The sequence below is a fragment of the Mobula birostris genome, chromosome 20 (genome assembly GCF_030028105.1).
Source record: "Mobula birostris isolate sMobBir1 chromosome 20, sMobBir1.hap1, whole genome shotgun sequence".
In the NCBI taxonomy this organism is placed as follows: domain Eukaryota; kingdom Metazoa; phylum Chordata; class Chondrichthyes; order Myliobatiformes; family Myliobatidae; genus Mobula; species Mobula birostris.
Genome location: NC_092389.1, coordinates 36,313,342 through 36,457,520, shown reverse-complemented (window position 1 = coordinate 36,457,520; position 144,179 = coordinate 36,313,342). Strand labels below are relative to the sequence as shown.

The 144,179-nt window shown below is 43.5% G+C and overlaps 1 protein-coding gene and 2 pseudogenes across 1 annotated transcript; all 3 read right to left on the bottom strand.

The window, feature by feature from the left end:
• Positions 1-16,216: 16,216 nt before the first annotated feature.
• On the bottom strand, positions 16,217-20,961 carry LOC140184953 (uncharacterized; annotated as a pseudogene).
• A 1,689-nt stretch (positions 20,962-22,650) lies between these two features.
• Positions 22,651-54,448, bottom strand: LOC140184952 (baculoviral IAP repeat-containing protein 5.1-like). The gene is made up of 4 exons (XM_072238197.1): positions 54,329-54,448; positions 49,727-49,833; positions 47,699-47,816; positions 22,651-22,875 (listed from the first exon to the last, which is right to left on the bottom strand). Exons 1-4 carry the CDS (start codon positions 54,446-54,448, stop codon positions 22,651-22,653), a joined length of 570 nt encoding a protein of 189 aa, XP_072094298.1.
• A 33,871-nt stretch (positions 54,449-88,319) lies between these two features.
• On the bottom strand, positions 88,320-143,964 carry LOC140184951 (F-box/LRR-repeat protein 6-like; annotated as a pseudogene).
• Between the last annotated feature and the right edge of the window lie 215 nt (positions 143,965-144,179).

The window sequence follows — 144,179 nt, the reverse complement described above, 5'->3', positions numbered from 1 at the left end:
CATAAATAATCTTCCGGAAATAGTAGGGAACAGAGGGTCTAGTGAGATGGAGGAACTGAGGGAAATACATGTTAGTAGGGAAGTGGTGTTAGGTAAATTGAAGGGATTAAAGGCGGATAAATCCCCAGGGCCAGATGGTCTGCATCCCAGAGTGCTTAAGGAAGTAGCCCAAGAAATAGTGGATGCATTAGTGATAATTTTTCAAAACTCGTTAGATTCTGGACTAGTTCCTGAGGATTGGAGGGTGGCTAATGTAACCCCACTTTTTAAAAAAGGAGGGAGAGAGAAACCGGGGAATTATAGACCGGTTAGCCTAACGTCGGTGGTGGGGAAAATGCTAGAGTCAGTTATCAAAGATGTGATGACAGCACATTTGCAGAGCGATGAAATCATCGGACAAAGTCAGCATGGACTTGTGAAAGGGAAAACATGTCTGACGAATCTCATAGAATTTTTTGAGGATGTAACTAGTAGAGTGGATAGGGGAGAACCAGTGGATGTGGTATATTTGGATTTTCAAAAGGCTTTTGACAAGGTCCCACACAGGAGATTAGTGTGCAAACTTAAAGCACACGGTATTGGGGGTAAGGTATTGATGTGGATAGAGAATTGGTTGGCAGACAGGAAGCAAAGAGTGGGAATAAACGGGACCTTTTCAGAATGGCAGGCAGTGACTAGTGGGGTACCGCAAGGCTCAGTGCTGGGACCCCAGTTGTTTACAGTATATATTAATGACTTAGATCAGCGGTCCCCAACCATCAGGCCGCGGATCGGTGCCGGGCCGCAAAGCATGTGCTACCGGGCCGTGAGGAAACGATATGATTTGGCGATATGACTCAACTGCACCTTTCCTCATTCTGTCATGCCGTACTGTATTGAGCTTGAACGTCACCGTATTGAGTTTGTCGTAAAAAAATACGTACGCATCGAATGTGGATCACACCGGTCGAGTGGTTGAATCAGCGATGTTGTGTTTGGCGGCGGAAAACGCACTGTTATGTTCGGATGAATTGAATGCTGTCCAAATGTCTAGGATGGGCTGGCGCATTGTCAAGCAACAAAAGCACTTTAAAGGCAGGATTCTGTTCCCGGCAGGAGATGCCGCACTGTTTATAATTTCCAACTAACTTTCAAGTGTTAATGCGGTTCTCTGCCACTCGGCTGACGGCCCAAGACATGACATCGGACGCTTAGGAAGCATAATTAAATATTTCAAGCACAGAATCACTGCCCCGTAGGTAAAACCAACAGAAGTCCAAGATCGCGCATCCACACCTTGCCAAAACCAATGCGAGAGTGGCGGGAGAGAGATTGTGAGGCACGCACACGTGACTGGTAATGGCGGGAAGGCGGTGCTCCTCGCATAAGTGCTTTCAAATGAAATGGATTGCAGATGTAAGTGTGTAATCTGGGAAAAAGTCAATCAAATGTGGCAAGAAAGATGGGACAGGGAGGGGAAAGGGAGGCATTTATTTCAAATACAAAAGAGTGTTGCAGTTACTAGGGTAGGTAATGGAAACAGAAGAGAGGAAATTGTGTGGACTAGGTTAAGGCTGGGGCATTGTGCATTAAACAAAACATTGAAAATGATAGGGAAACACCAGACAGGATTGTGTGAGGAATGTCAGGAAGAGGAGTCAGTGGAACATGTAGTTGTGTGTTGCAGGAAGTATGGGAGACAGAGAGAGATGATGAGAAATAAATTAAGGGAGTTGGGGATGTAGGAATTCACATTAAAAGGGTTGCTGGGCATGGGTGAGAGAGAACAAGTCCGGGTATTTTTAGCATTTTTAAGGGGTACAGGGGTTTTTTATAGGATATGACGAATAAACAGGAATAGGATACTAGGATGGTCAAAGATGGGAGGGTGAAGTGTAGGTTTGTATATATATATGTGTGTGTGTGTGTGTGTGTGTGCGCGTGTGTGTGTATGTGTATGTGTGTGCGCGATTGGGTGAAGGGATTTAGAACATATGTTTAGTGCACATTCCGGAGCAGAGGGTGGCGGTAATGCACCATTAAACTGGATGCCAACTGCCGTAAAACAAGTTACAGGCAGACAGGATTGCAGATGGACTTTTTCTTTGGTTGGACTACGGACGGAGTGGAAGGAGTTGGCTCGACTGGAAGCTGGCTGTGTTTTGCTTGATGCGTGAATGTGGTTTGGAACCTGTTGAAGGAAAGAGAGTCTGGAAGGAACGGAAATTGCTGGGAGGGGGTCGTGTGGATCCGGTAATGGCGGACAAGATAAGGGGCAGGGTTGAGGGAAAGAAAGTGAAGAAGGAGAGGGATAGAGACTTGGGACCAGAGGTAGGCAGCTGGGGAGAGGTGGATTATTGTGAAGGGAGAAATAAAGAGAATGAGGAGGTAGTGAGGGATCGGATGAATAAAAACCAAGACAAAGGGAATAAAAGAATAAGAAATGATAGTGGAGAAAGCTCTGAAAGTGAGGAAGATGAACAAGCTCAGAGAGGAGGTGTTGTCATAATTAGGTTTAATGACAAGGCTCAGGGACATATGAAGAAAATTAACCCGTTTGTGCTAACAACAACTCTGACAAATAAGATAGGGGAAATAGTATTTGCAAAAGTCCTTAATGATGGCAACTTGTTGGTAAGATGTGCGAATGAGGAACAAATTGAGAAAGCACTCAAGCTAAAAGAGATAGGAAAATGCAAGGTGGAATACACTGGGAGGGTGGGAGCACAAAATAGTGGTTGTAAAGGAGTGATCACAGGAGGGTACCAATGAGTATAGATATGGAGAAGTTAAAGAGGAATATCAAAGGAGGGAAAGTAATGAATGTTTAAAGACTGAAAACAACAAAGGAGGGAGTGAAAAAGGAAAGTGAATCAGTATTGATTGAATTTGAAGAAGAAAGAGTGCCAAGGAAGGTGTTCCTAGGTTTCATGAGTTACCCAGTAAGGGTGTATGTGCCAAAGCCACTGAGGTGCTATAATTGTCAAAGGTTTGGACACATAGCTAAAAACTGTAAAAGGCAGAGGAGATGTGCTAGATGTGGGGGTGATCATGAATATGGAAAGTGCGGAACAGGAGTTCAACCAAAATGCTGCAATTGTGGAGGAGCTCATAATGTTGCATATAGTGGGAGGAGTGATTAATAGTACGGCTGAGGTAAATTCAAAAAGTGACAAAATTCAGCTGGTGGTAAAAGCAGCAGTAAACCATTTAAGGTTAGTAGGACTGACATGGGAGGAAGTGAGGGAGAACCTCAGTAATCAGTCAAGCCAGGAAGTGTCATGTGTTGGTTAATACTAATTATGGTGATTCTTTTACAATGGAATGCAAGGAGCAAACTGGCCAATAGCCAGGAATTCAAGCACTTTATTAAAGAAATGTTTGTAAAACCGGATGTAGTGTGTATTCAGGAAACTTGATTGAAACTAACTTTAGACTTTGTGGTATATGGGTATACAATGATAAGGAAAGATAGAAATCTAGGGGGAGGAGGGGGTTGTGCTATGTTAATCAAGCAAGGTATACCATATATACTACTGGGGGCTACTGAGGTGACTTAAAACTAGAATGGTTGGGGGGTGGGAATCAAATTAAAGAGGCTAGGCGTGAGGAGGTTAGTTCACAACAGGGGGCTGGGAACCAGTGCAGAGAGACAGAGGGGTATAAAGTGAGGGTAGAAACAAAAAGTACTATGGAGAAAAGTAAAAGTGGCAGGTCGACAAATCCAGGGCAAACATTAAAAAGGGCCACTTTTCAGCATAATTGTATAAGGGCTAAGAGAGTTGTAAAAGAGCGCCTGAAGGCTTTGTGTGTCAATGCAAGGAGCATTCGTAATAAGGTGGATGAATTGAAAGTGCAGATTGTTATTAATGATTATGATATAGTTGGGATCACAGAGACATGGCTCCAGGGTGACCAGGGATGGGAGCTCAACGTTCAGGGATATTCAATATTCAGGAGGGATAGACATGAAGGAAGGGGAGGTGGGGTGGCGTTGCTGGTTAAAGAAGAGATTAACGCAATAGAAAGGAAGGACATAAGCCAGGAAGATGTGGAATCGATATGGGTAGAGCTGCGTAACACTAAGGGGCAGAAGACGCTGGTGGGAGTTGTGTACAGGCCACCTAACAGTAGTAGTGAGGTTGGAGATGGTATTAAACAGGAAATTAGAAATGTGTGCAATAAAGGAACAGCAGTTATAATGGGTGACTTCAATCTACATTTAGATTGGGTGAACCAAATTGGTAAAGGTGCTGAGGAAGAGGATTTCTTAGAATGTATGCGGGATGGTTTTTTGAACCAACATGTCGAGGAACCAACTAGAGAGCAGGCTATTCTGGACTGGGTTTTGAGCAATGAGGAAGGGTTAATTAGCAATCTTGTCGTGAGAGGCCCCTTGGGTAAGAGTGACCATAATATGGTGGAATTCTTCATTAAGATGGAGAGTGACATAACTAATTCAGAAACAAAGGTTCTGAACTTAAAGAGGGGTAACTTTGAAGGTATGAGACGTGAATTAGCTAAGATAGACTGGCAAATGACACTTAAAGGATTGACGGTGGATATGCAATGGCAAGCATTTAAAGGTTGCATGGATGAACTACAACAATTGTTCATCCCAGTTTGGCAAAAGAATAAATCAAGGAAGGTAGTGCACCCGTGGCTGACAAGAGAAATTAGGGATAGTATCAATTCCAAAGAAGAAGCATACAAATTAGCCAGAGAAAGTGGCTCACCTGAGGACTGGGAGAAATTCAGAGTTCAGCAGAGGAGGACAAAGGGCTTAATTAGGAAGGGGAAAAAAGATTATGAGAGAAAACTGGCAGGGAACATAAAAACGGACTGTAAAAGCTTTTATAGATATGTAAAAAGGAAAAGACTGGTAAAGACAAATGTAGGTCCCCTGCAGACAGAAACAGGTGAATTGATTATGGGGAGCAAGGACATGGCAGACCAATTGAATAATTACTTTGGTTCTGTCTTCACTAAGGAGGACATAAATAATCTTCCAGAAATAGTAGGGGACAGAGGGTCCAGTGAGATGGAGGAACTGAGCGAAATATATGTTAGTAGGGAAGTGGTGTCAGGTAAATTGAAGGGATTGAAGGCAGATAAATCCCCAGGGCCAGATGGTCTGCATCCCAGGGTGCTTAAGGAAGTAGCCCAAGAAATAGTGGATGCATTAGTGATAATTTTTCAAAACTCGTTAGATTCTGGACTAGTTCCTGAGGATTGGAGGGTGGCTAATGTAACTCCACTTTTTAAAAAAGGAGGGAGAGAGAAACCGGGGAATTATAGACCGGTTAGCCTAACGTCGGTGGTGGGGAAACTGTTGGAGTCAGTTATCAAGGATGTGATAACAGCACATTTGGAAAGCGGTGAAATCATCGGACAAAGTCAGCATGGATTTGTGAAAGGAAAATCATGTCTGACGAATCTCATAGAATTTTTTGAGGATGTGACTAGTAGGGTGGATAGGGGAGAACCAGTGGATGTGGTATATTTGGATTTTCAGAAGGCCTTTGACAAGGTCCCACACAGGAGATTAATGTGCAAACTTAAAGCACATGGTATTGGGGGTAAGGTATTGGTGTGGGTGGAGAGTTGGTTAGCAGACAGGAAGCAAAGAGTGGGAATAAACGGGACCTTTTCAGAATGGCAGGCGGTGACTAGTGGGGTACCGCAAGGCTCAGTGCTGGGACACCAGTTGTTTACAATATATATTAATGACTTGGATGAGGGAATTAAATGCAGCATCTCCAAGTTTGCGGATGACAGGAAGCTGGGTGGCAGTGTTAGCTGTGAGGAGGATGCTAAGAGGATGCAGGGTGACTTGGATAGGTTGGGTGAGTGGGCAAATTCATGGCAGATGCAATTTAATGTGGATAAATGTGAAGTTATCCACTTTGGTGGCAAAAATAGGAAAACAGATTATTATCTGAATGGTGGCCGATTAGGAAAAGGGGAGGTGCAACGAGACCTGGGTATCATTATACACCAGTTATTGAAAGTGGGCATGCAGGTACAGCAGGCGGTGAAAAAGGCGAATGGTATGCTGGCATTTATAGCGAGAGAATTCGAGTACAGGAGCAGGGAGGTACTACTGCAGTTGTACAAGGCCTTGGTGAGACCACACCTGGAGTATTGTGTGCAGTTTTGGTCCCCTAATCTGAGGAAAGACATCCTTGCCATAGAGGGAGTACAAAGAAGGTTCACCAGATTGATTCCTGGGATGGCAGGACTTTCATATGAAGAAAGACTGGATGAACTGGGCTTGTACTCGTTGGAATTTAGAAGATTGAGGGGGGATCTGATTGAAACGTATAAGATCCTAAAGGGATTGGACAGGCTAGATGCAGGAAGATTGTTCCCGATGTTGGGGAAGTCCAGAACGAGGGGTCACAGTTTGAGGATAGAGGGGAAGCCTTTTAGGACCGAGATTAGGAAAAATTTCTTCACACAGAGAGTGGTGAATCTGTGGAATTCTCTGCCACAGGAAACAGTTGAGGCCAGTTCATTGGCTATATTTAAGAGGGAGTTAGATATGGCCCTTGTGGCTACGGGGGTCAGGGGGTATGGAGGGAAGGCTGGGGCGGGGTTCTGAGTTGGATGATCAGCCATGATCATAATAAATGGCGGTGCAGGCTCGAAGGGCCGAATGGCCTACTCCTGCACCTATTTTCTATGTTTCTATGTTTCTCTATAGAGTACTGGAAAAAGGAGATGATCAGGAATACATAGTGGTGGGCGTGTGGGAGAGAGGGGAGGGAGTGGTTATAATTAACTACTACAATCCATGTAAACGGTTGGATTTGGACAGCCTATTAAAGATACAAGGACAAAACAGACATAAAGTAGTGTGGTGTGCAGATTTCAATGCTCATAGCACAATATGGGGGGATCAGATTACAGATCCAAATGGAAAGGTAATTGAAGATTTGATGGAAGAAAGGGATTTGGTGTGTATGAATGATGGTAGCGGCACAAGGATAGATATAACAACAGGAACTGAGTCAGTGTTAGATATTACGTTAGTGTCTAATACCCTGGCTGGAGTTAGTAACTGGGGAGTTTGGACTGCTTCAACAGGAGGCAGTGATCACTACCCAGTTTTGTGTTCAGTGGGTGAAAGAGTTGAAGTAAGACCAGGTGGCGGAACCCCAAAGTGAGTGTTTAAAAAAGCAGATTGGGGTAAGTTCCAGAAATTAAGTGAAGAAGGGTTGACAAAGATTGATATTTCTGGAAATGTAGATGAATTAAACAGTCAGGTGACTTCAGCAATTATCATGGCAGCAGAATGATCTATACCTAGGAGTAAAAATAGGATGAATAGAAAACTGGTACCATGGTGGACAGAGGAATGTTGTCAGGCTGTAAAAGACAGAAATAGAGCATTCAGGCTCGTTAAAAGAGCCCATAATATGCAGCATTTGGTTCAATATAAGAAAGCACAGGCAGTGGTGAGAAGAACTATATGTCAAGCTAAAAGGGCAAGTTGGAGGAGTTTTTGCGACAAGGTAGGAAGAACAACACCTGTGGGAGAGATATGGGGAATGATTAAGAGGATTGGAGGAGATCGAAGGGAATGGGAATATCCAGTAATGATATCTGAGGAGGAAACTGCAGTCTCCAGTAGGGATAAGGCTGAGGTCATGGCTAAGTCATTTGTACTGATACACAGTTCAGAAAATTTGTCTGAAGAAGGGAGAAGAGGAAGGGAAAGAATAATGAGCCAACACCCAGGTGTGTTAAACAGGAGGGAAGGAACAGATGATATAATTGATGATCCATTTACATTAGCAGAAATGGTGAGAGCAATAAAGAGATCGAGACCAACCTCCCCAGGGAAAGATCTGAGATGCTCTGTGATGCTAAAGAATCTAGGAGAAGGAGCGCTCTTGAAGTTGCTGCATTTTTATAACAGAGTGTGGGAGGAGGGAAGATTACCAAGTGCATGGAAAGAAGCAGTAGTAATTCCAATAAGGAAGCCTGGCAAGGATCTGTCAAAACCCACTAGCTACAGACCAATTGCATTAACATCAAGTATATGTAAGATAATGGAAAGGATGATAACAGAAAGGTTATCATATGAGCTTGAGAAAAGGGGAATGCTTGCAAGTTATCAGAGTGGTTTTAGAAAGGGAAGGAATTCCATGGACTCAGTGATAATGTTAGAGACTGAAATAAGGAAGGTCCAGGCAAGTAGAGAGTCAGTAGTGGCAGTGTTCTTTGACATTGAAAAAGCCTATGATATGATGTGGAAGGAAGGATTATTAATTAAACTGCACAAGATGGGGGTTGGTGGGAGAGTTTTTAATTGGATTGAAGATTTTTTTGTTTGGTAGAAAAATTCAAGTTGGGATTGGATCAGAATTATCAAAACAGTACATAGTGGAAAATGGCACACCTCAAGGTAGTGTGATTAGCCCGTTACTTTTCATCATTATGATCAATGATGTCTTCACAAAGGTACCAGTGGATATAGGTAGGTCACTGTTTGCGGATGATGGGGCCTTGTGAAAAAGAGGCAGGAACATGGACCATATAATCAGGAAACTACAAGAAGCAATTGATGAAGTGGTGGAGTGGGGTAATGATTGGGGATGTAGATTTTCAGTAGATAAAACTCAAACTGTATTTTTTACCAGGAAAAGGGTTGAGGTAGGGAAGAAGTTAAGGATGTATGGGGTTGAATTAGAAAGGGTTGCATCATTTAAATTTCTGGGAGTTATATTTGATTCATGATTAACATGGGCAGACCATATCAGGAAAGTTGAGGAGAAATGTGAAAAAGTAATAAATGTGATGAGATGTTTGACTAGTAGGGAATGGGGAGCAAGTTGTTCAGCTTTGAAGAGAGTGTATGTGGCTTTAGTGAGATCTGTATTGGATTATGGAAATATAGTATATGGATCAGCAGCTAGGTCTCTTATAAGGAAACTGGATGTGATTCAGGCTCAGGCTTTGAGAGTGTGCAGTGGGGCTTTTAAAACGTCACCAGTGTCAGCCCTACAGGTAGAAATGGGAATAATGCCTTTGGAACTAAGAAGGATGCAACTGATGGCAAACTACTGGGCTAACTTGCAGGGGCACAATGATTCTCACCCTACTAAAGGAGTGTTGCAGGAGAGCTGGGAAAATGGGAGGTTTCGGAGGGATACCTTTAGTCAGGTAGGGAATGATATCGCAAAAGAATGTGGAATGTTTGATCTGAGGATAAGTCCTTCAGTAGTTTATCCGGTTGTAGCTCCATGGAAGCTTGTATGGCCTGACATAGACTGGCATTTGTTAGAGGTAAAAATGAAAGAAAGATATAAAACAGATTTGGTAAATGCATTTAACTGTCATGTGATGGAAAAGTATAGTGATTATACTCACATTTATACAGATGGTGCGAAGGAACCTGAAACAGGAGTGACAGGGTTTGGGGTGGTAATACCAGCAAAAGAAATTGGAATCAGCAGAAGAACATCTAATAACTCAGGGGTGTTTACAGTGGAGATGCTGGCAGTGTTGGTTGCATTGCAATGGGTGCAGAAAGCCAGACAAGTCAAAGCATTGATATGTTCAGATTCATCCTCAGTTCTAGCAAGTTTAAGGTCTTTTCACACAAACAGTCGGCAAGATGTACTTTATGGAGTCCTTCAGTTAGTTACAAGAATTGCAAATCAGGGAGGTCAGGTAAAATTTCTATGGGTTCCAGCACATGTAGGGGTGAAGGGGAATGAGAGGGTGGATGAGTTGGCAAAGAGGGCGTTAAAGAAAGAAAATGTGGAAATGCACATTAGTATCAGTAAAGCAGAGGTTAAGTGTGTAATCTGGGAAAAAGTCAACCGAATGTGGCAAGAAAGATGGGACAGGGAGGGGAAAGGGAGGCATTTATATCAAATACAAAAGAGTGTTGCAGTTACTAGGGTAGGTAATGGAAACAGAAGAGAAGAAATTGTGTGGACTAAGTTAAGGCTGGGGCATTGTGCATTAAACAAAACATTGAAAATGATAGGGAAACACCAGACAGGATTGTGTGAGGAATGTCAGGAAGAGGAGTCAGTAGAACATGTAGTTTTGTGTTGCAGGAAGTATGGGATACAGAGAGAGATGATGAGAATTAAGTTAAGGGAGTTGGGGGTGCAGGAATTCACATTAAAAGGGTTGCTGGGCATGGGTGAGAGAGCACAAGTCCGGGTATTTTTAGCGTTTTTAAGGGGTACAGGGGTTTTTTATAGGATATGACGAATAAACAGGAATAGGATACTAGGATGGTCAAAGATGGGAGGGTGAAGTGTAGGTTTGTATATATATGTGTGTGTGTGTGTGTGTGTGTGTGTGTGTGTGTGTGTGCGTGCGCGCGATTGGGTGAAGGGATTTAGAATGTATGTCTAGTGCACATTCTGGAGCAGAGGGTGGCGGTAATGCACCATTAAGCTGGATGCCAACTGCCGTAAAACAAGATACAGACAGACAGACAGGATTGCAGATGCTCTAACTTGCAATAGAAACAGAGCATGCAGCTGGACGGAAAACATCCACAAGAAATGTTTTGTAAAGCAAAAGATAAACTGTGGCCATATTATTCCATTATAATCTGAATTCTGCTCATCACAATCCCTAGCCATCATATGAGATCTTGTTGGTTTCCTTTGTGCTGATGGCATTACTTTTAAAGAATCTTTCCAAAAACAGACATATCAGCTGCTGGATTGAAATAAAAGTAATGTTGTTTCAATAAGTGGACAGTTTTCAATCTTTTCTAACTGTACCTTTTTCTATCAACCAATATCCTCTTTACAGACCCAAATATGGGGGCTTGCAATCTCTTTTATGCCAGGGACCAACACAATTAAGCAAGGGATCCGTGAACCCCAGGGTGGGAACCTCTTCTCACATTTGTCCAAATGTGCACACGCGCACGTGTGTGTGTGTGTGTGTGTGTGTGTGTGTGTGTGTGTGTGTATGCGTGTGAGAGAGTGAATATTGATTGTGAGATATGGGTGCCAATGTGAGAGACTGTATTCACAACAGCAAAGATTACAGTTTGTCTCCCAGTGAGTGCAAGTCATGAATAGAAGTGATTGTGAGAAGCTGTGAGGAAGCACACTCGAGAGAGCGAATATCAGTGCACATGGATGAGTGTGAGCAAAAAGTACAAGTGTGAAGCAAGATTCCTGTAAGTGAGAACTTCAGTGTGCGGGAAAAACTGTCCGTGTGCGTACACGTGTTTGGCGTGTTCATGGTGAAACTGAATGAGCCTCACTTCATATTCTGGGGTTTTTCAGTTTCGCCTCTCCTTTGTACAAATTTGCCAGCCTGAGAATCTGTATAGATTTTTCCCAGTACCTTTTCACTGAGACCATTCAAGACTCGATCTTGACCTTGATGCAGTAGTTGATATGGAACTCAAAAATGGGTCCAGTGAGTCAATGTGCCTACGTGTTCGGCTTAGCTATAACTCGTGGGGCAGCACATTCCACAGACTCTTAGAACGCTGGGAAATATTTAAATGAAGGCACTGCACCTTGAATGAAGAAATACCACAAAAGAAAGAGTAATTCAAGAGAGGAAAAGGGGTTTGCCAGTGAACCCAGGGGTCTTTAATTAAAACTATGAAATTCAGTCGACGTTTCAGGCCGAGACCCTTCATCAGGACTAACTGAAGGAAGAGTGAGTAAGGGATTTGAAAGTTGGAGGGGGAGGGGGAGATCCAAAATGATAGGAGAAGACAGGAGGGGGAGGGATGGAGCCAAGAGCTGGACAGGTGATAGGCAAAAGGGATATGAGAGGATCATGGGACAGGAGGTCCGGGAAGAAAGACAAGGAGGGGTGGGGGAACCTAGAGGATGGGCAAGGGGTATATTCAGAGGGACAGAGGGAGAAAAAGGAGAGTGAGAGAAAGAATGTGTATAAAAATAAGTAACAGATGGGGTACGAGGGGGAGGTGGGGCATCAGCGGAAGTTAGAGAAGTCGATGTTCATGCCATCGGGTTGGAGGCTACCCAAACGGAATATAAGGTGTTGTTCCTCCAACCTGAGTGTGGCTTCATCTTTACAGTAGAGGAGGCCGTGGATAGACATGTCAGAATGGGAATGGGATGTGGAATTAAAATGTGTGGTCACTGGGAGATCCTGCTTTCTCTGGCGGACAGAGCATAGATGTTCAGCAAAGCGGTCTCCCAGTCTGCGTCGGGTCTCGCCAATATATAAAAGGCCACATCGGGAGCACCGGACGCAGTATATCACCCCAGTCGACTCATAGGTGAAGTGTTGCCTCACCTGGAAGGACTGTTTGGGGCCCTGAATGGTGGTAAGGGAGGAGCGGAACAAGTGCTACACATGCCCTTACACTTCCTCCCGACGTGGCCTTTTATATATTAGCGAGACCCGACGCAGACTGGGAGACCGCTTTGCTGAACACCTACGCTCTGTCCGCCAGAGAAAGCAGGATCTCCCAGTGGCCACACATTTTAATTCCACATCCCATTCCCATTCTGACATGTCTATCCATGGCCTCCTCTACTGTAAAGATGAAGCCACACTCAGGTTGGAGGAACAACACCTTATATTCCGTCTGGGTAGCCTCCAACCTGATGGCATGAACATCGACTTCTCTAACTTCCGCTAGGGCCCCACCTCCCCCTCGTACCCCATCTGTTACTTATTTTTATACACACATTCTTTCTCTCACTCTCCTTTTTCTCCCTCTGTCCCTCTGAATATACCCCTTGCCCATCCTCTGGGTTCCCCCCCACCCTTGTCTTTCTTCCCGGACCTCCTGTCCCATGATCCTCTTGTATCCCTTTTGCCTATAACCTGTCCAGCTCTTGACTCCATCCCTCCCCGTCCTGTCTTCTCCTATCATTTTGGATCTCCCCCTCCCCCTCCAACTTTCAAATCCCTTACTCACTCTTCCTTCAGTTAGTCCTGACGAAGGGGCTCGGCCTGAAACGTCGACCGCACCTCTTCCTAGAGATGCTGCCTGGCCTGCTGCGTTCACCAGCAACTTTTATGTGTTTGAATTTCCAGCATCTGCAGAATTCCTGTTGTTTATGGAATTCAGTATAGTTTTTGACAGTGGCTACAAAAACTCCAGTAACCATGGATAACTCTGAAATAGGGAAAGTTAGAGTTAAAATCTTAATAGCCTTGGAGTCAGTGACAACCATGGGGACAATGGAGATTTTACAATATTTTCACAAGATCACAAGACAAAGGAGCAGAAGTAGGCCATTCGGCCCATCGAGTCTGCTCTGCCACTCCACCATGAGTTAAACTATTCTCCCATCCAGTTCCAATTTCCAGCTTTTTCCCCATATCCCTTGATACCCTGACTGATTAGATACCTATCAATCTCCTCCTTAAACACCCTCAATGATCGGGCCTCCACAGCTGTATGTGGCAACGAATTCCACAAATCTACAACCCTCTGGCTAAAAAAATCTCTCCTCATCTCTGTTTTAAATGGGTACCCTCTAATTCTAAGACTGTGGCCTCTTGTCCTGGACTCACCCACCAAGGGAAACAGCCTTTCCACATCTACTCTGTCCAACCCTTTCAACATTCGAAACGTTTCTATGAGATCCCCTCTCATTCTTCTATACTCTAATGAATACAGCCCAAGAGCTGACAAACACTCCTCATATGTTAGCCCCTGCATTCCAGGAATCATCCTCGTAAATCTTCTCTGAACTCTCTCCAACATCAGTACATCCCTTCTAAGATAGGGGGCCCAAAACTGCACACAGTATTCCAAATGAGGTCTCACCAGTGCCCCATAGAGCCTCATCAACACCTCTGTACTCTTAGACACTATTCCTCTTGAAATGAATGCCAACACAGCATTCGCTTTCTTTACTGCCGATCCAACCTGGTGGTTAACCTTCAGGGTATCCTGCACGAGGACCCCCAAATCCCTTTGCACTTCAGATTTTTGAATTTTTTCCCCATCTAAATAATAATCTGCCTGATTATTTCTTCTTCCAAAATGTACAACCGTACATTTCTCAACATTGTATCTCACCTGCCATTTCTTTGCCCACTCTCCGAAACTGACCAAGTCATTTTACAAGGAAAGCCACAGTACTCTTGCTGTTTCTCTTTGCTTTTTGAAAGAAAAGGCAAATCAAGTCATAAGTGACCATTCAGTTTAATTGGGCCAATTGTGGCACAAGTTAGCGACGCTAGTGGCTTCCACAAAGCAGTGAACTGGGCTTTTCAGACAATTCCACTCCAAAATGTTCAAATCAAATTTGGTGCAAACAACAAAAGGTTAATCATGTTCACAAAGTAACAGTTTCAACCACGAAATGTCATCTCTCCATTTTTCTGTCCCAGTGTGTGACTATCTCATGCTGTTGGAAAGCTTCCACACGTCACTGTTTTTCCCCATTTACTCATACGAAGTCTTACTATCTATTTTTTTTTATTTTCAGAAAGAGTTTTTCTCTGAGCAGTTTGTTACTAGTTCTCATCACAGTAATCACATTGCACATTTAGACAGAGACGTAACGTAAAGATATTTACTCCTCATGTACATGACGGATGTAAGAAATAAAGTAATTCAATTCGATTCAATTCAATTCAGTAAGTGACAACTGACTCCAGTACACACTTTCTGTTTGAACACGACAGAGACTGTTGGCCCGAACAAAAGATTACTTATTCCAGTGCAAAGACCTCCAAGAGGACAACAGCCGGGAAAACCAAAAGGAAGCGACTGACATGATGAAGGAAGCCCTGAATGCTTCAAGAGATGGAGGACCTTCAGTGCTGCTGTAAATGCCAGTGGCAAAATGGCCACTGCCTCTCCAGTGCACCCTCCGTAGTGTGTCGTCTGGTCCTGAATCAACTAATCTTAACAGTGTTAAACATCCATTACACAAGGGCAGATTGATTTAGTAGCTCTGACTGGAAGTTGGATGCTGAGAGGAATGTTCACTTCAATTCCAGTCAACTGAAAGAGCTTGATTATTAAAGTTGGGGAGGGGCAGCATGGTCGACCAGCAATGGGGCAAAAAGTTTCAAAGTTGAGGAAGGTTCATCTTTATTTTACTCTTTATCCCTGAATTACACCCAGTCAAAAGGGAAGATGGAAGGTGTTTCAGGTAAATACAAATTGAAAGGAGCCTCTTCTCCAGGACTGCAGAGTAAAGGAGTGCCATCTTAACTCTTCCTGAACAAAGACTTGTCCACCATTCCATCCAACCACGTTCTGAACATATAATGTACTGTGCAAAAGTTTTGAGCACAAAAATATAGCTAGGGTGCCTGAATTTTGCATAGTACTGCAGTAATTTTATATATTGTATTGTACTACTACTGCTGCAAATTGAGCAAATTTCATGACGTGTGAGTGATGAAAAACCTGATTCTGATATGGGTCTCTATCTTGGACAGAGAGTGGGAAGGGGACAGGGAGAGGGGAATCATGGTTGGGAAAAGGGGAAGGGAGAGAGGAGGGAGTGGGAAACACCAGAGAGATATTCTGTAATTGTTTGGAATCAAATCACCTTCCCCATGTCACAGGGCTGGGTGTGTCTGCACCCACACCACCTGCAGCCGTCAGCCCTGGCACTCCGTCTCTGCCACCTGTCTCACATCCCTCCCACAGTGTTTCACCTTCGCCATTCCCAACATTCTTTGTTCCCGCCAGATCTATAACCTCACTTTCTGTTCCATGTGGTCAAATACAGCACTGTACGAATAGTCTTGTGCCCCCTTGCTGTATATATGTGCCTAAGACTTCTGCACAGTACTATATCGTAAACCCTGAGATCCCTGACCCAGAAATTCATCGTTATCCTCCTCATTCCTAACTGCCAAAGGTCCCCTTCCTAGCCAGAGTTCAACTTCTGGGAATTTATGCGTATAAGTTTCTGGTTGGATTCAATTGCCTGTCTTTATATAACATTTGATCTCACCAACACACTAACACTACATCACACCTATTGTTTCTGCATAATTTTGCACAATCAACATGCAGAATCTGAAAAATACAACGTCACTGACACGGATGCCAAGCATTAACAACTATCGGTCTTTATCATGTCCATTGACAAGAAGAAATTTTAAATAATTAAACTATTTTCTCATCAGACACTGCAGATATCAGTCAAGATTTTGTCCTTTGTGAACTTTATTGAAAAAAGAGAATGTTGTGTTTCTTAATAAATAAGAGCTGGACCTAAGAAGAACAAACTCATATCCGATGTGAGTCCCACACATGATAATGATCATTGTACAATTATAGACTGGCTTCTTGCTTGACCCTGATGGGTCCCAGGGTTGCTGGATCGTGGTTGGAAGTCTTGTCCCTGTCATGGAGGGAGGAGGATGGATGGTTGCCTCCATTGTTCTTGTGGTATTCTGCCCTGAATTGATCCTCTTTGTGGTCTTTATCAAGGCCAGGCATTGGAATTTCCTCGGTTACCTCCTCCTTCTCTGTTACTGGGGCAACCTTGTCCAATCTTTCTGCCTCTTCATTCATGTCGATTTCATCGTCGATCTTGGGATGATCCTCATTGGTCCGTTTGGAGTCTGGTGCCATGGGGCAGCAGCCCTTCTGGTGCCTCTTCAGGCTGCATAGGTGTTTGTAGCTCTTGGAGCAGAGGTGACACTTGTGTGGCCGCTCTATGTTGTGTACATGCCCGTGCAACTTGAGGGTAACGAGCCCGGTGAACTTGGCTGAGCATTGCTTGCAGTGGTATGGCCGCTCTCCGATGTGCAGGCGAAGGTGGGTCTTCAAGTTACTGGTGCCAGTGAAATGTTTGTGACACACCTGCCCGAGCAAAACAAGGAAAGATAAGTCAAGCATTGGAAGAAAAGCAAAACTGTGCCACATTAAAATGAGTTTCATTCCTGTCTCATGGGGTATGTGGGTTAAAACAGAGGCAAATGTCTATGTTACGCAATCCTACTCTACTTTTTCTCTAAATGTTGTATGTTATGGCCTGTATTTCATTAACATTCTTTCCTTTCCTCACAACCACCGCCACCCCCATCCGTTCTGCTTTCCTGAATGAGCCGCGGGCTCTTCAGATGCCATCTATGATCTGAAGCCTCATTCAACTGAACCAGCCCTTTGGGGGTCTCCATAGTGAGAAGTGCCAACCAAGACAGTTCTGCACAGAAGAAGCATGTCATGTGAACAATCTAATAGTACACCAGAGAACTCTGGGTTTGATGCAGATTTGTCAGTAATTTGTAAAATATTCCAGGTGTGAAGGCCAGGTGAGCTCTCTGCCTGAGCACCCAGGTTCCAATTGATGGAACCCATGACATTGGCCTTGGCCCGTCAGAGCCTGTTTGTAAAATCTCAGGATCAGTTCATTGGAAAAATTCAGAGGTCCTGTCTGCACTGGTGCCAGACTGGACTCAATAAGTATGGCCAGTTAGGCTCTGACTAGTTTTGTCTGGATCACTACAAGGCAGCCTATCAGAAGCAGAAGGACAAATTTCCACTCTCCCTTCAGTTGGAGTGTCCCTGATGATGGTGCTGCTTTCCTGCAACAGTGTTTCATGTCGATGTGCTCAATAGTTAGAAGGGCTTTATCTGTGATGGGCTGGGCTGCATCCATTTCTTTCTGTGGGATTTTCTGTTCAAGGGCATTGGTGTTTGCACACCAGAATGAGATGCAGCCAGTCAATATACTCCCCACTGCATATCCATAGAGGTTTGTCAAAGTCACCCCACCTGTGAAAGCAGTGATGGTATTCAACTGTGGGGTGTGTCAATATTGTCTGTGCTGCTTTTCACAATTAATGTCAGGAACCATGGCTGACTCTCTTTTAATCACCTCAGTTTATTTCCCAAGTTTCCTTGCATGCACTCTCTTACCTGACACTGGTGAGGCTTTTCCCCAGTATGTACAAGGTAATGTTTCTGAAGATAGGCCTGTTGTGTGAATGTCTTACTGCAAGTGTGGCAGGAAAAAGGTCTCTCTCCAGTGTGGATCTTCAAATGCATCTGCAAGGAAAGGAATGGAGTTAGATCATAGTCTGCTGGAGGCTGGGTCCTATGTTCCATCAAAGTTGCATTAGTAATAGCTACACCAGTTTAATAGTAGTTCAGTCATTCATTTAAAATTTCCTTTACGTCTCACACACACAAGATAGGCCGAAGAGCTTCTTTCAGTTCTGTAGTGCTCTGTGACTCGAGGTAACACAAAAGTGTATGGCCACTTTCGCAGATTTTAGGTTTTTGAAAACTAACTTTTATTTATCTGCGAACTGTTTGAACAAGCGTACCAACACCAAATCCTGACCAATAATGATGAGATCATTGATTTGGTTATACAAGCATGTTGGGTTAAATATAGAGCAACTTCACTCATAGTTTTATTGAAACACACCAAATAATTCAGCATCAAATTAAACTCAGTGTTTTAGATTACCCTGAGATCCCATCCTGTGTCATGTTGTCTGATTTGGTTTGAGCAGGGTCACAGACCAATTGCCCATCGTTCCTCTGTGTCTGTAACCATTGTCTCTTCTGATACATCAGTGAGCTGAACCCTTAACTTTGCTTCTCTCTCCTCTGCTTGACCCTCAGAGTATTTCCACAACTTTCTCCTCAGGTTACAGTTCTGAGTTTATTATTTCAGAAAATGCTTGTGTGCTACTGGAATTATATTGTTTGATTAAGCATCCCTTGTTGTTTGAATAATTAATTCTGGGTTGTATGTAAAAGGGCATGATTGGCATCATGCCAGCACACCAAACGTGTGATTCTCGCTTAAAGTAAAAGCAAACACACATGAGTTATCTCCCAGCTCCCTTGTTTGCCTTTCAATTCGTTTCAATGTTTTGAATTTACAAAACATAACAGTATTTAGTATTTTGTCATTTATATTCTGAGTTACCAGCAACCTGGTCACAACAATTTATGGGAGAACATAAACAAATGCAAGAGCTTGCATTTCTACCCTTTGTACCTGTGAAGAAAGAAGAAAGCCCTTAACTCAGAGTGGAGTTATAGGGACGTCATCATGACAGCGTTTTTTTCGCAGGCTTTCTTATTTTTACGAGGCCGAGTTGCTTGCTCGACGTTAAACCCAGCTCGGATGGAAAGCGTGCAAGGGAGCCGGCTGGATTTGAACTCGGGAGCCTTCGCTCCGAAGTCCATCGCTGATGCCACTACGCCACCAGCCAGCAACCCTTTGTGCCTGTACATCATTCAATCACTTCATAGCAATCCGCACGGAGTAGGTCTTCCAGCCTTTCGAGCTGCACCATCCAGCATTCCCCCAATTCAATCCTAGCCTGAGCATGGGACAATTTACAATGACCAATTAGCTGACCAAAGACCAGTGTGTCTTTGGATTGTGCGAGGAAACTGGAGTCCCCAGAGGAAGCCCATGCTGTTACGGGGGATATGTACAAACTCCTTACAGACAGTGGCAGGAATTGAATCTGGGTCGCTGTCGCCTTTGAATACCGAAAGGTGTTAACCCCTTTCCCCTTCATTCTCCAACAGCTAAGCACCAATTATTCAACTACTTACTTCAATATGGTAGGTGACTGAGACGCCACAAACCCAGCCAATAGGCAAGTCCAAAAATTCAGTATTTTGGGGGAAGAAATCTCATTTCACCAGACTAGCAACCCCTTACTTTGAAAGTGCTCTCTTGTTCCAAGTCATCAATCCCTCTCTATCCTGTCAAACCTCAAATGAACTTTGGACAGTTTACTTCACCAATGATCAGTCGACCTGTTTTAAATATCGGTCGGAAATCCCCACAGTTTCTGAGGGCATTCAAGTGTATCTGCCACAAATACTCCCTTTCTTGGAGGAGGGAAGGCGGGAACAACGCCCTTCACACAAGTAGTTATGTGCTTCTGCATGTCCCACCCCTGTCACCAGTGAGGAAGCAGATGGGAGTCCCAATGCAAAGAGTAGCCCCAGCTGAGAGTGCAAGCCTCTGCAAGTTCCTACAAGTAGAAAAATACGTACTTTAAGGTCAGATAGATGACCAAAGCGCTTCGAACACACGTTGCACTTGTATTTGATCTTCCCATTCTGTTTTTTCAGTGGGTAACGAAGTGACTGAAAACCAGGGAGATCTGCAGAAGAGGTCTTTGGTTTGCTCAGATTCATCGCCTCTTCACTCCCTGGAGCACATGAGTCAGCTTTCAGATGCATTGGTGGTTCTGAGTTTATTGAGGTACCTGAAGATGACGGCTGGGTGAGGGGCATCTCCTTCAGGCCCACCCCTGGAGCCATGGGCGAGGAGGCTCTGGTGGGAGCAGGGATAGGAATGTCTTTTGGCTGCTCTGAAACGTGATCCGTTTGCCTTTCCTCTGGAGCAGCATGACGGCAACACAGTCGGACTCATCATGGCTTTGGAAATCCCAGCCACCACAAACTGGAGGCATCTTGCCAAACAGGCTGAGGTTGTTCAAAGTGGCTGGGCTGCCGAGCAGATGAAGGCCATTGAATCCAGGTGAATACTTAGGCAATGCATGTCTGGTATAGTGAGGAGACAGAGTGCTGTATGTATACATGTATTGACACAGGAGGTGGCCTCTCGGTGAATACATCCGGTAGGAGACCAAGCCCTGGGCATGGCTAGGATGTCCATTCATGGGCAGAGGGAGTTTGTTGGAAGGTGAGGTTTTGAACTAGGAGAAAGAATGCGAGGGGTTTGTTGAATTACAGAGATCTTGGATCTTTGAGTTGAATTGTTCCTTTCCGGTGGTTGTTCATCATCCTTAACTTCATCGAACTTTGAACCATTTTTGTCTGATGCAGATCTGCTGACTACATCTGAGGAAAGCTTTTCACTGAGGTCCATTATTTGGCTGTCTGGAGTGATGGGTGGGGTATCTCTACGTCCAGTTTTTGTTCCTCCTTCTTTGCGTTGTTGTAATTACCACCTGGCCTTCTTGAATGTCATCCTTTCTCTGAGGAAGCAGGCCAGTGTATTCAGGAACCAGGTCTTTGTATCCCTTGAGATTGTGTTCTAGAAAGACGAAGACAAACCAGATCATTAATCAGGGGAGATGAAGAACAGAAACACCAGTGAATAGGACGGCAGGGTCACATAGTGGTTAGCATTACACTTAAGTGGGTGGGGTCTAGGTGCAAGGGGCTGACTAAACGTGGAGAGATCACAGTCATTCTGAATTGTGCTGAATCATATAATGACATTGCGTTGAATTATGTTTGTGAAGCCAGTAGATTTGGAGGATAAGAAACCACCAAGTTTAGTTTACTACCGAAACACAGAAAGTAAGAAAGAAACCATATTTACTGAGTTATTGACTTCTAATTCCCCATCCTTTCCATTAGACAATAGACACAATTTTTATTTAAAATACTTTGCAACCGCAGGTTCAGAAATGTGACTGTCCACCATATCCATTCTCCTCATATTGTATAAATTTTCATGGTCACCCCTCATTCTGCAGTGCTCCAGGGAATAAAGATCCAGCCTCACCTGATAGGCCTCCACTGAGCCTCCCTGGATCAGATAGCATCCTTGTAAAACTCTTCTGCACGTTCTCCAGCTTGACAATGTTTCTGCAAAAACAGCGTGACCAAAGCTGTAAACTCCAAATGCAGACTCACCAATGACAGAAAAAACGCAATTTCATGTTGCTACTTCGAAACTCAGTGCCCTGACTGAAGGCCAGCATGATAAACACCTGCTTCACCTCCTTTTCATCTTGTGTGGCCACCTTCACTTCAACATCCATGTCCCTCTGTTGTACAACACTTGTCAGTGGCCTGCCATTCACTGGTTCACTCCATAAATCCTACCCTGTCCAAAATGCATCACCTCACGCTTACCTAAGTTGCCATTCCTCAGGTGTTCAGCTTACCTCACTTACCTGGAGGGCAGGTTGTGTCAAGTTTGTGTGACACTCTGATTCCCCACCCCCTCTGCTGGCCACCTCCCTCACCTCACCTCAAATACCTGGAAGGCAGGCTCAGAGTGATTCAAGTCGAGTTTGTATGACACTCTGATACAACACTCAACACCCACACCCTCCTCTCGCCATCTCCCTCACCTTACTTCAATTACCTAGAAGGCAGGCTCAGAGTGATTCAAGTCGAGTTTGTATGACACTCTGATACAACACTGACCCCTGTTCTCGTCATCTCCCTCACCTTACCTCAATTACCTGGAAGACAGGCTCGGACTGATGTAAGTCGAGTTTGAATGCTGAACAATGTGCGATTTGGAGTTTCGATTGCTGAATTTAGAGAGAGTGTGAGCCACTGTCTGTAGCAAACATTACCTCACTACCTGCAGCTCTGTGACATCACGGTGAGGTAGACGTCCCTGAGTCCCAAACCCCTGTTCGAATCTGTCCTGTATTTCATTTACATACACAATTTGTTGTTCAGTTAAATGGTAGTTTGCCTTTTTAACCATTGACATGAAACTCTGGTGAATTGGGGCAGCCATTTAATTGGGCCAAAATTATGTTGGAAACCACTGTGTTTTTATAAGATGAACTAATCCAAGACTGAAGTTGTATTTTAATGATTTGTACTTTTCAACAAACACATGTATTTTTCACAGTCTGTGGTGGGTCGTCCCTACTTACAGGCATTAAAAGTTGACAGCAGTTAAACTAATGGTTTATCACCTTTCTCATTTCTCATTGGCTGAACATTCGCACACTGCCCATGTGATGTAATTGTGCAGCACTGATTGGTTTATTCTTTTCTCAGGGATTTCTGTCATATGGATGACACATGGTGATGGATTTTTCAGAGCGACATCTTTGCTTCTTTCCTTTTCTTTTATCTTCAGCTTCTGATTGTTTTTCATTCACCTTAGCTTCATTTCTCAGCTCTTTATTTAGTTTCCATAGTATTTGTATGTTTGTCTGTACTTTAAAATAAACAATAAGAATTTCAGACTGCCCGCCATTCTCAACTCCTGGAAGAACCTTCAGGAGAATAAAATTAACAAATCTAATAACGTACTGGTCCTGATGTGGCCCAACTAACCGGAATCCTCTGTAGTATTATTATTATAATAATTATTATTCAGTTTTTTCTTTCTTTTTGTATTTGCATAGTTTGGTGTCTTTTTCACTAGTTATTTATCTGTCCTGTTGGACGCAGTCTTTCTTTCCTTGTATTTGCTGTGAATGCCAGCTAGAAAATGAATCTCCACGTTGAATATCATGACATATATCAGAATCAGAATCAGGTTTATTATCACTGGCATGTGACGTGAAGTTTGTTAACTTAGCAGCGGCAGTTCAATGCAATACATAACCTAGCAGAGAGAGAAAAAAAATAATAAACAAGTAAATTGTTGTTGAGCCCACTAGGGGATTGGCTGTACTGGATTGGGTATTGTGTAATGAACCAGAGTTGATTAGAGAGATTGAGGTGAAGGAACCCTTAGGAGGCAGTGATCATAACATGATTGAGTTCACTGTGAAATTTGAAAAAGAGAAGCCGAAATCTGATGTGTCGGTACTTCAGTGAAGTAAAGGAAATTACAGTGGCATGAGAAAGGAACTGGCCAAAGTTGACTGGAAAGGGACACTGGTGGGAAGGACGGCAGAGCAGCAGGGGCTGGAGTTTATGCGAGAAGAGAGGAAGGTGCAAGACAGGTATATTCCAAGAAAGAAGAAATTTTCAAATGGAAAAAGGATGCAACCGTGGTTGACAAGAGAAATCAAAGCCAAAGTTAAAGCAAAGGAGAGGGCTTACAAGGAAGCAAAAATTAGTGGGAAGACAGAGGATTGGGAAGTTTTTAAAAGCTTACAAAAGGAAACTAAGAAGGTCATTAAGAGGGAAAAGATGAACTATGAAAGGAAGCTAGCAAATAATATCAAAGAGGATACTAAAAGCTTTTTCAAGTATATAAAGAGTAAAAGACAGGTGAGAGTAGGTATAGGACCGATAGAAAATGACACTGGAGAAATTGTAATGGGAGATAAGGAGATGGTGGAGGAACTGAACGAGTATTTTGCATCAGTCTTCACTGAGGAAGACATCAGCAGTATACCAGACACTCCAGGGTGGCAGGGAAGAAAAGTGTGCGCAGTCACCATTACGACAGAGGAAGTACTCAGGAAGCTGAGTAGTCTAAAGGTAGATAAACCTCCCGGACCAGATGGAATGCACCTCCGTGTTCTGAAGGAAGTAGCTGTGGAGATTGCAGAGGCATTAGCGATGAACTTTCAAAAGTCAATAGATCCTGGCATGGTTCTGGAGAACTGGAAGATTGCAAATGTCACTCCGCTATTTAAGAAGGGGGCAAGGAAGCAAAAAGGAAATTAGACCTGTTAGCTTGACATCGGTGGTTGGGAAGTTGTTGGAGCCGATTGTCAAGGATGAGGTTACAGAGTACTTGGAGGCAGATGACAAGATGGGCAGAACTCAGCATGGATTCCGTAAAGGAAAATCCTGCCTGACAAACCTATTACAATTTTCTGAGGAAATTACAAGTAGGCTAGATGAGGGAGATGCAGTGGATGTTGTATATTTGGATTTTCAGAAGGCCTTTGACAAGGTGCCACACATGAGATTAACAAGATAAGAGCCCATGGAATTACAGGAAAGTTACATATGTGGATAGAGCATTGGCTGATTGGCAGGAAACAGAGAGTGGGAATAAAGGGATCCCATTCTGGTTGGCTGCCGGTTACCAGTGGTGTTCCACAGGGGTCCGTGTTGGGGTTGCTTCTTTTTACATTCTACATCAACGATTTGGATTATGGAATAGATGGCTTTGTGGCTAAGTTTGCCAATGATACAAAGATAGATGGAGGGGCTGGTAGTGCTGAGGAAACAGAGAGTCTGCAGAGAGTCTTGGACAGATTGGAAGAATGGGTAAAGAAGTGGCAAATGAAGTACAATGTTGGAAAGTGTATGGTTATGCACTTTGGCAGAAAAAATAAATGGGCAGACTATTATTTAAATGGGGAAAGAATTCAAAGTTCTGTGATGCAATGGGACTTGGGAGTCCTCGTACAGGATTCCCTTAAAGTTAACCTCCAGGTTGAGTCAGTAGTGAAGAAGGCGAATGCAATGTTGGCATTCATTTCTAGAGGAATAGAGTATAGGAGCAGGGATGTGATGTTGAGGCTCTATAAGGTGCTGGTGAGACCTCACTTGGAGTACTGTGGGCAGTTTTGGTCTCCTTATTTAAGAAAGGATGTGCTGACGTTGGAGAGGGTACAGAGAAGATTCACTAGAATGATTCCGGGAATGAGAGGGTTAACATATGAGGAACGTTTGTCCGCTCTTGGACTGTATTCCTTGGAGTTTAGAAGAATGAGGGGAGACCTCATAGAAATATTTCGAATGTTAAAAGGCATGGACAGAGTGGATGTGGCAAAGTTGTTTCCCATGATGGGGGAGTCTAGTACGAGAGGGCATGACTTAAGGATTGAAGGGCGCCCTTTCAGAACAGAAATGCGAAGAAATTTTTTAGTCAGAGGGTGGTGAATCTATGGAATTTGTTGCCACGGGCAGCAGTGGAGACCAAGTCATTGGGTGTATTTAAGGCAGAGATTGATAGGTATCTGAGTAGCCAGGGCATCAAAGGTTATGGTGAGAAGGTGGGGCAGTGGGACTAAATAGGATAAAATGGATCAGCTCATGATAAAATGGCAGAGCAGACTCGATGGGCCGAATGGCCTACTTCTGCTCCTTTGTCTTATGGTCTTATGATCACTCCCTAAAGATGTCCTGGGTACTTTGTAGGCTAGTGCCCAAGATGGAGCTGACTAGACTTGTAACCTTCTGCAGCTTCTTTCAGTCCTGTGCAGTAGCCCCCCCATACCAGACAGTGATGCAGCCTGTTAGAATGCTCTCCACGGTACAGTTATAGAGGGTTTTGAGTGTATTTGTTGACATGCCAAATCTCTTCAAACTCTGAATAAAGTATAGCTGCTGTCTTGCCTTTTTTATGACTACATCAATATGTTGGGACCAGGTTCGTTCCTCAGAGATCTTGACACCCAGGAACTTGAAACTACTCACTCTCTCCACTTCTGATCCCTCTATGAGGATTGGTATGTGTTCCTTCATCTTACCCTTCCTGAAGTCCACAATCAGCTCTTTTGTCTTACTGACGTTGAGTGCCAGGTTGTTGCTGCGGCACCATTCCACTAGTTGGCATATCTCACTCCTGTATGCCCTCTCGTCACCACCTGAGATTCTACCAACAATGGTTGTGTCGTCAGCAAATTTATAGATGGTATTTGAGCTGTGCCCAGACAACACAGTTATGTGTATACAGAGAGTAGAGCAGTGGGCTAAGCACACACCCCTGAGGTGCGCCAGTGTTGACCGTCAGTGAGGAGGAGATATTATCCCCAAAACACACAGACTGTGGTCTTCCAGTTAGGAAGCTGAGGATCCAATTGCAGAGGGAGGTACAGAGGCCCAGGTTCTGCAACTTCTCATTGAGGATTGTTGGAATGATGGTATTAAATTCTGAGCTAAAGTCGATGAACAGCATCCTGACATACAGTAGGTGTTTGTGTTTTCTCAGTGGTCTAAAGCCCTGTGGAGAGCCATTGAGATTGCGTCTGCTGTTGACCAATTGTGGAGATAGGCAAATTGCAACGGGTCCAGGTCCTTGCTGAGACAGGAGTTCAGTCTGGTCATAACCAACCTCTCAAAGCATTTCATCACTGTCGATGTGAGTGCTACCGGGTGATAGTCATTAAGGCAGTCCACGTTATTCTTCTTAGGCACTGGGATAATTGTTGCCTTTTTGAAGCAAGTTAGAACTTCTGCCCGTAGCAGTGAGAGGTTGAAAATATCCTTACCAGTGTGGTAAACCATATATATGTCGTAACTGGGTTAACTGTCTGGACATGCCCCTCTGCTGACTGCCCCTGTGGCTCCTCCCATAGATCCTATATAAAGGTGTTTCGCCTTGCCCCTCCCCCTCAGTCCAGGGGCAGACACTCACCATGGAGGTCGTATTGTAGAGCGGATAAAAGCCTTTCAGTATTTTACCCAACTTCAGTCTCTTGGAGTTATTGAAGGTGCTTCAATTTTATTCGCTGTACATTTTAAAGCATGGAACATGCTCTGAGACCCGACACGTTGGAGGCTGCTCGTTTGGCGATCGAGCTGGCCGACACGTTGGAGGCTGCTCTGCATAACTCCGAGGCTCTCCAGGCACACGATCCCCCGATGGCCTAGTGGGCGCCGCAGACCCCGCAACCCACTAGCGAATCGACCTCGGCTGCCGCCAGTCGCAAGTCCACGCAACCTGCCAACGAATCGACCTCGACTGCTGCCAGTCGCGAGTCCGCTAAGAGCTACCTCTGAGGACTGGAGAAGTACCCCCGGAAACGCTCCGCGGCCCAACAAGCTACCCGCTCCAGCTACGGAAGGAAGGGCCACGTCGCCAAGGTCTTTAAGTCCAAACCGCGAGCGGGATCGAGCAGTGCCGCGTGCGAGACATGGGGGGCCGCCATCTTGCCTGCCGCCATCTTCCCTGCACGCTGCCACCACATGCGAGACATGGGGGCGGACATCTTAGTCGGCGCCCCCTCCCACCGCCTACGACCAACAGGTGTTCACGGGTCACCCCACTGCGCCGGACCAAGACAGCGACTCAACCCTGGCCTCCGTGACCCTCGACCAAAGCGCTCCCCACCAGCTCGCAAGGTCAATGATGGACATCCTGGTGGAGGGGCGCAGGACAAGCTGCCTGTTTGACACGGGCAGCACGGAGAGCTTTATCCACCCGGCCACGGTGCAGCATTGCGGACTCATGATACGGCCGGTAAAGTCAGAGGGTCACCATGGCTTCCGGGTCGCATACAACAGACATCCGGGGGGCGGGGGGGTTGTGTAGCGACGCTGGTGGTGCAGGGCACAGAATATCGAGACTTTACGTTACTGGTCATGCCTCAACTGTGTGCCCCTGTGCTATTGGGGCTCGGCTTCCAGAGCAACCTGAAAAGCGTGACAATGAAGTATGATGGGCCCCTCCCACCAATTACCGTCGTAAATCCCCAGTTTTGTAAGGATACGTCACGTACCCTGCTACTGACAACACACACACCGACCCGTACATCCCACCCAACACCATGCCAACTGCCACACCACCAACGCCACTTGCGGCCTCTCCACCCTCAAGATCCCTCCCCCACCGCTGTTCGCCAACGTGACCCCCGACTGTAAACCTGTGGCAACTAAAAGCAGGAGGTACAGCGCGGGGGACAGAGCCTTCATTAAGTCGGAGGTGCAGCGGCTGCTCAAGGAGGGGGTCATTGAGACAAGCACAAGTCCTTGGAGGGCGCAGGTGGTCGTTGTTCAGAACGGGGAGAAGAATAGGATGGTCGTGGACTATAGCCAGACCATCAATAGGTTCACGCAGCTCGACGCGTACCCTCTACCCCGCATCGCGGATATGGTCAATCAGATAGCACAGTACAAGGTGTACTTGACCATAGACCTAAAATCCGCTTACCATCAGCTCCCCATCCGCCGGGAGGACCGCCCTTACATTGCTTTCGAGGCGGACGGCAGGCTTTATCAATTCCTGCGCGTCCCCTTCGGTGTTACGAATGGTTTATCTGTCTTCCAGAGGGCAATGGACCGGATGGTGGACCAGTGCCAACTGAAGGCCACGCTCCCATATCTGGATAACATCACCATCTGCGGTCACGACTGGCAGGATCACGACAATAACCTCCAAAAATTTCTCCAAGCGGCCAAAGCCTTCAATCTCACCTATAACAAGGACAAGTGTGTATTCGGGACCACCTGACTTGCTATCCTTGGGTGTGTCGTGGAGAATGGAGTCATTGGCCCTGACCCCGACCGTATGAACTCCCTCTTCCCAACACCCTCAGAGCCCTCAAAAGGTGCCTGGGCTTCTTTTCATATTACGCCCAATGGGTCTCTAACTACGCAGACAAGGCCCGCCCCCTGGTCAAGTCCACCACATTCCCCCTCTCAGCCAAGGCCCACGCGGCCTTCAACCACATAAAAGGGGACATTGCCAAAGCAGCAATGCATGCGGTGGATGAGTCCATTCCCTTCCAAGTAGAGAGTGATGCCTCTGACTTTGCGCTGGCTGCTACCCTCAACCAGGCAGGAAGACCAGTGGCGTTCTTCTCCCGTACCCTTCAAGGCCCTGAAATTCGGCACTCCGCAGTGGAGAAAGAGGCCCAGGCCATAGTGGAAGCTATTAGGCACTGGAGGCACTATCTCACTGGCAAAAAGGTTCACCCTGCTAACTGACCAGCGCTCAGTCGCATTCATGTTTAATAACCAACAGCGGGGTAAAATCAAAAATGATAAAATTCTGAGGTGGAGAATCGAACTCTCCACCTACAACTATGACATCATGTACAGGCCTGGGAAGCTCAATGAGCCCTCCGATGCCCTATCCCGGGGAACATGTGCCAGCGCGCAGATCGACCGGCTATACGCCCTACATGTAGATCTTTGCCACCCGGGGGTCACCCGGCTTTTCCACTTCGTGAAAGCCCGGAACCTGCCTTACTCCCTTGAGGAGATCAGGATGATGACCAGGGACTGCCAAGTCTGCGCAGAGTGCAAACCGCACTTCTACCGACCCGAAAAGGCACAACTCATCAAGGCTACCCGTCCCTTTGAGCGACTGAGTGTTGACTTTAAGGGCCCCCTTCCCTCCATCAACCGCAATGTGTACTTTCTTAACGTAATTGACGAATACTCGCGGTTCCCCTTCGCCATCCCCTGCCCCGACACCACTACCATGTCAGTTATAAAAGCCCTGCGCAAGCTCTTCACTCTGTTCGGATACCCATGCTATATCCACAGTGACAGAGGGTCCTCGTTTATGAGTGACGAGCTGCGCCAATACCTACTGGTTAGGGGAATTGCAACTAGTAGGACCACGAGCTATAATCCCTGGGGGAATGGACAGGTAGAGAAGGAGAATGGCACGGTGTGGAAAGTCACACTCTTAGCCCTCAGGTCAAAGGGACTGCCGGTATCCCGCTGGCAGGAGGTCCTTCCCGAGGCACTCCACTCCATCCGCTCCCTGTTATGCACGTCCACCAATGCCAATATATATACCCACGAGACACCACGCACTCCAAACTGTACATAGACACCACACGACACTCCCATACCGGGCACGACAGATACACACGAGGGATTACCGACGCCTAACGTGCTGAAACCTCAAGTCAGGCCGGAGCCAGCACAACCGCCGTCGCCGATGCAATCACCACTGGTGCTACGTAGATCACAGCGACGGACTCGACCGCCTGATAGACTTAACCTGTAAATATACTTCTTGAAAATATTGTCAGTCACTTCACCCCGCGGGACTCTTTTTTTAAAAAATGGAGGGGTGAATGTGGTAAACCATATATATGTTGAACTGGGTTAGCTGTCTGGACACACCCCTCTGCTGACTGCCCCTGTGGCTCCTCCCACACTTTCCTGTATAAAGGTGTTTCGCCTTTCCCCTCCCCCTCAGTCCAGGGGCAGACACTCACCATGGAGGTCGTATTGTACAGCGAATAAAAGCCTTTCAGTATTTTACCAAACCTCAGTCTTTTGGAGTTATTGGAGGTGCGCTTCAACCAGGTACTCCATCGAGATCTTCTGCCTTGAGAGGGTTCACTCTCTTTAAAGACAGTCTAACATCGGCCTCTGAAATGGAGATCACAGGGTCCTCAGGTGCAGCAGGGATCTTCACAGCTGTAGTTGTGTTCTCCCTTTCAAAGTGTGCATAGAAGGCGTTGAGTTCATCTGGCAGTGAAGCATCACTGCCATTAGTGCTATTGGGTTTCACTTTGTAGGAAGTAATGTCTTACAGTCCCTGCCAGAGTTGTTGTGCATCTGATATCACCTCCAACCTTGTTCAAAATTGTCTCTTCACCCATGAAATAGCCCTCCCCAAATCATACCTGGTTTTCTGGTTGCCAGATTTGAATGCCACAGATCTAGCCTTCAGCAGACGATGTACCCCCTGGTTCATCTACGGCTTTTGGTTTGGGAATGTACAGTAAGTCTTTGTAGGCACACACTCATCCACACAGGTTTTAATGAAGTCAGTAACAACTGCAGCATACTCATCCAGATTGAAAGCTGAATCCCTGAATACAGTCCAGTCCACCGATTCAAAGCTTCGCCTGTCCATACCTTCTTGGTCCTCACTGCTGGTGCTGCAGTCTTCAGTCTCTGCCTATACTCAGGGAGTGGACGTACAGTTTGGTGATCAGACTTCCCGAAGTGAGGGCGTGGAATAGCACGGTAGGCATTCTTGATGGTGGTGTAGCAATGGTCCAGTGTGTTGTTTCCTCTGGTACTGCAAGTCATCTGTTGATGGAAATTGCTTAGTGATTTTTTCAGACTGGCCCTGTTAAAATCTCCCAAAATGATGGCGAAGGCGTTAGGGTGAGCTGTTTCGTGCATGTTGATCCCATTGCTCAGATCATAGTTATATCGTACATAGTTTGATAATAAATTCATTTGAACTTTGACCTTAACCTCTGACTCTTCGTGCTTCACTGTAGGACTAACCAAAGAGTTACCCTGTGACCCCTCATTCATCTTCATCCACGACAGCATACTTTCCTCCGAAGGTAAATAGCCCCATCACCGAGAATCGGCCTCACAACACTCCGATACTGCACCTCCCCACCCACCACCCAAACATCAGGCTTCAGCATCTCCTTCCTGATGGTAGCAATGAGAACAGGGCATATCTTGGGTGGTGGGAGTACTTCAATGATCGAGCTCTCTCTGCAATACTTCCAGTGTTTGTGATCTTTGGAGCATTAACTTAAATTTTAAAACCATAAAACCATTGCCACTTCCGTGTCCCTCCCCCGGGGTGACACACACTTTCATTGTTCGAGGGTCTTGTTCTACCGAACTCAGCCCCTCCACATGTGGACCATCAGTCCCTTAAACTTGTTCAGTCATTCACTGTCCAATTTGTATTTTATTTTGATTGTGTTTATAGATACAGCACAGAGTGGGCCCATTGGCCCTTCAAGCTGGGCCACCCAGTAACCTGTGATTTGACCCTAGCCTAATCACTGGACAATTTGCAATGACCAATTAACCTCCTAACCGGCATGTCTTTGGACTCTGGGAGGAAACTGGAGCATCTGGATGAAAGCTACACATTCCATGGGGATGACGTACAAACTCCGTACAGGACGTTGGGATTGAACTCTGAACACCAAAGTCCAAAGCTGGAATATTGTATCTCCACCTGTTCAGTTAATTTCACAACTTTGCAACACTTACACTTATGGTTGGGTTGATGTGGCAGGATTACCATGGTACCACTCTCTTTTGTCTTTTTCTCTTCTGATGTGACCACGTTTAACAACCTTAATGGCTTTCCATTCAGAAAAGCAAAGGCCGTTGTGAAAATGATGTCTTCATAAATATGTAGTGTGTTTATTGCAGTCTCACTTCTGATTCAGAAACTTGTGGGTGCAAAGCCTGCTTTGAAGAACTGAACATCAGACGTAGGTTGCCCCTCTCAGTGGGTGTAGCTCTGCTTGTGATGGGATACGATGTTAAAATGAGCTTGTGGCTGCTTCCTGAGATGAGGAATGCAGGGCCATCAGCATCGTCAGTGATCTCTCGCATCTGTCCAACAATCTCTTTGACCTCCTACCATCAGGCCGGAGGTACTGTAACATTAGATCAAGAACAGTCAGGATGGGAACAGCTTCTTCCTCCAGGCCATAAGACTACTGAACTCCCAGACACCACCCAGGTCTCATCACATATGAAGAGCTAGTGATGCTATACTGTCTACTTTTTAAACTTGTGTTGTATATGCACCTTATTGTTTGTTAATTTATTTGTGATAATATGTATTATGTGTCTGAGTTCTATGTAGTGTATCGTGCACCTTGGTCCAGAGGAACATTGTCTCATTTGGCCGTAAACATGTGAGTGATTGAATGGTTCTAAACCTGAACTTGAACTTGAGTGGTCATTGGGACAACTTCAGAGAAAACCAAAGGAGTTATTCTTGTTGCCCTGGGTAACAATTATCCATCAACAATCATTCCTTAAGCACATCAGCAGGATTTAACACATTGCAGTCTGGCGGCCGACCATATGTAAATTGATGAATGTTCTATACGATCGTAAATGCATCTCAAAAATACTTCCTTTGTTGTAAAGAGTTCGTAGATGCTCTGATAGGTACGTGACAAAACACATTTAAGTGCATGTTTCCTTTCTTTCTTCTAGCAATGTCCTGAAGAAGGTTCCAGCCCAAAACGTCAACTGTTTGTTTATTTCCACAGATGCTGCCTGGCCGGCTGAGTTCCTCCAGAATTTTGTGTGTGTTGATTGAAATCTCTTGTATTACTGATTCTGATTCCTCTATTCTGCTCATGAGTGTGACCCAAAGCTTCCAATCTCACTCCCACTGGTACCTCTCAGACCCAGGCCTCTAAAAATACTGTAAAAAAATCAGTGACACTTGAGGATTACATTTATCTTCCGACCATGTCCATTACTGCCTGTAGGACTCAGTAACTGAGATTAACAATTACAAATAATTAGCAGTTTCTGTTCATATTTGTTCAGCTTCCAGTTTCCTGTAAAGGGAAAAGCCAAATCAATTATTTCAACTGTTTCTCCCTTCACAACTTTCCGAATTCATTCATGTTCATTGTCATTCAACCATACACATGTATACTGCCGAACAAGACAAAGTTCCTCCAGACCAAGGTGAACCTCACAGTGCATATAAAAACTTTTGCACAGTTACGTATTTGTCAACAGGGAGTGGAGAGCAAGTTTGTAACTCTGGCAGGAGCAAAGGATGTTGGGAATAGCGAGGTTGGTGCGCCATGGGAGGGTTGTGGGACAGGTGAGAGAGAAGGAGTGTTGGGGTGGGGGTGGGCGTTGGGGCGAGTGCAGGCACACCCAGCCCTGAGGCACCAGGCAAGCTCATTTGATTCCAAACAATTAGTTTATTGATCATTGTAGAACGTCTCTGTGGTGCTTCCCACTCCTTCCCCTCTCCTTTCACTTTCCCATCCATGATTCCCCTCTCCCTGCCCCCTTCCTACCTCAGTCCACAATAGAGACCCTTATCAGAATCAGGTTTATCATCACATACATATGGCATGAAATATTGTTGCAGCAGCAGTACAATGTAATACATAAAATTATTACAGTTCCGTGAAAAAGTCTTAGGCACAATCACACACCAAGATTGGGAAGATTCCTACTAAGGGTGACTTCAGCACCCTCTCCGATGGAGAAGGTCGACCAATGCTCCTGCTATCAATTATAATCCAGTCCCTTGTGTGTGGACTGTAGGATATTCCTTTAAATTCAGCACAAGTATTGGAATGCATCACTGGCACCAGCCTACCTGTCATCGAGGTTTATAAGGCATTGGTGAGGCCTCACTTGGAGTACTATGAGCAGTTTTAGGCCCCTTATCGAAGAAAGGATGTGCTGACGTTGCAGAGGTTTCAAAGGAGGTTCAGGATAATGAGTCTGCGATAGAAAGGCTGATTGTAAGAGGAGCATTTGATGGCTCTCGGCCTGTACTCACTGGAAATCAGAAGAATGAGGGGACATCTTATTGAAACCTATCAGACGTTAAAAGGCCTCAATAGAATGGATGTAGAGAGGACGTTTCCTGTGGTGGGAGAGTCTAAGACCTGAGGATGCTGTCTCAGAATCCTTTTAGACTGGAGATGAGGAGAAATTTCTTTAGGCAGAGAGTGGTGAAGCTGTGGAATTCATTGCCCCCAGTAGCTCAGAGGTCGTCATTGGGTATATTTAAAACAGTGGTTCATGGATTCTTGATGAATCCGTGTGGGTAGAATTAAGAAACTGCAAAAGTAAAAACACCGTGATGGGAATTGTATGCAGGCCTCCGAACAGTAAACAGATTGTGGGCTACAAATTACAATGGAAGATAGAAAAAGCATGTAAAAACAGCAATGTTGTGATAATCATAGGGGATTTCAATATGCAAGCAGATTGGGAAAATATGGTTGGTGCTTGTCCCAAGAGGGGGAATTTGCAGAATGCCAATGAGATGGCATTTTAGAACAGCTAATGGAAATGACAATTCAGGATTGGATGTTATGTTATGACACAGATTTCATGAGGAAACTTAAGGTAAAGGAACCCTTAGGAGTGAGCATAATATTCATCCTGCAGTTTAAGAATGAGATGCTGAGATCGAATGTATCAGTAGGGTAAATGGAATTACAGAGGCATAAGAGAGGAGCTGGTCAAAGTTGATTCGAAGGGGACGTCAGCAGGGATGACAGCAGAACAGCAATGGCTGGAGTTTCTGGGAGCAATTCAGAAGGCTCAGGATGGATACATCCCAAAGACCATAAGACATAGGTCCCTCAAGGCTGCAGTGCAAGTTGACAGGGTGGTTAAGAATACATATGTTGTGTTAGCCTTCATTGGGTCTGGGGATTGAGTTCATGAAGTAATGTTACAGTTCTACGAAACTGGTTAGACTACACTTGGAGTATTGTGTTCAGTTCTAATCAGCTCATTATAGAAAGGATGTGAAAGCTTGGGAGGGTGCAGAGGAGATTTACCATATGGGGGAAAAAAAGAAAACAAGAGGGCTATGTGAGGCAAATATTCAATTAACCTTGGAGTAGGTTAAAGGGTCAGTATGACATTATGGGCCGAAGGACGTGTACCGTGCTTTGTTCTACACTAGGTGGCCACTTTAATAGATACACCTACTCATTAATGCAAATATCTAATCAGCCAATCATGTGGCAGCAACACAATGTATAAAAACATGAGAGAGAGATTCAGTTGTTGTTCAGACGAAACATCAGAATGGGGAAGAAATGGGATCTCAGTGACTTTGACTGTGGAATGATTGCTGGTGCCAGACAAGGTGGTTTGAGTATTTCAAATTGATGATCTCCTGGGATTTTCAAGCACAACAGTCTCTAGAGTAGGGGCTCCTAACTTTTTTTTTTATGCCATCAGGTAATACCATTAAGCAGGGGTTTGTGGACCCCAGGTTGGGAACCCCTGCTGTAGAGTTTACAAAGAATGGTACTAAAACAAACAAACACATGCTGCAAGCAGCAGTTCTGTGGGTGAAAATGCCTTATTAATGAGAGGACAGAAGAGATTGGCCAGAGTGTTTCAAACTGACAAGAAGCAATCGGAACTCAAACAACCATATGTTACAACAGTGGTGTGTAGAAGAGCATCTCTGAATGCACAACATGTCAAACCTTGAAGTGGATGTACTACAGCAGAAGACCATGAATACACACTCAGTGGCCACTTTATTAGGTACAGAATGCACCTAGTAATATGGCTACTGAGTGCACAGGCAGTATGGTCACCTGTGTGGGCCTTGAAAGTGAATGTTTTGTAAAGTTCACCCTGCAACTCTCGGGAAAAAACTCATCCAAATCATTTTGGGATTGGAGAGGTGGGAAAGTCACTGTGCTGTCCATTGTGTATTGGGAGGAAGACTTCGTGGTAGGAGGTGGGGAGGTCAGTATACATGGAGATTTGGTGGAGTTTTACCATTGCCAGTGTCTGACTATGTTCCTAGGTTGGTGGTTTGGGGAAGGAGTGGAGATGGGTGGTACAAGGGAGCCACAAACCAAGTTTTTGGCTGTTTTGGAGAGGCAGCAGTTGACTAATGGAACAGAGATACAGGCCAAGTGAGCAAAGTCTGTGACTGTTATTCTTTGCCAGTGTGGTCAGTGTTCCTTCTCCCACCCCGCACTGACCCCCCCCCCCCCCCAAATCGCTTCAAGAAGCCTCTTGGCTTCTCTAAGTGTCACCCCTCTATAAAGATTTTTTTTCATATATAGATTGCAATTTGGATCTGGCTGCATCTCTTAGGCAGTGCAGAATTGCAGTTCTGTTCCAAAGTTTAGCTTGCATTGCTGTAAACAAACTGCAAAACTTTCAAAATTCTAAAATCATTAAAAAGAGAATAAAGTCAGGCCTCAGTCATGCTGAAAACAGTGGTGCAAAATACTTCCAGCTCAAGGAGGAGATGGAGTCATTCATACCTCTGTGCTTTGTCTCATTACAGTTGTTCAATTGCTGTGGTTCCCTTTCTGTCAGCTTGAACAAGTCTGCAGAGGCATCACATATTTCACTCACTAGTTAACTGTTCAGTTTGCATGCTTTGACTTTTAAAGTCAACAAGTTCCTCTTCTCACTGCTGGGCTGATTCACGTTATGCCAAGGGTACAGGAATAGGAGGAAAGCAGAGCTTTCTGGTTGGAGAGGTGAGAAATAGGAGACAGGCTTGAAAAACCCAGGTATGGTGGATTTTACAACAAAGTGATCTGTCACCATTGGCTCACTTTGGATGTAATGTTAAACACATCTGACATGTCTCCATGGCAGTACTCAAACTCATCTGGCAGGGGAGTACAGGGTTATGAGTAACAAATAAGTTCAAAGTTCAATGTAAATTTATTATCAAATTGCATGTTATTGATATAGTACCTTACAATTCATTTTCTTGCAGGCATTTACAGGAAAAACAAATGTTCTTCAATCCTGCCTCTCAGGATCTTCTTCATCAACCCACCAACCACTGAAGCAAGACTCACTAGTCTATAATTTCCTGAACTATCCCTACTCCCTTTCTCGAATAAGGGAACATCCGCAACCCTCCAATGCTTTGGAACCTCCCCCGTCTCCATTGATGATACAAAGATCATCGCCAGAGGCTCAGCAATCTCATCCCTCCCCTCCCACTGTAGCCTGGGGTACACCTTGTCTGGTCCCAGAGACTTATCCAATTTGATGCTTTCCAAAAGCTCCAGCATATCCTCTTTCTTAATGTCTATATGCTCAAGCTTTTCAGTCCGCTGCAAGTCATCCCTACAGCCGCCAAGATCCTTTTCTGTAGTGAATACTGAAGCAAGGTACTCATTAAGTACCTCTGCTATCTCTTCCGGTTCCATACACACTTTTCCACTGTCACACTTGATTGGTCCTATTCTCTCACGTCATATCCTCTTGCTGTTTACATATTTGTAGAATGCCTTAGGGTTTTCCTTAATCCTGTCTGCCAAGGCCTTCTCATGGCCCCTTCTGGCTCTCCTAATTTCATTCTTAAGCTCCTTCTTGCTAACCTTATAATCTTCTAGATCTCTATCATTACCTAGTTTTTTGTACCTTTCGTAAGCTCTTTTCATCTTGACTAGATTTACAACAGCCTTTGTACACCACAGTTCCTGTACCTTACCATCCTTTCCGTCTCATTGGAACATACCTATGCAGAACACGCAAATGTCCCCTGAATATTGGCCACATTTCTTCCGTATGTTTCCCTTAGAACATCTGTTTCCAATTTATGCTTCCAAGTTCCTTCCTGATAGCCTCATATTTCCCCTTACCCCAATTAATCACTTTCCTAACTTGTCTCTTCCTATCCCTCTCCAATGCTCTGGTAAAGGAGATAGAAGTGTGATCACTCTTCTATCTCAAATGCTCTCCCACTGAGAGATCTGACACCTGACCAGGTTCATTTCCCAATATGAGATCAAGTACAGCCTCTCCTCTTATAGGCTTATCTACATAGTGTCAAGAAACCTTCCTGAACACTCCTAACAAGCTCCACCCCATCTAAACCCCTCACTCTAGGGAGACGCCAATCTATATTTGGGAAATTAAAAACTCCCAGCACAACAACCCTTTCCAGAATCTGTCTCCCTATCTGCTCCTTGATATCCCTGTTACTATTGGGTGGTCTATAATAATGTGCTTCCAGAGGTGGTGGTGAAATCACATACAACCTCTAGTAAGATAAATTGGACTCTTGGCATCACAATCTACTTCATTATGATCTTGCACCTTGTTGCTTACATGTGCTGCATTCTCTCTGTGGCTGTTACACTTCATTCAGCATTGTTATTGTTTTACCTTGTTTGGTCAGTGCATTAGTATATACAGTATGCAAGACAAGCTTTTCCCTACATCTCAATACATGAGACAATAATAAATCAATTCCAAGCCCTCTTTCATTACAATAATTTGCATGATTTGTAATTTAACATCTGGATTAAGCTGCAGTGTGGATGTAATGATAAATCATGTGATAGATGATAGGCAGGGTAATCCATCATTCCTGACACGCTCAAGGGGCAAACACAATACTGTGCAAATTTAAAAATAAGCACTCAAATAATTTTTGGAATCAAACATTGAATCAGATTTACTGCTCAGCTCTGTTACACTTGGAACAAATCATATCCAGTGCCTTCTCCATCCTTTATATCATTTGGCCTGATGTAGAACAGCTTATCCATGCTTGCAAATTGATCTGGTCCATCAGGAAAAATGGGCTGAAAGATGGTGGATGGAATTTAATGCAGACAAGTGAGAGTTGTTGCACTTTGGGAGGACAAATCAGGGTAGTTAGTACTTACACAGTGAATGGTAGGGCACTGAGTATGGTAGAACAAAGGCAACTGGGAATACGATCCATAATTCTTTGAAAATGGTGTCACAGGTAGATAAAGTTGTAAAGAAAGCTTTTGGCATATTGACCTTCATATATCAAAGTACCGAGTACAGGAGATGGGATGTTATGTTGAAGTTGTACAAGACATTGGTGAGGCCTAATTTGTAGTATTGTGTGCAGCTCTGGTAACCTACCTATAGGAAAGATATCAATAAGATTGAAAGAGTGCAGAGAAAATTTACGAGGATCTTGCTGGACTTGAGGACCTGAGTTATAGGGAAAGGTTGAATAGAATAGGACTTCATTCCCTAGAGTGTAGGAGAATGAGGGGAGACCCGATAGAGGTATATGATGTTATGAGTGGTATACTGTAGATAGGATGCAGGCTTTTTCCACTGAGGTTGGGTGAGACTGGAACTAGAGATCATGGGTTAAGGGTGAAAAGTGAAATGTTTAAGGGGAACTTCTTCACTCAGAGGGTAGTGAGTGTGTGGGATGAACTGCCAATGGAAGTGGTGGATACAGGTTTGATTTGAACATTTGGATAAAGAAATGGATGGGAGGTGTTTAGAGGGCCATGGTCCAGGAGCAGGACAATGGGACTAGGAAAAGCAGTTTGGCATAGACTAGATGGGCCAAAGGGCCTGTTTCTGTGCTGTAGTGTGCGCCGACTCTGACTCTATGACTTCTGATTTATTTATTTTCAATTTGCTCTCCATTTAAAAAAATTCTATGCTTTTATTCCTTCTTCCAAAGTGCATGAGCAGACATTTCTGGAGATTATTCCATCTGCACTTTTTGCCTATTCTCATCTGTCTAAAGCCTTCCTGACACTCCACCTCTCTTTGTATTGTCCGCAAACTTAACCAAAACCTGATCCACTTTTCCTCCAGCAACTCATCTGTTGCGACACATTTGTAAAGCCACTGTATCAAGCCACATTCTTCCGGTTTGGTTCTGTCAGTTAAATTCAATTAATGTTGCCAGCTGATACAGGTATTGAAAACAAAATGAAGCATCTGAGACAACTCCCACTGTGGGAGCACTACTTCAAAATGTATCTATATACACCCTACTGGGTGCACTAACTCTGGGTATAGCTCAAGGCTAGCCTATCCACTGGTTGAGATTTTGTCAGGGGACAACTCCAGATGCCTTTGGAGTTACTCCTGATAAAAATCTCAACCAGCAGCATTGGTGCCAAGACCGAATCCACAGACAATTTGAGCAGCTGAAATGCATAAAATTCAAGGGGCATCATTTAGACACGTTTAAAGTATCTTTAAAAACTGCTCCAATGCCCCTGCTTTTCCTTCACCTTAACCAGCTTTGTTAATGTACTCCTTCCCTGGAGCCATCCCTTGACAACTGACTTATAAAGCAGCAAGCCTGCTCCAAGGTTCATCTGCTCCTGACTTCGACTATATTTGGTTCTCTTGATGTGGCCTCCTCTACAAGAGCAATGCCACATGAAGTCTGGGCAACCTGAAAGACTTGCACTCTGTCCACCTCATTCCCTCACCAACCTAAACATCCTCCCTCCTCCACTGCTAGAACAAGGAAAAGCACTGACTAGAACACCAGCTGGGTAGTGTACAGCCCTAGAGTGTGAACACTAATTTTCCCAATTTCAGGTTTCTCTTTCTTCCCCTTACAATCCACTGGTGCCTGCCAGGTTTGTACTCTGTTGCATTCCCAACTAAAATCCAAAAATGCTGAAAGTAATTTGAAGCCCATTAGTGTTACGAGCTTGACCTGCTGAGTTCTTGCAGCAGATATGTGATATGTGAAATCTGTGATATGTTAATTCACGTAAACCTTTATTTAACTGACAAAAGTACAAAGAAAAGATTTTCAATAGTTTTACTGACCAACTTAACTGTATTTTCTAAACATACACAAATTTAGAATTTGATGGCTGCAACACACTCAACAAAAGTTGGGACAGAGGCATATTTACCATTGTGTTACATCACCTTTCCTTTGAATAACACTTTTTAATCGTTTTGGAACTGAGGATACTAATTATAGTAGATTTGCAAATGGAAATTTTGTCCAGTTGCATCCTTCTTAGTTCCAAAGGCATTATTCCCATTTCTACCTGTAGGGCTGACACTGGCGACGTTTTAAAAGCCCCACTGCACACTCTCAAGGCCTGAGCCTGAATCACATCCAGTTTCCTTATAAGAGACCTAGCTGCTGATCCATATACTATATTTCCATAATCCAATACAGATCTCACTAAAGCCACATACATTCTCTTCAAAGCTGAACAACTTGCTCCCCATTCCCTACTAGTCAAACATCTCATCACATTTATTACTTTTTTACATTTCTCCTCAACTTTCCTAATATGGTCTGCCCATGTTAATCGTGAATCAAATATAACTCCCAGAAATTTAAATGATGCAACCCTATCTAATTCAACCCCATACATCCTTAGCTTCTTCCCTACCTCAACTCTTTTCCTGGTTAAAAATACAGTCTGAGTTTTATCTACTGAAAATCTACATCCCCAATCATAACCCCACTCCACCACTTCATCAATTGCTTCTTGTAGTTTCCTGATTATATGGTCCATGTTCCTGCCTCTTTTCCACAAGGCCCCATCATCCGCAAACAGTGACCTACCTATATCCACTGGTATCTTTGTGAAGACATCATTGATCGTAATGATGAAAAGTAACGGGCTAATCACACTACCTTGAGGTGTGCCATTTTCCACTATGTACTGTTTTGATAATTCTGTTCCAATCCCAACTTGAATTTTTCTACCGAACAAAAAATCTTCAATCCAATTAAAAACTCTCCCACCAACCCCCATCTTGTGCAGTTTAATTAATAATCCTTCCTTCCACATCATATCATAGGCTTTTTCAATGTCAAAGAACACTGTCACTACTGACTCTCTATTTGCCTGGGCCTTCCTTATTTCAGTCTCTAACATTATCACTGAGTCCATGGAATTCCTTCCCTTTCTAAAACCACTCTGCTAACTTGCCAGCATTCCTCTCTTCTCAAGCTCATATGATAACCTTTCTGTTATCATCCTTTCCATTATCTTACATATACTTGATGTTAATGCAATTGGTCTGTAGCTAATGGGTTTTGACAGATCCTTGCCAGGCTTCCTTATTGGAATTACTACTGCTTCTTTCCATGCACTTGGTAATCTTCCCTCCTCCCACACTCTGTTATAAAAATGCAGCAACTTCAAGAGCGCTCCTTCTCCTAGATTTTTTAAGCATCACAGAGCATATCAGATCTTTCCCTGGGGAGGTTGGTCTCGATCTCTTTATTGCTCTCACCATTTCTGCTAATGTAAATGGATCATCAATTATATTATCTGTCCCTTCCCTCCTGTTTAACACATCTGGGTGTTGGCTCATTATTCTTTCCCTTCTCCTTCTCCCTTCTTCAGACAAATTTTCTGAACTGTGTATCAGTACAAATGACTTGGCCATGATCTCAGCCTTATCCCTACTGGAGACTGCAGTTTCCTCCTCAGATATCATTACTAAATATTCCCATTCCCTTCTATCTCCTCCCATCCTCTTAATCATTCCCCATATCTCTCCCACAGGTGTTGTTCTTCCTATCTTGTCGCAAAAACTCCTCCAACTTGCCCTTTTAGCTTGACGTATAGTTCTTCTCACCACTGCCTGTGCTTTCTTATATTGAACCAAATGCTGCATATTATGGGTTCTTTTAAATAGCCTGAATGCTCTATTTCTGTTTTTTACAGCCTGACAACATTCCTCTGTCCACCATGGTACCAGTTTCCTATTCATCCTATTTTTACTCCTGGGAATAGATCCTTCTGCTGCCATGATAATTGCTGAAGTCACCTGACTGTTTAATTCATCTACATTTCCAGAAATATCAATCTTTGTCAACCCTTCTTCACTCAACTTCTGGAACTTACCCCAATCTGCTTTTCCAAACACCCACTTTGGGGTTCCGCCACCTGGTCTTACTTCAACTCTTTCACCCACTGAACACAAAACTGGGTAGTGATCACTGCCTACTGTTGAAGCAGTCCAAACTCCCCAGTTACTAATGCCAGCCAAGTATTAGACACTAACGTAATATCTAACACTGACTCAGTTCCTGTTGTTATATCTATCCTTGTGCCTCTACCATCATTCATACACACCAAATCCCTTTCTTCCATCAAACCTTCAATTACCTTTCCATTTGGATCTGTAATCTGATCCCCCCATATTGTGCTATGAGCATTGAAATCTGCACACCACACTACTTTATGTCTGTTTTGTCCTTGTATCTTTAATAGGCTATCCAATTCCAACCTTTTTCATGGATTGTAGTAGTTAATTATAACCACTCCCTCCCCTCTCTCCCACATGCCCACCACTATGTATTCCTGATCATCTCCTTTCTCCAGTACCCTATATGGTATACCTTGCTTGATTAACATAGCACAACCCCCTCCTCCCCCTAGATTTCTATCTTTCCTTATCATTGTATACCCATATACCACAAAGTCTAAAGTTGGTTTCAACCAAGTTTCCTGAATACACACTACATCCGGTTTTACAACCATTTCTTTAATAAAGTGCTTGAATTCCTGGCTATTGGCCAGTAAGCTCCTTGCATTCCATTGTAAAAGAATCACCATAATTAGTATTAACCAACACATGACACTTCCTGGCTTGACTGATTACTGAGGTTCTCCCTCACTTCTTCCCCTGTCAGTCCTACTAACCCTAAATGGTTTACTGCTGCTTTGACCACCAGCTGAATTTTGTCACTTTTTGACTTTACCTCAGTCGTACTATTAATCACTCCTGCAATGAATGTTACTAGAGCCTTTTTGTCTACATAAATCCCGTCATTTGTTCTTTGTTGCATCTCTCGTATCCCTATTGCTCCCTGTTCATTAGGAGCATTATTCTGTTCTCTTGACATTCTTACAGCTTCTGCATAAGTGATCTTGCTTTTCACTCTTATTTCTTGAATTTTAGTCTCCTGTCTCACAACCTCACACCCACTATATGCAACATTATGAGCTCCTCCACAATTGCAGCATTTTGGTTGAACTCCTGTTCCGCACTTTCCATATTCATGATCACCCCCACATCTAGTACATCTCCTCTGTCTTTTACAGTTTTTAGCTCTGTGGCCAAACCTTTAACCATTATAGCACCTCAGTGGCTTTGGCACATATACCCTTACTGGGTAACTCATGAAACCCAGGAACACCTCCCTTGGCACTCTTTCTTCTTCAAATTCAATCAATACTGATTCACTTTCCTTTTTCACTCCCTCCTTTGTTGTTTTCAGTCTTTGAACATTCATTACTTTCCCTCCTTTGATATTCCTCTTTATCTCCTCCATATTTATAGTCATTGGTATCCCCGTGATCACTCCTTTACAACCACTGTTTTGTGCTCCCACCCTCCCAGTGTATTCCACCTTGCATTTTCCTATCTCTTTTAGCTTGAGTGCTTTCTCAAGTTGTTCCTCATTCACACATCTTACCAATAAGTTGCCATCATTAAGGACTTTTGCAAATACTATTTCCCCTATCTTATTTGTCAGAGTTGTTGTTAGCACAACCAGGTTAATTTTCTTCATATGACCCTGAGCCTTCTCATTAAACCTAATTATGACAACACCTCCTCTCTGAGTTTGTTCATCTTCCTCACTTTCAGAGCTTTCTCCACTATCATTTCTTATTCTTTCATTCCCTTTGTCTTGGTTTTTATATCAACCCCTCAGTACCTCCTCATTCCCTTTATTTCTCCCTTCACAATAATCCACCTCTCCCCAGCTGCCTACCTCTGGTCCCAAGTCTCTATCCCTCTCTTTCTCCACTTTCTTTCCCTCAACCCCCCCTCTTATCTTGTCCACCATTACCGGACCCACACGACCCCCTCCCAGCAATTTCCATTCCTTCCCCACTCTCTTTCCCTCAACAGGTTCCAAACCACATTCACACATCAAGCAAAACACAGCCAGCTTCCAGTCAAGCCAACTCCAGTTCCAGCCTCAGCCACCACACCCTGGTCTCTCCAGAAGTCCCCCCCAAAGACTGAGCCTTTGATAGACGCTACTTTTATACCCAGTCATGATACCTCACCTGCTACCAATTAGCCTGCTTAATGTGGAGTCTTCCAAACCGGTGTTACTTGAATAACCTGTGCACTTTTTAATCTTATTTTAACTCTGTGCCAACTTTTGTTGAGTGTGTTGCAGCCATCAAATTCAAAATTTGTGTATATTTACAAAATACAATTAAGTTGGTCAGTAAAACTATTGAAAATCTTTTCTTTGTACTTTTGTCAGTTAAATAAAGGTTCACGTGAATTAACATATCACAGATTTTTGTTTTTATTGCATTTTGGAAAGTATCCCAACTTTTCTGGAAATGGGGTTTGTAGAAGGTTCTATGGTCTGATGAAAGTTGAGCTTCTTAGCCATCACACCAAATGCTAAGTTTCGCGCAAGCCAAACAGTGCACATCAGAAACACACCATCTCTACCGTGAAGCATGGTGGTGGCTGCATCATGCTGTGGGGATGCTTCACTGCAGCAGGCCTTGTGAAAGGCTTGTGAAGGTAGAAGGTAAAATGAATGCAACAAAATACAGGGAAATCCTGCAGGAAAGCTTAATGCAGTCTGCAAGAGAACAGTGACTTCTGAGAGGATTTGTTTCCCAGCAAGACAGTGATCCCAAGTGTAGAGCCAATGCTACATAGGAATGGCTTAAAAACAAACTTATGTCCTGGAGTGGCCAAGTCAGAAGCCAGACCCCAATCCCAATCCCATTGAGAATTTGTGGCTGGACTTGAGAAGGGCAGTTCACTCACAATCGCCATGCAATCTGACAGTTTGAGCAGTTTTGTAAAGAACAGGGAAAATTTGCGGTGTCCAGATGGGCAAAGCTGATAGAGACCTACCCACACAGACTCAAGGCTGTAATTGCTGCCAAAGGTTCATCTATTATATACCGATTTGAGGGGGCCAAATACTTGTGCAAGCTGTGTGTTTTTTTATTTGTAATTAAAATAAATCACTTTGTAGAGATCTGTCTTCACCTTGATCAACAGACATCTTTCATGTCAATGTCAAAAAAACCAAATTAAATCCACTGTGATTCAATGTTGTAAACTAAAACATGAAAACTTCCGGGGGGGGGGAGGAAAATACTTTTTATAGGCACTATACATGGGCTTTTGAGGGGTATGGTCTGGGTACAGGTAGATGGGAATAGGCGGATCAGATTGGCATGGACTAGACATGTACTGTGCACTCTGCACATGACTGAGATGCAGTACCAAACTAGCCACATGGAGACATGGGTTTGTGCAAAATCTATTTGGTACACAGAATGACACACTGATATCTTTAACATCTCACATTGGAAACTATGAAGGTGAGCAAATACTAATTTTCTAAAAGCAGTCTCCATGAACCCGTACTGGCAAATGATGTTGACATGGCATGCTTCCTCTCTCCACCCCAAGGAAAAGGAATTGAAACTGCAGTACTGAGCCGTTGACACAGGCTCAGTTCAGGAAGATTGGGGAAAGCAAGCAATGCAATGAGTTGTTAACCATTTCCTCAGCGAGCTTAAATCTCAGGACGGAATCAGCTCATTTCAACAATAAACCCCTCTCCTGCAAAGTTTAATCTATTAGTTGTTGCAACAAATGAAAACTTTCCAAAGCAATCACAGTAAAATACATACAACTTTATTATTATCAACAGTTAAAGTCCTGTGTGGTCTGTTCTAGCTCATCACTTCAATAAGGGAGTTACGGGTCAGCTCCAGTCAGGTTTCCCAAGACTTTCACTCTCGCAGCTTTCACCGACTCTCGGTAGATGCTGACTTGCTCCGAAGCAATTTTTTCGAGGAAAAGAAAACGTCATTGAACCTGTCATGGATTGCAGCCTCCTGGGCAGAGACTGTCAAGCAGATACAGACAACCATCCCCTCTCTCTGTACAGCTTCAACAACCTGATTACAGAAAGCTCCTGCAACTCAGAGCACTTGTTTTCAATTTATTGATGTCCAGTGTTGTGTTGGCCTTTCCAACCACCCCACCCAGCAATCCCCAGTCCAGTCTGAGCCTAACCATGGGATGATTTACAATGACCAATTCACCTGCCAACCAGTAGGTCTTTAGACTGTGGGAGGAAACCAGAGCACCCGGAAGAAACTTGTGTGGTCGCAGGGAGAATGCACAAACTTCGTACAGGCAGAGGCAGGAAATGATCCTGGTTGCTAGCAACAAAGTGTGTGCTAACCACTATGCTACAGTGCCACCCCATGTTTGAGAATTCCAAAGGCCAAGTAAATAGATTGACCCTCTCACCAGGTACATCTTCAGCCAGTCCATCTCCAGCTTGAAGAACTCTTCCACTGTCAGATCCAATACATCCATTTTCAGTGCCAGGAATTCACAAGATGGTGAGTGACTTTGGTGTACTGCCCTTTTGCAAGTTCAGAAGAATTGAAATAAAACAAGACAATTAGCCATAGCTCACCATGAGCCATCTCATTAACACAACAAGCAGCCATTTGCAGTCACCACACAGAACAAATCAATACTAGACCATATTAGAATAGTGTTGATTTGTCCATTTTATCCCATCCACAGTTGATGTTCCCTCAAAGTATATTGAGATGTAAGGAACCACTGACTGCACTGCTACACATCTGAAAGTCACTGTTTGCAAGGAGGAAAACAACAGCGTTCAGGAGACCTGAAAGCAGGAAGAGGCCCATCTGCAAGTCTGAGTCAGGATAAACTGCTGCCTGTCCAGTTTATTCCTCCCATGTTACAGGCCACATTATAGTGCCAGTAACCTACAGTGCCATGATACTGAAAGTACTTACACAATTAATTTTTGAGAGCCTCTGTCTCCATCCCCTCACTCAGCCAGCTAGTTCCAAATTCCAAGCTCCTCCCCGCCCCCCCCATACCTCCTGCCACTTACCTTAAACGCAAGTTTATGGACATTTTCCAAGGGGAAATAGTAACTAGGTTCCTGGTAGTTTTGTATATCTTCCAGTTCCCCAGCCTTCCCACTCCAAAATCCCATCCAGACAACATCCTGCAGGATCTCCTCTTCACCCTCTCCCATGCAATCTCATCCTTCCTCTGGTGTGACCAGAACTGGACACAGGAATCCAGTTGCAGCCTAATGACCATTTGATGCAAGTGTACTTGCTTCCCTTCTCTCAAGCTTTATGCTGTGGAAGGCTAACTACCTATTCTACCCATGCTGCTGCCTTCAATGATCCTGTCCATCAGTACTTCAAGATCCCCCTTGTATACATCCTGCATCTGAAGTCCCCTAACATACACCACCCCTTTGGTGCTGAAGGGAAGGAGGAATACAAGATGAAGCCGAGTAGCTGGGGCAGAGAATACAACACCAAGGAGTTTACAGTACAGCTACTCAAAACATTGATAGTATAAAAATATCACAGCTTTTCAACGTTATCGAGGTGGGGATAGAAAGTCATTTTGCCAACCAAGTAGTTGGCAAATCTTTCAAGACTGGTAGTACAGGTGGATGATAGATGAAAGTGAGTGCAGAAAATGGGAGGGGCATTGTGATTCAATGTCACTGGCAAGTCACAGAACCATTGAGAGATTTAATAATTTAGCTGAAAGGGATGCACCAAAGTGATTATGCCAAGTGCTGCAAGCACCAACCAGACATCTACTGAAGCAAGCAGTCTGTGGAACCAGAATCATACAAGGGCTTGCAGAGAGCATTATTGGTTATGATATGCAGTGGGAAAAGCTTTTACACACTAGAATGAAGTGTTACAGTTACAGAAAGTGTAATGCATACAAGATGCAAGGGCTACAGCAAGGTACAGTAGATTGAAAGACTGAAGCAATGTCCAGTCAAGAACCTGCTAAGTGAGATAGAAGTTGCCCACGTGCACATACAACCCTGTTATCTTCTGCCCAGTGGAAAGGAGCAGAGAGCAACCAGGGGTGAGTGCCCTTAATTACACCGGCTGCTTTCGCCAAGGCAATGGGAAGTATAGATTGAGTCAGTGTAAGGGAGGGGAGTACAGGACAGATTTGTGCACACTGGATTTGAGGGGCTATGATGGGATTGGGGAAACTCAGTAGCAGAAGACCCAAAGAGGTAGAAAAGTTAATTATCTCAAATACTCTGTCCACAAGGGTAGTAGAAACAATTTTATCAGTTTTGAGCCGTAGCTTCAATGGGTGAAGAAAGGAAAACAAGTTCATTGGATGACCCTTTTAATGTTCCTGTAGGCGTAATAACCAAAAGGAAATGTTCTTTCCTACCCCAGTCCAAATCCTGTCTCACTTTCAGAGCTGGTGACAAGTTTACTCAATCCATACACGTACCAGGGATCATCTTTAGGCTCCCAGCTTTCCAACTCCTTCAGACAGAAGAAGCACACAACATCCAGTTCATCCTCAGTTGGACAATGTAGAAAACCAGCCTTGGCCATCTCAAAGAAACAGACACAAGTATCATTGGTCATCTTATTTTCCAAGCTAACATTTAATTCTTCAGAGAATGATTAGTTTTGCCTCTGCCATGTATTTCCCAGATAAAACTCAAGGTAAATGCAACTTTTGCCTGTCCTAATCACCTTCTCAGTCCGCTTGCAAAGTTGCCAAATGAATATTCTATGGGAAACTAAACATTCTAGCATACAAGTGTGAAAGGCAGAGTCAAGGGAGAAGACATGTTTTGATTAAAAAGGTCTTAATCTGACAAGGTAGAGACAGGAACTTCTGGATGAGCTGTAATGGAGAACTGACCTTGTCTTCAATGCAGGAAGCAGAGCAAAGTAGCAACAAGGAGATTTAAAGAGCACTAATAGCTTATCTTGTTCAGTTGCAGGCAAGAAGTTTAGAATGAAGTTTAGTGGAGAGCCCACCGTGTGGGCTGCAAGGCAGGAGATGGAGTAGAGCAATCCAATTGGCTAGCTTGTGAAGAGGATAGCCAATAAAAGCAGATAGTCAGGAGTGACACTGTGCAAGGAATAGGTGCTGAGCTTTAGCAAGAGGAGTCTGGGCAAAGGAAACAAGCCCCAAGTAGTCCTTTACAAACCTTAGTGTAATTACAATGTAGTTAAGGCTGTGACATGCTCCTCCTGCAGGCTGTGGAACATCAGGCAGACTCTATGAGCATCACAGACAAGAAGTTTGAGGTGGTCACACCCAAGGTACCAGAATATCACTGGCATAAGGAGCAACATTTATTGTACAGCAGCAGTACATTTCAATACACAGAAACTAAATTACAGCAAGAAATAAACAAAATTAAATGAAGTACAGGCTGCAGATAGCTTGCTGGTCACAGGAAAGGCAAGGGGAAAGAGGCAGACAGTGCAGGGTCTCCCTATGACCATTCACCCATGCCAATACTGGGGGGGGGGGGGCGGGGGTGTGGAAGGAGTGGAAATTACCATTCTGGGCACTGCACTGCACAGCAGCAACAAGGTCAGTGGCACGGAGACCACCTCTGAAGCTCAGTGGCTCAGGGGGAGGGAAGGCAGGCAGGGCGATAGCAATCGGCAACTTGAGAATCAGAGGAAAAGATGGGAGATTCTGTGGCTACAAAAGAGACACAGTCTCAGAGTGGCTGCAAAACTTTCCCAAAAGGGAGGGGAAGCAGCCAGAGGTCGTAGCGCACATAGAAAGAGGGATGTCCTGTGCAGTGAGCATAGGGAGTCAGGAAAGAACCTAAAAAGTAAGACTCAAGGGTAGTGATGTCTGGATCACTCTCAGTGCCATGTGTTACTGAGAGTAGAATAGAAAAATTGCTCAGATGAATGTGTGGCTGAGGAGCTGGGGGTGCCATGGGGCAGGGGTTCAAGTCCTATGGTCATTGGGAAATCTTCTTGGGTAGGGGTGACCTGTACAAGAGTTGGGTTGCACCAAAACTGGAGGGAAACCAATATCCTGGCTGGGACACTTGTCGGTGCTACTCTGGATAATTTAAACTAGAGTGGCAGGATGTGGGGCCCTGAGTAGTGGAGTGGATGATGTGTACTGTAGCCAATGAGAGCAAGTTTAGTCATCAGGATACACAGGATCACAAGAGCAAGAGAACAAAGACCATTAGCTTAAACTTCATTTATTTCAATGCAAGCAGCTTACAGGCAAGGTCAATGAACTCTGGAGACTGACTTTCAGAGCACTAACAGAAGCATGTGTGAGGACTGCAGCTCAGATGTTCTAGGACTCAGATGCTACAGGCATGACAGATTTGCAGGGAAGAGGGGAAATTTCCCCTTCTTAATGGAAGAATGTTTCTTGGAGAGGATATTGCTGGGAGATCATCCAGTGATGTCAAGTAGGTAAACCATAGAATCATGAAAGGGAAAGTCACTGACATTTACAAGAATTAGAGGAGCAGATATGTAGATATATCGTAGACAGTTGTAAACTTAATCAATAGGATTAGTGGGAGATTTTAAACTTCCCCAGTGTTGACTGTGCAAACATACTGCCAAACTGAGAGTGGAATTTGTGAAGTGAGTCCAAGAAGGCTTCCTTTATCAATATAGAGAGGGAGTGAAACTGGGTCTTCTTACCATTGAGATAGGGCAAGTGAAAGTGTCTGTCAGTAAGGACTTTAGGGCCAGTGATAATTCTATTAGTTTTAAAATAGCTACGGAGAAGTAATTGACAGGTAATATCCCTGAACTGGGACAGAGTTAATTTGACAGCCATTACACAGGATCTCGCAGAGGCTGGTAGGGACATAATTCACAGGGAACGGAGTGTCAGGGAGGGTTTTTGAAGTGTGATGCCAAGAGCTGAAGGTCTGCATGTTCCTGTCAAGGTGAAGGGCAAGCCTAGCAGAGTTCAAGAATGCTGACAGACAAGCCATAACAAACCACACCAAATCTACCCTGCACGCCAACAGCAAAGCCCCTCTTCCTGATACCGAATTCTTTCTATGGCTATGGATCAAAAGCAGCAGACAGGAGTAGCCCAGTATGGGCAGCATGGAGCCAACATGTCCATGCTAACAAAGGGCCCCGTTTCCAGATTGTAGGACTATGAAAGTGTCATATCAACAGTCTGAAGAAATTATTGAAGGATCATCCAGCAAGGCTTTGTGTGGAATTGAGGCACAAGGGGGATGATCACTTTATTGGCATTGTACTATAGTCTCCACATATAGTCCACAGAAATTCAAGAAACAAATGCAGATATTGCAGAAAATTACAAAAGTAGTAGGGTTGTCAGAGTGGGGATTTAAAGTTTCCTACTTTAGACCAGGACTGCCATGTTACGCAATTAGATGGGGTAGAGTCTATCAGCTCAGAAACGTTTGCTCAGGCAATATGAGCCTACAAGGCAAAGATTAGCTTATTCTTGGGAAATGAAGCTGGATAAGTGACTGAGGTGATCAATGGGGGAGCATGTTGGGACCAATAACCATTGCTCTATTAACTTATGGAAAAGGCAAGTACACTAACATCCAGGATGCACCAGAACAGGCATGTGGATAACAAAAGTTTAGCCTCTAAACTTCAGAGAGAACTGGCATGAACACAGACAAATGGAGCTAGCTCAGACATGAACCCTAAACTGACTGGGCTGAAGGGCTCATTTCTGTGTTGTATAACCAGTACACAAATGAAATGATCATCATTAGCCAAGGGGAGTTGTGCTGAATCAAATGCAAGTCATGGGAGAAAGATGCTAGAAGAAAATAGTAGTTCCATGCATTACAGTGCACAAAGAGGACAGTCTCTTGTTCAGATATTAAAACAGAATATGTAAAAATAACTACGCTTGATTAGAGGTTAAATAAATAAAGAACACTGGAAGGGAATTAAATAGATAATAAGGTTGCTAGCAGAGGAAAAAAAAAATTCTCATAGATATCAACCTGCCAGATCAAGAGGCAATTAACATTCACAAACAAGTAAGAGTTTGTGTATTTGAATGTTACTGTGTAGGACAGTGGACATGTGAACATGTGAACTAGTGCACCAATAAGCATCAATGACAATTTTGTAAAAGAAGGTAATCTGAGGCATTCAGCCATCAATATCACAAATATACATTTCGTAAGGATATTGCATTCAATTCTGTTTAAATCAGGAACAGACTTCACCATTACAGGCCAGCCCAATATTTTAACGCTATTTTCCTCATCCAGAGGATGAATCCTACTAGTGTAGTATTTTCAATTAACCAAATTAAGAAACAAATTCAGCTTCTTTACTAACTGCCTGTTTATTTCTCCCAACCCACCAAGGACAGGCTTCATTTGGGGACAAGACCTATAATTCCCCCCCCCCCACCCATGCCATTTGAACAAGGGAGAAAGAGAACTAGATCCAGTGGGAGACAACAGGAAACAAGCAAAATAATTGCTGGCCAGGAATTGGTGATGGGACCATAGTTTTAGCACTGGGAGATCACTATTGGCGTATACCAGGAACTGGAATCTGGTCTGGTCCAACTGGCTGAAAGTTTACTCCATGTATGCATACTTTAATGCACAAAGTTTAACAGTTACCACTCTTATAATATAGTTACTATGATGTAATAATTATCATGGTCACCCAAAACAGTTTATGGGCCTTCATCTAATGGCTTGATCATACTGCTTCAAACCAGGTCATTTAAATCAATAGATGACCATGGTCATTTCCTCTGAAAGTTTGGATTACTCACCATTTAAGTTTTATTAATTCCAGAAAGCTTACATGCCACATTGCAGCCCAAACACATAAAATGGCTTATCACCTACTTCAAGATTTCCCAGATAAAAACAAAGTTCTTTAAAGGAAAAATAGCTAGACTGCAGAAATAAATAGAGTTTAGGAAGAAAATAAACACTAACCTATTTCACACATAATCAGAAACACATTTTACATCAGGAAATATGCCCTAGATTGATCTATTTGTTCACATTCACTTTACACACAAGCTATATTAACAGCTGTTGGCCATTGGGTCCTTACTCACATTTTCTGGTGTACAACAACAGCAGCTCTCAGTGAATGGCCAGTTTATGAATGTAGCTAACCGGTTTTCATAAAAATACATTAACCTATGCTCCAACAAACAGGAAATATGGTCCGCCATCCTGATGGGGAAAAAAAACCTGGGGCAATCAGCTTCACCAGTCATCCTTCAGGGTGATATTCAGCTACAGCTGATCAGCCACAATCAAACCTTGTTAAAGGAATAAGCCAATAAAAGTGGCCTCTACATTGGAAGGGCACCATCTTAAATCAAATGCCACTGAGTGGGCTTCAACTGTCTCCTGTTAGTAATAAATTGTGATTGAACAGAAACAGTGGAACATCTGTTGTCTAATGATTCTGTCTGTCTGTATCTTGTTTTACGGCGGTTGGCATCCAGTTTAATGGTGCATTACCACCACCCTCTGCTCCGGAATGTGCTCTAAACATACATTCTAAATCCCTTCACCCAATTGCGCACACACATACACACACACACACACACACACACACACACACACACACACACACACACACACACACACACACACACATATATATATACAAACCTACACTTCACCCTCCCATCTTTGACCATCCTAGTATCCTATTCCTGTTTATTCGTCATATCCTATAAAAAACCCCTGTACCCCTTAAAAACGCTAAAAATACCCGGACTTGTGCTCTCTCACCCATGCCCAGCAACCCTTTTAATGTGAATTCCTGCATCCCCAACTCCCTTAATTTATTTCTCATCATTTCTCTCTGTATCCCATACTTCCTGCAACACAAAACTACATGTTCTACTGACTCCTCTTCCTGACATTCCTCACACAATGCTGTCTGGTGTTTCCCTATCATTTTCAATGTTTTGTTTAATGCACAATGCCCCAGCCTTAACCTAGTCCACACAATTTCCTCTCTTCTGTTTCCATTACCTACCCTAGTACCTGCAACACTCTTTTGTATTTGATATAAATGCCTCCCTTTCCCCTCCCTGTCCCATCTTTCTTGCCACATTTGGTTGACTTTTTCCCAGATTACATACTTAACCTCTGCTTTACTGATACTAATGTGCATTTCCACATTTTCTTTCTTTAACGCCCTCTTTGCCAACTCATCCACTCTCTCATTCCCCTTCGCCCCTACATGTGCTGGAACCCATAGAAATTTTACCTGACCTCCCTGATTTGCAATTCTTGTAACTAACTGAAGGACTTCATAAAGTACATCTTGCCGACTGTTTGTGTGAAAAGACCTTAAACTTGCTAGAACTGAGGATGAATCTGAACATATCAATGCTTTGGCTTGTCTGGCTTTCTGCACCCATTGCAACGCAACCAACACTGCCAGCATCTCCACTGTAAACACTCCTAACTTATTAGATGTTCTTCTGCTGATTCCAATTTCTTTTGCTGGTATTACCACCCCAAACCCTGTCACGCCTGTTTCAGGTTCCTTCGCACCATCCGTATAAATGTGAGTATAATCACTATACTTTTCCATCACATGACAGTTAAATGCATTTACCAAATCTGTTTTATATCTTTCTTTCCTTTTTACCTCTAACAAATGCCAGTCTATGTCAGGCCATACAAGCTTCCATGGAGCTACAACCGGATAAACTACTGAAGGATTTATCCTCAGATCAAATACTCCACATTCTTTCGCGATATCATTCCCTACCCGACTAAAGGTATCCCTCTGAAACCTCTCATTTTCCCAGCACTCCTGCAACACTCCTTTAGTAGGGTGAGAATCATTGTGCCCCTGCAAGTTAGCCCAGTAGTTTGCCATCAGTTGCATCCTTTTTAGTTCCAAAGGCATTATTCCCATTTCTACCTGTAGGGCTGACACTGGTGACGTTTTAAAAGCCCCACTGCACACTCTCAAGGCCTGAGCCTGAATCACATCCAGTTTCCTTATAAGAGACCTAGCTTCCGATTCATATACTATATTTCCATAATCCAATACAGATCTCACTAAAGCCACATACATTCTCTTCAAAGCTGAACAACTTGCTCCCCATTCCCTACCAGTCAAACACCTCATCACGTTTATTACTTTTTTACATTTCTCCTCAACTTTCCTAATATGGTCTGCCCATGTTAATCGTGAATCAAATATAACTCCCAGAAATTTAAATGATGCAACCCTTTCTAATTCAACCCCATACATCCTTAACTTCTTCCCTACCTCAACCCTTTTCCTGGTAAAAAATACAGTTTGAGTTTTGTCTACTGAAAATCTACATCCCCAGTCATAACCCCACTCCACCACTTCATCAATTGTTCTTGTAGTTTCCTGATTATATGGTCCATGTTCCTGCCTCTTTTCCACAAGGCCCCATCATCCGCAAACAGTGACCTACCTATATCCATTGGTACCTTTGTGAAGACATCGTTGATCATAATGATGAAAAGTAACGGGCTAATCACACTACCTTGAGGTGTGCCATTTTCCACTATGTACTGTTTTGATAATTCTGATCCAATCCGAACTTGAATTTTTCTACCAAACAAAAAATCTTTAATCCAATTAAAAACTCTCCCACCAACCCCCATCTTGTGCAGTTTAATTAATAATCCTTCCTTCCACATCATATCATAGGCTTTTTCAATGTCAAAGAACACTGCCGCTACTGACTCTCTATTTGCCTGGACCTTCCTTATTTCAGTCTCTAACATAATCACTGAGTCCATGGAGTTCCTTCCCTTTCTAAAACCACTCTGATAACTTGCCAGCATTCCCCTTTTCTCAAGCTCATATGATAACCTTTCTGTTCTCACCCTTTCCATTATCTTACACATACTTGATGTTAATGCAATTGGTCTGTAGCTAGTGGGTTTTAACAGATCCTTGCCAGGCTTCCTATTGGAATTACTACTGCTTCTTTCCATGCACTTGGTAATCTTCCCTCCTCCCACACTCTGTTATAAAAATGCAGCAACTTCAAGAGCGCTCCTTCTCCTAGATTTTTTAGCATCACAGAGCACATCAGATCTTTCCCTGGGGAGGTTGGTCTCGATCTCTTTATTGCTCTCACCATTTCTGCTAATGTAAATGGATCATCAATTATATCATCTGTTCCTTCCCTCCTGCTTAACACACCTGGGTGTTGGCTCATTATTCTTTCCCTTCTTCTTCTCCCTTCTTCAGACAAATTTTCTGAACTGTGTATCAGTACAAGTGACTTGGCCATGACCTCAGCCTTATCCCTACTGGAGACTGCAGTTTCCTCCTCAGATATCATTACTGGATATTCCCATTCCCTTCTATCTCCTCCCATCCTCTTAATTATTCCCCATATCTCTCCCACAGGTGTTGTTCTTCCTACCTTGTCGCAAAAACTCCTCCAACTTGCCCTTTTAGCTTGACATATAGTTCTCCTCACCACTGCCTGTGCTTTCTTATATTGAACCAAATGCTGCATATTATGGGTTCTTTTAAATAGCCTGAATGCTCTATTTCTGTTTTTTACAGCCTGACAACATTCCTCTGTCCACCATGGTACCAGTTTTCTATTCATCCTATTTTTACTCCTAGGTATAGATCCTTCTGCTGCCATGATAATTGCTGAAGTCACCTGACTGTTTAATTCATCTACATTTCCAGAAATATCAATCTTTGTCAACCCTTCTTCACTGAATTTCTGGAACTTACCCCAATCAGCTTTTTCAAGCACCCACTTTGGGGTTCCGCCACCTGGTCTTACTTCAACTCTTTCACCCACTGAACACAAAACTGGGTAGTGATCACTGCCTACTGTTGAAGCAGTCCAAACTCCCCAGTTACTAATGCCAGCCAAGGTATTAGACACTAACGTAATATCTAACACTGACTCAGTTCCTGTTATATCTATCCTTGTGCCGCTACCATCATTCATACACACCAAATCCCTTTCTTCCATCAAATCTTCAATTACCTTTCCATTTGGATCTGTAATCTGATCTCCCCATATTGTGCTATGAGCATTGAAATCTGCACACCACACTACTTTATGTCTGTTTTGTCCTTGTATCTTGAATAGGCTGTCCAAATCCAACCTTTTACATGGATTGTAGTAGTTAATTATAACCACTCCCTCCCCTCTCTCCCACACTTCCACCACCATGTATTCCTGATCATCTCCTTTTTCCAGTACCCTATATGGTATACCTTGCTTGATTAACATAGCACAACCCCCTCCTCCCCCTAGATTTCTATCTTTCCTTATTATTGTATACCCATATACCACAAAGTCTAAAGTTGGTTTTAACCAAGTTTCCTGAATACACACTACATCCGGTTTTACAACGATTTCTTTAATAAAGTGCTTGAATTCCTGGCTATTGGCCAGTTTGCTCCTTGCATTCCATTGTAAAAGAATCACCATAATTAGTATTAACCAACACATGACACTTCCTGGCTTGACTGATTACTGAGGTTCTCCCTCACTTCCTCCCATGTCAGTCCTACTAACCCTAAATGGTTTACACCTGCTTTTACCACCAGCTGAATTTTGTCACTTTTTGACTTTACCTCAGTCGTACTATTAATCACTCCTGCAATGAATGTTACTAGAGCCTTTTTGTCTACATAAATCCTGTCATTTGTTCTTTGTTGCATCTCTTGTATCCCTATTGCTCCCTGTTCATTAGGAGCATTATTCTGTTCTCTTGACATTCTTATAGCTTCTGCATAAGTGATCTTTCTTTTCACTCTTATTTCTTGAATTTTAGTCTCCCGTCTGACAACCTCACACCCACTATATGCAACATTATGAGCTCCTCCACAATTGCAGCATTTTGGTTGAACTCCTGGTCCGCACTTTCCATATTCATGATCACCCCCACATCTAGCACATCTCCTCTGCCTTTTACAGTTTTTAGCTATGTGTCCAAACCTTTGACAATTATAGCACCTCAGTGGCTTTGGCACATACACCCTTACTGGGTAACTCATGAAACCCAGGAACACCTTCCTTGGCACTCTTTCTTCTTCAAATTCAATCAATACTGATTCACTTTCCTTTTTCACTCCCTCCTTTGTTGTTTTCAGTCTTTGAACATTCATTACTTTCCCTCCTTTGATATTCCTCTTTATCTCCTCCATATTTATAGTCATTGGTATCCCCGTGATCACTCCTTTACAACCACTGTTTTGTGCTCCCACCCTCCCAGTGTATTCCACCCTGCATTTTCCTATCTCTTTTAGCTTGAGTGCTTTCTCAAGTTGTTCCTCATTCGCACATCTTACCAATAAGTTGCCATCATTAAGGACTTTTGCAAATACTATTTCCTCTACCTTATTTGTCAGAATTGTTGTTAGCACAAACGGGTTAATTTTCTTCATATGTCCCTGAGCCTTCTCATTAAACCTAATTATGACAACACCTCCTCTCTGAGCTTGTTCATCTTCCTCACTTTCAGAGCTTTCTCCACTATCATTTCTTATTCTTTTATTCCCTTTGTCTTGGTTTTTATTCATCTGACCCCTCACTACCTCCTCATTCCCTTTATTTCTCCCTTCACAATAATCCACCTCTCCCCAGCTGCCTACCTCTGGTCCCAAGTCTCTATCCCTCTCCTTCTCCACTTTCTTTCCCTCAACCCCGCCTCTTATCTTGTCCGCCATTACCGGACCCACACGACCCCCTCCCAGCAATTTCCGTTCCTTCCCCACTCTCTTTCCCTCAACAGGTTCCAAACCACATTCATGTATCAAGCAAAACACAGCCAGCTTCCAGTCAAGCCAACTCAGCCGGCCTCCTCCTCACCCTTCTCCAGCCAGCCAGGGGCTGCAGACTCGTCTAATGATTGGCTTCAGCACATGTTTATAACAAGGAGAGATAAAACAAATCAATTTGAATTCCAGGCTTTATTATATCTTAATACATGTGGAAAGGGAGAGACCATAAGACATAGGAGCAGAATTAGGCCATTCGGCCAATGAGTCTGCTCTGCTATTTCATCATGGCTGATTTGCTATCCCTCTCAACTCCATTCTCCTTCCTGCCTTCTCCCCATAACCTTTGATGCCTTGACTAATCCACCCTAAATACACCCAATGACCTGCCCTCCACAGCTGAATTACACAGACTCACTGCCCTCTGGTGAAGCACCTTCAATAACTCCAAAAGACTGAGGTTTGGTAAAGTACCGAAAGGCTTTTATTCGCTGTACAATACGACCTCCATGGTGAGTGTCTGCCCCTGGACTGAGGGGGAGGGGAGAGGCGAAACACCTTTATACAGGAAAGTGTGGGAGGAGCCACAGGGGCAGTCAGCAGAGGGGTGTGTCCAGACAGTTAACCCAGTTCAACATATATATGGTTTACCACATTCACCCCTCCTTTTTTTAAAAAAAAGAGTCCCGTGGGGTGAAGTGACTGACAATATTTACAAGAAGTATATTTACAGGTTAAGTCTATCAGGCGGTCGAGTCCATCGCTGTGATCTACTTAGCACCAGTGGTGATTGCATCGGTGACGGTGGTTGTGCTGGCTCCAGCCTGACTTGAGGTGCCAGCACGCTAGGCGTTGTTAATCCCTCGTACGTGTGCGTCGTGCCCGGTATGGGAGAGTCGTGTGGTGTCTGTGTAGGGTTTGGGTCTGTGCGCGGTGTCTTGTGGGTACAAACATCGGTGGGTACGGGGTCAATAGTCACCACGGAGTGTTCAGGGTAGGGGCCCGGAGCTCGTGCGGGCGCCAGGTCGTGCATAGAGACCGTGTCCTCCCGCCCATCAAGTAAAACCACGTAGGCATACTGAGGGTTCGCATGAAGTAAGTGAACCCTCTCGACCATTGGGCAGTATTTATTGCTCCTCGCATGTTTCCGGAGCAGCACTGGCCCCAGGGACGTCAGCCAAGTTGGTAGGGTGGTTCCAGTGGTCGATTTTCTGGGAAAAGAAAAGAGCCGCTCATGAGGGGTGGCATTGGTGGCTGTGCATAACAGGGAGCGGATGGAGTGGAGTGCCTCGGGAAGGACCTCCTGCCAGCGGGAGACCGGCAGTCCCTTTGACCTGAGGGCTAAGAATGTGGCTTTCCACACCGTGCCATTCTCCTTCTCCACCTGTCCATTTCCCCGGGGATTATAGCTCATGGTCCTACTAGTTGCAATTCCCCTAGCCAGTAGGTATTGGCGCAGCTCGTCACTCATAAACGAGGACCCTCTGTCACTGTGGATATAGCATGGGTATCCGAACAGAGTGAAGAGCTTGTGCAGGGCTTTTATAACTGACATGGTAGTGGTGTCGGGGCAGGGGATGACGAAGGGGAACGGCGAGTACTCATCGATAACATTAAGAAAGTACACATTGCGGTCGGTGGAGGGAAGGGGGCCCTTAAAGTCAACACTCAGTCGCTCAAAGGGGCGGGTGGCCTTGATGAGTTGTGCCTTTTCGGGTCGGTAGCAGTGCGGTTTGCACTCTGCGCAGACTTGGCAGTCCCTGGTCATCATCCTGATCTCCTCAAGGGAGTAAGGCAGGTTCCGGGCTTTCACGAAGTGGAAGAGCCGGGTGACTCCCGGGTGGCAAAGGTCTACATGTAGGGTGTATAGCCGGTCGATCTGCGCGCTGGCACACGTTCCCCGGGATAGGGCATCGGAGGGCTCGTTGAGCTTCCCAGGCCTGTACATGATGTCATAGTTGTAGGTGGAGAGTTCGATTCTCCACCTCAGAATTTTATCATTTTTGATTTTGCCCCGCTGTTGGTTATTAAACATGAATGCGACTGAGCGCTGGTCAGTTAGCAGGGTGAACCTTTTTGCCAGTGAGATAGTGCCTCCAGTGCCTAATAACTTCCACTATGGCCTGGGCCTCTTTCTCCACTGCGGAGTACCGAATTTCAGGGCCTTGAAGGGTACGGGAGAAGAACGCCACTGGTCTTCCTGCCTGGTTGAGGGTAGCAGCCAGCGCAAAGTCGGAGGCGTCACTCTCTACTTGGAAGGGAATGGCCTCGTCCACCGCATGCATTGCTGCTTTGGCAATGTCCCCTTTTATGCGGTTGAAGGCTGTGTGGGCCTTGGCTGAGAGGGGGAATGTGGTGGACTTGACCAGGGGCGGGCCTTGTCTGCATAGTTAGAGACCCATTGGGCGTAATATGAAAAGAAGCCTAGGCACCTTTTGAGGGCTCTGAGGGTGCTGGGAAGAGGGAGTTTCAACAGGGGGCACATACGGTCGGGGTCAGGGCCAATGACTCCATTCTCCACGACACACCCAAGGATAGCAAGTCGGGTGGTCCCGAATACACACTTGTCCTTGTTATAGGTGAGATTGAAGGCTTTGGCCGCTTGGAGAAATTTTTGGAGGTTGTTGTCGTGATCTGGCTGGTCGTGACCTGGCCAGTCGTGACTGCAGATGGTGATGTTATCCAGATATGGGAACGTGGCCTTCAGTTGGCACTGGTCCACCATCCGGTCCATTGCCCTCTGGAAGACAGATACACCATTCGTACACCGAAGGGGACGCGCAGGAATTGATAAAGCCTGCCGTCTGCCTCGAAGGCAGTGTAAGGGCGGTCCTCCCGGCAGATGGGGAGCTGATGGTAAGCAGATTTTAGGTCTATGGTCAAGTACACCTTGTACTGTGCTATCTGATTGACCATATCCGTGATGCGGGGTAGAGGGTACGCGTCGAGCTGCGTGAACCTATTGATGGTCTGGCTATAGTCCACGACCATCCTATTCTTCTCCCCGTTCCGAACAACGACCACCTGCGCCCTCCAAGGACTTGTGCTTGCCTCCATGACCCCCTCCCTGAGCAGCCGCTGCACCTCCGACTTAATGAAGTCTCTGTCCCCGCGCTGTACCTCCTGCTTTTAGTTGCCACAGGTTTACAGTCGGGGGTCAGGTTGGTGAACAGCGGTGGGGGAGGGATCCTGAGGGTGGAGAGGCCGCAAGTGGCGTTGGTGGTGTGGCAGTTGGCATGGTGTTGGGTGGAATGTGCGGGTCGGTGTGTGTGTTGTCAGTAGCAGGGTACGTGACGTATCCTTACAAAACTGGGGATTTACAACAGTAATTGGCGGGAGGGGCCCATCATACATCATTGTCACGCTTTTCAGGTTGCTCTGGAAGCCGAGCCCCAATAGCACAGGGGCACACAGTTGAGGCATGACCAGTAACGTAAAGTCTGAATATTCTGTGCCCTGCATCACTAGTGTCGCTACACAAGTCCCCTGGACGTCTGTTGTATGCGACCCAGAGGCCATGGTGACCCTCTGACTTACTGGCCTTATCATGAGTCCACAATGCTGCACCGTGGCCGGGTGGATAAAACTCTCTGTGCTGCCCGTGTCAAACAGGCAGCTTGTCCTGCGCCCCACCACCAGGATGTCCATCATTGACCTTGTGAGCTGGTGGGGAGCGCTTTGGTCGAGGGTCACGGAAGCCAGGGTGGGGTCGCTGTCTTGGTCCGGCGCGGTGGGGTGCCCCGTGAGCACCCGTTGGTCGTAGGCGGTGGGAGGTGGTGCCGACCAAGATGGCTGCCCCCATGTCTCGCATGTGGTGGCAGCGTGCAGGGAAGATGGCGGCAGGCAAGATGGCAACCCCCATGTCTCGCACGCGGCACTGCTCGATCCCGCTCGCGGTTTGGACTTAAAGACCTTGGCGAAGTGGCCCTTCTTTCCGCAGCTGGAGTAGGTCGCTTGTCAGGCTGGGCAGCGTTTCCGGGGGTGCATCTCCAGTCCGCAGAAGTAGCACTTCGCGGACTCGCGACTGGCGGCAGCCAAGGTCGATTCGCCGGCGGGTTGCGGGGTCTGCGGCGCCCACGAGGCCGTCGGGGGATCGCATGCCTGGAGAGCCTCAGAGTTGTGCAGAGCAGCCTCCAACGTATCAGCCAGCTCGATCGCCGAACTTAGGGTAAGATCGGTTTTTTCCAGCAGCCACTGGCACATGTACACTGACCTGGTCCCCGTGATGAAGGCGTCTCTCACCAGGAGCTCTGCATACTGTGCCGCCGTCAGCTCCTGGCAATTGCAGGCTCGCACGAGGGCCTGTAGTACCCGGACAAACTCAGCACTCGATTCCCCGGGCCGCTGTTGCCGTGTCGCTAAGCGGTGCCGAGCATAGACGCTGTTTATCGGCCGCAGGTATTGTCTTTTGAGTGCACTCATCGCGCCGTCGTAGCTCGGCTGGTCTCTGATCAGTGAATAGACCCGTGGACTGACCCTGGAGAGTAGAACTCTGTGCTTCGTTGTGGGGTCGGTTGCTTTAATCTCCTCTAGGTATGCTTCGAAGCAGTCCAGCCAGAGCTGGAAAGCGTTTCCAGCTTCAGGTGTTTGCAGATCGAGGTCCAATTTGTCTGGTCTCAGTGCATGTTCCATGCTCTAAAATGTACAGCGAATAAAATTGAAGCACCTTCAATAACTCCAAAAGACTGAGGTTTGGTAAAATACTGAAAGGCTTTAATTCGCTGTACAATACGACCTCCACAGTGAGTGTCTGCCCCCGGACTGAGGGGGAGGGGCAAGGCAAAACACCTTTATACAGGATTCTGTGGGAGGAGCCACAGGGGCAGTCAGCAGAGGGGCATGTCCAGACAGTTAACCCAGTTACAACATATATATATGGTTTACCACATTTGGCTAAATAAATTCCTCCTCATCTCCACTTTAAATGAACATCTGTCTACTCTGAGACTCTGCCCTCTAGTTCTAGAGTACCCCACCATAGCAAACATCCTCTCCACATCCACTCTCTCCAGGTCTTTCAACATTTGGTAAGTTTCAATGAAATCACTCCTCATTCTTCTAAATTCCTACACGTAAAGGCCCAGAGCCATCAATTGCTCCTCATATGATAAACATTTCATTCCTGGAATCATTCTTGTGAACCTCTTCTGAACCCTCTCCGATATCAGCACATCCTTTTTTAAATAAGGGGCTCAAAGCTGTTCACAATATTCCAAGTGAAGCCTCACCAGTGCCCTATAAAGCTTCAACATTACATCTTTCCTTTTATATTCTAGTCCTCTTTCAATTAATACTTCTGCCTTCCTCATCACCGACTCAACCTGCAAATTAACTTGTAGGGAATCCTGCATGAGGGCTTCCATATCCCTTTGCACCTCAGGATTTTGAATTTTCTTCCCATTTCAAAAATAGTCCATGATTTTATTCCTTCTACCAAAGTGCATGACCAGACATAGGGCCGGACTTTAGGCAGGGCTAGGCTGGGCTGCAGCCCGGGGGCCAGAGCTGCAGAGGGGCCTAAAATAGGTAGCTATCATCATGGCGGACAAAAAAAAATATGAGAGTGGAGCACAGAAAAGATAAAAGAAACAAGAAAAAGAGGACCGTGAGAAAGAAGCATTAAAAAAGACATTGAAATTGACAGAATTTTTTAAACCTGTTCTCAGTGATGCAGCAGTACCATTGCTCTTGTCACAGTCTGAGACCGGTGGACAAATGGAGACTTGTTCAACAGCTAGCACTAGCACCAGCGTTAGCACAGGACCACCGTCCTTGCCACAGTCAGCAGCTAACGTTGAAGAGGCAGAGAGCATGACTTTAGGATCCCCGACCACAGAGGCCTCTGAACAACCAAGTCGGGCCGCCATTAATGTTAACGTTACCGCTGCTGAGGATCGTGACAGCACTGATCCTGCTCGCTGGGGAAAGGAAACATTAGGTGATTCAGTCCGAGCGTACTGGGCTAAGAAAGGGCCGGAGTCCTGCCAGAGTAAGGATGTGGATATCAAAGCTTCGGAACGAGTATACAAACAGCAGAGACGTTTTTTCTCCGAATTTCACTTCAAACACACGCTCGTAAACGGTGAGTACAATATCAAGGCGATGGCTCTTATATTCCCCTTCCACCAGCTGTGTGTTTTGTTTTGCATGCCGCATCTTCAGTGAGAACTGTCAGTCCAGCTTCGAAACTGGCTTTAGCGACTGGAAACATGGCGCTGAGTGCATAGGAGAGCATGGAAATAGCAAACACCACAGGAAAACGATACTGACCTACGTTACACTAGCGTCTGACAGCGGAGGAATAGATACAGAACTGCAAACACTGTTCGAGTCAGAGTGTGTCTACTGGACCGACGTATTGAGAAGAGTGGTGGCGGTTGTGAAGTTTTTGGTCGAGAGGGGACTGGCTATCTGAGGCTCCAGTGACATATTTGGCAGGCCTGATAACGACAACCACGTGATGGGCATTCTAGAGGCAATAAGTGAGCTTGACCTGTTTTTGAAGGCGCACATACAGAAATTTGGAAATGCAGGATCAAGCACCCCTTCATATCTTTCACCTAAAACATGTGAGGAGTTTATTGAGCTCATGAGCGATCAAGTTCTATCAGAGATCGTCAAGTGAAGTCAAAATGGCCAAGTACTTTTATATTAGCATCGATTCAAGCACAGATGTTGCACACGTAGATCAGTTCACATTCATTTTCCGTTATGTGTCAACTGATGGAAACATTCAGGAGCGATTCTTACGATTTCTACCCATTGAGAACCACACAGGGGAGGCTTTATGTGAGTCTCTGCTCAGAGTTTTAGGAGAGATGAATATTGACATAAGCAACTGCATGTGGCAGTGCTATGAAAATGCTGCAAATATGTCCAGTGCATACAAAGGCTTACAATCCCGGATCAAGGAAATCAATCCACTTGCTGAGTGGGTTCCATGTGCAGCACACACACTGAATCTTGTTGGAATCAACAGTGTCAACTGTCGTGTTGAAACAACTGATTTTTTCAGCTTCGTGCAGAATGTGTTCAACTTCTGCTCCAAGTCAACTTTTAAGTGGAAGGTGATGACCGCAGGACTTCAGCCTATTGCAAACAAGCTCATTGAAGCTCTGAAGTCCCTCTCTAATACTAGATGGGCTGCACATGCAGAAGCCACACAGGCATTGTGTGGAAATTATGCCAATATTCAAGATTCGTTAAAGAGCATTGCAGATGACAATAATCAGAATATGGCAACTAGAAATGAAGCGAGGTCACTATACAAAAAAAATGGACAAGCTTAAGATAGCTTTTCTGAGCAAATTGTGGCATTGCATTCTTCAGCGCTTTGAAAGTACAAGTGTTGCATTGCAAGCTGTAAATCTAGACTATATAATGCTGTGGATTTGGTGAGATCACTACGGGGATACATAGCAAGCTTGCATGATCAATTTGATACTTTTGAGACCCAAGCTAAAACTATGTCTCCAACAGTCTCACAAGTGTACAAAGAAGACACCCAACGACAAAGAAAACGTAAAGCCTTTCTGGATGAATCCACAACACCTGATGTTGGCTTGCCAGCCAGAGAAATATTCTCAGCTACTGTTTTTTAGGTAGTGATGGATAGATTACTTGCAGAGATTGATTGCTGTTTGCATCATATAATGACCTTAACAACACATTTGGCATCCTAATCAATATCCCTTCTCTCTCTGTACAGGATCTGCACAGGGGAGCATCTGATCTCCAACGCAGATATTCAACTGACCTGGAGTTAGACTTTGTGGAGAAGATTGTCCATTTCAGGGAATTAGTAAGTGGTAAAGATATTTCATCCACAACGGAGCTTTTGTGCTTCACCGGTGAAAAAAAACAACAACTTGCAGGTCATCTTCCCAAATGTAGGCATTGCTTTGAGGCTTTACCTGACTCTCCCCGTCACAAATGCAAGTGGTGAGCGATCTTTCTCCAAGCTCAAGCTAGTGAAGAATAGGCTCAGATTCACAATGGGACAGGACAGGCTGAATTATCTTACTCTGGTATCACTTGAAAGTGATCTTGTTCAGAAACTGGATTTTAGTGATCTGATCAAGGACTTTGCTGCAAAGAAATCCAGAAGAACTAGGCTTTAATTTTGAAAAACAAGCATCTGACTTTGTAAGTATCTAGGCTTGTGTGTCAGTGCTGTTCCTGTTTTTGCAGCAATAGGCTAATAGTTGACTGTTTACAAACCTAGTAAGTAATAAGTGGTCTTTACTCTGCAAGCCTCACAGCAGAGCAATAGGTTAGTATGTGCTAGATCTCATTTTTCAAAAAGATTGTTGGAGTATTGTCAAGTTTCCTAGTTTGCCATGGTGCCATCTCTCTTGGCCTTTTTGTCTCTCATTTCCATTTTACTTTCTCAGAACACACGGTTGAGAAAAATATCTAGATAAAAATGCTTTGGCATTGTTTGAGAAATAAGGCCTATGGTATGTGCAGCAATAGCTAAGTAAAGATTTAAGATTGGGTACATCATACTTCATCTCCCTCATAACTTTACTAAGCCAACTAAGCCTAGGTCAATTTTTGAGTGCTTTAGATGCTGTCCTTCAAACTAAGAATTTGCATTACTTTCTGTCCTCCCTCTTAAGGCCTGTAAGTTTACAGCCTACGTATTGTACTAAACCAGTGTCTTGGTCCTCAGCTTTGGTATTTAGACCAGTACGACCTTTGCTCTTATTCTTGCCTTTTTTTGCTTGGTACAACAGCATTCTACGGTGTCGGCAGGGGCCCATGAGGACCTCCAGCCCAGGGGCCCTGGTGCCACTAAATCTGGCCCTGACCATACACTTCCTGACTCTATTCCATCTGCCACTTCTTTACCCACTCTCCTAATCTGTCTAAGTCCTTCTGCAGACTCCCTGCTTCCTCGCACGACCAGCCCCTCTACCTATCTTCCTATCGTCTACAAACTTGGCCACAAAGACATCAGTTTCATCATCCAAATCATTGACATACAACATTAAAAGAAGTGGTCCCAACTGCAATCTCTGCAGTACACCAACTAGCCACTGACAGCCAATCAGAAAAGGCCCCCTTTATTCCCACTTTTTGTCTCCTGCCAATCTGCCAAAGCTCTATCCATGCTAGTATCTTTCCTTAATACTCTGGGCTCTTATTTTGTTAAGCAGCCTCACATGCGGCAACTTGTCAAAGGCCTTTTGAAAATCCAAGCACGCAACATCCACTGACTCTCCTTTGTCTATCCAGCTTGTTATTTTCTCAAAGAATTCTAATGGATTTGTCAGGCAATATTTTCCCTTAAGGTTACCATGCTGACCTTGGTGTATTTTATCATGTGCCTCCAAGTACCCTGAAACAAACATCCCTCACAACCAACTCCAATACCTTCCCAACCACTGAAGTCAGGCCTATCACCTCCGAACCTGTACTCTTTCCACTCCCCCAACCTTCTTATTCTGGCTTCTTTCCCCCTTGTTTCTCAGTCATGATGAAGTGTTTTGGCCTGACACGTCAGCCATTTATTAACATTTATTCCTTTCCACTGATGCTGCCTGACTTGCTGAGTTTTTCCAGCATCTTGTACAGTACGTGTTACTCTGGATTTCCAGCATCTGCAGAATCTCTTGTGCATGTCAACAATTCCTCCTCGCCCACCCCCCCCCCACAGATGCTGCTCAACCTGCTGATTTTAAATCAAAAATCAAATCAAATTCTAGTTTAATTATCATTCAACCATACATGGATACAGCTGAATGAACCAGTGTTCCTCTGGGGCCAAGGTGCAAAACATACACAGCACATTCAAAATAGTGAGCAAAAAAACAGTCACGCAAAATTACACAGATATAGTTCAAGACTCTGAGCGACTGTCCCACAAATTGATGCTACAGTTCCTGACAGTTAGCAAACACTGCAATCCAGCCTGTTGCAGCACCAGTGGGAGAGGTCAGCCCACAACCGAGCATGGTCACCAAGCTACACGGCCTCCACTGTCCCCTCTTCTGGGCTGCAGCAGCAAGCAAGCCTGCGGCTTGAGGCCTAGTGCTCTCTACACAAGCTGTCGCATTGGTTTTTATGAAATGCTGGAATAGGATTGAGCAGAGTTACCAATGGTGTAGGAAATGGAAAATACATTTTAGTATCAGCCAATGCATTCCTTTAGGGTGTCTTGAATAAATAGATCAGGGGAAAATGTGGATGTGGAGGTTTGAATTTTTTGGAGCTCTCCATAGTGAATCTCATCAGGGGGTTTTTGAACAAGGCAGAGGAATGAAAGGTGGGGGAGTAGCATTGCTTGTTAGGGAAAATATTACAGCAGTGCTCAGGCAGGACAGATTAGAGGGCTTGTCTACTGAGTCCTTATGGGTGGAGCTGAGAAACAGGAAAGGTATGGCCACATTAGTGGGATTGTATTACAGACCACCCAATAGTCAACGAGACTTGGAAGAGCAAATCTGCAGAGAGATAGCAGGCAACTGCAGGAAACATAAAGCTGTGGTGGTAGGGGATTTTAATTTTCCATACATTGATTGGGACTCCCATACTGTTAGGGGTCTAGATGGGATAGAGTTTGTAAAATGTGTTCAGGAAAGTTTTCTAAATCAATGTATAGAGGGACCAACTAGAGGGGATGCAATATTGGATCTCCTGTTAGGAAACAAATTAGGGCAAGTGACAGAAGTCTGTGTAGGGGAGCACTTTGGTTCCAGTGATCATAACACCATTAGTTTCAATTTGATCATGGACAAGGATAGATCTGGTCCTAGGGTTGAGGTTCTGAACTGGAAGAAGGCCAAATTTGAAGAAATGAGAAAGGATCTAAAAAGCGTGGATTGGGACAGGTTGTTCTCTGGCAAAGATATGATTGGTAGGTGGGAAGCCTTCAAAGGGGAAATTTTGAGAGTGCAGAGTTTGTATGTTCCTGTCAGGATTAAAGGCAAATTGAATAGGAATAAGGAACCTTGGTTCTCAAGTGATATTGCAATTCTGATAAAGAAGAAGAGGGAGTTGTATGAAATGTATAGGAAACAGGGGGTAAATCAGGTGCTTGAGGAGTATAAGAAGTGCAAGAAAATACTTAAGAAAGAAATCAGGAGGGCTAAAAGAAGACATGAGGTTGCCTTGGCAGTCAAAGTGAAGGATAATCCAAAGAGCTTTTACAAGTATATTAAGAGCAAAAGGATTGTAAGGGATAAAATTGGTCCTCTTGAAGATCAGAGTGGTCGGCTTTGTGCGGAACCAAAGGAAATGGGGAAGATCTTAAATAGGATTTTTGCGTCTGTATTTACTAAGGAAGCTGGCATGAAATCTATGGAATTGAGGGAATCAAGTAGTGAGACCATGGAAACTATACAGATTGAAAAGGAGGAGGTGCTTGCTGTCTTGAGGAAAATTAAAGTGGATAAATCCGCGGGACCTGACAGAGTGTTCCCTCAGACCTTGAAGGAGACTAGTGTTGAAATTGCGGGGGCCCTGGCAGAAATATTTAAAATGTCGCTGTCTACGGGTGAAGTGCCGGAGGATTGGAGAGTGGCTCATGTTGTTCCGTTGTTTAAAAAAGGATCGAAAAGTAATCCGGGAAATTATAGGCCAGTAAATTTAACGTCGGTAGTAGGTAAGTTATTGGAGGGAGTACTAAGAGACAGAATCTACAAGCATTTGGATAGACAGGGGCTTATTTGGGAGAGTCAACATGGCTTTGTGCGTGGTAGGTCATGTTTGACCAATCTATTGGAGTTTTTCGAGGAGGTTACCAGGAAAGTGGATGAAGGGAAGGCAGTGGATATTGTCTACATGGACTTCAGTAAGGCCTTTGACAAGGTTCCAAACACCGTATCACTTGCAGTTTCATATCCACGCTTTTCCTAGACATCTTAAGTGTACTACCCTCACTGGAAGTTGCAGGCAGTTTTCCAGACACTATGGGTGAAAAAAAATGGAATAAATTAGCGAGGGAGCAAGAACACTTACACACACGGGGAAGGCAAAGCATACTACGTAATTGGCAGAGTGGCTCAGAGCCTACATAAAACGTACTCATTGGCTGATTGAATGTTTACTGTCAAGAACCTTTAAGTGTTGTTTAGCATGGAGTTTTGCTGTTTTTAAAAATTTCAATAAAGGCACAGACTACAAGGGCCAAGATGGCCTGTTTCCGTGCAGACAGGAAAATTCCACATACAAGCGGTACATTCTGGAAAAGAAAAAAAGAGTAACACATACTTTATCATGGAGACATTGATGCACACAGTCTATAATGGAGGATGACATGTTTTGTCTTGGAGACGATAAGGTCCATAATAGAATAAGAGAAATCCATGTAACATAATTTGGTCAAATGCTGAAGTTCTATAAATGTTGTTAATACCCAATGTCAAATGCACACTGCATTTTAAAGTGATCTTCTACTGCCATTCCAGGGTCAACCTCCAGTTTGTTTAGGGAGGATGTGCAGGATAATCAAAATGGCTTCTTCTTCAGTCCAAATACTGCGATCACGAGGACAATTTCAATACATGCTGGGAACACGCTGAAAAATAAGCAGACAGACCATGTAATTTCAGAATAAGAAGTTTCCACAGCTGAAAATGGGCATGCGTAAAAAGTTAGCAGAGTAAATAGTTAGCATTGTAAATGGTTCAATAATAACACCATGGGTTACGTGACAGTTGCTGGAAGAATCCAGCTTGTATGTGGAATTTTCCTGTCTTTTTCCCCATTACAGAACTGTTACAAGAATCTCACCCCTTGTAATAATGATCAGTGAGGCACAGAGAATCTGTATTTATCGACAAGTAACTTTTATTACTTCAACTAAAAAGCACATGGGTTCATACCTGATCTACCTGTGCACTTCCAACTAGAACCCCTGACACTCCATGAACAGGCAACGAAGAGAAAAGGTATTACCCGGGAAAGGAGTGTACATTGGTCAGGTGTTGCTCGTGGTCCTGATCTCCACGTGTCTGTGGGGTCCTCCTTATCCGCCATGGTTGGTCTCTGGCTGCCAGAGAGTTATCGCCCCTGTGTATTTGGATCTCCTGACTCTTATACTGTTCCTCATCATTTGAACCATTGGATCTCCATCCCATTGGCTCAAGGTCACCTGACCTACCTGGGTCACCTTCTTACTGGTCATGGTACAGGGCTACAAACCAACATTGTTCCATGGCTCTGCCTACCCCAGCCTTGTGTATTTGTGTCTTTACATTCTGACTGGTCCAAACCAGTTAAATGAGGCAACCCAGACAGAGTCTAACAAGAGTTGATCGCAGACTGTTGCAAGTATGATAAGGTTGTTATTGTAGATGATTATAACATTCAACATGCTAACTGGGATTACCATACTGTAGAAGGACAAGATGGGACAGTTTGTTAACTGTGTTCAGGAAAGTTTCCTAATAAGTAGGTAGAAGTCCCACCCAGAGAGTGTGTGATACTTGATCTCCTATTAAGGCATGAGGGAGGGCGGATGACAGAAGTTTGTGCAGGGGAAAATTTTGCATCTAGTGATCATAATGCCATTAATTTCAAAGTAAATGTAGAAAAAGATAGTTCTGGTCCACAGGCTGGAATTCTAAATTGGAGAAAGGCCAGTTTTGATGGTATCAGAAAGGATCTGGCAAGTGTGGATTGAGACTGGCTATTCTATGGCAACGGTGTACTTCGTAAGTGGGAGGCCTTCAAAAGTGAAATTTTGAGAGTACAAAGCTTGATGTGCTCGTCATAATAAAATGTAAAGGTAACAGGTTTAAGGAACCTTAGTTTTCAAGAGATAGTGAGGACCCGGATTATTGATTTATTTATTGAGATGCAGAGTGGAGTAGGCCCTTCTGGCACTTCAAGTCATGTCACCCAGCAACCTACAAATTTAACGCTAGCCTAATTACAGGACAATTAACAATGATCAACCTATTAAACTACCAACCCATACACCTTTGGACTGTGGGAGGAAACCAGAACACCCAGAGGAAACCCACGCAGTCACGGAGAGAACGTAAAAACTCCTTACAGGCAATGTCAGGAACTGATCCCGGGTCACCTGTACTGTAAAACGTTGTGCTAACCACTACACTACTGTGCTACCCCAAGAAAAAAAAACAAGGTGCTATAAAAAGGTATGAGATAGCCCTCATAGACAAGGTGAAGGAGAATCCCAAGGGATTCTACAGATATGTTAAGAGCAAAAGGATTGCAAGGGACAATATTGGTCCTCTGGAAGATCAGAATGGTAATCTATGCATGGAACCAAAAGGGATAGGGGAGATCTTAAATCCATTTTTTTTGCATCTGTATTTACTCATGAAATGGACACGGAGTCCACAGAAGTGAGAAAAAGCAGCAGTGAGGTTATGGACTCTATACAGATTATAGAAGAGGAGGTATTCGCTGTCTTGAGGCAAATTAGGGTGGATAACTCCCCAGGGCCCAACAAGGTGTTCCCTTGGACCCTGTAGGGGGAAAGTGCGGAAATTGCAAGGGCCCAAGCAGAGATATTTAAATCATCCTTAGCGACAATTTGAAGTACCGGAGGATTGGAGGATGACTAATGTGGCTCCGCTGTTTAAGAAAGGCTCTAAGAATACACCAGGAATTTATAGGCTGGTGAGCCTGACATCAGTAGTGGGACTGTTATTGGAAGGTATTCTAAGGGACCAGATAGATGAGTATCTGGATAGACAGGGGCTGATTAGGGATAGTCAGCATGGTTTTTGGAGAATGTTACCAGGAAAGTTGATGAAGGCAAGGCAGTGGATGTCCAGGACTTCAGCAAGGCCTTTGACATTGTCCTTTATGGGAGACCGGACAAGAAGTTTCAGTTGCTTGGCATTCAAGATGAGGTAGTAAATCCGATTAAACATTGGCTTTGTGGGAGAAGCCAGAGACCGGTAGTAGATAGTTGCCTCTCTGACTGGAGGTCTGTGATTAGTGGGTCCGTTGTTGTTTGTCATCTATATCAACGATCTGGATGATAATATGGTTAACTGGATCAGCAAATTTGCGGATGACACCAAGACTGGGGGTGTAGTGGACAGTGAGGAAGGCCGTCATGACTTGCAGAGGGATCTGTCTCAGCTGGAACAATGGCAGATGGAATTTAATACAGACAAGTGCGAGGTGTTGCACTTCACTAGGATCAGCCAGGGTAAATCTTACACAGTGAGAGAACGGTAGGGTACTGAGGCGTGAAGTAGAACAAAATGATCAGGGAATACAGATCCATAACTAATTGAAAGTGGCATCACAGGTAGATAGGCTCGTAAGGAAAACTTCTGGAACACTGGCCTTCATAAATCTAAGTACTGCATACAGGAGATGGGATGTTATGTTAAAGTTGTACAAGACATTGGTGAGGCCTAATTTGGAGCACTACATGCAGTTTTAGTCACCTACCTACAGGAAAGATGTAAGGTTGAAAGACTACAAAGAAAATTTACAAGAATGTTGCTGGGACTGGAGGACCCGAGTTATAAGGAAAGATAACTCGGGATTAGGACTTTATTCCTTGGAACGTAGAAGATTTGGGGGATATTTGATTACAAAATTATGAGGGTATAGATAGGGTAAATGCAAGCAGGCTTTTCTACTGAGGTTGGGTGAGACTACAACTAGAGGTCATTGGTTAAGGCTCAAAGGTGAAATGTGGAGAAACCTCTTCAGAGGGTCGTGAGAGCGTGGAACGAGCTGCCAGTGCAAAGTGGTGCATGCGAGCTTGATTTCAATGTTTAAGAGAAGTTTGGATAGTTACGTGGATGGAAGGGGTATGGAGAGCTATGCTCCAAGTGCAGATCGATGGGACTAGGCAGTTTAAATGGTTCAGCACAGACTAGGTGAGCCGAAGGGCCTGTTCTGTGCTGTACCTTTCTGAACTATTTCTGAAGGGCAGAAATACCTGCAGAATCCAAAGATGTACCAGTAGGTCCAGCACTCCCATCTCCCAAAGACAAAGAACGACAGACAAATGGAACCACTGCAATGAGCTGTAACAGCTGCAGCACAGGTCAAGGAAGAATTGCAACACAGAACCAGTGGGACAGTTAGCAAAGACTTACATGCGTGCATGCACACACATTTGAACACACTAATATTCATATATACACACACACACACACACACACACACTGTTAATGGTTAGCATCCTCCCCATATTTAATGATGCACAAGCTTAGTAAAACATCCCTTTGCCTCTTGACTGTTTTAACAATCTGTTTTTCCACTATTGCAGTCAGGTTTTTTCTACTTAGGTTGGGTGAGACTAAACTAGAGGTCATTGGTTAAGGATAACATGAGGGGAAACTTCTTCACTCAGAGGGGGGAAAGAGTGTGAAATGAGCTGCCAATTCAAGTGGTGCATGCGAACTCGATTTCAATGTTTAAGAGAAGTTTAGATAGCTTCCTGGATGGGAGGTTATGGAGGGCTATGGTCCAGCTGCAGGTCGATGGGACTAGGTAGTTTAAATGTTTCAGCACAGACTTGATGTGCAGAAGGACCTGTTTCTGTGCTGTAGTTTTCTATGACTCTATGACCTACCTGCAGAAAGTGAATATCCACCAGTAGGTATTGCATGGCCATTGTTCAAACAAGAAGAAGAGAAGAGCAGCCGAGGCACTACCATGGGCTCCAATAGCTGAGGTAACATTTATAGGAAAGTGGCAAAAAAAAAATTCAGTTCTTCTGAGACACTACAGGAACAGACACAAAATCCAAGCACATATGCAAATGTAAAATGGCTAAGGTGCAACTCACACGTACAGCATAGGAGGCAGCCATTCTACTTATTATCAATGCGCTGGCACTTTAGTACAAATATTCAATTAAACCAATTCCCCCGTCTCTTCTATCATCCCAATTTTTGTTTCCCTTTCAAATATTCTCCCAATTTTCTGCTCAAAAAGTGCTTTAAAAATACACTCTTTTTTCTGATTCTTGATGAAGATGATGTGTCCTGATGAAGGGTCTTGGCCTGAAATATCATCTCTTTATTCCCCTCCATAGATGCTGCCTGACCTGCTGAGTTCCTCAGAATCAGAATCACCACCATGTGACGTGAAATTTGTTAACTTAGCATTTTGTGTCTGTTACTCTGAATATACTTTATTCTTTCTGGGAAACATTCCTACCTCAAGACATATGTAACGCTCAGCTATATTGGCTCGTATTTATCTCGGGGAAACCCCGCCCGCCGCCCACCTTGTTTCCCAGTGATGCCGGTTGCTGTACAACTGCCACCTGGTTCAGCTTCAAACATCAATCATCAGCCAGCACACAATGTACGTTTTACCAATTACACTTTATAGATATTACTAATTCTATGAGATTAATTGAAGTTCGATACAAAAAAGGAATGGAAAAGGTGCCAGACTTACCAAAGTTCAATTCCTTGGTGAACACATTGGAGCTCGGGGACCTCTTCGGGACCCCTCTGACCCCTTCGACTCGCAGCTCAGGACCACCCGGAGTGATCAAACTGAGCATTTCCGCAGGTCCGTCGTCCTCACGGCCTCTCCCCGCCAAAACCCCCTGGTTCCCAGCCATATCACCCCAAGAAAGAATAACATGGACACCCATTGGTTCATTTACATCTATTATCTGTTATAACCCAAGCAAAGTGCTAGCTAGAGACTTTCTCAGCATTTAACATAACAAAGAAGCCATTTTGATTAACATATGCAGTGACATAACAGATTAACATAACAAAGAAGCCGTTTTGATTAACATACGCAGTAACATAGAAGAAGAAATCATGTACACATAATCCCATTTCCCTTGTAAAACCTGGTCTCCAAAGGCCTTAGATATGCATACATTGATAGATATCTAAATCTGCCATTCTGGTGACCACCTGCCCCTGTGGTGGACCCATTCCCTCTCATCACCCTAACTCCCAACCAACAACTGCCGCTAGAAGAGCATCCTTGTAGCACGTTACCTGTACCCTAAACATCAACCTTTCATCAGTTGGAGAAAACTTGATAATCAAGAAGAATAGTATCAATAATTTCCCAAAAATTAAGAAAGTACAAATGCTGGGGAATTGATCCATTTGAACAGTTTACCAAAAATGCTAGCACAACAACGCTGGGCAGAGTAGTAGCCTCCTGTACTGTACTGCATAATGAGTCCAGCAAGTCTGCAGCACCACAGGGAACTCACCTGTACAAGGGGAGAGGAGCAGAAGTCCAAGGGTGACTGATAGGAGACTCAGTAGTGAAGGAATGACAGATTTTATGGCTGCAAAGGTGAATCCAGGACAATGTGTTGCTTTCCTGGTACTAGGGTGATGAACGTCACAGATAGTTGCAGAGCATTCTAACAGAGGACGGTCACGTTGGTACAAATCACAAAGGTAAAAAGAAGGATTGGGTCCTGCATTATGAATTTAGGAAGCTAGGTTGCAGATTAATGAGCAGCACCTCCGTGGCCACAATCTGTGGATTACTTCCAGATTACAACAGGGTCTTCCTGCTCCTGAGAACCATTCATTATCAGTTCACAAGTTGGAAATGTGGATGACAAAAACTTGGGCAACGCGTGGTTAAACCAGAGCATTTAATTCAACCACTCACACAGAACAGTACAGCACAAAAGCAGGTCCTTCGGCCCACCATGTTGTGTTGAACTAATTAAACTAGCAATTAAATACTTACAAAAATAATTGCTTCTGCCTGCAAATGTCCATATCCCTCCATTCGCCACACATTCAAGTGCCTTTTAAATACTTCTACTGTACATGCCTTCACTATCTCGCCATGCAGCACCTTCCAGACATCCACCACTCTCTGTGTAAAAAAACTTGCCCTGCACATCCCTGAACTCACCCCTCACCTGAAATGCATGCCTGATATTAGAAGCTTTCACTCTGAGACAGCCATTGCCGTGAATCAATTTCCCCACACAGCAGAATACACCTGTAGCAGCTGCCAAATCCAAGTCACTGCTCTCTCAAACCTTCTTTTGTACATATGGACTGTACTTAATGGCAGGCATCCTTAACTTGGAGGGGAACAGTACAAGGATAGCCCAGTTCAATGTGTCGTTGAGAGGAAAGTGTGACAGTGTGACAGGTGTGTTTCGATTTTTGGATAATGGGACAGTTTCTGGGAAAGATGGGACTTGTACAAGTTGCATGGGCTACATCTAAACCAAAACTGATCCAGCATCTTTGTGGTGGTGGAGGGGAGTTGGATTGGCCAGTGTTGTTGGAAAGTCCAGACTAATTTGGCAAGGGAATGGAACATAGTAGTTTCGCTGTTAGGGGACAGCTAAACTCAATATAGAAGGAAAACTAAGTCAATCCCATAATTAGAGCAGGCATGGGTGTAATAAGCCTTGGGGACAAAATACATGACTAAACTAAAAGGGTTTGATGAGTAAAATGGATGAATTTAGATTGTTTATTAGCACATGAGAATATGATATTGCTCTGATCACAGAGACATGGTTAACAGGGTAGAACTGGCAAGTCAATATGCTTGGGTACAGAATCTTCCATACAATAGGTATGGGAAAAGGATGGCAAGGAAAAAGGAGGTAGCAATTCAATATTTAGGATTCATTACTACAGTAAAGAGGGAGGCTGGCTATTCAAGAAGGCCCCTCAAGTAAGGCCATGATCCTAAGCTCTACCAAAGGGGTAGTGGGGGGGGGGGATCACTTTGCTAGAGATAGATTACAGATCTGACAGTCCGCAGGAGCTAGATGAGCAGATATGTAGACAAATCTTGGAAAGGTGCAAGGGCAATAGGGTTATTGTAGCAGGGGATTACAACTTTCCCCTATTAACTGGGATTGCCTTAGTGTGAAAGTCTTGGAGGGAGTGGAATTTTTAAAGTGCTCGGCAATGAAAGATTTTTGAACCATTTTGCGATATTCATGTTACTGTGGGGAGCATCTGTAATTTACATGTGGACTAAAAAAAATTATCGCCTTCGTCAAAAAAAATTTCTCTGAAGGAAGGGGATGTGATGGGGTCCTAAATTACCCCTATGAACTGTGCTCGATTACCCCTATGAACTGTGGTTTTGAAAAGAGAGAGAGAGTTATTTTACACCAACATGTTGTTTTGAAAAGAGAGAGAGAGAAAGAAAGAGAGAGAGAGAGAGAGAGAGAGAGAGAGAGAGAGAGAGAGAGAGAGAGAGATGAAGACTAACTTTTGGACTGTCACTGGGGACGGGGAGTAACTTTTGGATTTCTGCTGAGTTGGAGAGCACCGAGCAGCTCGTAAGTCACTATGGTGACTGAGGGCAGCGTTATTTGATGGACAGTCCATGTTATGATTTTTCAGCAGCGTGTTTATACTTTCCAAGGACATGGCATGCTAGTGCATTTCTTACACAGACAAAGGAAGGAGGAGTTATTTGACTGACAGTTGGTACTCAGTACCGTGAGGTAAATAGGAGGTCAGATGATATAGACCTCAGACACATGTTTTGGGACACTGAATGAGCTTTGTTGTGCCCACAGAAAAAATGAGTTTTTGGAGGATCGATCAGGCAGATTGATCAGTCGCTCTTGCAGTGAGAAAAGGGATTGACTGATGGGGAGTTGTCCATGTGTCCAACCTTTGCCTAGGTTGATAGCTCCACCACAGAAAAACAGTCCCCTATGCTGTGGTCACAGTCGGTGACTTTTAAAGGATCTCAGAGGACAACAAGAAGATTGACAGCATCAGCTCACCTGAAGACTCAAATCTCTCCCTCTCTCTCTCTCCGTCACTACTCAACTCAACACCACGAACTGAACTGAACTGAACTTTACTCATCATCGTGAGACTGTATCTTTTTACCTCTAGACTTGAAGAAGCTTGATTTTCATATATTTCCACAATTACTGATATATTTACTTGAATATAATCATTGCTAACCTGTTTGATTTATCTACATTTATATTACTGTATTGTGTAGTTACTAATAAATATTATTATTGGTTAATAGCAATACTGGACTCCAAAGTGTTTTCTATTTCTGTTGGTTCTTTATTCCCGTCATGGGGTACATGACACAACCAATAGAGATTAATCAGAATCAATTCAGTGAATGGAACAACATGTTATCACGATATATATGGCAAGGTAAAAGGTCTGGAGTTCATCTCAAAACTTTGCAATTAGCCAAGGAAAAGGAGGGATGGGACCTACCTTCTCTTAGAGATTATTATTTTGCAGCACAGTTGAGAGCTGTGATATGTTGGTGCAACCCATCATATGACACTTAATGGAAAAACATTGAGGAGGGGATACTTCCCATCCCCATACAGGCAATTTTGGCTGATAACAATGTACAAAGGTACATAAATACTAATGATAAGCCATGGGTGAAATGGACTCTTAAAATATGCAAAACCATTATAAAAGACTATAAACTAGAGGGAGATACTGCAATTCTTAAATGGTGTGCATATGACTCGGATTTTACGCCGAATAAACTGGATGCTAGATTTAAGGACTGGACAACTAAAAGAATAACAGTTATTTGCAATAAAATGAAAGAAGGAACACTGTTCAGTTTTGAAATGCTTAAAGAGAAACACTTATTAGAAAAACAAGACTTTTATCGGTATCTACAGATGCGACAGTATGTTAATAGGAGAGTTAAAAATGTAACCAAGGCAGGTACATGTATAATAGAGCTATTTAGAAAAGCATATAATTCAGATAATGGTAGTAGAATCATTTCAAACGTGTATAAGGGTTTGTCAAATCTTAAAACACATTCGATTTCATACATTAAAACAAAATGCGAGAAAGAAGGAGGGATAATTATATCTGAGGAAGACTGGACAATAATATGGAGGTATCAATGGAAGTGTGCCATTTCACAGAAATGGAGGGAGTTTGGATGGAGAAACTTAATAAGATATTTTATTACACCCTCTCAGAAATCCCATTATGATAGTAACTGTTTGCTGGAGAAATTGTGGAAATCAAAATGCAAACCATTATATTTTCTGGGATTGCCCCGTTAACAAATACTATTGGAGTGAGATACACAATGCCCTACAAGACATGTTTCAATGTGAAATACCCTTAGAAAGTAAGACCATATATTTTGGGTATGTACTTCAGGAATGGTTGAAAAGAGATAAATATTTAATGAATATACTGCTGGTAGCTGGTCAAAAGCCTCTTACCAGGAAATGGTTATCACAGGAGAGCCCAACTTTAAACGCATGGTTGGAAATTACAATGGATATTTACAAAATGGAGAAGATAACAGCATCTGTTAATCATAAGTTGGAACAATTTGATTCATACTGGGAAAAATAGTTCAACTACATAACACCTCATAGGCCTAATTTTATTTTCACAAATCAATGAATATGTTGTAAAAAAAAGATCACTCCCTACTTGTACATAGTTTTCTCCTTTTGCTTGTTCTTTCTTTCCTCTTTCCTCTCTTTTCTATAGGTGTATACCTCAGATAAATATTATGTGGAGATTTGTGGCAAATATGATTATATAATATATATGTACAATATCTGAAATACATCTTATGGAAATGTCTGTTTGATGGTGAACTTCAATAAAAAATAAATTACAAAAAAAAGCAAGGCATACAGCGTATTGGCCTTCATCGACTGTGGGACTGAGTACAAGAGCCGAGAGGTAACGTTACAGCTATATAGGACCCCGGACAGACCTCACTCGGAGTACTGTGCTCAGTTCTGGTCACTTCACTACAAGAAGGATGTGGAAACCATAGATAGGGTGCAGAGGATGTTGCCTGGATTGGGGCACATGCCTTATGAGAATAGGTTGAGTGAACTTGGCCTTTTCTCCTTGGAGTGACAGAAGATGAGAGGTGACCTGATGGAGGTGTATAAGATGATGAGGAGCATTGATCGTGTGGATAGTTAGAGGCTTTTTCCTAGGGCTGAAATGGCTAACATGAGAGGGCGCAGTTTTAAGGTGCTTGGAAGTAGGTACAGAGGGGATATCAGGGGTAGGTTTTTTACACAGAGGGTGGTGAGTGCATGGAATGGGCTGCTGGCAACGGTGGTGGAGGCGGATACAATAGGGTCTTTTAAGAGACTCCTGGATAGGTACATGGTGCTTGGAAAAATAGAAGGCTATGGGTAACCCTAGGTAATTTCCAAAGTAAGTACATGTTCGGCACAGTATTGTGGGCCGAAGGCCTGTATTCTGCTGTAGGTTTTCTATGTTTCTGTTTTTGCAATATGATATGCCCTCTCTTTTGCTTCAATGCTGTCTTTGATTTCCCTTGTTAATCACAAGTCAAACACAGGCAAGGAGGATGTTGTGGTAAAGGTCTTTTTCCATGCTGTATTGCTGTGACTCTGTGACAGCTACAGAGCAAGTGCAGTGCTGGTAGTCTATAAGGTACAAGATCATAACGAGGTGGATTGTGAGGTCAAGGGTCCATCTTAATATATTGGGGACCATTGTCTTAATTATCCTAAGTAATGAAATCTGTTCCTTTATTATGGAGGCACTGATTCTGACTTATTAATGGTGATTGGTAATTGAGTTAATTTATTTGTTGTGACAGGAAGTGGAGGAATTTACTTTTATTACCCAGCTGGCTGGGTTGACAGACCACCTTCCAATTGGAATGAGACTCTTCATTTCCATGACAGCAGAGGATGGCAACAGGAATTGCGATGAACTTTGAATTTCCTAAACTACCCCACCACCCAGTAAGTGCCAAAAGCTTCAAGGGGTATACAAAACTATCTTTTAAATGGTATTTTAAAATATGTAAATTATAAACACAAATCATGATACTTTGATTCTGACCACACCGGAGATGTATGTTTACATGATATCGAGATATTGATTCTGGAGTATGAGCACTTTGAACATTTGGAACAGAGACCTGAAAATTGGGTCCATCATTAACTCCCCGCCTCTCTCCCAAATCAAGACCTTAACTTGAAATCCAGTACAGTATTGTCTTTTGCTTTTCCAACAGTTCCATGCAGTGGTTACAAATCTATTGCCAAACAAGTCCGTTCCGTGCTGCCGTCTGTCCAGTTCCTTCAGTGTAAGATTTCAGAGTCAGGTCCATTTTACATTTGCAAGCAAAAGAACTCCACATCCGGACCCACATTTGAACTGCCTCCAAGGAATCTTGCTGATTTGGGGATACATTTCAGGTTCCATTATATTGGACTTATCGGTCATCACAGCCCTCATCAATGTTTTCATAATGAAAGTTGAAAATTCTAGAAATGTATTCCAATTGGTCTGACAGACTCACTCCCAGCACTGAGACAGATTATAATTTTTTTACATATACATTCCCTTCCTCTGGTGCACCTCCTTTTCCTTTTCTCCAGTGGTCCACTCTTCTCTCCCATTCAATTCCTTCCTTCAGCCCTTTACCTCTTCCAGCTGTCACCTCCCTCCTTACTTCATCCCCCTCCCCACGCACTCACCCGGACTTGCCTATCGCCTGCCAGCTTGTACACCTTCCCCACTTTCTGGCTTCTACCCCTTCCTTTCCAGTCTCGATGGATGGTGTTGGCTGTTGTACTCCCCTCCACAGATGCTCTCTGACCTGCTGAGTTCCTCCAGCACTGTGTTTTGTGTTGCTCTGGATAAAAATGTAGATGGGTGGGTGAGTTATTTTACAGACAACACAAAGATTGGAGCGGTGGATAGTGTAGCATGTTGTCGAAAGGATACAGCAGGAGATAGACCTGTTATGAGTGGAGAAATGGCAGGTGGAACTTAATCTGGACAAATGTGAGGTGTTGCTTTTTGGAAAATCAAATATAAGGGGAAAGTGTATAGTTAACACCAGGACCCTTAACAGCATTGATATACAGAGGGACCTTTGGTCCAAATGCAAAACTTCCTGAAAGTGATCATGCAAGTAGATAGGATGGTAAAGGTGTATTGAATGCTTGCCTTCACTAGTTGGAAAACTGAATATAAGAGGAAATCATGGCGCAGATGTACAAGGTCATCACTTTAAAACAGATGAGCAGGAATTCCTTTTGCCACTGCCACAGAAGTGAAGATTGGTAGGTTCTTGATTAGTTAGGGCATTAAAGGTTACGGGGAGAAGACAGGAGAATGGGGTTGAGAGGGATAATAAATCAATCATAATAGAATGGCAGAGCTGAGTCAGTGGAATGGCCTAATTCTGCACCTATGTCTTCTGGTCTAAAAGTTTGATTAGTATTGTGCAGTTCTGGTTGCCTCATTACAGGATGGAATGGAAAGCTTTGGAAAGAAAGGGTGTGGAAGACCCTTTCTAGGATGCTGTGTGTGTGTTGGTGAGAGGTTTGACAAACATGGGTTGTTTCCTCTGAAGTGTCAGAGGCTAAGGAGTGACCTGATGCAAGTTTATAAAATTAAGAAACATGGAGTAGATGGTCAGAAACTTTTACTCATGGAAGAAATGTTAAGTACTAGAGGAAATGCATTTGAGTTGAGATGGGGGAAAAACTTTACTTGCCCTACACATCTTTTTTTTAAAAAACACAAAAATTGGTGTTGAGATTGTTAAAACAAACATTCAGGAACTGAAGGGATATGATTTGTGCACAGGTAGAAGAGATTTAGTTTAATTTGGCTTCATGGGTCTGTTCCTGTGCTATGGTTTCTGTTCTAAAGTCTGCCACCTAGTGGTGAGAGACTGTCATTTGTTTGTTGCTTTGATGTGCTTTAATTTCACATTCACTAATCGAATCAAAATAGAAACACTGTAAGCTTTCTGGGTGGGCAGCTACGGTGGTTAACCCTTAGCGTAATAGAACATAATAGTGCTGTACAGGCCCTTCAGCCCACAATGTTGTGCTGACCCTTTAATCTACTCTAAGCTCAGTTGTCATGTTTCTAAGTTTTCTGATGAGACAAATCGACATGTCATTATAAGTGGAGAGGAGAATGCATGAAGACATCATGGGGACGTGGAAATAATTGAACTGGTCTGTCACAGCAAAACCAACTACCCAGGCCTTGTGCTCTACCATCGTGCAGGAGGTACAGGAGCCTTGGCTCCCTCGCCACCAGGTTCAGAAACACTTGTTACCCTACACCAGTGTGGATAACTTCATTCATCACAACTCTGAATTGATTCCACAACCAACACTCATTTTCAAGGATTTTTTAACAATTCATGTCTGTTTACAGTGCCTAAAAAGTAATTAGGGTAATTAATTTAGATCACTTTGTAGTGCTATGTTTGCACTTTGACACAAAAGAGTGTTTTTCTGTTGATCGGTGTCAAAATAGCCAAATTAAATCCACTGTGAGTCAACGTTGTAAAACAATGAAACATGAAAACTTCCGGGGGTGGAGGTTGGTCAAATACTTTTTATAGGCATTGTATGTATATTTTTTGTAAATTCTATTGTTTCTTTATTTTCCCATAAATGCTTACAAGAAAATGAATCTCAAGGTAGTAATTATATATTGATGATAAATTTACTTTGAGAATATGGCAGGTGCAATAAAATACTTACTTTGGTGCACAAAACTGAAAAGCAGTGTATTCATTAAACAGGCTGGAATATCCAAGTGGCCTGAAACACAAATGTCAGAGCCAACAGGTGCATGAATGTTGCAATGAGGAAGGGAAAGGGCATGATGGTCTTTGTTAGGAGAGTAATGAAGAATGGTAGCACCCAGTTATATACCCAGATGTACAGGTAGGTGCCATTAAAGAAACAGCAGGGACCAATACAGTTTGGCACCAGTGGTGTTGCAGGAGTTGCTGGTCAGTGGTGAACTCAACATACTACTGACCTAGGGACTCCAGCTCTGTGCTTACTCCTGAAGCTTGAGGTTTGAGGTCAGTGTTTTCCTTCTAGATAGATGTCAACCACAGCTGACAAGTTCCATCTGCCTGAAGTGATTGGTTTTAAGGCACCAGTAACTTGCCTTTGCCCTTCCTCCTGCCGGTAGAAACAGTTCTGCCAGGCTTAGTAGCTAAGCCACACATGAAGGGCAGGAGCTGGATTTGGATTTCAGAGGCTATTTGAGACGTACGCCATTGGGAGCATCCCCACCAGCTATGACAATCTTAAGGATCCATCGTCATAATAAAATGGCATCACACAAATTTGCTCATTAAATCTTTTATATCATTTATTGTCTGTTAAAATTATAGGTCACAATAAACATCGGCTTTAACAAATATTTTATTGCATGTCCACACTTGCATATAGCAGTAGTTTATAACCACTATCAATAAGAGTCCACAAACATTTTCATAAAACAAAAGCATTTGCCAGCTTGTTAAAGCACCAAGCACTGGTTCATCAGTTGCTGATGAGTTGTTGCTTCCCGTGACACCCACCACCACCACCAGAGGGCCTGTACTGCGCTGTGCTTTTCTATGTTATTTCCACGCAGCAGTTCACTGAACGTTAATAGTGAATCCCAATACTCAACGATTAGGACATTTGGAACCAGTTCCTTTGACTAGGTCCTTAATCAGTATATCAATGAGAAGATAGTGAGGCAAGTTCTACACGACGCCAGGAAGTAAGAAACTGCACCATGTGGCACCACAAAGACTATCTTAAAAAAACAAACACCAAAACGTGCTCCAAGAAAAAGAGCAACCAAGAAGTTTCTTACGAGGAAGTAAAATTAAAAGACCCATCCAGTTGAGGCACAACCTAGAAAACCATCAGAGCACCTTGGAGAGTGGACTGTATGATGCTGGGGTCCGGGGAATGTAAAGGAAATGGAAAAACCTTAAGGCAATAGATGTTTTATCTCCTGTAGTGCCTAGACCAAACTGTTTAACCATATACAGGTGGCTACTCTCCACAGTCAAGGTGTAGTTTACATTTAGTGACTGATGAAGCGTGAACCAGTTCGCTGGTCTGAGAGCGGGAGATCACCTCTCACTGTCACGCTGCAGTTCATGATCACGTATTGCCTCAGGAAACCCTCAACTGGCCAAACCTGTCCCCCTTAACATCCGACTTGCCCAAGCTTCCTTTATGAATTGCATCTGCCTTGCAACGTCTGCCCAGCTCCTTCACAAGGCAGGCAAACTGCAGGCTCAGAGCACAACATATGGTCTGCTCAAGATGTAGATCAGGAATCAGGAACTCTTTTCAGTATTTTGCAGCAAATTGACTTCAGCCCAGGTTTGGTTTGGAACAATAAATGCTGCAGACCGCAGCCCAGAGTAGTTCCAAGCTGTACCTAGAATACATCTCGGCAGTCCCAGGCCCCGGCACAATGCAGTCGATATATTTTTTTGCTTTCTTTATTGATAGTGCTTTGAACTTTAAGGAAGGAGCATAATTCTACATAAAAACTTTATGAAGGCACGCCTATGACAGCACCCTTTGTTTCTACCATTGGGCTGCAGCTGTTCCTGGTGTCTAATGAGCAGAGCCTTTAGCTGTCAGCCTCTCCCCGCGGCCTGTGGTCCCCAGTGGGTTGCTGCTCACCCACGCTGCCACTCAGCAAGAGGTTGATCAACTGGCTGACCTTATGCTGGCCTCGGTAGATGCGCTTTAGGTCCTGGGGCAGACAGCAACAGGATGTAAGGTTCAGGTAGCTGAGTTGTGAGCAGCTGCTCACCACCACCCTGGAGAACAGAGAAAGAGAAAAATCAAACCTCTCTCCACAGACCTAAAGCAACAAACAGAAACATTTCCTGAGAGAACTGTGGTAATGAAAGGCAGGCTCTGTTTGTAGAGATTCTGCATGGAAAGGAAGATTTAATTAGACCGAATGCTTTTGTGACGAGAAAGCATTTCAGGATGTATACTGTATACATTTCTGACATTAAACTTGACCTTTGAACTGAATTAAGAAAAGATTAACTTTATTTGTCACATGTATAGCGAAATAGCCATAGACCATAAAGAAAGCAAAAGCAATGTTATCATTCATTTGGAGAGGACTAGAATATAAAAAGCAAGGATGTAATGCTGAGGTCTATAAGGCATTGGTCAGACTGCACTTGGAGTATTGTGAGCAGTTTTAGGCCCCTTATCTAAGAAAGGGTGTGCTGGCATTGGAAAGGGTCCAGAGGAGGTTCATGAGAATGATCCTGGAAATGAAAAGGTTAATCCATCGGGAGTGTTTGATGGCTGTACTAGCTGAAGTTTAGAAGAATGAGGGGAGATCTCATTAAAAGTAGTACGTAAATGCCATTACATAGAAAGCACGGCAGTACCTCCACTTAGAAGTTTGAAAACATTTGGCATCGGTGTGCAGTGGAGAGTATATCGACCGGCTGCATCACAGGCTGGTATGGAATGCCCTTGCGTGGAAAATCCTACAAAAAGTAGTGGATATGGCCCAGTCCATCACGGGTATGGCTCTCCCAACCACTGAGTACATCTACACAGAGCACTGTTGCAGGAAAGCAGTACCCATCAAGGACTGCTGCCACCCAGGCCATGCTCTGTTCTCACTGGTGCCATCAGGAAGGTGGTACAGGAGCCTCAGGACACACACCACCAGGTTCAGAAACAGTTACTGTCCCTCAACCACCAGGCTCTTGAACCAGAGGAGATAACTTCACTCACCACAACACTGACCTGTTTCCATAACTTATGGAGTCACTTTCAAAGACTTTTCATCTCATGTTCTCGAAATTTATTATTTATATAATTATTTCCTTTTATTCTTTTGTATTTGCCTTTTAAACACTGTTTATCCATGCTGCTGGTGTGGTCTTTCATTGATTCTATTATGGTTATTGAAGTTGCCAAAAGGATAATGAATCTCAGGGTTGTATACGGTGATATATATGTACTTTGATCATAAATTTACTTTGAACTTTGATTAGACCACACTTGGGAGTATTGTGTTCAATTCTGGGTGCCTCAGTAGAGGAAGGATGCGGAAGCTTTAAAGAGGGTGCAGAGGAGATTCACCAGGACACTGCCTAGATTAGAGAGCATGTCACATGAGGCAAGGTCTAGTGAGCGAGGGCTTTTCACTTTGGAGCAAATGAGGATGAGAAGTGACCTGATAAAAGTGTACAAGATGATATCAGGCATAGATCGAGTGGACAGCCAGAGACACTTTCCCAGGAGGAAAGGGCTAATTTGAGGAGGCAAGATTTTCAGGTGATTGGAGAACAGTATTGAGGAATGTCAGGGGTAAGTTTCTTTTAAAAAACAGAGTGGTGGGTGCATGGAATACACTGCCAGGGGTGGTGGGGTGGTGGTAGAGGCAGATACATTTGGGAATTTAAGAGCCTCTATGATAGCCACATGAATAAAAGAAAAAAAAATTTCGGTGGCTCAGGCACATTGAGTGTGAGTGTCAGTGTTGGAGCGATACAGACGTCGGGAGAGAGAGAAAAAAAAAAAGAGTATAAAAGGAGCAGATTCGGGTAAGGCTGGGCTTTACTGGCAGCACAACGTGATAAGTGTTGGTATCAGAGGCCAAAACAAAACTCAGCTGCAAATAAAATCAAGGGTCAAGCAGAGATGCCAGTACGCCAGTGATAGGAAGGCTTTGGCTTTACGGTTTTCAGTGTACGCACGCAGGCGGAGGCACAGATCAGAAGAGATAGCCTTTTCTTTAGTATAGAGGAGTCAGGATGGAATGCTCCTCCTGTCAGATGTGGATATTCAGGATACCTGACAGTTTCCCTGACGACTACACCTACAGGAAGTGCACCCAACTTCAGTGTCCAACTGACTGGGCCAAAGAGCTGGAACTGGAGTTGGATGTTCTTGGGATCATTTGGGAGGCTGAAGATACTAAAGCTGACTCTTTTGAAGAGGTAGTCAGACCCAGAGTACAGGCTTCGGACAGTAGATGGGTAACCACCGTGAGGAGTAAGAGGATTAGGAAGTATGTGCAGAGCGTCCTGTGGCCATTGTCCTCAGCAACAAGTATACCTATTTGGATACTGCAAGGGGTTGGGTTGGGGGTGGAGAGACATCCACTGGGGCACAGCAGCAGCAGCCAGGCTGGTGGGTGTGTGGCCGGCTCTGAGGCTCAACAGGGAAGTGTAAAGTCAGGCAGTGCAGTAGTTATAGGGACCCAATAGTTGGGGGGACAGAAAGGAGATTCTGTGGCTTCAAAAGAAACACCAAGATCGTGTGTTGCCTCCCGGTTGCTAGGGTCCAGGACATATCAGAGCATCTGCAGGATATTCTCAATGGGGAGGGTGAACAGCCAGAGGTCCTGTTGCATATTGGCACCAACTACATAGGCAGAAAGGGGGAAGAGGTCATACACAGTGAGAATATAGAATTAAGCTACACAGGCCGATTAAGGTGGTTAAGGCGGCTTATGGAACACTTGCTTTTATTAGTCAAGGCACTGAGTCCAAAAGTCAAGAGGTTATGTTGTAACTTCATAAAACTCTGGTTAGGCCACATGGAGTATTACATACAATTCTGTTTGCCCCACTAGGAAAGATGTTGAGGGTGTAGAAGATGTTTACCAGGACTCTGCCTGGTTTAGAGGGCATGTGCTATCACGACAAGCTAGATAAGTGTATTGTTTTCTCTGGAGCAGCAGAGGCTGTGGGGAGATCTGATAGAAGTTAATAAGATTATAAGAGACTTCGATAGAGTAGACAGAGAGCATCTGTTTCTCAGAATTGAAATGTTTAATACCAGAGGACGTGTCTTGAAGGTGAGGGGGTAGGTTCAAACTGGATGTGAGGGGTAAGATTTTTTACTCAGAGTCGTAGATGCTTGGAATGTGCTGCCTGGTATGGTGGTAGAGGCAAATACATTAGAGTCTCTTAAGAGATGCTTGGACAGGCACACGGATGTGAGGAAGGTGGAGGCATAGGACATGCTATATAGGTAGGAGGGATTAGTGTTTGGGTGTTTTTAATCTGCTTTTTAACTGGTTCGGCAAAACATTGTGGGCTGAAGTGCCTGATCCTGTGTTGTACTCTTCTATGTTCTATGTTTAAAAATGGAGGGCTATATGGAAGAGAAGGGTTAGATTGATCTTCAAGAGCACATTAAAAAGTTGCTCCACATCATGGGCTGAAGGGCCTGTACTGTGCTGTGGTGTTCTGTAGTCTCTGATATTAATTGGTCTTTTCACACTTCAGATCTACAATATAGCAAAGGTGAGCACCACACTGATGACTACCTGACAGCATCCAGGGTGACTTTTGTCCCAGCCAGGTTGAGGGAGCGTAGGATGACATTGCCCTCAGTCCCTGCCAGGATCCCCATGGCTAGCTCAAGGTCCTTCACCTTGTAGAACTGACCACTGATATCCAGCACCTCCAAAGAGTGTCTCCACTTCAGAGCTATTTGCTGTGAGCCCTGCTTAGCCAGCTGTAGCGTGCTATAGTCTCGTCCCAGGAACAACCGCGAGAGGTCTGGTGATAGAACAAGCAGAGAGTTTCGTAAGAACCCAAGAGATTCTATAGATGCTGGAAATTATGCTCAGCAGGTCAAGCAGCATCTAAGGAGAGGAATAGTCAACATTTCAGGAAGGGTCTTGGCCCAAAACGTTGACTGTTGACTCCTTTCCATACGTGCTGCCTGACCTGCTGGTCTTCAAAAGAAATCACTTTGGCTCGTTAGCCTCAGATTGTCAGGGGCAGGCCATTCGGCCCCTCAAGTCTGTTCCACCATTCAGTAAGATCCAACTTTCCTTATGTTTGTTCTCCCCACATGTACTGGTTTTGGTTTATTATCGTCACATGTACTGAGGTACAGTGAAAGCTCGTCTTCTGTTCATGCAGATCATTTAATTACACGGTGCATTGAGGTAGAACAATGGAAAATAATAACAGAATGCAGAATAAAGTGTTGCATTCAGAGGAAGTGCAGTGCATCTAGACAATAAGGTGCAAGACCATAACACAGTAGATTGTGAGGTCAAGTGTTCATCTTATCGTACTATGCAACCGTTTAATAGTCTTATTACTGCAGGGTAGAAGCTGTCTTGAGCCCACGGCTGCAAGAAACTGCAGAGAGTTGTGGATACAGTTCAGCACATCACAGAAACCGTGGACTCTGTCCGCACTTCTTGCTGACTCAGTAAAGCAGAAGGACACCACCCACTCCAGGCATTCTCTCTTCTCCCCTCTCCCAACAGGCTCAAGGACAGCTTCTATCCCACTGTTATCAGAGTCTTGAATGGACTCCCTTGTACAATAATATAGACAATTGACCTCACAATCTACCTCGTTGTGATCTGTTTACCTGCTTTTCTCTGTAGCTTTTCCATTACACACATGAAAAAACTCTAAGATAAAGAACACAATAATAAAAAAACCACAATAAAGATAAATACATAGCTAGCTTTGATATATAGATTACATGCATGCCCGTAAAATGATGCCAGACACAGGAGTGTCTGTACATAAGGTGACTGACAGGATATGATAAAGTAGTGGTGGTTGGAGGGTGTGGAGGGGTGGGTTAGTGGGTGGAGGTGTTGATCAGCCTTAGTACTTGGGGAAAGTAACTGTTTTTGAGCCTGGTGGTCCTGGTGTGGATGCTACGTAGATTCGTCCCTGATGGGAGTGGGACAAACAGTCCACGAGCAAGGTGGGTGGGAGCCTTCATGATGCTACTGACTCTTTCTATATACATGTCCTTGATGGTGCCAGTGATACGCTGGGCAGTTTTGACTACCAGTTGTAGAACCCTTCTGTCTGCAGCAGTGCAGTTTCCACACCATGCAATGATGCATCTGGAGAATGATGTGAGTATAGATGTGCATACTGCAGCTCTCGTCAGCCTCCTCAGAAAATCAGTGAGCTTTCCTTTTCAATCTTTCTATTAATTTCAGCATCATAAACATTACAGAAAATAGATACAGAGCAATTGGGATTACACTATTGATAAATAGTTTATACAAGTATAAACTCAGTTGACACATAATTAATGAGCCTCCCAAAATCTCAAAAAGTACAAATATAATATAGGAAAATATAAAGTGAAAATATAAAAATATCATGAATAAAGAAAAAATATATGTAAGGGGGTTTCGATTTTTTATGTTACTGCGGAGGCTAATTAAAATGGCGTCTTTGTTATGTTAATCTGGGGAATGCGACTTTGTTGTGTTAAACGCTGAGAAAGTTTGCGCTAGCAGCTTGTTTTGGTTTAGAGGGTGATAAGAGAGTGCTATTAATCAATTGGGATAGTTGTTATGGTTTTGGTGTATTTGAAGATACTGTTTGCGAGGGGGTTTTGGGGCAGAAGGCGGGAGAGCGAGACAAAGGATGGACCAGGTGCTGTGAGTCCACTAACGGGGTCGGACCCCGAGCGGGATGTTCGGCGAGGAGACGGAGACGGACTGGTGTGGAGCGTCTGGTCGACCACCGTTGTTGGTTCCAGGCGTCCGGTCGAGGTGGTCCGAGGGGGTCGCAGGGTGAAGAAGAAGGTCCTTGAGCTCCAACGGTTTTTGTGCACGAAGAGATTGAACTTTGATAAGTGTGGCACCTTTTATTTTCCTTTTATATTTTATTCTCTTTTAATTATATAGTTCCAGTAATATCTATAAACTGTAAATCATTTAATTGCATCTGTTATTTGGGCGGGGTGGGGTACCTCACACAGCATCCACACAAACGAATTATCCAGTTTGGCAGGGCCGAGGCTGTTTCCCTAGACGACAGCGAGCCGAGCGACCCTGAGGGTGGCCAGGGGGCTACATATATATATACACCCCAAAAGAAAAAAAAACCTAAACCAACTAGAAGAAAACTAAACTAAACTGAAGAAAAAAGAAGAATAAGAATGGGCTATTATGATACCTCAGATAAGACCATTAGTGTCGTTAACTCTGCTCCTCTCTCCGTACATTGAAGTAACAAAACAGAATTGGAAAGGGTCAAATTACATCATATGAAAGTATTGAATAAATGGTCTCCAAATCTCTTCAAATTTAATAGAAGGGTCGTAAATGACGCTTCTAATTTTTTTCTAAATTTAAACAAGACATAGTTTGAGAAAACTATTGAAATGCAGTAGGAGGCTTCATCTCTTTCCAATTCAATAATATGGATCTTCTAGCCATTAGTGTAACAAAAGCAATCATTCGACAAGCCGAGGAGATCAGATGACGTTGTTCTATCCCTGGTAAACCAAAGATTGCAGTAATAGGATGAGGTTGTAGATCAACATTCAAAACAGTTGAAATAATATCAAAGATGTCATCCCAATATTTCTTCACAAAGGGCATGACCAAAACATATGAGTTAATGAAGCTATCTCAGAATGACATCTATCACATACAGGATCTATATGAGAGTAATAACGAGCTAATTTATCCTTGGACGTATGAGCCCTGAGCTTTCCTGATTGTGTGGAATGTGTTCTGGAACCATGACTCTTTATTCTGAACTGTTATTGTTTTACCTCAATGCACTCAGTGACAATTTGACATATTTGAGACCAAATAATTGTGTCTTACATTTTTATAAAAGTCTCTCATGACACACAAATCCTCAGAGAGGAATCAAACAGAGGAGAGACAGTTCTCCCTACCTTGGCAGGGCAGAAGCTGTAGCGACGCCGGTGTGATCCGATAACAACCTCGGAGGTCCAAGCTCCGTAGCTTGGCCGACAGGTGCAGCAGCTTTACCAGAACCTCATCTGTGACCAGCGAGCATGAGGTGGCCAAGCACAGCTCCTCCAACTCAGAGAAGCCGACCTCAGGGGAAACGATCGTTGTGGAAACCCTTGGGAACCAGGCCAGATTCAGCAGTCTTAGGACCTGCACCAAATGACACAATTGGTTAAAGACTGGCAGTAGCTGGTTTACTGCAAAGAGGCAAGTTAACACAGACAGTAACTTCTACATATCAAAGGATTTGAGCACCTGAATCACCCTAGCATAGAAAACCACAAGCCAAGTGCTGCTAAATGGCAGTAACACAATGGGAGCCCTCCTGATCAGTATGGGAGCAAAAAGGCTTGCTTCGATGCAAAGTGATGTGATGCATTTCTACAATATAGGACAACACAGCACAGGCACAAACCCTTTAGCCATCATGGCTATGACAACCACAATACCAAATTAAAGTAAACATAATGAGCAATTGAGACTGCTAAACACGAGAAGAGCCCATGGTGTTACAGGAAAGATACTATATAACCATATAACAACTACAGCACTGAAACAGGCCATCTCGGCCCTTCTAGTCCGTGCTGAACTCTTACTCTCACCTAGTCCCAGAGACCTGCACTCAGCCCATAACCCTATACTAGCATGGACAGAGCAGTGGCTGACTGGCAGGAAGCAAAGAGTGGGAATAAAGGGGGCCTTTTCTGGTTGGCTGTCATTGACTTGTGGTGTTCCACAGAGGTCTGCTTCTTTTCGTATTATATGTTAACCTGTATGACAGAATTGATCACTTTGTGGCCAAATTTGTGGACCATACCAAGATAGGCAGAGGGGCAAGTAGTGTTGGGGAATCAGGGAGTCTGCAGAAAGACCAAGACAGATTAGGAGAGTGGGTAAAGAAGTGGCAGATGGAATATAGGGCAGGGAAGTGTATGGTAATGCACTTTGACAGAAGGAACAAAGGTGTAGACTATTTTCCAACTGGAGAGAAAATTGAAACAGCAGAGGTACGAAGAGACTTGTGCAGGTTTCCCTAAAGGTTTACTTTGCAGGTTGAGTCGGTGGTAAGGAAGGCAAATACAATGTTAGCATTCATTTCAAGAGGACTAGAATATAAAAACAAGGATGTAATCCTGAGGCTTTATAATGCATTGGTCATATAAGGATATCTAAGAAAGGATGTGCTGGCACTGGAGAGGCTCCAGAGCAGGTTTACGAGAATTATCTCAGAAATGAAAGGGTTAACGTACAAGAAGTGTTTGATGACTTTGGACCTGTACTTGCTGGAATTTGAAATAATTAGGGGAGGGATCTCACTGAAACCTATCAAGTATTGAAAGGCCTTGATGGAGTGAAAGTGCAGAGGATGCTTCCAGTAGTGGAACAGTCCAGGGCAGGCTCAGAGAAGAGAGAAGGCACTTCCAAACAGAGAAGAGGTGGAATTTCTTTAGCCAGAGGGTGGCCAATCTGTGGAGTTCACTACCACAGAAGGCTATGAAGGTTAAGTCATTGGGTACATTTAAAGTGGAGGTTGATAGTTACTTAATTATTCAGGGTGTCAAGGGTTATGGGGAGAAGGCAAGAGACTGGGTTTGAGAGGGAAAGTAAATCAGCCGTGAATGAATGGCAGAACAGACTCGATGGGCCAAATTTCCTAATTCTGCTCGTATGTCTTATGGTCTTACAGCATCGTAAAGAGACAAGCTAACATGGATGGTGAAATCTACATAGTGAAGGGCTTGAGCACCTGAATTACCCAGGCTACGAGCCAAGTGTTGGAAGATGGCACTGACAGATGGGTGCCCACTAGTCCATATGGTGAGCTGAATGGCCTGCTTCCATGCTTTGTGACTCTCTGCCTTTCTAGAGCACAGAACAGCATAGCATGGGTACAAGCCTTACAGCCAATGATGTAAATTAAATGTTTTTTCGGTTGAGGACCAGTACTATGAAACACTGGTCTATCTTCTACCTGCCTGCATGTGCTCAGTATCTCTCCATTCTTACCCGGTTTGTGTACCTGTCTAAACCACAACTATCGCATCTGCTTCCCCCACCACCCCGGCAGCCATTTCCACACCCTTAAAGCCATTGAAAAGTTCAAAGTAAATTTGTTATCAAATTTCATATATGTCACCATATACAACCATGAGATTCATTTTCTTGCAGGCATTCACAGTAAATGCAAAGAGACACAATAGAATCAATGAAAAATTGCACACAACAAAACACAAAAAGAAAAATAGTAATAAATAATAATATAAATAAGCAATAAATATTGAGAATATGAGATGAAGAATCCTTGAAAGTGAGTCCACAGATAGTGGGAACACACATCAAAGTTGCTGGTTAACGCAGCAGGTCAGGGAGCATCTCTAGGAAGAGGTACAGTCGACGTTTCGGGCCGAGACCCTTCGTCAGGACTAACTGAAGGAAGAGTTAGTAAGAGATTTGAAAGTGGGAGGGGGAGATCCAAAATGATAGGAGAAGACAGGAGGGGGAGGGATGGAGCCAAGAGCTGGACAGGTGATTGGCAAAGGGGATATGAGAGGATCATGGGACAGGAGGTCTGGGGAGAAAGACGCGGGGGGGGGGAAAGAGGATGGGCAAGGGGTATAGTCAGAGGGACAGAGGGAGAAAAAGGAGAGTGAGAGAAAGAATGTGTGCATAAAAATAAGTAACAGATGGGGTACGAGGGGGAGGTGGGGCATTAGCGGAAGTTGGAGAAGTCGATGTTCATGCCATCAGAGGCAAAGTTAATAAAGTCAACGAGCTCAGCATGCGTGCCGGAAGCAGCGCCAATGCAGTCGTCGATGTAGCGAAGGAAAAGTGGGGGACAGATACCAGAATAGGCACGGAACATAAATTGTTCCACAAAGCCAACAAAAAGGCAGGCATAGCTAGGACCCATACGGGTGCCCATAGCTACACCTTTAGTTTGGAGGAAGTGGGAGGAGCCAAAGGAGAAATTATTAAGAGTAAGGACTAACTCTTTCAATTCCACATCCCATTCCCATTCTGACATGTCTATCCACTGCCTCCTCTACTGTAAAGATGTAGCCACACTCAGGTTGGAGGAACAACACCTTATATTCCGTCTGGGTAGCCTCCAACCTGATGGCATGAACATTGACTTCTCTAACTTCCGCTAATGCCCCACCTCCCCCTTGTACCCCATCCGTTATTTATTTTTATACACACATTCTTTCTCTCACTCTCCTTTTTCTCCCTCTGTCCCTCTGACTATACCCCTTGCCCCTCCTCTGGGTTTGTCCCCCCTCCCTTGTCTTTCTCTCCGGACCTCCTGTCCCATGATCCTCTCATATCCCTTTTGCCAATCACCTGTCCAGCTCTTGGCTCCATCCCTCCCCCTCCTGTCTTCTCCTATCATTTTGGATCTCCCCCTCTCCCTCCCACTTTCAAATCTCTTACTAACCCTTCCTTCAGTTAGTCCTGACGAAGGGTCTCGGCCTGAAACATCAACTGTACCTCTTCCTAGAGATGCTGTCTGGCCTGTTGCGTTCACCAGCAACTTTGATGTGTGTTGCTTGAATTTCCAGCACCTGCAGAATTCCTGTTGTCCACAGATAGTGGGAATAGTTCAGTGATGGGCTTATCCCCTTCGGATCAAGAGCCTGTTGGTTGAGGGCCAATAACTGTTCCTGAACTGGTGGTATTTGACATTCTATGCGGGGTGGGGGGGGGGGGTTGTTGGCACGTGGCCAAGTGGTTAAGGTGTTTGTCTAGTGATCTGAAGGTCGCTCATTTGAGCCTTGGCTCTGGCAGCGTGTTGTGTCCTTGAGCGAGGCACTTAACCACACACTGCTCTGCAATGACACCGGTGCCAAGCTGTATCGGCCCTAGTGCCCTTCCCTTGGACAACATCGGTGGCGTGGAGAGGGGAGACTTGCAGCATCGGCAATTGCCGGTCTTCCATACAACCTTGCCCAGGGCTGCGCCCTGGAAACCTTCCAAGGCACAAGTCCATGGTCTCAGGAGACTAATGGATGCCTGTTAAAAAATACTGGGGGGGAGGGGGAAGATGTCTACCTTATATATACTGTATACCCCTTGTAATTTTTGTAACTTCCAACACATGCAAAATGCTGGAGGAACTGAAGGGATAAGGTAGCATCAACAGAGCTGAATAAATGATCAACGTTTCATCTGATGAGGGGTCTCAGCCCAAATGTTATAATTGTATTCCCCTCCATAGATGCTGCCTGACCTGCTGAGTTTCTCCAGCATATTCTTTGTATTGCTCAAGATTTCTAGCACTTGCAGAATCTTTTGTTGCTATAAACTTCAATAGGTCTCCCCTCAGCCTTTGTAGGTGGAATGTAAATCAACAGGCAAGGATGTTCTTTATGAATGAGGGGTCATTGAAAGAGAGTTCAATAGACAGGCAGTAATTTTATTTTCATTTAGAAATAAAGCACCTTAACGCAAGCCCACACCACCCAATTAGACTCCTGTGACTAATTAACCCACTAACCCATAAGTCTTCAGAATATGGGAGGAACCAGAGCACGCAGAGGAAACCCACAATGCTACAGAAACTCCATATAGACAGTGGTGGGAATTGAACCCAAGTCACTAGCATTGTAATTACATTACACTAACCGCTACGTTACAGTGCCATCACCCTCAACACCCCAAGTACCTGTAGTTTGGGGCACTCAGTCTGTAGCATCTCAATGCACAACGGGAAGAAGGGATTAGTCTGCTTGATCTCGGAGTTGATCTCCAGTACTCTGAGTTCAGTGCAGCAGCCAGACTAGGAGACAGGAGCACACAGATCAGGTGAATGAAACTGTTAGCAAACTGGGCCAAATACCAACCAGCTCCATAAAGACATCAAATAAAACATGGTGATTGTCAGCTAATTGGAAGATTGGATCTCACCTATATCAAAACTCCTCTCCAGTAACTTTACAGAGATAGTCCATTGTGGGTAAAGTCCTCGCCACCATTGAGCACATCTACACAGAGCACTATCGTAGGAAAGCACCATCTATCATCAAGGACCCCCACTATCCAGGGCATGCTCTCTTCTTGCTGCTGCCATCAGGAAGGAGTTACAAGAACCTCAGGATCTTCACCACAAGTTCAGGAACAGTTATTACCCCTCAACCATCGATAAAGCTCTTGAACCAAAGGGGATAACTTCACTCACGCCAATAGTGAACTGTCCCTTCAACCTATGGACTCACCTTCAAGGCCTTTTCATCTCATGTTTTTGATATGTATTATTGTTTCTTTGTATTTACTGTGAATGTCTGCAAGAAAATTAATCTCAGGGTTGTATATGACGGGTTGGCGTGTGGCCAAGTGGTTATTAAACATTTGAATAAGATTGTATGTATCAGAATCAGGTTTATTATCACTGACACGTTTCCTATACTGGGGGAGTCTAGGACTGAAGGGCACAACCTCAATTTAGAGGGACACCTACTTAGTACAGAGATGAGGAATTTCTTTCGTCAGAGGGTAATGAGTCTGTGGAATTCATCGCCACAGATGGCCGTAGGGGCCTAATAATTGGGTACATTTAAAGCGGAGGTGAACTCCACCACGAGTGTCCCCAGCCGACCACAAAAGGAGGAGGGTTGGGCATGGGGCTAGCAACCCCATCCTGTGGAGAAAAAAAAAAGCAGAGCTACTGAAACACCAACGGAAGCTCTAAAGACACCATCCCTGGGACAGGAAAGATAAACCAAGAGGCAGGACAGAGGACTCTGGCGAGCTACTGTCAGTGGCCTTTGCCCCAGCAGGGGTGTTGGGGCTTAAGTAAAGCAGAGGTTGGTAGGCTCTTGATGCCTTGACTCAGAAGTTATTGGGAGAAAGCAGGAGAACAGGGTCGAGAGGGATAATAAATCAGCCATGATGGAATGCCGCAGCACCTGCGATGGACCAAGTGGTCTAGTTCTGCTCCTAAGTCTTACCTGATGTGAAATCTGTTGGTTTGCAACAGCAATACAGTGTAAGAACATTTAAAAATATATAAATAACAAAAATAAATAAATAGTACCAACAATGAAAGGAATAATAGGTGGTGTTCATGGCTTCATGTGTGTATATATATTCATTTAATATAAGTATACAAGCTCTCATATATTTGGCGATACTCAAACTTGTACATATGTTTTTATGATTGCTTTTACATTTTACATTGTGTTTTATGCTTCTTATTTTTTTGAAATATGCTGCATCGGATCTGGATCTGGAGTAACAATCATCTTGTTCTCCTTTGCACTCATGTAATGAAAAATTACAATAAACAACCTTGAAATTGTGCTGGGGTGGGGGCTGGTCCCTCCTGTCAGTGCTGTCCTCCAGGGTTGGCTCAGTGGAAGGCAAGCTGAACTGCATTCATCTGCAGCTGCACTTGCGCGACATGTGGAACTGCTGTGGGCTGTTCTTCCAGAAACGTGGCTCCGGGACAACATCCCATGTACCATCATTCTACAGGCCACGACATCCAGGGGCTTGGCTACATATGTTTTTGTGTAACTGTATGTTTCACTGACAATGTAATTCTATGTGCAATATGTGCCTTGTGCTGTGTGACTGTTGGTACTACACTTTGCATCGAGGTCCCAGAGAAATGCTGTTTTGTTTGGCGATATACATGTGTATGGGTGAATTACAATGAAAACTTGAACTTGAAGGGATGTGGGCTTCACAGGTTGAGCCAGCATTTAATTACCTGTCCCTAGTTGCCTTCAAGGAGGTGCGTGGCCTTCTTGAATCGTTGCAGTCCCTGGGATGTGAACACACCCACAGTGCAGTGGAGGAGGAAGTTCCAGGACCTTGACCCAGTGACACTGAAGGAATGGTAATGTATCTCCAAGTCAGGATGGAGTATGGCTAGGAGGTCGCTACTGAACATTCACAAATTTCCTAACAGCAGGTGACCAGAGTTGGATACAGTATTCTGGAGGCAGTGTTCATGGATTATTCAGAAATCTGATAGTGGAAGAGAACAAGGTGACCCTAAAACATTGAGTGTGTTTCTTAAGGCTCCTGTACCTCCTTCCTCATGGTAGTAATGAGAAGAGAGCATATCCTGGGTGATGGGGTCTTTAATAATGGATGCCACCTTTTTGAGGCATCGCCTTTTGAAGATGTCCCAAATGCTGGGAAGGATAGTGTTGAGGATGTTTCCAATGGAGGTTCCCTCCATATCAGATGGTGATGCAACTAGTCAGAATGTTCTTTAAAAATTTGCTGGAGTTGGAGATAACTCAGAAAATGTGTAGCTCGGGTGGTTGATGGTAGGGTTGCTAGAGTCTTTGGCCACATACCAGATCTCTTCAAATGTCTAATGAAATATGACCGCAGGTGTGACTTTTTCATAACTGCACAAATAAGTTGGGCCCAAGACACATCTTCAGAGATGTTGAGACCCAGGAACTTGAAGCTGCTCACCTTTTCCACTGCTGATCCCTTGTACAACCAAACAAAATAACGTTTCTCAAGACCATGGTGCACCCACAAAACATATCACTCACACACACACAGGATACAAAACAAAATATACCATAAATAAGTGAAAATATAATATAAAAAAGACTGTAGTATGCAGCACAAAGAAACAGTAAACCACTCTCTGTCCAAGTGACAAAAGCTCAGTGGTGAAAGGGTATTTATTAGTCTCACAGCCTCAGGAAAGAAGTGGTTACCTAGTTTGGCAGCCCTAATCCTGATGCTCCTGTACCTCCTTCCTGTTGGTAGTGGGTCAAAGTGATTGTGGAATAGGTGGTGGAGAACCTCAACAATACTTCGGGCCCTTCATCTGCAACACTGCTGGTAAATGTCACAAATGGGGGGAAGAAGAGGCAGGAAACCCCGGTGTCCTCTCAGTTCATCCCTTCCTTCCCATGGCACAACCCAATTATACTGGGATCCTGCAACTCCATCCCATTGCCCACCCCCTGAGCACAAGGTAACCTTACCATAATGGCATTCAAGATGTTGTGCCGGTGATTGTTGTACGTCACAAAGAGCTGTCTGAGTTTCAAACCTGCTGTCTCCAGAAAGTTGACTACTGCTGCTGTGTCAACCTGCAAAGAAAGGTCAGAGATAGTCAATCAAACCCTCTTTACCTTCGTAAGATCTAGGATCAGAAGATCAATTAGATCATGCCTAATTGTATTTCAATTTTAGTTCATGACTTGGCTTCCACATTCCTGTCTAATCTTCTTTCCTTATTTACAGATAGAGTGCAGAACATGCCCTTCTGGTCCTTTGAGCCACAGTGCCCAGCAACCCCCATTTAACTCTAGCCTCATCACAACACAATTTACATAACACCATAAGAAATAGGAACAGAATTTGGCCATTTGGCCCATAAAGTCTGCTCCACCATTTCATCATGGCTGATCCATTTTTCCTTTCAACATCAATCTCCTGCTTCCCCGCATCCCTTCATGTGTTGACCAATCAAAAATCTATAAAACTCTGCCTCAAATATACATAAAGACTTGGCCTCCAGAGCTACCTGTGGCAAAGAATTCTACAGAATCACCACTCTGTCTGAAGAAATTCCTCATCTCCGTTCTAAACAGACACCCCTCTATTCTGAGGCTGCGTCCTCTGGTCTTAGACTCTCCCACCATCAGAAACATTCTCTCCACATCCACTCTATCAAGGCCTTTCACTATTCGATAGATTTCAATTAGGCCACCCCTCATTCTTCTGAATCTAATGAATACAGGCCCAGAGCCATCAAACGCTCTTCATATGGTAAGCCATTCAATCCTGGAACCATTATCATGAACATCCTTTGAACCCTCTGCGGTTGCAGCACATCCTTTCTAAGATAAGGGGCTCAAAACTGCTCACAATACTCCCAGTGAGGCCTCACCAGTGCTTTATAAAGTCTCAGCATTACATCCTTGCTTTTATATTCTAGTCCTCTTGAAATGAATGCTAACGTTGCATTTGCCTTCCTCAGCACAGATTCAACCTGCAAATTAACCTTTATGGAATCCTGCACATGACTCCCAAGTCCCTTTGCACCTCAGATTTTTGTATTTTCTCTCCATTTAGAAAATAGTCATCCCTTTCATTTCTTCTACCAATGTACATGACCACACAGTTTCCAACGTTGTATTCCATCTGCCTTTTCTTTGCCCATTTTCCTAGTCTGTCTAAGTACCCCTTCTTCTTCCTCAAAACTACCTGCACATCCACCTATCTTCAAATCGTCTGCAAACTTTGCAACAAAGCCATCAATTCCATTATCCAAATCATTGACATATAACACAAAAAGAATCGGTCCCAACACTTTGGAACACCACTATTCACCAGCAGCCAACCAGAAAAGGCTCTTTGCCTCCTGCCTATCAGCCACTGCATTATCTATGCTAGAATCTCTCCTGTAGTACCATGGGTTTGTAGCTAGTGAAGCAGCCTCATGGGTTAAAGGCCTTCTGAAATTCCAAGTACACAACATCAAGCGATTCCCCTTTGTCTATCCTGCTTATTAGTTCTTCAAAGCATTCCAACAGATTTGTCAGGCAAGATCTTCCCTTGAAGAAACCACCCTGACTACAGCTTATTATCATATGCTTCCAGTACCCCAAAACCACACCCTTAACAATCGACTCCAACATTTTCCCAACCACTGAGGTCAGGCTGACTGACCTATAATTTCCTTTCTTCTGCCTCTGTCTCTGAAGAGTTGCAATTTTCCAGTCATCCGGAACCATTCCAGAATCCAGTGATTCTTGAAAGAACATTACTAATTTCACCACAATCACTTCAGCCAACTCTTTTAGAACCCTTCGTGTATACCATCTGGTCCGGGTGACTTCATTTACCTTCAGACCTTTCAGTTTCCCAAGAACCTCCTCTCTAGTTATGGTAACTTCACCTACCTTATGAACCCTGACTCCTGGAATTTCTACCATACACAGTGAAGATGGATGGAAAATAATTAGTCAGTTTGTCTGCCATTTCTTTGTCCCCCATTACCACCTCTCCACCATCATTCTTCCAGCGCTCTGCTATCCACTCCCCCCTCCCTTTTACACTTTATGCAGCTGAAGAAACTTTTGGTATCCTCTTTAATAACATTGGCTAGCGTACTTTCTGATTCCATCTTTACCTTTTTAATGTCTTTTTAGTTGCCTTTTGTTGGTTTTTAAAAGCTTCCCGACCCTTTAACTTCCCACTAATTTTTGTTTTATTATATACCCTCTCTTTGGCATTTATGTTGGCTTTGACTTCTTTTGTTAACCACGGTTGTGTCATCTTTCCTTTAGAATACTTCTTTCTTTTTGGGATCTATATATCCTGTGCCTGCTAAATTGCTTTCAGAAATTCCAGCCATTGCTGCTCTGCCGTCATCCCTGCCGGTGTTCTTTTAGAAACGATAGAAACCATAAAAAAACTACAGCACAGAAACAGGCCTTTTGGCCCTTCTTGGCTGTGCCGAACCATTTTCTGCCTAGTCCCACTGACCTGCACACGGACCATATCCCTCCATACACCTCCCATCCACGTATCTGTCCAATTTATTCTTAAATGTTATAAAAGAACCCACATTTACCACCTCGTCTGGCAGCTCATTCCATACTCCCACCACTCCCTGTGTGAAGAAGCCGCCCCTAATGTTCCCTTTAAACTTTTCCCCGAAGAAAATTTTTAAAGTATTCCACAGGATGAATGCTCATATTATTTTTGTACAAGAAACTCAAGTCCGGAAAGAGGATAATCAACGTTTCTTTAGATTCTGGAAGAATCAACAGTATCATGCGAATTCACACGCTAAAGTAAAAGGCGTTTCTATATTTATAGATTTGTCAATTTCATTTACGTACTATGAGACGATTTCAGATTCTAATGGCAGATTTTTATTGATTACTGGCTCGCTATTTAACAAAAAAGTTGCCATGCTCAATGTTTATGCTCCAAATGTTGACTGTCTTGATTTTTTCAAGAATCTCCTCACATCTCTTTCCAATTTAAATGACTATATGCTGATTATGGGTGGTGATTTTAATTGTTGTTTAAACCCTTTGTTAGATAGATCCAAGTTTAATCAAGCACTTCGAATAAATCGGCTACCCTTATTAACTCTTTTATGATTGACTCTGGAATCTCAGAAATTTGGAGATTCTTGCATCCGAATGACAAAGAGTTCTCTTTTTTTTCACATGTACATCAGCATTATTCAAGAATTGACTACTTTCTTATTGACTCTCGATTAATTTCTTTTGTTACGAGTTGTGAATATGATTCTATTGCTGTTTCTGACCATGCACCGTTGAAATTATTTATCAATTTAAGGGATATATCTACTAATTCTAGACAATGGAGATTTAATATCTCTTTGCTTCAAGATTCAGATTTTGTTAGGTTTATTGATGAACAGATTAAGTTTTTCTTTACAACGAATTCCACAGATGATATTTCCTGTGGGATCCTCTGGGATACTTTTAAAGCATATATTCGTGGACAAATTATTTCATACACTGCTGGACTAAAAAAGCAAACTAACAAGGAAATACTTAAACTGGTTAACAAGATTAAAGAAGTTGATAAGAAATATTCTATAGCTCCTAATCAAGAACTTTATAAACAGAGAATTGAACTTCAAATGGAACATAACCTTTTATTATCATCTTCAATTGAAAGTCAATTAATCAAAACTAAGAGTCAATTTTATATACATGGTAATAAAACTGGGAAACTTTTAGCTAATCAATGAAATCGGCCTCAGTTAAACAACAGATTCTTAAAATTCGTTAACAAGATGGCACTTTAACAGTTGACCATGACGAGATTAATAAATCCTTTCAAGCATTTTATACCTCTCTTTATCAATCAGGATTTCCTGATGACTCCACTATAATGTATGAATTTTTTAAGAAATTGAATATTCCAAAATTATCGTCTAATGAACGTTCAAAACTAGATGTACCTATTACTGTAGAGGAAATAAAGAATGCTATTTTTTCAATGAATTTAGGTAAAGCACCTGGTCCAGATGGATTTACAGTAGAATTTTTTTAAATTTTTCTCAACTACACTAACTCCTTGGCTATGTAGCGCTTTTAGGGATGCAGTTTCAATAGGTAAATTACCACAATCTTTCTATCGAGCTTCTATTTCCTTAATTCTTAAAAAAGATAAGGATCCTACTGAATGTGCTTCTTATAGGCATATATCTCTGCTGAATGTTGATTCTAAGATTTTTTCTAAAATATTGGCAACGAGATTGGAGAATGTATTACCCCAAGTTATTTCTGCTGATCAAACTGGATTTATTAAAAATCGTTACTCTTTTTTTAATATTAGGAGATTAATGAATATCATTTATACGCCTTCACCCAAAATTCCAGAATGTGTCGTTTCATTGGATGCTGAAAAAGCTTTTGATAGAGTTGAATGGGTATATTTACTTAATACCCTTGAGAAATTCAATTTTAGTCCGATATTCATTTCCTGGATTAAACTGATATATTTTACCCCTTTGGCCTTAGTATTTACTAACAACCAAAGATCCCCTTTCTTTCATTTATTCCGTGGTACCAGGCAGGGTTGCCCTCTTAGTCCACTACTATTTGATATTGCTTTGGAACCGCTAGCTATTGCCATTCGTGACTCCCCTAATATATTTGGTATTACTCGTGGAAATGAGACTCATAAATTATCACTATATGCAGATGATCTACTATTATATATTTCTAACCCAGGAAAATCTATTCCGGCAGTATTAACTTTGCTTGCTCAGTTTAGTAGCTTTTCTGGTTATAAACTGAACCTAAGTAAGAGTGAACTCTTTCCATTAAATATGCAGGTTCCTATTTATAGAAATTCTCCATTTAGATTGATTACTGATTATTTTACTTATTTGGGAGTTAAGATTACTAAGAGACATAAGGATCTATTCAATTTCAACCTCTTACCATTAATTAATCAGGTTAAACAACTGATTACCAAATGGTCCCCTTTGTCTCTATCATTGATTGGCTGTATTAATGCTTTTAAAATGTTTATTTTATCCAAATTTTTATATTTATTTCAAGCGATACCGATTTTTATTCCTAAATCTTTTTTTGATATTATTGACTCTAAAATTTCTTCTTATACATGGCAAAATAGAAATCCCAGATTAAGTAAAAAATACTTACAGAAATCTAAGAAAGAAGGTGGTTTGGCATTGCCTGTCCTAAGATTTTACTACTGGGCAATTAATATCCGATACTTAATATTTTGGACACAAGATTGGAATATAACTCCAAGCCCACATTGGGTAAACCTTGAAGGCCATTCTGTACAAGGGTTTTCTTTAGCCTCCATTTTAGGAACTTCATTGCCTTTTGCACTATCTAAATTGAATAAACAAATTTTCAACCCTATAATTAAACATACATTGCGAATATGGTTTCAATTTCGTAAACTTTTTGACCTGAATGAATTTATGTAATCAAGTCCTATTATATCTAATTTTTTTTCCAACCTTCGGTAATGGACCAAGCCTTTTTGATATGGAAAACGAAAGGCATAATATGTTTTCACGATTTATTTTTGGATAACTGCTTTGTCTTTTGAGCAGTTATCTGAGAAATTTGATTTGCCTAGATCCCATTTTTTTGGATACTTACAAATAAGAAATTTTTTAAATATTACGTTGCCTACCTTTCCGACTTCTAATCCTTCTGGCACTCTTGATAAAATTTTAGGCTTTAGTCCTTTACAGAAGGGATTAATAGCAATAATTTATGATATAATTATGAAATTACAGCCAGATATATCTGACAAAATTAAAAATGAATGGGAAAGGGAACTTCAACTTTCCCTACCTACAGAGAAATGGGATAAAATTTTTCAATTAGTTAGTACTTCTTCTATATGTGCTAAACATACTTTAATACAATTTAAAGTAGTACACAGAGCTCATATGTCCAAAGATAAACTAGTTCACTTTTATTCCCATATAAACCCTACTGTGATAGATGTCACTCTGAAGTGGCTTCTTTAACTCATATATTTTGGTCCTGTCCTCTTTTGGAAAAATATTGGAAAGACATTTTTGATATTATTTCAATAATTCTAAGCTTTGATTTAAAACCCCATCCTATTACGGCAATCTTTGGATTGCCAATGGTAGATTTTTGTCTTCTTCAGCCTGTCGAATGATAGCTTTTGTTACTTTAATGGTGAGAAGATCTATTTTGTTGAACTGGAAGGAAACTAATCCTCCACCTACATTCCAATGGTTTTCTCAAACCATATTAAGTTTAAATTTGGAAAAAAGTGATATTTTTGACCCTTCGGTTAAATTTGAAGAAACTTGGAAACCTTTTATGCAACATTTTCATATGATGTAATCTGACCTTTCCGAATCTTTTTTCTAAACTTAATTTATATGAGGAGAGGAGCGGAGTTAACGACATTATTGAACATGTCCGATATAAGCTGTTGGTCTAGCCCTGTTTTGTTTTTTTTTCTTGGGGTTTTTTTTGTTTATATATTTTTTTTCTTTTTATTTCTTTTTTAATGTTTAATCTCATAATGAGTTTGGAAGTCTTTTATATCTATGTTACTTAAAATTCGTTTTATATATGTTGATGAACATTTTTCCAATCTCTGTGTACCAACTTTGTTATTGAGTTTGTAATTTTGAAAAATTAATAAAAAGATTTAAAAAGAAAGAAAGAAAGTAAACTTTTCCCCCCTCACCCTTAACCCATGTCCTCTGGTTTTTTTCTCCCCTTGCCTCAGTGGAAAAAGCCTGCTTGCATTCACTCTATCTATACCCATCATAATTTTATATACCTCTATCAAATCTCCCCTCATTCTTCTACACTCCAGGGAATACAGTCCTAACCTATTCAACCTTTCTCTGTAACTGAGTTTCTCAAGTCCCGGCGACATCCTTGTAAACCTTCTCTGCACTCTTTCAACCTTATTTATATCCTTCCTGTAATTTGGTGACCAAAACTGAACACAATACTCCAGATTCGGCCTCACCAATGCCTTATACAACCTCATCATAACATTCCAGCTCTTATACTCAATACTTCGATTAATAAAGGCCAATGTACCAAAAGTTCTCTTTACAACCCTATCTACCTGTGATGACACTTTTAGGGAATTTTGTATCTGTATTCCCAGATCCCTCTGTTCCACTGCACTCCTCAGTGCCTTACCATTAACTCTGTATGTTCTACCTTGGTTTGTCCTTCCAACGTGCAATACCTCACACTTGTCCGTATCAAACTCCATTTGCCATTTTTCAGCCCATTTTTTCAGCTGGTCCAAGTCCCTCTGCAGGCTCTGAAAGCCTTCCTCACTGTCTACTACACCTCCAATCTTTGTATCATCAGCACATTTGCTGATCCAATTTACCACATTATCAACAAGATCATTGATATAGTTGACAAATAACAATGGACCCAGCACTGATCCCTGTGGCACACCACTAGTCACAGGTCTCCACTCAGAGAAGCAATTCTCTACTATCACTCTTTGGCTTCTTCCATCGAGCCAATGTCTAATCCAATTTACCACCTCTCCATGTATACCTAGCGACTGAATTTTCCTAACTAACCTCCCATGCGGGACCTTGTCAAAGGCCTTACTGAAGTCCATGTAGACAATAACCACTGCCTTCCCTTCATCCACTTTCCTGGTAACCTCGTCGAAAAACTCCAAGAGATTGGTCAAACATGACCTACCACGCACAAAGCCATGTTGACTCTCCCTAATAGGACCCCGTCTATCCAAATGCTTGTAGATTCTGTCTCTTAGTACTCCCTCCAATAACTTACCTACTACCGACATTAAATTTACCGGCCTATAATTTCCCGGATTACTTTTCGATCCTTTTTTAAACAACGGAACAACATGAGCCACTCTCCAATCCTCCGGCACCTCACCTGTAGACAGCGACACTTTAAATATTTCTGCCAGGGCCCCTGCAATTTCAACACTAGTCTCCTTCAAGGTCCAAGGGAACACCTTGTCAGGTCCCAGGGATTTATCCACTTTAATTTTTCTCAAGACAGCAAGCACCTCCTCCTTTTCAATCTGTACAGTTTCCATGATCTTACTACTTGTTTCCCTTAACTCCATAGACTTCATGCCAGTTTCCTTAGTAAATACAGACGCAAAAATCCTATTTAAGATCTCCCCCATTTCCTTTGGTTCCGCACATAGCCGACCACTCTGATCTTCAAGAGGACCAATTTTATCCCTTACAATCCTTTTGCTCTTAATATACCTGTAAAAGCTCTTTGGATTATCCTTCACTTTGACTGCCAAGGCAACTTCATGTCTTCTTTTAGCCCTCCTGATTTCTTTCTTAAGTATTTTCTTGCACTTCTTATACTCCTCAAGCACTTTAATTACTCCCTGCTTCCTATACATGTCATACAACTCCCTCTTCTTCTTTATCAGAGTTGCAATATCCCTTGAGAACCAAGGTTCCTTATTCCTATTTACTTTGCCTTTAATCCTGACAGGAACATACAAACTCTGCACTCTCAAAATTTCTCCTTTGAAGGCTTCCCACCACGATCAAGTTGAAACTAATGGTGTTATGATCACTGGAACCAAAGTGCTCCCCTACACAGACTTCCGTCACTTGTCCTAACTCGTTTCCTAACAGGAAATCCAATATTGCATCCCCTCTAGTTGGTCCCTCTATATATTGATTTAGAAAACTTTCCTGAACACATTTTACGAACTCTAAACCATCTAGACCCCTAACAGCATGGGAGTCCCAATCAATATATGGAAAATTAAAATCCCCTACCACCACAACTTTATGTTTCCTGCAGTTGCCTGCTATCTCTCTGCAGATTTGCTCTTCCAAGTCTCGTTGACTACTGGGTGGTCTGTAATACAATCCCACTAATGTGGCCATACCTTTCCTGTTTTTCAGCTCCACCCATAAGGACTCAGTAGACAAGCCCTCTAATCTGTCCTGCCTGAGCACTGCTGTAATATTTTCCCTAACAAGCAATGCTACTACCCCACCTTTCATTCCTCTGCCTCGATCACATCTGAAACATCGGAACCCTGGAATATTAAGCTGCCAGTCCTGCCCGTCCTGTGCCAAGTTTCACTAATTGCTATAACGTCATAATTCCATGTGTCAATCCACGCCCTCAACTCATCCGCCTTCCCCGCAATACTCCTAGCATTGAAATATATACACCTCAGAAGATTTTTACCACCACTCACAACCTTTCTATTAGCGGATTTGCTTGAACTTTTAACATCATTTATTTCCAATCAGTTGTGGCCAACTCCTCTTTCATGCCTCTGTAATTCCCTTTACTCCACTGTTATACTAATACATCTGACTTCAGCTTCTCCTTCTCAAATTTCACAGTGAATTCAATTATATTATGATCACTTTCCTCTAAGGGTTCTTTTCCCTTAAGCTCTCTAATCACTGTTGGTTAATTGCACAACACCCCATCCAGACTCGCAACCACAAGTTGCTCTAAAAAGCCAATTCATAGGCATTCTAGAAATTCCCCCTCTTGGGATCTAGCACCAGCCTGATTTTCCCAATCTACTTGCATACTGAAATACCCCATTCCTATTGTAACGTTGCCCTTGGCCTTCATTTTCTATCAGTTTGAGGTCTGCATATAACTCCCATCACAGCTTTTTTACCCTTGCAGTTCCTTCATTCTATTCACCAAGATTTTACACCTTCTGACCCTATGTCATCTCTTTCAAATGATTTGATTTCATATTTTACCCACAGAGCAATGCCACCCCCTCTGCCTTCTTGCCCATCCTTTTGAAACAATGTGTATCCTTGGACATTAAGCTCCGAGCTATAATCTTCTTTTAGCCATGATTCAGTGAGGCCTAAAACATCATACGTGTCAACCTGTAACTGTGCTACAAGTTCATCCACCTTATTCCCGTATACTGTGCACATTCATAGACAACACCTTCAGTCCTGTATTCACCCTTTTCGATTTTGTTTGCCTCTTACATTGCAACTCATCCTGTTGACGGCAATTTTGCCCTATCACCAGCCTCTCCTTGCTAGGAATCTCACTACTCACTGGCTTTGTTTATAAACCAAGCACCTCATCCTCAGCACTATACTCCAGTTCCCATTCCGCTGCCAAGTTAGTTTAAACCCTCCTGAACAACTCTAGCAAAGGTGCCACAAGAGTCTCAGACTCCTCGGGTTCATGTGTAACCGATCCCTTTTGTACAGATTGCATTTTCCCCAGAAGAGATCCCAATGATCCACAAGTCAGAACCCCGTCCCCTGCATCAGTTCCTCAGCCACGCATTCACTTGCCAAGTCATCCTATTCTTACCCTCATTGGCATGTAGCATGAACAGCAATCTAGAGATTACTATCCTGGAGGTCCTGTTTTTCAGCTTTCTACCTAGATCCTTAAAATCTCTCTTCAGGACCTCTCAACTTACCTACCTATGTCATTGATGCCAATATGTACCAAGACTTCTGGGTGCTCACCCTCACTCTTGCAAATGTCATGGAGCTAATCCAAGACATCCCTGAACCTGGCTCCAGGAAGGCAACATCCCACCTAGGTCTCTCTATAACACCCACAGAATTTCGTCTCTGTTCCTCTGACTATGTATGGAATCTCCTATCAACACTTCACCTATCTCCTCTTCACCTCTTCACCCAGTCACTGTGGCTTCCCCCGGTAGGTCATCCACCTCAATAATATCTAAAGTTAGATATCTATTATTGAGGGGAATGGCTACAGGTGTACTCTGCAATGGCTGTGTATTTCCCCTCCTTCTCCTGACTCTCACCTGTCTCCTACAATCTAGAGGTGACTACCTCCCTCCAGGCTCCTGTCTATCACCTCCTTATTCTCCCGCACAAGTCCAAGGTCATTGAGATGCAGCTCCAGTTCCTTAACATGTTCTCTCAGGAGCTGCAACTCGGTGCACCTGGTGCAGATACATTCAGACTTCCCACGTCCCACACAGAGTACAAAACACTGTCACTGAACTACTATGCCCAATACATGAGGAAGGAACAAATAAGAACAGTAAGAGTGAAACCAACCAGAGCCTTTACCTCGCCCTGCCTGATGAGCCAAAGTCACTCTGCTTGCACGCAGACATCGAACGGTAGCCCTTTTTACGTACTACCTCTTGCTGATTAGTCGCTCAATGCAGAGAAACTGCCAGAAAGCAGTTACAAAGGCCAATTAACCTACTAACGGGTAATCTTTATACTGTGGGAGGAAATGCACACATTCCACTGGGAGAACGTACATACTCCTCACAGAGAACATCGTATTGAACTCCGAAGTCCAACACCCTGAGCTGGTATAGTGTCATGCTAACGGCTACATTACCGTGGCAGCCAATTACATCAGTTCAATTAGATTAGATAAATTCAATTAGATCGTGACTAATCGTACTTTAATTATCTCATTACTTTGCTTGCATGTCCCTTTCTTATCTTCTCAATAACATGTTGTTCAAAAAGCAAAGAAAACTGTAAATCATAAGAGATTCTGCAGATGCTGGAAATTCAGAGCCACACACACAAAATGTTAGAGGAACACTGCAGGTCACACAGTATCTATGGAGAGGAATAAACAATCAACGTTTTGAGATGAGATCCTTCATCAGGATAGGAAAGGAAGCAGGCAGAAGCCAGAATGGAAAGGTGTACAAGCTGGCAGGTGATAAGTGAGACCTGGTGAGATGAAGATGGGTGGGTGGGGAAGGGGGCTGAAGTAAGAAGCTAGAATATGATAGGTGGAAAAGATAAAGAGCTAAAGAAGATGGGGCTCATCAGCTGTGGTTGGCAATTCTTCCGGGAGAGGCAAAAACTCTGATCTCATACAGAGAGGCTTTGAGGAAAGAGAAGCAGAATAAACAGTGTAAAGACAGGAAGATAGAAGGGCTGAAATGTGTGTACCTCAATGCAAGAAGCATCAGGAACAAAGGTGATGAACTGAGAGCTTGGATACATACATGGAATTATGATGTAGTGGCCATTACAGAGACTTGGCTGGCACCAGGGCAGGAATGGATTCTCAATATTCCTGGATTTCAGTGCTTTAAAAGGAATAGAGAGGGCGGAAAAAGGGGAGGAGGGGTGGCATTACTGGTCAGGGATACTATTACAGCTACAGAAAGGGTGGGTAATGTAGCAGGATCCTCTTTTGAGTCAATATGGGTGGAAGTCAGGAACAGGAAGGGAGCAGTTACTCTACTGGGTGTATTCTATAGGCCCCCTGGTAGCAGCAGAGATACAGAGGAGCAGATTGGGAGGCAGATTTTGGAAAGGTGCAAAAATAACAGGGTTGTTATCATGGGTGACTTTAACTTCCCTAATATTGATTGGCACCTGATTAGTTCCAAGGGTTTAGATGGGGCAGAATTTGTTAAGTGTGTCCAGGATGGATTCCTGTCACAGTATGTGGACAGGCCGACCAGGGGGAATGCTATACTAGATCTAGTACTAGGTAATGAACCGGGTCAGGTCATAGATCTCTCAGTGGGTGAGCATCTGGGAGACAGTGACCACCGCTCCCTGGCCTTTATAATTATCATGGAAAAGGATAGAATCAAAGAGGACGGGAAAATTTTTAATTGGGGAAAGGCAAATTATGAGGCTATAAGGCTAGAACTTGCGGATGTGAATTGGGATGATGTTTTTACAGGGAAATGTACTATGGACATGTGGTCGATGTTTAGAGATCTCTTGCGGGACGTAAGGGATAAATTTGTCCCGGTGAGGAAGATAAAGAATGGTAGGGTGAAGGAACCATGGGTGACAAGTGAGGTGGAAAATCTAGTCAGGTGGAAGAAGGCAGCATACTTGAGGTTTAGGAAGCAAGGATTAGATGGGTCTATTAAGGAATATAGGGAAGCAAGAAAGGAGCTTAAGAAGGGGCTGAGAAGAGCAAGAAGGGGGCATGAGAAGGCCTTGGCGAGTAGGGTAAAGGAAAACCTCAAGGCATTCTTCAATTATGTGAAGAAAAAAAGGATGACAGGAGTGAAGGTAGGACCGATTAGAGATAAAGGTGGGAAGATGTGCCTGGAGGCTGTGGAAGTGAGCGAGGTCCTCAATGAATACTTTTCTTCAGTATTCACCAATGAGAGGGAACTTGATAATGGTGAGGACAATATGAGTGAGATTGATGTTCTGGAGTATGCTGATATTAAGGGAGAGGAGGTGTTGGAGTTGTTAAAATACATTAGGACAGATAAGTCCCTGGGGCCTGACAGAATATTCCCCAGGCTGCTCCACGAGGCGAGAGAAGAGATTGCTGAGCCTCTGGCTAGGATCTTTATGTCCTCGTTGTCCACGGGAATGGTACCGGAGGATTGGAGGGAGGCGAATGTTGTTCCCTTGTTCAAAAAAGGTAGTAGGGATAGTCCGGGTAGTTATAGACCAGTGAGCCTTACGTCTGTGGTGGGAAAGCTGTTGGAAAAGATTCTTAGAGATAGGATCTATAGGCATTTAGAGAATCATGGTTTGATCAGGGACAGTCAGCACGGCTTTGTGAAGGGCAGATCGTGTCTAACAAGCCTGATAGAGTTCTTTGAGGAGCTGACCAGGTATATAGATGAGGGTAGTGCAGTGGGTGTAATTTATATGGATTTTAGTAAGGCATTTGACAAGGTTCCACACGGTAGGCTTATTCAGAAAGTTAGAAGGCATGGGATCCAGGGAAGTTTGGCCAGGTGGATTCAGAATTGGCTTGCCTGCAGAAGGCAGAGGGTGGTGGTGGAGGGAATACATCGAGATTGGAGGATTGTGACTAGTGGTGTCCCACAAGGATCTGTTCTGGGACCTCTACTTTTCGTGATTTTTATTAACGACCTGGATGTGGGGGTAGAAGGGTGGGTTGGCAAATTTGCAGACGACACAAAGGTTGGTGCTGTTGTAGATAGTGTGGAGGATTGTCAAAGATTGCAGAGAGACATTGATAGGATGCAGAAGTGGGCTGAGAAGTGGCAGGTGGAGTTCAACCCGGAGAAGTTGTGAGGTGGTACATTTTGGAAGGACAAACTCCAAGGCAGAGTACAAAGTAAATGGATCTCGGGGTACATGTCCACAGATCGCTGAAAGTTGCCTCACAGGTGGATAGGGTAGTTAAGAAAGCTTATGGGGTGTTAGCTTTCATAAGTCGAGGGATAGAGTTTAAGAGTCGCGATGTAATGATGAAGCTCTATAAAACTCTGGTTAGGCCACACTTGGAGTATTGTGTCCAGTTCTGGTCACCTCACTATAGGAAGGATGTGGAAGCATTGGAAAGGGTACAGAGGAGATTTACCAGGATGCTGCCTGGTTTAGAAAGTATGGATTATGATCAGAGATTAAGGGAGCTGGGGCTTTACTCTTTGGAGAGAAGGAGGATGAGAGGAGAAATGATAGAGGTGTACAAGATAATAAGAGGAATAGATAGAGTGGATAGCTAGTGCCTCTTCCCCAGGGCACCACTGCTCAATACAAGAGGACATGGCTTTAAGGTAAGGGGTGGGAAGTTCAAGGGGGATATTAGAGGAAGGTTTTTTACTCAGAGAGTGGTTGGCGCGTGGAATGCACTGCCTGAGTCAGTGGTGGAGGCAGATACACTAGTAAAGTTTAAGAGACTACTAGACAGGTATATGGAGGAATTTAAGGTGGGGGCTTATATGGGAGGCAGGGTTTGAGGGTCGGCACAACATTGTGGGCCAAAGGGCCTGTACTGTGCTGTACTATTCTATGTTCTATGTTCTATCTTCCTCTGCCTGCAACTACACCCACTCATGGGGAAGGCTTCAGAAGTAATCCCCGAAAAAAAAAATCCTTAGCTGGAGTCCCTAAGGCAGTCCTACGTTGAGTTCAACACTGACTGGCAGACCTTCGCCTGCAGCTCGATGGAGTAATACATAAATTTTGCGGCTGCCTTTAATTTCTCCTTTTCCCCAGTTTAAACCTTGAATTTTTAACTTTTATTTCTCGGATCTTAGAGGGAAATAGTTATCATTATGTCATATCCTTTAAGAAGTGGAAAGCAGCCTCTTGAATCCAGCAATGGAAAGGGAACAACTTTGAAAGAAAAATCGGAAGATATGCCTGTCTGGGCTGAGCGTTTGGAACGTGCGTTGATGGCTCTCGACAACAAAATAGACAATAGCACTTTTGAGTTGAAGTCGTTCCGACAAAGTTTTCAGACTATTGAGGAAAATATTATTTCCTTGAATACTGACTTTAAAGAATCGAAACGTCAAATTGTGGATATTTCAACCCGCTTGGAACAGACTCAATGTAAAATTGTCCATTTGGAGGCGGTCTCGTCGGAATAATATAGGAATTATCGGACTAAAGGAAAGTTCTGAGAGTGGGAATTTATTGGACAATTTTGCCAATTTGTTTTAATCTTTGTTTCCGGATATTCTCCCTCAACCTCCTGATATTGAAAGAGCTCAGAGAATTTTCATTTCGAATTCTCAGATTTCAGGTAAACCTCGGCTTATTTTGGTCAACTTTCTTCGCTTTAAAGTTAAAGACCAAATCATAAAATGTGCAAGGAAACAGAGAGTTTTTAAATTTAACGGTTCCGAGATCCATTTTTATGAAGATTATCCACGGGAAATTATGGAACAGCGGATCAAATTTGTCCCAGCGATGAAAATTGCTTATGCAAAGGGATTTTTTCCATTGCTTCGCTACCCGGCTAGACTAAAATTATTTCCTAATGATTCTGCACCTCGTGAGTTTTTGGATCCCCAAGCGGCATTGGACTTTGTTAACTCTATCGTGGAGTCGGTTGTCGCATAAAGGATACTTGGGCTGCTGAACAATTTTCTGAAAGAAAACAGGCTTTGAAGATTTTTGATATGCTGAAGATTTCCTTTGATTGATGAACTATTTAAAGAAGAGGTGAACTTCTTGGTTTGACTAAAAATGACTTTTTTGAAGTCTGGTATATGGCGTGAACTAACACAGTGGACAGATTATTAACTGGTTTGATTATCTGCTTCTTCCTTCCTTTCCTTTTATTAATTAAGTGATAGTTTTCATAGTTTATACAGACTCTTTCTTATATAGTGAGGAGTGTTTAGAATAGATAATTAGCTTTAGTTTCCTTTGTTAAAGTTGGGTAGTAAGCTAAAGGAATAATGGTGTCTTTTTCTTGTTAGAGATTGTATTGTTTAGGTTTAATAGCATTGTTTTGATGCTTCTGGAGACTGTTTTTGCATTCCTAGTTTATTTTCAATGATTAACTATAAACATCTTTTTTCTGCTTCTCCGCTGGGCTTTCTTATCTTAGGGTCAAGAGCAGGGATGTGATGTTGAGGCTCTATAAGGCACTCATGAGACCACATTTGGAGTATTGTGTGCAGTTTTGGGCTCCTTATTTTAGAAAGGATATACTGACATTAGAGAGGGTTCAGTGAAGATTCACGAGAATGATTCCAAGAATGAAAGGGTTACCATATGAGGAATGTCTGGCAGATCTTGGCCTCTATTCCTTGGAGTTCAGGAGAATCGGGGGGGAGATCTCAAAGAAACATTCCAAATGTTAAAAGGCCTGAACAAATTAAATATGGCAAAGTTACTTCCCATGGTAGGGGAGTCTAGGACAAGAGGGCTTGACTTCAGGATTGAAGGACACCCATTTAGAACTGAGATGCAGAGAAATTACTTTAGGCAGAGGGTTTGTGGAATCTGTGGAATTTGTTGCCGAAAGAAGCCGTGGAGACCAAGTCACCGGGTGTATTTAAGGCAGAGATAGATAGGTTCTTGATTAGCCAGGGCATCAAAGGGTATGGGGAGAAGGCAGGGAAGTGGGGATAACTGGAAGAATTGGATCAGCTCAAGACTGAATGGCAGAGCAGACTCGATGGGCCGAATGGCCTACCTCTGCTCCTATATCTTATGGCGGCACGGCTCATTGGGTGGAAGGACCTGTTTCGCACTGTATCTCTCAATAAATAACGGGGAATTCATTCACAACTCAGCTGCAAAAACTTACTAACATCTTACCACTGAGTGCTGGAGATTCAGACTTTCCAGCTTCTGGGAATGGGTGGCCAGCGCTTCAAAGACATCAGATGAGATATCGTTACAGTTGGTCAGTCGCAAGGAGGTTAAGTGAGGACAGGACTCAGCGACAACCTGGAGAGAGATGGTGACATTGTAAGAACAGTGGAATAACATAGTCTCTACATCTTAAGTTGGACTCTACAACTCACGTTACCAGCACTGCTTATTTACTTACTTATTCATTTATTATTAGTATTTGCACTTTCTGTCTTCTGTTGTGCATTAGTTGTTTGTCTGCCTTTGTGTGTAATTTGTCATTGATTCGATTGTATTTTCAAATTCAAAATGTTTAATGTCATTTCTAGTACACAATGTAAAGGAGAATGAAGTAATTGTTACTCTGGATCTGATGCAGAACAAAAATAACTCAATAGGATAAAAAACAATAAACATAAATACATAACACATCTGATATGAATAGATTGATTGTATTCCTTATTCTACTGTGAATGCCTGCAAGAAAATTAATCTCAGTGTAGCACAAGTACATTGAAATTAAATTTACATTAAACTCAACACTCTGCTCCTAAGTCAAACAGAATTAGAGTGCATAAAACAGATTTACTGTACTGGAGTTCTCCATGGATGAGGGATTTCAGTGACAACATTAGACTGGAGAAGCTGGGCCTGTCTCCTTGGAACAAAAAGAATGGAAGGAAATTTAAATTGGTAACTTGGTGTATTATTGTCACATGTTCCAAGGTGAAGAAAGAAGAAAGGTAAGCAGACATCCCACCCTGCAAAATCTCATTTCAGGCAGGGAGCACCACCATTTCAGGGAGGTAGCACCCCACCCCCCCGCAACCCCATATCGCTCCCCCCCAGTCGACCTCCAAGGGTGTATGTAATACTTTGTTTAGTCATTTTGTCTAATCTGTAAACCAAGTTGAGTATATGCAGAAAATGTGACTGGGTGGGCACAGGAGTACATTCAGCCAGAGACTCATTCCACCGAGATGCAGCACTGAGCGTCATAGGAAGTCATTCCTGCCTGTGGCCATCAAACTTTACAACTCCTCCCTTGGAGGGGCAGACATCCTGAGCCAATAAACTGGTCCTGGACTTATTTCATAATTTACTGGCATAATTTACATATTACTATTTAACTATTTATGGTTCTATTACTATTTATTATTTATGGAGCAACTGTAATGAAAACCAATTTCCCCCGGGATTAATAAAGTATGACTATGACTATTAAAATATGTACTTACATCCCACATCATGAAGACCCTGGAGAGACTTGTTCTGGAGCTGCTCTGGCCAATGGTCAAGCCACACTTAGATCCCCTCCAGTTCGTCTACCAGCCTCGACTAGGAGTTGAGGATGCCATCGTCTTCCTGCTGAACCGTGTCTATGCCCACCTGGACAAGCCAGCGAGCACTGTGAGGGTCATGCTTTTTGACTTCTCCAGTGCGTTCAACACCATCCGCCCTGCTCTGCTGGGGGAGAAGCTGACAGCGATGCAGGTGGATGTTTCCCTGGTGTCATGGATTCTTGATTATCTGACTGGCAGACTACAGTATGTGTGCTTGCAACACTGTGTGTCCGACAGAGTGATCAGCAGCACTGGAGCTCCACAGGGGACTGTCTTGTCTCTCTTTCTCTTCACCATTTACACCTCGGACTTCAACTACTGCACAGAGTCTTGTCATCTTCAGAAGTTTTCGGATGACTCTGCCATAGTTGGATGCATCAGCAAGGGAGATGAGGCTGTGTACAGGGCTACGGTAGGAAACTTTGTCACATCGTGTGAGCAGAATTATCTGCAGCTTAATGTGAAAAAGACTAAGGAGCTGGTGGTAGACCTGAGGAGAGCTAAGGTACCGGTGACCCCTGTTTCCATCCAGGGGGTCAGTGTGGACATGGTGGAGGATTACAAATACCTGGGGATACGAATTGACAATAAACTGGACTGGTCAAAGAACACTGAGGCTGTCTACAAGGAGGGTCAGAGTCGTCTCTATTTCCTGAGGAGACTGGGGTCCCTTAACATCTGCCGGACGATGCTGAGGATGTTCTACGAGTCTGTGGAGGCCAGTGCTATCATGTTTGCTGTTGTGTGCTGGGGCAGCAAGCTGAGGGTGACAGACACCAACAGAATCAACAAACTTGAAGGCCAGTGATGTGGTGGGGATGGAACTGGACTCTCTGACGGTGGTGTCTGAAAAGAGGATGCTGTCTAAGTTGCATGCCATCTTGGTCAATGTCTCCCATCCACTACATAATGTACTGGGTGGGCACAGGAGTACATTCAGCCAGAGACTCATTCCACCGAGATGCAGCACTGAGCGTCATAGGAAGTCATTCCTGCCTGTGGCCATCAAACTTTACAACTCCTCCCTTGGAGGGTCAGACATCCTGAGCCAATAGGCTGGTCCTGGACATTTCATAATTTACTGGCATAATTTACATATTACTATTTAACTATTTATGGTTCTATTACTATTTATTATTTATGGAGCAACTGTAATGAAAACCAATTTCCCCCGGGATTAATAAAGTATGACTATGACTATATGAAATTATCATATTTATTCTATTACAACTTTAAGCATGGCTACAGGGAGTTTGGCCTCATCACGTAGGACATCAATAGTGTAGCTCCTTAGCAGCTAGCCAGCTAGTTTAAATAACGTTAGCTATGCTAATCAACGAATGACACCTGTTAAACTCACATCAACATGACTTTTACATTTTAACCCACCATGGGCAATAGAAAAGTCACCGTTGCAAACAGTGCAGCGAGCAACACTGTCATTCTTTTTGAGGTCGACTGTAAAGCCCGTCCACAGAGAAAACTGATAGGTCTACTTAGCAGGGGTCCCCAACATTTTTTGCACCGCAGACCGGTTTAATATTGACAATATTCTTGCGGACCGGCCGACAGTGGGGGGCGGGGGTGTTAATCACGACCGGAATATAGGTAATAAGTCAACTACAAGTCACTTATAAGTGGCTAATACACTCAACTTCATTTCTAAAAGGGTTTATCTAACGAATTTAATATTAAACACACAGCGCATATTTTCCTCGCATGAATATAGTGAGAAGTCAATTATAAGTCAATAGCATCATAACATTTTAAGTAACATTTGGATATTAAACACAGCGCATATATTCCTCGTATGAACATATAAAATCATTGTAACACACCAATATCGCTGAATCAGTGGGAGCCCTGGGCTTGTTTCCCTGCAACAAGATGGTGCCATGGAGGGGTGATGGGAGACAGCGATACTCGAAGGGGGTTCCTTATGTCCAGCCTATTCCACAATCTAGTTTTCGTTGCATTCATTGCAGAAAACTCCACTTCGCAGAGATATGTTGGAAATGGAAGCAACGTTTTCAGTGCTTCCGTGGCAATCTCAGGATATTCAGCCTTGACTTTGATCCAGAATGCCGGCAAGGATGTTATGTCAAACATACTTTTCAGCCCACCATCATTTGCAAGCTCAAGGAGTTGATCTTCTTCCCGCGCTGACATGGACGTTCACTCTCCCTCTCCTTCTCAAAAAAATCGATTTCCGGGATATTGCATATAATTTCCAGGCATCAGGGAGCAACTATCAATATGCGGGAGACTCCCAGAACTTCTGGGAGAGGTGGGATGCCTGGGTAAGGTACAGTAAGAAGTGTGTCCTGCATACTGTTCATAGAGATCAATTCATTTAACAGTGTATTGAGGTACAAGAAGGGAAAACCCCAAATGTACAAAAAGCGTAAATCGTGGGCACCCAGAGACTTTTTCCTGGGGCAGAAATGGCTAATATCAGGGGCCATAATTTTAAGGTATAGGATGGATGTCAGAAGTAGGTGTCTTACACAGACAGTTACACACACAGAATGCTGGAGGAACTCAGCAGGCCAGGCAGCATCTAAGGAAAAGAGTGAACAGTCAACCTTTTGGCTGAGACCCTTCATATTCTCGGCCTGAAATGACGACTGTTCACCCTCTTCCATAGAAGCTACCTGGCCCTGCTGAGTTCCTCCAGCATTCGGGTGTATTACTTTGGATTTCCAGCATCTGCGAATTTTCTGTTGTTTGCGATTACACAGAGTGGTAGATGCGTGGAACACACTGCTGGGGTGCTGGCAGAGGCAGGTACATTTAGGTACATTTAAGTGTACAAACATAAGACACAGATGAAGAATTAGGCCAATCGGCCCATCAAATCTGCTCTGGCAGTCCATAACGGCTGATGTATTATCCCCTCTCAATCTTATTCTGCTGCCTTTTGCCCATAACCTTTGACACCCTGACTAATCAAGAACCAATCAGCCTCTGCTTTAAATAATCCCAATGAACTGGCCTGCACCGCTGTCAGCGGCAACAAATTCCACAGATTCATCACCCTTCATCTCCATTCTAGAAGGATGTCCCTCTATTCTGAGGCTGTGTCCTCTGGTGGTAGACTTGCCCACTACAGGAATCATCCTCTCCACACCCGCTCCCTCTAGGCCTTCCAGCGTTCGATAGGTTTCAATGGGACAACCCGCCCTCCCCCCCCACCATTCCAGCAAGTACAACCCTAGAGCCATCAAATGTTCCTCATATTCCTTCATTCTCGCGCGCTTCTCCAATGCCAACCCATTTCTTATGAGGTAGAATGGAGCACTGTGTGGGAGGGAAGGATTAAATTGATCTCAGAGTAGGTTAAAAGGTTGGTACAACATTGTGGGCTGAAGGACCCATACTGTGCTGCAATGTTCAATGTTCTAAGACAACAGAAGAATGCAAAATAATGTCCTAATAAAAGGACATCATATTAAACTGATGGGCAAAAGATGTTGGATGACATTAGATCTTCAGTAACCAGTCTAACCACAACTGCTCAAGTGCACCCTCATGAATTTTCCACAACCAATATCAGGATCCTTCTATCTTGAATGACAACTACCACATATGTACAGCAGTACAATACAGTACGGGCCCTTCGGCCCACAATGTTGTACCAAACTTTTAACCTACTCTGAGATTAATCTAACCCTTCCCTTCCTCAAACCTCTCCATTTTGCTATCATCCATGTGTCTAAGAGTGTCTTAAATGTCAATAATGTATCTGCCTCTACCACCACCTCTTGTTCCAGAACCTAGCTCTTCCCTATACTTCCCTCAAATCACTCTTCCTCACCCTAGGAGAAAGTCTCTGGCTATCCACTCGATCTATGCCTCTAATCATCTTGTACACCTGTATAAAGTCACCTGTCATCTTTTTTCTATCAAAAGAGAAAAGTCCTTTCTCAGTCAATCTGCCTTCCTCTCTAATCCAGGCAATATTCGGGTAAATCTCTTCTGAACCCTCTCTAAAGCTTCCACATCCTTCCTATGATGAAGCGACTAGAAATGAATACAAACTGTTACGTATATGTGGGTTTTGACTAAAGAAGAGATGGTTGGAGTCGCTTCGCACTTTTGTGCCTGGGTATTTACTTGGTGCGTCAAAAAAAAATCAATCTTATAAAAAATCAAAAAAAGAATTCTACCAATATTTACAAAAGATATCTACCAGAATAGGTCCCCACTACTTCCAGTGTGAACTCCTGGCAGCTTGATCTCTTCCAGCTACTGACAGCAATCAGCTCTGTTATAATGGGGAGAAGAAATGAGGTATGAACGCAAGCTAGCTAGAAATATAAAGGAGGATAGCAAAAGTTTTTTTAGGTATGTGAAGAGAAGGAAGATAGTTAAGAACAATGTTGGGCCCTTGAAGAATGAATTGGGAGAAATTGTTATGGGAAACAGAGAAATGGCAGACGAATTTAATAAGCACTTTGGATCTGTCTTCACTAGAGAAGACACAAGCAATCTCCCAGATGTATGGATGGGCCAAGGACATAGGATAACAGAGGAACTGAAACAGATTGACATTAGGAAGGAAACGGTGATGAGTAGACTGATGGGACTGAAGGCCAACAAATCCCCAGGTCCAGATGGCCTGCATCCTAGGGTACTAAAGGAGGTGGCTCTGGAAATTGCGGATGCATTGGTGAGCATTTTCCAATGTTCCTTAGATTCAGGATCAGTTCCTGAGGATTGGCGAATGGCTAATGTTATCCCACTTTTTAAGAAAGGAGGGAGGGAGAAAACAGAGAACTATCGCCCTGTTAGCCTAACATCAGTAGTGGGGAAGATGCTAGAGTCCATTATTAGAGATGAAATAGCGGCATATCTCGATAGCAGTGATAGGATTGGGCCGAGCCAGCATGGGTTTACCAAGGGCAAATCATGCTTGACTAATCTATTGGAGTTTTTCGAAGATGTAACCAGGAAGATAGACATGGGAGATCCAGTGGATGTGGTGTACCTTGACTTTCAGAAGGCATTTGATAAGGTACCACATAGGAGATTGGTGGGTAAAATCAGAGATCATGGCATTGGGGGGAGGATATTGACATGGATAGAAAACTGGTTGGCAGATAGAAAGCAAAGGGTGGCAGTGAATGGGTGTTTCTCGGAATGGCAGGTGGTGACTAGTGGGGTGCCACAGGGCTTGGTATTGGGACCACAGCTGTTTACGATTTACATCAATGATTTAGAGGAAGGCATTGTGAATAACATCAGCAAGTTTGCCGATGATACTAAGCTGGGTGGCAATGTGACATGTGATGAGGATGTTAAGGGAATTCAAGGTGACATGGATAGGCTGGATGAGTGGGCAGAAACTTGGCAGATGGTGTTTAATGTGAATAAGTGTGAGGTTATTCACTTTGGGAGCAAGAACAGGAAGGCAGATTATTATCTGAACGGTGTGGAGTTAGGTAAGGGTGAAATACAAAGAGATCTAGGAATACTTGTTCATCAGTCTCTGAAGGTGAATGAGCAAGTGCAGTAGGCAGTGAAGAAGGCTAATGGAATGTTGGCCTTTATTACAAAGGGAATTGAGTACAAGAGCAAGGAAATCCTTTTGCATTTGTACAGGGCCCTGGTGAGACCACACCTGGAGTATTGTGTGCAGTTTTGGTCTCCAGGGTTAAGGAAGGACATCCTGGCTGTGGAGGAGGTGCAGCGTAGGTTCACTAGGTTAATTCCTGGGATGTCCAGACTGTCTTACGCAGAGAGGTTAGAGAGACTGGGCTTGTACACGCTGGAATTAAGGAGATTGAGGGGGGATCTGATTGAGACATATAAGATTATTAAGGGATTGGACAAGATAGAGGCAGGAAATATGTTCCAGATGCTGGGAAAGTCCAGTACCAGAGGGAATGGTTTAAGAATAAGGGGTAGGTCATTTAGGACAGAGTTGAGGAGGAACTTCTTCTCCCAGAGAGTTGTGGAGGTGTGGAACGCGCTGCCTCAGAAGGCAGTGGAGGCTAATTCTCCGGATGCTTTCAAAAAGGAGCTAGATAGGTATCTTATGGATAGGGAAATCAAGGGTTATGGGGACAAGGCAGGAACCGGGTATTGATAGTAGATGATCAGCCATGATCTCAGAATGGCGGTGCAGGCTCGAAGGGCCGAATGGTCTACTTCTGCACCTATTGTCTATAGACACGAGGACATACCATCTTTGATTCAGCAGAAAATCCTACAAAAGGTAGTGGATTCAGCCCGGTACATCATGGGTCAAACCCACTGAGAACATCGACATGAAACGCTGCCATAGAAAAGCAGCATCAATCATCAAAGATCCTCACCACCCACGCCATGCTCTTTTCTCACTACTGTCATCAGGTAGAAGGTAGAAGTACCTCAGGGCTCACAAGGGAATAACTACACTCAGTTACCTTTCTATAGCTTTGCTAAGTATGCCCGCAGAAAAAGAATCTCAGGATTGTATGTTCTCTGAAATAAATTTTACTTTGAACTTTGAATTAAAATATGATGCACCCACAATGTAGTTACAATCACACTACAAAATAAACAGAAGTAGCTACTTTAAATACAGTATACAAACAACATAAACATATTTTCACATCCCCGTTACCAAAGAGATGGAATATTCCACTGTGCATGGTGGGAAGGGCACCATAAAGCCAACCCTTTACAAGAATATACTTGGGGGGGAAAGACACTGAGGTGCGCACTCTCAGCACCTTAACAACAGAAAGACAAAGTAATGTCTGTATGTTTATAAATGCTATGTTTTTTATTGCACCTCTACATGCATGTACATTTGACAATGAACAAAGTTAATTCTCATCTATATTTCAAGAATAACTTCATTTGTCTATCACATGTACATTGAAACCTACACTTAAAATACATCAGATGAAAGCATTGCATTTCACTGTGTTTCAATGTACATGTAACAAATAAAGCTCATCTATTATCTGAAATGTGTCTTATGCATCAATGGTCAAAGTAGTCCGAGCATGTGCTGGGGGCATCTCGCAAGTGTCACCACATCTCCAGCACCATCAGAGCATGCCCATAACTTACTAACCCTACCAATTTCAGATTCCCTCATTGCAATTTCACCATCCAGTACAGATGTACTGTGGAGGGCATTCTGACTCCCTGCAACACCATCTGATATTGGGGGCTACCGCACAAAATCAAAGTAAACTACAGAGAGTTGTAAAATTAGTCAGCTCCATCATGGGTCTTAGCCTGCATAGTATCCAAGACATCTTTAAGGAACGCTGCCTCAGAAAGGCAGTATCCATCATTAAGGATTCCAGCCACCTAGGACATGCTCCCTTCTCATTGTTACCATCAGGAAGGAGGTACAGATGCCTGAACACACAATCAGTGATTCAGGAACAAAATTCAAAGTTCAAAGTAAAATTTACTATCAGAGTTAATGCATGCCATCACATACTATAAGACATAGAAACAGAAATAGGCCATTTGGCCCATCGAGTCTGTTCCGCCATTCAGTCGTGGCTGATCCTTTTTCTCCCTCTCCTCAGCCCCACTTCCTGGCCTTCTCCTCGTAATCATCAATACAGTGTCCAATCAGGAACCTACCAAGCTCTGCCTTAAACACACCCAACAACCTGGCCTCCATAGCTGCCTGCGGTAACAAATTCCACAAATTCACCGCCCTCTGGCTCAAGAAATTTCTCTGCAGCACTGTTTTAAATGGACCCCTCTCTATCCTGTGGCTGTGCCCTCCTGTCCTAGAGTCCCCCACCATGGGAAACATCCTTTCCATATCTACTGTCTAGGCCAGGGGTCGGCAACCTTTTTGCCTCTGTGGGCCAGATCACATATTAGTGAGCTGACAGTAGGCCAGATAAATGCCATAAGGAACTTGAAATATGGGAATTATCCATTTAAATACATCTAGTTATGTTTTGCCTCAAATTAATGAATAACGCATGCTAGAAAATCATTTGTGCTTAACCAAGGATGCCAATTAGTAATCAAAGAACTCAGTTTAGTTGCAATTTATTCCAATCAAGGCATCTTTTGAATCTATTAAAAGGACACAAAGAATCCTTAAACATAAAACGTATGAACATGATGCAGTCAATGGTGGTAAATTAAGTGTAATAAAAAAGAACATTTTAATGCAAACAGTGGATAAATCAATCTGAAACTTGATGCTGTTTGTTGCTTGAAACTTCTCAATACTGGGTGTCAGATTTGTTGATGCCAAGAGCGAAACATCATCCAGATGGGCATTAGTCAATCTTGTTCTCAAGTGGTTCTTGGTGTGCTTCATTATTGAAAATAATTGCTCACACAGATAAGTGCTGCCAAACAATGATGCCATCTTTTTTGCATGGTCCACTAAGTTAGGAGAGATGAATATATTTTCTATGGAAGTCAAGCACTGACACACCTTCAGAGTGAAATTTCAATCTCAGTATGTCGTCACACTGCATCTCAATCAATTCCATTTGAAGAATTTCTGATGCAGTGTCCACTTCCACATCAAATGGAGTAGCAAACAGCTTGAACTCATTTGCATGCAAGCGAAAATCAGCAAAACGAGATGAAAACTCTTTTCTCAATTCTTGGACCATATTCACAAGACTGCCTAGATCTTGTGCTTTACTTTTTTGACATTTCTTCAAGTTGCCGTGTGATCGTTCTTGCTGACAGGCTGATAGATGCAAATAAAGATTTCTTTTCAGGGCAAACAATATCCACCACTGCCAGTAAACATTCTTTGACAAACTCTTCATCTGTAAAAGGCTTTATCTTTTCTACAATACGTTTTGAGACTTCGTAGCTGGCACAGGTATTTCCTTCATTTTCACTGCTTTTCTTGGGAAAAAAAAGATGTTTGCTTTCCAAAGCTAGCCTTCATTTGCTCAACTTCATCTTTCCTTGCTTGCCCAGTAAACTTGTTAAAATTTCCACTATGGCGGGTCTCGTAATGTCGCCTGATATTTGCCACCTTCTTCACAGCAATATTTTCCAGGCAAATGAGACAAACTGGTTTCCCATCTTGCTCAATGAAGAAGTAATCGAGTGTCCAAGTGTCTTGGAAATTTCGGCACTCAGTGTCTACCTTCCTGCGTTTTGCGTTCATTGCCATTGGAATTTTTTTCTTCGATTTTATTTCGAAACGCGAGTTATTCAACAAGTATCATAGCACATGTAAATATCTGGATATTTAGCGTGGATTTCTTGTTAAAACACCATGACGCTGTTTCTGTTTACAAATTTGAATGATCCCATCTGAAAACCTGCGCGTGCATGGAGAGTATCTAATACATATTAATAAGGTAGTCTGCCTTCCTGTCATTCGTATATGACCAATGTTTGGTTTGGAAGAAAACAGAACCTGGGGCCAGTGTAACAAGACGCCATGCATGTCCATCAATGTGGTCATGCGAAACACTCAGAATAAGGAAAAATCGCTCACGGGCTGGATAAGCATAGTTTCCCTAATATTTGCTCGTGGGCCAGTCAAAATACCTTCACGGGCTGGAATATGCTGCCTACCCCTGGTCTAGGCCTTTCAACATTCCAAAGGTTTCAGTGAGATTCCCCTCCCTCATCCTTCTAAGTTCCAGCGAGTACAGAGCCAGAGCCATCAAACTTCCCTCGTAAAATAACCCTTTCATTCCCAGAATCATCCTTCTGAACCCTCTCCAATGCCAGCACATCATTTCATAGATGAGGGGCCCAAAACTGTTCACAATACTCAAGGTGAGACCTCAGCACCACATCTGCTCTTGTATTCCAGACCTCTTCAAATGTATACCAACACTGCATTTGCCTTCCTCAGCACCAACTCAAACCTGCAAGTTAACCTTTAGGGTGTTCTCCGCAAAGACTCCCAAGTCCCTTTGCATCTCAGATTTTTTGAATTTTCTAGCTTGCTTTCATATTTCAACTTTTCCTTCCTAATGATTCTTTTACTTTCTCTCTGTAGGTTTTTAAAAAGCTTTCCAATCCTCTGTCTACTCACTAATTTTTGCTTTGCTGTATGTCCTCTCTTTTGCTTTTACATTAGCTTTGACCTCCCTTGTAAGCCATGGTTATACTATATTGGCATTTGAGTATTTCTTTGCTTTTGAAATACATCTATCCTGCGCCTTCCTCATTTTTCCCAAAAACTCACACCAATGCTGCTCTGCTGACATCCCTGCCAGCAGCTCCTTCCAATTTACTTTGACCAACTCCTCTTACATACCACTGTCATTTTCTTAATCCACTGCTACGTCAGACTTCACTTCCTCCCTATCAAGTTTCAAGCTGAACCCAATCATATTGTGATCACTGTCGCTTCGGGGTTCTTCTACCTTCAGCTCCCTGATCACCTCCGCTTAATTACATAACACCCAAACCAGTATAGCTGATCTCCTAGTAGGCTCAATGACAAACTGCTCTAAAAAGCCATCTCGTAGACATTCAACAAACTCACTCTCGAGATCCATTACCAACCTGATTCTCCCAATCAACCTGCATGTTGACATTTTCCCATGACTATCATAACATTGCCCTTTTGACACGCCATTGTACTTACCATTGTAATCTGTGGTCCACATCTCAGCTACTGTTGGGAAGCCTGTATATAACTGCCATGAGGGTCATTTTACCGTCGCAGTTTCTTAACTCAACCCACAAGGATTCAACGTCTTCTGATCCTATGTCATATCTTTCTACTGGTTTGATGCTATTCTTCACCAGCAGAACTACACCATCCCCTCTACCTACCTTCCTATCCCTCTGATACAACATGTACCTTTGGCTATTCTGCTCCCAACTACAACCATCCTTTAACCACAATTCAGTGATGGCCACAACATCATACCGGACAATTTGTAATAGTGCAACTAGATCATCCACCTAAATTCTTATACTCCGTGCTTTGAGATACAACACTTTAAGAGTACTGTATTCGCTACCCTTCTTGATTCTGCATCCCTAATGCACTGGTACTCACTGTGATAGCTACAATTTTGTCCCATCATCTGCCTGCCCTATCTTAAGTCTGACAGCATGCAACCTTTGCTTTTTTTTTTTTACCATCCTTCTTACCCTGAGTCCCTTCACTCCAGTTCCACCCCATCAGATTAGATAAAAACCTCCCCAACAGCTCTAACAAATCTGCCCGCGAGAATATTGGTCCCCCTTGGGTTCAAGTGCAACCCATCACTTTTGAACAAGTCATACCTTCCCCCAGGAGATCCCAATGATCCAAGAACCTGAAGCCCTGCCCCACTGCACCAGCATCTCAGCCACACATTAATCTGCCAAATCATCCTTTTTCTACCCTTACTGCTGCATGACGCTGGCTAGCTTTCTGCCAGGCTCTCTAAATTCTCTTTTCAGGACCTCTTTGCCTTTCCTTCCTATGTCACTGGTACCAATATGTACCAAGACATCTGGCTGCTCTCCCACCCTCTCCAAGATGTTATGGATGCGATCTGAGACGTCCCTGACCCTGGCACCTGGGAGGCAACATACCATTCGGGTATCCCATTCACGTCCACAGAACCTCCTGTCTGTTCCACTGACTAATGACTTCCCTATCACTACCACAACCCTCTTCTCCCTCTTTCCCTTCTGCATCACAGACCCATGCTCTGTACCAGTACTCTGCCGTGGCATTCCTCAAGGAGGCCATACCCCACAACAGTATCCAAAACAGTATACTTACTTTTGAGGGGAATAGCCACAGGGGTGCTCTGCACTAACTGCCTATTCACATTTACATTCCTCCTGACAATCACCCAGCTACTCACCTCCTGCGACTTAGGGGTGACTACTTCCCTGTAACTCTGATCAATTATCTCCCCACTCTCCTGTACAAGCTGAAGGACATTCAGCTGCTGCTCCAGATCCTTAACATAGTCTCAAGGTGCTGTAGCTACACGTATTTCACGCAGATTTAGTTCCCTGGGAGATTCTGGGTCTCCCAGGACTCCGATATCCGGTATGGAGAACACACAACAGCCAGGTACAGCAAGAGAGAAAAAAGGGAACCTTAACAGAAGATAACCCAGAGCCAATGCTTCTTTGAGCCAAAGCCTGACACTTCTACTCTCATCACTGGCCTGCTCTGCCCCAACAATGGCCATCCCTTTTTTACTTTTAAACTGCGAGAAACCTTGTTGCTATGGCCTGCTCCTGCCACTGATTGTGCCACCAGAATGACCCTGAATGCCACGAAGCTCTCCTTTTAAACAAGCATTGCTGATCTGTGACAAACCTCGTCGCTGTGGCCTGCTCCTGCCGCTGATGGGCCACCGCAATACAACCTGAGAATCTTTTTCTGTGAGCATATAGAACAGTGACTGTAAACAGGGTCAGTGCACAACACACTGTGCAAATGCAGATATGAATAAATAGCAATAAATAATAAGCATGAAATAACAACATAAAAGAGTCCTTAAATGAGTGTAGTTATCTCCTTTTGTTCAAAAGCCTGATGGTTGAGAGGTAGTAGCTGTTCCTGAACCTGGTGGTATAACAGCTTCTTCCCCTCTGTCATCCGGTTTCTGAATGGACATTGAACCCATGAACACTACCACACTACTTTGCAAAATTTCTGTTTTTGTATTACTTATTTAATTTAACTATTTAATATACATACAGTGCCTATAAAAACTATTCACCCCCCTTGGAAGTTTTCATGTTTTAGTTTACAACATTGAATCACAGTGGATTTAAGTTGGCTTTCTTGACACTGATCAACAGAGCAAGACAAAGTGAAAGCAGATTTCTACAAAGTGATCTAAATCAATTACAAATATAAAACACAAAATAATTGATTGCACAAGTATTCACCCCCTTCAAATCAGTATTTAGTAGAGTAGATGCACCTTTGGTGGCAATAATAGCCTTGAGTCTGTGTGAATAGGTCTCTATCAGCTGAGCACATCTGGACACTGCAATTTTTCCCCATTCTTCTTTTAAAAAACTGCACAAGCTCAGTTAGATTGCATGGGGATCATGAGTGAACATCCCTTTTCAAGTTCAGTCACAAATTTTCAATTGGATTGAGGTCTGGACTCCGACTTGGCCACTCTAGGACATTAACTTTGTTGCTTTTAAGCCATTCCTGTGTAGCTTTGGCTTTATGCTTGGGGTTGTTGTCTTGCTAGAAAACAAATCTTCTCCCAAGTCGCAGTTCTCTTGCAGACTGCATCAGGTTTTCCACCAGGATTTCCCTGTATTTTGCTGCATTCATTTTACCAGCACCTTCACAAACCTTCCAGACCCTGCAGCAGTGAAGCATCCCCACAAAATGATGCAGCCACCACCACCTTTTACGTTAAGGATGGTGTGTGTTTGGCTTACACCATATATAGAAACAGAAAATCAACAGCACATTACAGCCCTCAGGCCCACAGTGTTGTGCCGACCGTGTAACCTACTCTAGAAACTGCCTAGAACTTCCCTACCGCACAGCCCTCTATTTTTCTAAGCTCCATGTCCCTATCTAACAGTCTCCTCAAAGGCTTTTATATTCTATTCCCTTTGAACTGTATGTTATTTCCCTTAAGTGTGTTGGACACTTTACACCCTGGTTCGAAGAAACGTTGTCTCATTTCTACATACATTATATATGTTATATACATTTATGCAGTTAAACGACCATAAAGTTCACTTGATTGCAGTTGAAAAGAACACTGGCAGGGATGGCAGCAGAGCAGCAATGGCTGGAATTTCTGAAAGAAATTCGGAAAGAACAGGATATATACATCCCAAAGAGGAAGAAGTATTCTAAAGGAAATATGAAACAACTGTGTCTAACAAGAAGAGTCATAGCCAGCATAAAAGCCGGAGAGGGCACCTAATAAAGGAAAAATTAGTGGGAAGTTAGAGGATTGGGAAGCTTTTAAAAAGCAACACAAGGCAACTAAAAAAGTCAATCAGAAGGTAAAGATGGAATACAAAAGTAAGCCAGCCAATAATATTGAGGAGGATACTAAATATTTCTTCAGATACATAAAGTGTAAAAGAGAGGTGAGAGTGGATATCGAGCTGCTGGAAAACAATGCTGAAGAAGTAGTAATAGGGGATGAACTGAATAAATGTTTTGCATGTCTTCACTGTTCATGTTGTGTAGTTGGATGTTCAGAAGGCCTTTGACAAGGTGCCACACATAAGGCTGCTTAACAAGCTACGAGCATGTATATGACAGGAACGACCCTAGCATGACCAAGAACATAGAAATCTATCTCACATTACAGGACCTTTGGCCCACAATGTTGTGCTGACCATGTAACCTACTCTTGAAACTGCCTACTATTTCCCTACTGCAGAGCCCTCTATTTTTCTAAACTCCATTTATCCCTCAAAAGACCCTATTGTATCCACCTCCACAACCATCGCTGGCAGTGCATTCCACGCACCCACCACTCTCTGTGTAGAACAACTTAGTTCTGTCATCCGCCTTGTACCTACTTCCAAGCACCTTAAAACTATGCCCCCTCGTGTTAGCCATTTCAGCCCTGGGAAAAAGCCTCTGGCTATCCACACGATCAATGCCTCTCATCATCTTATATTTCTCCCTCACCAGTCCCCTTCTTGCACGGTCACTCAGTTTTTGAGGATGGCCCGCTCTAGGCAGATTTACAGCTGTGCCATACTCTTTCCATTTCTTGATGATAGACTTAACTGTACTCCAAGGGATATTCAGCGACTTGGAAATTTTCCTGTATCAATTTCCTGACTTGTGCTTTTCTATAAACTTTTTGCGGAGTTGCTTCAAGTGTTCTTTTGTCTTCGTGCTATAGCTCCTGTTAAGATACTGACTCACCAGCAGTTGGACCTTCCAGATACAGGTGTATTTTTACTACAATAAATTGAAACACCTTGATTGCACACCGCGATCTCCATTTAACTAATTATGTGACTTCTAAAACCAATTGGCTGCACCAGTGATGATTTGATGTGGCATACTAAAAAGGGTGAATACTTATGCAATCAATTATCTTGTGTTTTATATTTGTAATTAATTTAAATCACTTTATAGAGATCTGTTTTCCCTCTGAAACAAAAGTGTCTTTTTCTATTGATCAGTGTCAAAAAAACCAGACTAAATCCACTGTGATTCAATATTCTAAAACAATAAAACATGAAGACTTCCAAGGGGAGAATAGTTTTTATAGGCCCTGTATATATACTTACTGTAATTCAGTTTTTCTTTGCAATATTTATCACATATTGCACTGTACTGCTGCCACAAAGTTAACAAATTTCATGACATATGCCTGTGATATTAAAACCGATTCTGATTCTGAGGTCATGATTTGTTCTTACTGCTACCATCAGGAAGCGGGTACAGGAGCCGTAGAACACACACCACCAGGTTCAGGAACAGTTATTACCCTTCAGCCACCAGGCTCTTGAACCAGAGGGGATGACTTCAACTCAATTTCACTTACCCCAACATTGAACTTTTCCTGCAACCCATGAACTCACTTTTAAGGACTATACAACTCATATTCTTAATATTTATTGCTCATTTATTTTTTATTTTTTCTTTTATTTCATATTTGCACAGCTTATTGTGGTTTGCACACTGGCTGTTTGTCCATTTCTGTCGTGTGCAGGTCTTCAATGAAGGGACTGTTCCATGTTGTATCCCAATAAAAAATTACGATGACATATAGGTACTTTAGTAATAAATTCTGAGGAGCCGAACTGAAACAAAGTGATGCTGCTGATGTGTCAGGAGAGGAAGTTACTGGCTTACCTTCAGGGTGTAACCCACTAGGCTGTTCCAGTGGCAGAGAGAGAACACGCGAAGTTGTGAAAACCTGTGTGTAAAAAAGCAGATCAATCAGTTGGCAACTTCTCTCTCTGTTCCCTACCTCTATAGTAGGAAAGGAACCTGAATTCGGAGAACCAATAACTATCTGCACATTAAACTCATTTCACCGCACGTTTCTTATCAACTTGGGTAGCACGGCCAGACATAGGAGCAGAATTAGGCCATTCTGCCATTTATTTTCCCTTTCAATCCTGCTGTCTCTCTGTGACCTTTGATGCCTTTACTAGTTAAGTACCCATGAACCTCTGCTTTAAATATACCCAATAAATTGGCTTCCACAGCTTATAACAGTGGGATAGAAGCTGTCCTTGAGCTTGGTTGTACGTGTTTCCAGGTCTTTGCATCTTCTGCCCAATGGGAAAGGGAAGAAGAGAGAATGTCCAGTGGGGGGGGGGGGGGGGGGAGGTTTGGTCATTGATTATGCTGGCCGCTGTATCAAATCAGCGAGTCCATTGAGGGAGGCTGGTTTCCATGATGTGCTGGGCTGCATCCCGAAGACATGGAGGTTGGTGGGGTGATTAGCCAATGTATGTAGGCAAGTGTGGAATCTTGGGCAGGGAGAATCAAAAAATGGATCTGCAAGGACTCAGTGGGCCAAACGACCTTTGCTATTGTCTCTCTTTCAGAGGTAGAATCCAGGTAAGAGGGTTGACAGGAATAAGGGGAGAATAAAACAGGATTAGTGAAAATAGGTGCAGACTCAGTGGGCCATAGGACTATGTTTAAAATACCGTATGAATGTTTGATGGCTCTGGGTCGGTACTCACTGGAGTTTAGAAGAATGGGGGGGATCTAACTGAAACTTAACAAATATGAAAGCCCTACATAGAGTGGATGTGAGAGGATGTTTCCTATAGTGGGGGAGTCTAGGCCTCAGAATAGAAGGATGTCCATTTAAAACATTGTTTTGCAGCAGCAGCACAATGCCAATACATAATAAATTACAATATGAAATACATACTGTACATAAAACAAATTAAATTAAATAAGTAATGGAAAAAGGGAGCAAAGAAAAAAGAAAAAAATAGTGAGTTTGTGTTCAGGGTCCATTCAGAATTTGGATAGCAGAGAAGAAGCTGTTCCTGAAACATCGAATATGTGTCTTCAGGCTCCTGTACCTCCTCCCTGATGGTAGGAATGAGAAGAAGGCATGTCCTGGGTGATGGGGGTCCTAAGTGACTGATGCCGCATTGCCTTTTAAAGACGTCCTCGATGCCCTCCTGGGGCATGACTCGATTCCTCTGCAGACTTGCAGTTCTTGTCCTCAAGTTTAAGTCCATTCAGAGACAGACCATTTCATCTCTCTTCACGGTACATCAGAGCCCTCATTTATGTCCCCCAGCTGAAAATACATCAGCTCTGACAACCCCAACCAATCATGTTGAAACCACTAATGACAACACTTTTGCCTTAACAAACCTGTTCTCTGTCAGCCAGCTTAAGGTGTTCTGGATTTTTTGCTGAACCGGAGGCTGCAATTTATTTCCAGGCCTGGCCCAGCAACGAGAGATGGTAACCTTGCGCCACAGTGTGGGGGTTTCAGCAGCTGCGTTCCATAGCTGACACACTCGAGCCATTCTGTTTCAAAATGCAGGATCAAAGATCAGATCAAAAGAACACCTCAGCCAAAAGATAGAGATTAGCTTTAACTGTCACACGTAAATCCAAATGCATTGAAACAACCAACACAGTCCAAAGAAAATGTGTGGCCTACAAATGTCGCACACTTCCAGTGCCAACAGAGCATGCCCATAACTTACTAACTCTAACCCGTACACCTTTGGGATGTGGGAGGGAAGTGGAACACCCAGAGGAAACACACATTCACACGGAGAATGTACAAACTGCTTGCAGGCAGTGGTGGGGATCGAATCCCCATTGCTGGCGCTGTAAAGCACTGTGCTAACCACGCTACCATGCCGTGTATGTCCAGTCTGTAACTCTCAGGATGCAGCAGAGGCATTCTTGTTCTATCCAACTGTATGAAACAGAAATTTAAAGTCACCATCCCACCTCCAACTTCGAGCCCTCTCACGATCCTCCCACCTACCAAATCCAGAGTACTCCCAAGTTCATTGACGGTACAGAACACCCAAAGGGTTAATTAACTAGTATAAACCTGGAGCACCACACACCAAGTGCTGGAGGAACTCAGCAGGTCAGGAAACATCTATGGAAATGAACACATTTGATGCTTTGGGCTAAGACCCTTCATCAGGACTGAAAAGGAAGGGGGAAGATGCCAGAATAAAAAGGTGGCAGGGAAAGAAAGGAGGACAAGCTAGAAGGTAATAGATGAAGCCAGGTGGGTGGGAAAGCTGAAGGACTGGAGAAGCAGGAATCTGATAGGAGAGGACAGTGGACCATAGGAGAAAGGGAAGGAGGAGGTGATAGGTAGGTGAGAAGAGGTAAGGGGCCAGAGTGGGGTCTCGAAGAGGGAAGGGAGTGGGGAAAAGAAAAAAATGTGAAAAAAGAAGTTACCCGAAGGAGTAATTGATGCTCATGCCATCAGGTTGGAGGCTCCTAGACCTCCTCCACCCTGAGAGTGGCCTCATTGTGGCACACGTCAGAACAGGAATAGGGATAGGAATTAAAATGGTTGGTCACCAGGAATTTCTGCTTTGGCGAATGAAGTGAGGTCCCCAATGTATACTGTAGCTGAGTGGTGGAATCAAAGGGGAGCTAATGGGAGTGCAGGGAGAATGAAATAGGATTGGTTGTGGGATTGGCATCAATGGGTGTTTAATAATTAGCACAGACATTGGGACAAAATTCCTGTCCTTGTCTAAATTCTGTACTCATCACCATCCACCTCCCATCCACCCCACCCTCCCCTCCATCTCCAAATCCCACTTTCATCAGCCCTACACTCACATGCCACTAGTCACCACACATGTGCGTCAATACCTCAACGCAGAACATAGAACAGTATATCACAGTACAGACCCTTTGGCCCACAATGGTGTGCTAAACTTTTAACCCACTAAGATCAATCTAACCCTTCCCTCCCACATAGTGCTCCATTTCTCAGTCATCCATGTACCTAAGAGTTGAGAGTCGAGTCATATAACACTACAGCACAGAAATAGGCCATTCAGCCCATCTAGTCCATGCCAAACTAATCTGCCTAGTCCATTGACCTGCACCCGGACCATAACCATCCATGTACCTATCCAAATTTCTCTTAGGCGTTGAATTTGAACCCACATCTACCACTTGCACTGGCAGTTTGTTCCACACTTTCACCACCTTCTATGTGAAGTTCCCCCTCATGTTCCCCTTAAACATTTCACCTTTCACTCTTAACCTCTAGTTCTAGTCTCACCCAACCTCAGTGCAATGTGCCTGCTTACAAATTACCCCATCTATACCACTCATAATTTTATATACCTCTATCAAGTCTCCCCTCATTCTCCTACACTTTAGAGAATAAGGTCCTGACCTGTTCAACCTTTCCCCATAACTCAGGTCCTCAAGTCCTGACAACATCCTTGCAAATTTTCTCTACACTCTAAATATTTCTAATGTATCTGCCTCTACCACCCACCCATATATCCATGCATCTACCACTCTCCAAGTAAAAAGCCTACCTCTGAAATACCCCTATACTTCCTTCCAATCACTTTAAAACTACACCATTTCATATTCACCATTTGGCCCTGAGAAAAGGTCTCTGGCTGTCCACTCAATTTACGCCTCTTATCATCTTATACACCTCTATCAAGTCACCTCTCATCCTCCTTCACTCCAAGAGAAAAGCCCTAGTTCACTCAGTCTATCCTTATAAGACATGCTCTCTAATCTCGGCAGCAACCTAGTAAATCTCCTCTGCACCCTCTCCCACCTTGGCCCCTCACCTGCAGAGAAATGGTACAGCTCCTCTGGATGACACCACGGAACGGAAGATATGAACCAACACTTCAATCGGAAGCTGTTGACCCCACCAGTCGACTTCCTCTTCTTTCTGGTCCTCTGGTTCTGGATCTGTTGCTTTGTGCTGACCTTCAGCACGTTCGGAGCTGGTGCCCCTCATCTTCGTTTTGGGCAGAGAGAGATTCACCGCACGGGCATTAGGCGTCTTGTTCAGCCGGCAGTTGTTTCTCTTGCCACTTGACTTTCTGGGCCTGAGCCTCCTCTGCCCATTGCCCCCATTGGAAGTCATCAGGAGCCTGTCACTGTTGGTCTCATGGACTGTATCATTAGTGCCATTGCACCGCCTTGTCCGCACCATCTACTTCGCTGGCTTGGTTGTCACCCAGCTGCGTGTTCCACCCCGACTTTCCACACTCCCTTCCCGTTTGCGAGATGCCTGCCTGGAGGTGTACAGAGACAAACAGCCTCCTGTCAGGGTGTCCCCTCTCAGTCTTCCTCGTGAAATAATTTGGCTTATCCAACAGCAAAAGCACAAAGAGGGAACGTCACAGTGTCACTAGAGAAAGAAAAAAAAATCATCATTTCACTGTTTGCTGACTGAAATCTCACCCGTGGCAGTGAGGTAAAATAGTATATAGAACAGGCCCTTCGGCCCACAGTATCTGTACCAACTACGATGCTGTTGCAGTGAGCGTCCATCATCGAAAGCCACTCCCCTGTGGTAGCCAGCGACTGGCCCATTTAAGAAGCATCGCAGTCCATCTCACTAGCTGCTGTTTAGCTGATGAGACCACGGCATCACTGGAGTTCACATCTAGCACATGGAAAGCAACCGCTCTCCTTTTGCTCTGTGGGTCACTGTGACCCAAATCACAGATGATGCCACAGAAAGTGGAAGTTTGCTGCAGGAAGAGAGGGCCTTGCGCACAAGCAGTAGTAACAGAGTATAACTTGAAGGGTTTACTGAATGTTTAGTGCGTCTTACCTGGCAGATGACCAGGCTGGCTTAAGCTGACAGGAAGGCAACAGTAACTGAAATAACCACGCGTTACAACAGTGGTGTGCTGAAGAGTGTCTCCGAACACACAGCTCGTTGAACCTCAAAGTGGATGTACTATAGCAACAGAAGACCACACACGTACAGAAACACACTTCGTATATTTGGATGCCACAGTGGCGTAGCGGTTAGTGCAAAGCAATGGCAGCTCAGGGTGTCGGAGTTTCAAGTTCAAATCCAGCATCATCCATACGCAATCTCTGTACGTCCCACACGTGGAATGTGTGGGTTTTCCCTGAGTGTCCTTCCTCAGTCCAAAGACATACTGTGTAGGTTAAATGGTCATTGTAAATTGTCAAGTGATTAGTTTAGGGTTAAATTGGGATTGTGGGGGTTACTGAGGCGGTCGGCTTGAAGGGCCGATTCCACACCATCAGCAAAAGAGCTCCCAACCACTAAAGAATTTACTGGATACACAAGAAACAACGGGTGCTGGAATCTGGAGCAACAAACAATCTGCTGGAGAAACTTGGCAGGTCAAGCAGCATCCCAGTGGGGAGAGGAGTGGTAAGGAATCGGTGATGTCTCCACCCAATTCCTCACCAGTCCCCTAGCCACAGATACCGTTCAACCAGCAGACTGCTGCACACAGCACTGTTGTAACACGTGGTTATTTGAGTTACTATTGCCTCACAGTCAGTTTGAACCAGTCTGCCATTCTCCTCTGACCTCTATCATTAACAAGGCATTTTCACTCACAGAACTGCCACTCACTGTATGTTATTTGGTTTTTCACACCATTCTCTGTAAACTCTAGAGAATGCTGTATGTGAAAATCTCAGGAGATCAACAGTTTCTAAGATACTCAAACCACCCCATCTGACAACAACAATCATTCCACGGTCAAAGTCACTTTGATCACATTTCTTCCCCCACTCTGATGTTTGGTCTGAACAACAACTGAATGTCTTGACCATGTCTGCGCACTTTCATTCATTGAGTTGTTGTCACAGGATTGGCCGAGTAGATATTAGCATTGATGTGCAGGTGTACAGGTGTACCTGATAAAGTGGCCACTGAGTGTCATAATGAGAACAAAAGAGATAAGATGATGGTGAGGCCTAATTTGGAGTATTGTGTGCAGTTCTGGTCACCTACCTACAGGAAAGATATCAACAAGATTGAAAGAATCAGGGAAAATTTGCTGGCACTTGAGGATCTGATTTATAAGGAAAGATTGAATAGGTTACAGCTTTATTTCCTACAGTGTAAGAGAATGAAAGGAGATTTGATAGAAGTATACAAAATTACTTCTCAGTCACCTTCTCAGAGTCAGCGGCTGCTTCATACACCTTTGCCTCTGCTAAGGCAGTCTCAGCTTCACACTCCCCCTTGAACACACTCAATGTAGCTCCTACATGAGCTTTTCCTATCAGCATTTCAACTTCACATTTAGCATGAGCTGCTCTCATTCTTGCTTCTTCAGCCTCGCTGGTTTGGCTTGAGCAGCAGCTATGCTAATTGTGATTTTGTCTGAACGTTGCGAAGACATGATAGACGCGCCACATTCTGACCTGATCCAGTGCTCGGTGATTGACGTTGCTGGGGTTGGAAGCTGACACTGTAGCATACGGCTTTCAGACACGTCTCCAGTCTGTGGCAATGGCTTTGAAGATGTATTATATTT

Bases quoted from the DNA above. Each gene is read 5' to 3' on its own strand.
- LOC140184952 (XM_072238197.1), bottom strand. From the start codon at position 54,448: ATGGCGGACCATATTTCCTGTTTGTTGGAGCATAGGTTAATGTATTTT. The intron at 49,834-54,328 runs GTGAGTAAGGAC...TGTTTCTTTGAG, and splicing joins GTTGTTGTACACCAGAAAAT to ATGGCCAAGGCTGGTTTTCT. The intron at 22,876-47,698 runs GTGAGAGGGTCA...ATTCTCCTGAAG, and splicing joins ACTGGCTGAAGATGTACCTG to GTTCTTCCAGGAGTTGAGAA.